Source organism: Gouania willdenowi, chromosome 8 (assembly GCF_900634775.1).
Source record: "Gouania willdenowi chromosome 8, fGouWil2.1, whole genome shotgun sequence".
In the NCBI taxonomy this organism is placed as follows: domain Eukaryota; kingdom Metazoa; phylum Chordata; class Actinopteri; order Blenniiformes; family Gobiesocidae; genus Gouania; species Gouania willdenowi.
In genome coordinates this window covers 6,159,142-6,303,320 of record NC_041051.1, presented here as the reverse complement: position 1 = coordinate 6,303,320, position 144,179 = coordinate 6,159,142, and the positions used below count along the sequence as shown (strand labels likewise).

Sequence of the window (144,179 nt, the reverse complement as noted above, 5' to 3'; positions counted from 1 at the left end):
TCATTCAACACAGAGCACAAATCATGGTTTTAAACGAGGACAACTGTAAATTTGTAGTGACAGTAGCATCTTAGGGTTAGGTTTAGTCTTAGTCACGTGACCTAAACTGGCCAATGAGGGGCGCTGTGTACGGATAGAATGTCGGTATGTTGATACAGCAACCGTAGAGAACGCCACTGCCTATTTTTACCTATGTAGTGCTGTTAAATTTGCAGTTTTTTCCCCCAATTGCTTAATGTGTGTCTTTTTGTGTCACAAAATGCATTTCCTCAAGAAATGCTTTTGTAAAGCAGCATTTCTTTCTTTTATCAGAGGTGAAAGTAATGGATACTCAGGTAACTGTAAATGAGTTGCTTTTATGAGTGCTTGTACTTTTTTTATTTTAAATCTGGACAACATCCACATTTTTTGGCCCATTTCTTGTCAGCTAAGTGAATTGTTGATAGCAACGGCTCTTAACTAATTTTCTAGTGTGATGTTAATAATATAAATAATATCAAGCTACTGCATGTGGCATTATTGACTTAAAATAATCGTATTTAATAGCCTGCTACAGTAGCAACACAGTACTTAAAATGTAGAGCTAAAATGTGCTGTATTTCTCATTGTATTCCAGGTAAAAGGTCTGATTTTTATCAAAAGGATGACCCAGATTGGGTTAGGGCTTGTTGGGATTTCCCTTACATGTGGCTCCGGTCTGGTCCCAAAAGTCTACACAGCTGAAGGGAGCTGAAATCCCGCCCGGTTCTTTAATGCTATAGGATTTATACCATTTATTACAAACACATTTTACAAGTGAGCATGAGAGCATTCAGCGCTGGCTCAAATTGCATTCCTTCGCGATGGGTTCTGGAAGCCAAAAGAAGCCGACCTCCGTGATGCATCCGACTTTTCCCTCCTCGTTTGTTGGACCCCCGCCCTTTGACCTAACCTGCGTCAGTGATCCATGTGATATGCAACGGTGTGTGAGAGACGCAGTGTGTCAAAGCCGTACGTAATCTTAAGTGTAAACATGTGTTTGTGAGCGCACAAATAATATCTCTCAGGTTAAAACCAGATAGTTGACAATATCAGGATACGCAATAGATGGAAGAGTCTCCAGGTCGTCATTGATCCAAGACGAGGGAGCCGACTCGGATGCATCTGCACCGCCAATACAATGCAACTTTTACAAATATTGTTCGCTTTCCTGCAGACCTTGTCCTTCCTTGCATGTATTTGCATCTATAACGCATTTTGAGGAGCTTTTCTGTGGTTTCTTCATCGCAGTGTTTACCTCCAACATGGCTGCGCGTTAGGGTTACTGCCCAGAACGTCAGTGAAAACCGTCTATATATTTGTGACTAGGATCACTTATGCAGCAAAATGACTGTTTTGTCAGGTTCAAGTGTTCACTGTGTCTCCAGAGGGAAACACGAGAAATAGAGAGATGCATGTGTGTGTGTGTGTGTGTGTGTGTGTGTGTGTGTGTGTGTGTGTGTGTGTGTGTGTGCGTGCGCACACATCCTGCCTGGGGGTGTGCCAGGCCCCCCCTGAGATGCTGCTGTTCTTGCTTCTATTGCCTGTTATTGATCGTGGCTCAGGGTGAGGTAAAGAATCAATATGTGGATTATAATGGGGAGTTTACTCCTCAGTGCTGCCCCAGAACCAACCCCCCACACCCCCCATACCCCCCACCCCTTTGTTCTCAGACATGCTCCCACATTCACATTCAGCTCCAATCACTGCTGTGCAACAGAGATGAACACATTAATCCACTAGCTGTACCTACGTCATCCTGTCTGACAGTGGATGGAAATAAAAGGGGGATGCTTGCTCTGCCTCAGATATGTTTTCTCTCTCTACCCTCTACTCCCTGCTATCCTCCTGTTATTGCTATGGTAACACCAGCAGTGGGGGCCTAACCTGAGTGAGCTGTTTCCATTGGGCCAAAGCATCCAGCTGTCTACATGTTCCTAAATGTTAACAGGAAACACAGCTAGGGTACAGCCTAATAAAGAATACTTAGTTACTGTTATTTTACCAGTGTTTCTCAAATGGGGGTACGTGTACCCCTAGGGCAGAAATGGGCAACTTCTATCAGAGCTCACAAAAATGTGATTGCCTGACCCAAGGGTCACAATCACATTCTTTTTGTGTCACAAAATGCATTTCCTCCACAAATGCTTTTGTAAAGTTCTTTTAATCAGAGATGAAAGTAATGGATAACAATTACTCAGGTTACTGTAATTGAGTTTATTTTATGGGTACTTGTACTTTTTTGAGTGTATTTCTAAATCAGTAATTGTACTTGTACTCAAGTGTGTTTTAAAAGAAGTAAAGTATCTCATTGCATTTCAACACCCAATCGTTACTGAAAAAATTATTATTATTTTTATTTTAAAATCATTAACAGACATAATGAAACTACAAAAAAATGAAATGACCAGACAACAATCAAATGCATGACATCATAAATGCTCTAAACTAGGGCTGGGCGATATGCCTGAAAAATGTATGATGATATAAGTGTTTCATATCAGTCGATATTGATAATTATTGATTTGTTTTTAAACCTATTCAAAATACGGACCAGAAGAAGAAAAAAGCCAGATTTAAATACTAAGCGCAATCTTTAACATTTAAAAAGAGGTCTACAAAACTGTTCAATGTACAAAAATAAATGCTTAATCAAAGCATAATAATAAATTATGCACGCCAAAGGTAGAAGTCTAAACCTTAGTTTATAGATGATTATAGATGTGATACAGTAGCGGAACAAATCAGAGCCGGGCCGGGGGCGGGGCAAATGATCAGGCCCTTCAAACCCAAATAATAAAGCATAACATCATTTTACAACATACACATGTCCACAACAACTTACAAGCTTCAGCACCATGGAGAGCGACTGTCATTTTGAAGTCCATCAAATGGACATGAAGTATAAAAAAACAAGAGAACAACAAAAACATAGGATGGTCACGAACATAAATTCAAAACCAGCACCACTGACACCCACTGACACCCACTTTAACCATTTCAACTCAGAGCCTGTATCAGTAACTAAAAAGTTTGGTAAAACATGTTCACAAACACTATTTAAAGCTCCTAAATAGTTTGTAGTATGTAGAAAGCTTGTCACCTGAGGACACAGCTGCTCATTTAAGGAAACTCACTGTAAGTACAGGTGAATGATTGTGGGACCCATGCAGCATTCCTGAAAATGAGTGGTTATCAGATGTGTGCTCCTGACTCGATGTTCAATGGCCAGACATTTATACATATCTGATAGAAAAACCCAGTGTATATATGAAAAGAAAACCTAAAAGCATTAGGTCTCTCGATGTTTATAACTAAAGGGCAGGTAGCGAGCTGTTGTACTCCTGTTAATGAAGGTGTATTTCTGTGTATTCTGATCAGTTTCAACGGATGAGTTTCTATCTCTACATTAAGTCTCCTCACAGTCACCATCACCTCAGCAGTTCTCTGGTTGTTTGGCACCTAATTTAGTATGCATACATCACACAAAATGGGTCTATATACCCCTGTATAAATCTGCATGATGGGTGGCTGCCCATACTGTGTGCGCCTCTGGGGAGGGCCTACTCTCTTCAGCTCTGCTGAGCCTTAAGTCCTACCTCCTATCTGCCCTCCCAGCCCCCCTATAGCTCCGCCCCTGATGTGATATGAGCAGGTTTAGAAGATGAAAAATCTGTTTACTCGTTTATGTAGTTTTTATCATTTCTCTCTTGTTTTTTTGTCTTTTCAAGTACATTTGTGCTCATTGTCCCAAAATTTCACCTTCTAGTGTTTCTTTTTCCTGTTACGTTCCCTTCTTGCTCCCCTCACTATTTATCCCTATTTTTTTTTTGTTGGATCAGGGTGAAAACGCAGTGAGGGTTTAAAGGATGCATGCCCACAGCTTCCACTACAGTATAGTCTATCCATTTCAGCTGAGGATATTCATGAGCCACGAAAGGACTCACACAAAAACAGGGCACACACTCTGAGCCTGAAGTCAACGCCAAATGGAGACTTCAAAAAAAATTTGTACGTGGGAGAGGCGTCGGTTTGGACAGGGTTGAGAGCTTGATAAGACAACACAACACTGTATCCCCAGAAAAAATGAAAAGTGGGGTTTGGTTGGCTGCAAAAGAGAGGAAAATGCAACTAACCAAAGGCTTTTTCTTAAAAAAGAAAGAAAGGAAATGTGATTCTGTGCATGGCATGGTAGGTTGATGGTGTATCTTGTGTCCAAATTAGACTTTTATGTAATTTTCACAGCAGCACAAAACACAACATTGCATGAATGAATTAAATGTCACAAACTTCTGTCTTACAGCGAGGAAGCCTGGTTTTCAATCCTGGACCTCTGGAAACATTTGATGTTTTCCCAATTACTCCGGAATCCAAAAACATGTATGTTATTATAATGAGTGTCTTTGTGAATGCTTTTCAGTCTGTGTGTTGACCCTGTGACACACTGTTGATCTGTTTCTATACCATATGTGTCAAACTCAAGCACCAGGGGCCAAATCCGGTCCTTTAGAGCAGAGGTACTCAACCTTGGGTTTGAGACATCATTTGGATTTGTGAGACACTGGGAGGAGGTTGTCAGATGCCTTCAAGAAACTAAGAATATTATTGAATATTGTGAGCCCATTTTTGCTTATTTTTACCTTTTTTCTGCAACCACACCAAACTAGCCATATTTTAACCTTTTTCGATCACTTTTTCTTGCCATATTTTTGCTACATTACTCACATTTCTGCCACTTTTGCAATATTTCAAGTACATTTTCTGCACATTTTTTCCACTTTCAAAACATTTTTGGCACTTATGAACCATTCCCACCACTTTTTCACCTAATGTTGCGTATGTTGACCCATTATTGCCAGTTTTAACCTTTTTTCACCATATTTCATGCTTATTTTTAACCACATTCACAAGTGGTCAGGCTCATTATTTGCCAGTTTTAACTAATTGTTTCAATATTGAGACTTTGAACCCTTTTTTCCACTTTTTCTGTCAATTTTTGTCCATTCTAATTTGCAACTTTTAACCAATTTCTGTGGTTTTTAAAATCCTATTTCACCACCTTTTTCACAATTTTTGGTCGCTTTAAACCAATTTTATTTCTGATTAAAACATGGATTTACATCTTTAATATGACAATATTTACTATGGTGCAAATAATAATAAATGTCATAGATAACAGTGGATATTATTTAGATGAATAAATAAATGTGGTTATCACAGATTTATAGAACAATTGACCATCATTTTGCTGACTTTATGGATGAACCCCAAAAATCTCTACCCTGTGTGAATGTGAGTGTGAATGAACTGATATGTAAAACACTTTGTGACCTCTGTTTGTGAAAGGTGCTATAGAAATAAACATCCCTTACTTTGATAACCAGTTCAAACAGGTGCCACTAATACAGGTAAGGAGTGGAGGACAGAGTAAGTAAGTAAGTAAGTAATATTTATTTATATAGCACCTTTTACAGACAGGAGTCACAAAGTGCTTCACAATACATACAGTGCATACAATACAATACAAATTACAGTTACAGTCACAAAAATATGATGGTCATAAAACAACCCTTTATCACTGGAATTTTAAAATGCTTTCTGAAACAAATAGGTTTTCAGTTGGCTCTTAAAAGCATCAAGAATCAAGCAAACACAAGGAAAACGGAAGATCGTTCCAGAGCGTTGGCGCGACCGCCTGGAAGGAGCGATCTCCTCTGGTCTTGTAACGGGTACGGGGGACCATGAGCAGGTTCTGATCCTGGGACCTCAGCCTCCGGGAGGGGGTATAAGGACACAACAAGTCTCTAATGTAGGAGGGAGCCTGACCATGCAAGGCTCTGAAGGTCAGCACCAGAATTTTAAAATTGAAACGAAAAGTGACTGGGAGCCAATGAAGGGCTTTTAGAATGGGAGTAATATGGGCCCTTTTGTTTGTGCGAGTCAGTAACCTCGCCGCAGAGTTTTGTACCTGCGCCTTTTTGTTTAGACAGGAAAATAAGCTGTTACAATAGTCTAAACGGGAAGACACAAAGGCGTGGATAATCATCTCAAGATCATCTCTGGACACAAGTGAACGTAGTTTAGAGATTTTCCTCAGTTGGTAAAAACAGTTCCTTGTCAACAGTTTAGAGTGGTGCTCTAATGACATTGCTTTGTCAAAGATAATGCCAAGATTTCTAAGGCTTGTTTTAGCAGACAAACTCAGGTCGCCCAAATACTGGTGAATCCCTGGCATAGCGTCATCAGGGGCAAACACCAGCACCTCCGTTTTGTCTGGGTTTAGTTGTAGGGAATTTGCACCGAGCCATTGTTTAACTTGCGCAAGACATTTCAGCAGAGAGCTTAATTTCTGGATCTCAGAAGGCTTAAAAGAGCAGTAAAGCTGAATATCATCCGCAAACAAATGGTAGGAAACATCATCAAAGGTCTGGATCATTTTCCCTAATGGAAGGATATAGAGTAAAAAGAAAATCGGGCCCAAAACAGAGCCCTGGGGAACCCCACACAGCAAATCAGCAGGGTCAGACAGGAACTCATTTGCATAGACACTAAAACTCCTCCCCGACAAATACGAGGAGAACCACTCCAAGACTGGTCCAGACATTCCAACCAGGTAACGCAGTCTTGTCAACATGGTTTGATGATTCACAGTGTCAAATGCTGACGAGAGATCTAACAACACAAGAACAGCACATTTTCCAGAGTCCGCGGACATCATAATATCACTGGACACTTTAAGCAGGGCGGTTTCCGTGGAGTGATTCTTACGGAAACCGGACTGAAAAGTGTCGAAAATGTTGTGTTTCTCCAAGAAGGGTACCAACTGATCAGAGACCACCTTCTCCAACACTTTGGACAAAAACAGAAGTTTAGAAATGGGCCTGAAGTTTTTAAATCTGCTGGGTCCAGATTGGGCTTTTTGAGAAGTGGTTCTACAGTTGCGTGTTTGAAAGAACTGGGGAAAACACCAGTTGACAGGGAAAGGTTGATCAGATCGGTAACCCAGGGGCCAATGACATCAAAGACTTTTACAAAAAATCTACAGGGCAGAACATCAGACACACAGAAAGAGGGCTTCATTTTGGTTACCATAGATGAGACATCGGCCTGTGTTACAAGGCTAAAAGAGGACCACTCGTGGGAAACAAGCTCAACAGCACCAGGTGTGCAGAACGAGAGCAAAGGAAGATTATCATTGATATCCTGGAGTTTATCGATAAAATAGTTTAGGAAATCATTGCTGTCAGCTTTACAGAACACAGGTGTAAGAGGAGCAGCAGGACACACAATAGAGTTGATGGTATCAAACAATACTTGAGGTTTTTTCTTGTTCAAAGTGATCAGCTGACGAAAGTAGTCAGATCTGGCATTTTTTATAATTTTGTTTAAAGAAGACATAAGTTCCCTCAGATGCAACCTATGAACCTCAAGTTTGGAAGACTTCCACAGACGCTCAGTTTTTCGACATAGTCTCTTCAAATCACGAATACCATCACTAATCCAGGGACTCGGTGCTTTGCGAGTCACCAGGTTGGATTTGACAGGTGCAACCAGATCCATAATGAACTCACAATGGCTATTGAAGCTGTGGATGAGACTGTCTACATCATTACATTGCAAGAACAGTTCCGAGTTAAACATAGCAGAAAATGTTGCTGTTGTGTTCTCTGTGATGATCCGCCTCTGTGACCTAAGCTCAGAAAGGACAGGCTCAGGACTGGAGATTAAATCAAATAAAACACAGCAATGATCACTCATATGGACATCCTCTATACAAAGGTTGGCAACATTAAGACCAAGTGAAAAAACAAGGTCTAGCGTGTGACCCTTTTGATGAGTAGGGCCAAAGACGTGTTGCTCAAAATTAAAAGTTTCAATCATTGTCAAAAGTTCCATTGCTGGGCAGGATGTGCTGTCGTCAACATGAATATTAAAATCTCCAAGGATTAAAACATTTTCCAACTTGATTATTGAAGATAAAAAGTCACTAAAATCCTTTAAAAAGGCAGCAGCAGGTCCAGGGGGACGATAAACCAGCATACAATAAAATGAGAGGGGCGAACCAACTTTAAACATTTGTGATTCAAAGGAAGGGAAGACTTGAGTATTCATCACTTTACAGGTGAAAGTGTCCCTATAAACCACAGCAAGACCTCCTCCGCGACGAGAGGGGCGGGGCTTCCCAACAACCGAGCAGCCGTCAGGACAGAGTTCATTTAGATGAATAAACCATGCCATGTCTCCGTGATGAACATAAAATCCATGTTTTTCATGGTAAACAGTTCATTCAAGGAGAAAGATTTGTTTGCAATAGAACGGGCATTCAATAGGCCAAGCCGAATCAAGGGTGACGTCACGGACTTTGCGTCAGCTGGAGCTGTACGAGCTGAACACAGCGGGATTGGTCGAAGGCACGCAACACAGTCATGTGCTCTCCATCTGTGACGGGAAGTCAGGTGGTTGTTGACCGGTGTAAACACGGAAAGATATGGAGGCGATGTATCCCAACGGTCACAATTCCAACGTTGCACTGGCTCCAGGGAAGGAGATGACACGGGAGGAGAGCGCGGCGCCACCGCGGCGTACACCAAGGAGAGGAATCCTCCGTAAGCACCTGACCCGGCGATCCAGGGCGTCGGTTCCCAAACGTGGAGCCCACCTGCGTCTAACTTGGACGCCGGACCGACAGCCTCGTTTCCTCTGCCTCCTCTTTTTGCCAGGAGTTCGAGACAGCAACACGTACTCAGGTGAGTCCCGCGGGCAAACAAAGGGGGGAGGAAAAGTTTGTTTGTACCTGTCCCACTTACTGTATAGGGACTCCATAGACTCCTTTATGCGAAAAAGAGAGCCACGATCGTAACTCCGGACAGCAGAAACAAATCGATTTGATAGTCGGGCTGATATGACCACATAAATTGCAAAAACACTCAACAAGAGCCGACATAGGAGTCGAGCAGAGGCTTGGCCGAGCACAGGCGCCATCTTCAAAGTGGGAACGTGTCATCAAACTGGAGCGAGGTGTTTGGGCTCACCCTGTGTCGCGAGCCGAGGCAGAGGACTTCCTGTAGCAGTCAGAGGAGCTTCTTAAAGAAGAAGTTACAGGTCTGTGAGAGACAGAAATCTTTCATTGTATGTGACCATATATTTTACAGAGGGATTTACCAATTAATTCATTAAAAATCCTACAATGTGATTTTCTGGATTTTTTTTCTTGTTTTGTCTCTCATAGTTGAGGTATACCTATGGTGAAGATGACAGACCTCTCTCATCTTCTTAAGTGGGAGAACTTGCACAAATGGTGGCTGACTAAATACTTTTTTTGCCCCACTGTATATAGATCCCAAGTCTGAAATAAATGTCTGAAGAATTATATTTCCCTTAATTTGATAGAAATTGGTCACAAAATCTAGGAAATTTAAAGTGAAAATCTTGTTGGGACCGATATCACTTATTGCTTGGACGTTGTCAGTTTTTTACATATTTTGTATTTTATGACTATTTAGAAGTGAAAACTAGGGCACAATAATGTTGAAATGACATGAAATCTGTGGTCCACTTGAGATCAAACTGCTCCGTATTTGGCCCCTGAACTAAAATGAGTGTGACACTCCTGGTGTACATGAACATGCCTTTAGAATTTACTAAATGTGTTTTGAAAGGCCAACCTATCAGAGGAGGGCTCATATTTTTTTGTTATTGTTTAAGATTTTCTAAACATACACTCACAATCAAAATAAATGCACCAAGTTTCAAAAATGATTATTTTTGAAATATGGTGGAATTGTGTCTAATTTTAAATATAAATGTATTTATTTGGACCAATTTCATTCAGGCAGCATGTCCAATGCAAGGAATTAGCACTTGAGTAATTTTGAGGAACTCAAATAGAAAATCAGGTGAGTGGTTCAAGTCTGGATAAAAAAGATGACACGACAATGTGAAGATTGCACGATGCCACGCTTATTGAGAGGTAAACTTCACAGAGCCTTGAGAATCTTGGAGGCTGGACTTAGTCCGCAGGCTGTAGCGGCCATCTTGGGTTGTAATCAGTCCATCATTGCCAGACTGGTTCAGCATCATCATGTGAGTGGCTCTGTAGTAGAGGTTGAACAAACTAGTAGACTAGTGGACTTTAGTGTTGTCTCGCAATTTTATCCACGTGATGTCGACTAGTCGCAGTACCTGACTTTTACCCAAGATGGCGGCACAACACAGCAACATTGGTAACGAGGGTCAGGGTCCTAGTACCTCTGCACGGCAAGGCAGCTCAACATCACGCGTTTCTCGCTCCTTCCTGGTTTGTGCTCCTCCCACTACCTGGCTTGTGCACTCCTGTTGCCCTCTACCGGGCCTGTGCGCTCCCGTTGATTCTCTGATATGTAGGTGTGCGATTTGCCTTATTCTTAATGTTTTATTACTCTTTCTTGGCCTTAATGACAGACCCATAATGATTCCCCGTTTTAGTATTGCTCAACACTGACAAATGATGGTGATCGTCAGCCTCCTAAGCCTAAGCTCACACTGCAGCTGGTAGGCAGATACTACAGATAATATATATGCTAACGTTAGCTGTAGTGGTAACATGTCTGTGTATTAAGCAGATCTGGAAAACATCAGCAGTGCAGACCGGAGGCTTCGTTAGCATGGGGAAGACGGCCCTTGAGACACGAAACATGCTATAGAAGCTAAGTAAACCCAGGACCACTGCTGCTTCGCCTACCGTGAGTCTACGGTAACTGTTAAGCCCCGAGGCTTCCTCAGAGCCGGGCGTTTGGACTTTTGTGGGCTGTTTTTACGGTAGCTTCGGCTTCTTTCATCGAAGGTGGGTGGCTGCTACTTGGCCACCACCCCGTGAGCATCGGCTTCGGCTCTTGGTGACGTCATTGACTAGTCGACGTCAACTCAACTAGTATGTCAACTTTTACAATTATGAAGTTGTTCAACCCCTACGCTGTAGATGACACACAGCATTCTGGAAGATCTCCTCGTCAGGATCAGCAGATCCAGATGGTTCATCTACATGACCAATTTCAAACTGCATCTCGCACAGCATGTGAAACACCTTACCGTAAGAATCCTGGCATCAGCCGTCCCATTGTATGCCGCCACCTTCACCAGGTCCAGCTCAATGCACATCGGCCAGTCAGGACTCCTTGTCTTACACCTGCAAGGCACCAGAACCGTCTAAGGTGGTGTAGACAAAATGAGAGCTGGATCCAAAGACAGTGGAATAGTGTCCTTTTCATTGATGGTGTATTGCTGTTGATGGAGGACACACTCATTCCTGAATTTAACAAACGGACTTGGTTGGCGTCAGTGGTGAAATAGACTGGTGTTGCTTTGTATTATAGAAACAATTTAAATAAATTTTCATGTTAATAATAAACAATAGATCAAAAATACTTGATGTGTTTGTTTTGACTGAGTGTATATTTGATGTTTAAAAGTTCATATCGTGTTTTTATTATTTAGGATTTGATCAATAATGTGTGGCCCTGGGTTGCCTTGTCCCAGGGGAAAGGATCTGCTGCTGCATATCGGTAATGTAATAAAAGAGGTTTATTTTATCTGTTGGACTGGTAAACAAGGATAAGAAAAGAAATGGTTGGAGAGCAGAAGGGAAAATGTAAAATCCATACAGAGGATTTAACGTGCACTATCCATCTTTCCCCGCCTGCCTCCAGCCGTCCACCCCTAACACTCCTGCTGTTGATGTTATAATCCACACACAGATGCATTTACTCTGAACACAACCATGATCCGCTTATGAGTCTGTGAAGCTGTTGGTTGTCAAACACTGAACAATATCAGGCCATTAAAAAGTGAATTAGAGATGCTTTGACTAACACTAACAAGAGATGTGCATATACCTCAATGGCATGATGTAGGTGGAAAATTAATGAACTTCCTGTTAATGAAATACGTTTCATAGTCTTTTTTTTTTTTTGCCCTTTTTTAAATTTGAGATACATTCTACAATCCATATACAATATATGGATTGTAGAATACATTTTTCCAAGGGTGATTCTAAAACATCCGGAAACAATTTAAATTCTGCCATGCACTGCATGTACAGGCTGTAATATCACCAAGTTTATCATTGTACCAATTATTAGAGCTACTATGTTTACCAAGGAGAACATATTTTTTCCTGGTTATTCTTTTCCAGAAGTTTTATTAGGCTTTATTTACCGGCAAATAGTTCCTACTGCTTGGAAACACATGGAAACCAGTTGTCTTTTTATCATTAATTTATTTTCTATTATTATTTAAAAGGTTTACTTCATTCAGATGTTCATAACAGGAACTTTGCACAATAATAAAATAATATTTATAAACTTGTAAATATGCAGTAGGAACTAATCCCCGCTAAATAAAACCCTATTAAACTCCAGAAAACAATAACAAGGAATGCATTTTTGCTGCCTGGTAAAAATAGTATAACAACAACTGGTACAATGATAAACTTAGTGATATTACAGCCTGTGCATGTAGTAAGGAGCAGCATTTACTTTAGTATCTCTGGCCCCTGGGCCTGTAGGTTTCCGTATCTCCCTTTTTCCAACAAGCCAACATTAAAATTTGACTCTCTAAAGACAAATTAGTAGCCAAAATATCAGGAAAAGTTAGTGTGGACAGGTATTGTAAATGAACACATTTGCTAGCACACTCAAACAATAATACATCTGGGTTGCCATTGTAATTGTGGTGTCCAAATCAAATAAAGGGAATAAATCAAAGGCACAATCTGCAATGTTGGAAGGTTATCGAGATTTGACTGTGTGGGAGGATGACACAGACATGAAGGCATCTGATTGGTTCTTTCTATCCAGACCGAATTGTAGGGATTGGTCAGAGTTTTTACAGGATTCCAGCTGATACAGAGGTCACATTGTTTTCATTCCTTTTCCTGAATACAAAAGTAGCTTCTCTCAGGATGGAAAGACCATTTCACCAAGAATAACACAAATGTTTCTGAACAGGTTTACGAACTCGTGCTTTAAGGAAACTAATTGGCACATGTAAACTGCATATACAACACATACTGTATGAGGGGGTACTTGTGATGTGATAATGCAGGGGTGTCAAACAAATTTTAGTTCAGAGGCCAAATATGTAGCTGTTTATCTTAAGTGGGCCACAGATTTTAGGCAAGAAAAAAATTAGAAATTTAAGCATTTTTGTGCTTTAGATCACTTCAAGTATAAATTTAGTGGAAAAATTTGAAAAAAAATTGCAGGATTTTGAAAAAATCGTGAGATGAAAAATGACTGCCATCATGTGATATAAACATAGGAAAAATTTGGCCCTGCTAATATTGTCGAGTTTCATTGAGTGTGTGTATTATTTTGGAGATATCTACAACTGAATTTATTTTTAATTTACACAGTGATTCATGGTTTCTCTGACTTTCTTACTTTCTCCTGCGTGCCAAAATGGACGCTCTTTAGGGCCTGATTTGGCCCCCGGGCCTTGAGTTTGTCAAGTGTGTGATAAGGGGTAACAATGAATATTACGATTTTTTTTTAGGAGGGTGATTTATTTTGTTCTTCTACAGCTGTACGTTTACAGCACTAATCAATCATAGACAGCTCCACCTGTACGTACGGTTTAAATACTCAACTTACAAAGTTAATAAAGGATGAGTTCAGTCAAAATATAATTAGAATTTAAAAGGTGTATTCACGGAGTATTCCACTTTCATTTGGCCCCAGTAAGTTGGGGAAGTGTACAGCCCTCCCACTGCAGCGGCTATAAAGACAGTGAAGGCCTCTTGACGTTGTGTCATTTATATTGATTTTTAATGTAATGTATAGTTGCCAAAGTCGTCTGAACGTCCAAAACAGACGTCATAAAAGAGATGACAGTTTAGATTCAAACTCCCGGACCCTATGCTCTAAACAGCGTTTCCTTAAGATGGCGCAGCATCACAAAGGACATCAGTGGGCGTAAAGAAAACTACGGTTTGCAAAAAAAAGAAACATAAAGCAGCACAACATTTGTAACAATTTGAGCGCACCGTCATCTGTGGTGTTTAATGTTACTAATGTGTGGTCAGAGCAGAGAGTCAAGGTAAATCAAAGTGTTCCTTGAGAAGCGGTGTTCAGGTGGGCAAAGCCAGGTAGAAACCCAGAGTTTCTTAGCCAAATCCAGCCAGCAAGCAAGTTCAGTTAACAGAGAATGTTACCATGGTAACAGACTCAGAGAATAACTTCTCTCGCTTTCAGGAACGGTATACTCTGAGTTTCCCTCATTTGAAGCCAATTTAAGACTCAGGCTGCATCCGAATGGTCCCTCCTATCTCCTTTCCTATCCACTGTTCCTTCACCCCTGGAAGTGTTTAAGTGGTGGCCATGATAAAGGGTGTCCGAGTTCTCTTTAAGCTCAGGAAAGGAGGCTCAATGCTTCCCTTATTACCTCCTTTAGCCTAGGAAACACTGATGCATCCTTTAAGAAAGAAGACGAGAAAATGCTGACCCACAATTCCTTGCAGCGACAACATTTGAAGGGACACGCACACCCGAGTGCTGACAAGTAATGGAGATCATACAAGTTCAATGCAATAATATGACTTGAACAACTTTAAATAGTCTAAACCCCATATATTATTATATGTAAGGCCTATTATCAGATTATAACTGACATAAAACAGACACTGTGTGGTTCAAGAATAAGAGACATTTTTAGCTACATTGTGTTTCATTCAACATAATTCATTGTAGTAAGTGGAAGGTATGGTATGGGGTGCCAAGGGTAAAAATTTAGTATAAAAGTTATTATTTATCTCACTTTTCTCATATTTAGCACATTTTCCTACATTTAACAGATTTAACCACTTATATAGAGGTTAAAAAAAAGCATTAAATCTAAATATTTAAATCTAAATCTGGTATATGTTATATCTAAATGTTAAATCTATATCTAAATTTTTAATCTAAATCTAGATGTTATATGTTATATCTAAATGTTAAATCTAAGTCTAAATGTTAAATTTTTTATGTAAATGTTAAATCTAAATGTTAAATATTAAATCTAAATGTTAAATCTAAATCTTATATATCATATCTAAATGCTTAAACTTATATCTAAATGTTAAATCTAAATGTTGAACTTAAATGTTTCGCACATAAGCTAATTTACCCCGCCCCTTGTAACCTCAACCAATACACAAGCAGAGACACACAAAACCGCTCCCACCCACCTCTTCACCGATGCTTGGCTGGGTGATATGGGAGATTGAGCGCGCGGTCATGGCAGGTGGACGAGCTGTCCTTCACATTACATTCCCAAAACAACAGTGCAACAGAGTTATTAAAATGTATATTAATGCTGTAGTTTATCGTTGAGTGCTAATTTGATGAATACTGTAGATAAGGAACTGAGCTTGAAAACTTAAAGTCTTGGGTTCAAGCCCACCTTGAGCCACCTTTTTTTGGGATGTCTGGAATACGTCTGCTGAGCAGTCCAACGTTAAAATGACGTGATAGCCTGAAGTTGAGACGACGTCTCTGGTGTGTGCAGAATGAAAATTTTTACAACTTTCTAGACATCCCCTAAAAGACAGAATTAGAAAGGCTGCCCGTGGAGGGCTCGATCCTTAGACCCCAGGCTTTCAAGCACACCTCCTTATCTATTCAGCTACCGTCACCATATGTGCATTAGGAGATATCAGCATGGTTGAATGTTGTGTTAAATGTAGGAAAACGTGCTAAATATGAGAAAAGTGAGATAAATAATGAAAATGTGTTAGCTAAAACGTTTATACTAAACTTTTACCCTTGGCACCCCATAGGAAGGTGAGTGTGAGCAACCATTCTCAACGTTCTTTTAGTTTCACTTTTGTTCCTCTTTTTTTTTTTTTTTTTTTTCGTTTTTTTTCCTAGCCTCTTTTCCTTTGATTTACATTCAAACCATGTGATATTTGAGATTATATCAGCAGAAAGTGTTATAAATGTGTTTTTTGTCCATTTTCAGAAATGTGTAGTTTTTTTCACCACGGCAGACGTCACGAACCTTTGCGGCCGTCAGATTATTACGTCATCTAGTGGAAGTGCGTCTGATTGTCAAAACAAACGTGATGGCTTTTCCTTTTTTGGATGTATATAATAGCGGCTGGCTAGCTCAAGTGGTAGGTCACCCGACTTGCACACAGAGGACCCCGATTCGAAATGGGCTGCCAGTGTGGGTCCTTAGGCAAGACCCTTCACGCTACTGCCTACCTCATACAATGATGAGAGACAATGAAATGAATGACATGCCGGTTCAGACGTCGCCCGGCCAAACAAGGTCTGCGTCAGGTGTTGGGGAACCAGAGCACCTCGATGTAAAATGGGCTACTGGAACAAGGCGGAAATGAGCGAGATGCAGGAATAATAAGCTGGCCAAAGGATGAGATACAGACCACAGATGTTAAGACGCGAAAGCTCCTAAGCATGCACGGAGGGTCCACCCCAAATCCAGCACTCTGAGACTGTACGCTAGCCGGAAGGAAGGTGGACGAGGACTAGTGAGTGTGAGAGCCACTATCCAGGATGAAACATCCAAGATCCATAAGTACATCCAACAGATGATGTGCTCAGTGAATGTCTCAGACAATGGGGAACACAAGATGAGGTGCTGGAGGTTTCATCATGGGAGGACAAGCCCCTACACGGGATGTACCACCGAAACACAACTGAAGTGGCGACCATCAAGAAATCCTACCAATGGCTAGACAGAGCCGGACTAAAGGACAGCACAGAGGCAGGCCTTGAGCACCAGAGCAATAGAGGCCCAGATCTACCACACCAGACCACACAGGTGTAGACTGTGCAAAGAGACCAATGAGACAATCCAGCACATAACTGCAGGTTGTAATGATGCTGGCAGGGAAAGCTTACATGGAGCGCCATAACCAAGTGGCTGGTATAGTGTACAGAAACATTTGTGCAGAGTATGGGCTTGAAACCCCAAGGTCAAAGTGGGAAACACCTCCAAAAGTGGTAGAGAATAACCGAGCCAAGATCCTGTGGAACTTCCAGAGACAGACGGACAAAATGGTAATGGCGAACCAACCAGACATTGTGGTGGTGGACAAAGAGCAGAGGAAAGCCATTGTGGTCGACATAGCAATACCAAGCGACTTCAACATCAGGAAAAAGGAACACGAGAAACTAGAGAAATACCAGGGGCTCAGAGAAGAGTTGGAGAAAACCTGGAGGGTGAAGACATCAGTGGTGCCCGTGGTCATTGGGGCACGCAGCGCGTGACGTCACGTTCAACACAATTTCAGATCAACTGTGGCAGAGGAATCACTGAGTTATTGAAGTTCAAAGCTGGAAAAGAACAACAGTTTTGGACGCTAAAAAGTCAGAAATGTGGGATTTACAGCCTAGCAGCTTGAGGAAAAACAATATCAAGATGAACACGTCTGCATGTCTGCTGCAGAATAAAATCCTGGAGGTGGAGGATAAACTGCACAAGAAACAATTTGAACTTGAATTGACTGAAAAACAATATGCAGATTGTCAGCTGGAGCCCAATAATGTAGAATACACATGGAAACGTTTAAAGGAACAGGAGACAACAATGCAGCTTAAACAGCAGTTGGACCGCCTGAACAAGGAGAAACAAGAACTCTGTTTTACATTACATTACATTACATTACAAGCCTTCAGGAGGAGCTGTATGAACTTCAGGAACAGATAAAGGAGGCTCCAACCACAGAGCAAACACAGCAGGAAAACCCTGGCCAACAACCATCCATGCATCCATCCATGCATCCTATTCAACAGCAACAAACTAAGAAGCAACAACCAACCAAAGGTTTCCTGCACAGGTGCTTAAGTTATTTATATATAACGTTTACACAACATTTACATGTTCAAAAAAGGAGTAGGATGAAGTCTGACTTATTTATTCCTAACCTTCTTAAAATCAGTATAACCAATGTATCTATAAGCTATTTGTATATATACATACATTATATATTTATATGCATATAAATACAGTATGTACACATACATATATATACAGATATACACATATATATACATAAACAGATTATATACTATCCATATACAAGATGTAATTACAAGATAAACTACCTATCTACATATGAACACAATAATAATCATATGAATTTTGTAGTATCATTAAAGAGAGCTAAAGATAAATTCCATTGCAAAAATCAATATTAATTATGAAAACATATATAGAAATTCATATCTTCCTACCTTGTTGGGTGAAATTAGATAAAAATGTTTCCACACTGGGTGCAAGGTGCCTTAGTGGTTAGCACATCCACTTCACAGCAAGAAGGTATGGGTTCAAGCCCTGGGGTGGACACATGACCTTTCTGTGTGGAGTTTCCATGTGCTCCTCGTGCTGTGTGGGTTTCCTCCGTGTACTCCGTCTTCTTCCCACATTACAAAAAACATGACCGGTAGGTTGATCGGTGTCTCTAAATTGCCCGTAAGAGTGAATGTGAGTGAGTGGTTGTTTGTGTCTGTGTTGCCCTGCGATGCTGTTCAGGGTGTACCTCCACCTAGCTCTAAGTGTGAGACGGAGATAGGCACCGGCAGACCCCTGTGACCCTGAAAAACAGGAACAAGTGGGTCTGAAAATGGATGGATCTATTATAATCTCTTAAATGTTGCTGATAATCAACGCACAAACAGTAAGAGTCTGTAAAACTGTCCCATTTATTTTGAGTTCTTCAAACTAGTTGGAGGGCGTGGCCAGCCGGCGAGTCTTTGCACGTCATGGCATACGTCATTGATACGAGCCTCAATGCACACATCACATATTACCCCCTGGATTACTCGATACACGCTCCGAAGCCTCGAAACGGCACATCATATCACTACTGGCCCCCAAGGTGTTATAGAACTTTAGTGCGGCTCGCAAGTTTTATGTCACTGGCAAATTGTGAAGGTGACTTTAAAGCACGAGCTGGAGCTGGAGCTGAACGAACCCACGGCTGGTTCCTCCTGGCCTCTCAGCCTGCCCTTCCCCTTTTCTAGAATTAGTTTTTCATCATATTTGAGCTTGGATGAAAAAAAAAGGCCGTGGCTACCGGTAATTTAAACGTAGACTTAGACTGCCACTCTATGATACACAGCACCGCCATTGGCCAGTATAGGTCTTGTGATAGGTGCACCACGTGACTTAAAGTTCTGTGTAACTCATATTTATTTCTAGCTATCCGCTAACCCTTTTATTTTTGCCCTAACTGTTACTGTAACTCTATCCCAAACCATAACCGTAACTGTAACCCTAACTCTAACCCTAACCGTAAAATGTTTATTTTTGTCGGATATGTATTTTTAGGGGTAATTTGCCGTGTTAAATATGTTAAAATGAAAAAAAAAATGTGGGATTCCAACCCACGATAACGATGAGTGCAGCGCCTTAGACCACTAGACTATCCTGGCACAGTTGGGACGCAAGCACATTGCGTTTAAGTAGAGAAGCTCCGGAAACTTAGCTATAGTCCCGGGGGCTACGGCTACGTTTAACGTACTTTCAGACACATAAAAAAAAAAATGACTGCATTTTAGTTTAACTCGTGAAATTATTGAGTTGTTTAAGATTGTGTTGTTTAAATTTTTTTCTTTAAAGAAAAAAAATTGAAACATTTGAGAAATCTATTTTAAAGCAGAACTAAGTAACTTGAGCTTAGCGCTCCCCCTAAAGGTCTCTTTTGGTTATGTCACTGTCGTAAACACTCCGCACCCCCAGCCCCCTGCTCCACCCCACAGCTACATGCGTACTTTTGCTCTCCGAAGACAGTAGCAACCGATAACTGAAAAATCCTAATACAACAGTGACACTAAGGGTGCTTTCACACATATAGTCCCATGTGACCATGTGAACAGGATGAGGAAGAGAGACAAGTAAAATAAATGAATGATGTGGGAGTAATACAGAAGGGAGTGTGGAAATGTGTGTGATGTGTTTGTTTGTGTGCTGACAAAGCAGCTCTGAAAATGGATGGATGAATGGATGGATAGATAGATAGATGGATGGATGGATGGATGAATATGTGTGTGTGCTGCCTGATGGAGCGCTGGTTTGTGAGTGTGTGTGTGTGCCTGTTGCCGTGACAGTGTATGTGATTGCTGTGTGTTGCTGCTGAACTGTCACTGCATGGAGTTGCTCCGTTCCTCGGACAAAGGTCTTCTTTTATTTTCTGGCTCCACCATGATATAAGTTTGAGAAAAGTGAATTTGTAGACAACCGTGTGCAGGTCATAATCTAGCATTAGTTTGTAGTGGGCTGGCCTAAAGCAGTACGTGTGCCAGGGAAAGTTGCAAGTGCGGTTTTCTGGCCAGAGACAGCAGGGGCGATGAAAGACCCCCAATCACCCCATAAACACTTATTACCCTTACAGGGACTATGAGAAGGATGTATTAAAGTGAAAAAGTTACTTAGTTCTGCTTTAATTTTGCAGAAATTTCAGGATACCCCTTAATATTTTACAGTCACTGTGTTTTATGGCACTTGGTACATTATATTAAGAATTGTAATTTTTCAAATGAATTTGGGAAAACTGTAATGAAAACTTTTGACCACAAACTGTGTATGGACGCATGCTCAGGCTTGATGACCCTGTAGCTGGCCACCTTTGATGAGGGGGTCTAGTGTTAAAAAGGATGAAACATAGTTAAATGAACACTGCTGATGATGTGTCTCAAAATGTACATCCTTTCTATATCTGAGACACAGCTCCCTCACCACTCTCACAAGGTAAACCTCATGCTACTACCATCTTTTGGCACAACAGACAATTTAACATTGCATCTTGTGTTTAATGATTCTTGAGTTAGACTGTTTACAGTCAAATAAATAATGGAGGTAATTATAACACGTGTACATGATGACACCTCATCTGAATACATTTTACAGTGCTCAAGAATAACCATTATAGCAAAGACATTTGACCTTTGTTACTTTTCAGACAAGACCTCATTGGTCCTCCTGATACAACATCCAGTGTTTTTGTATAGATTGTGGGATTTTGTATCGAAGTATAATATCTTTTTTTAAAGCAGCTATTGTGACTTCCCACTGTCGTCAAGTTAACTTCAGTGTGAAAGCAAGCAAAATGCAGGTTCCAAATCAAACAAGGAGGTCAATAATACTAATGTTCTTGCATCATATGATTTCACAATGTTCTATATTAAAATTATCTCCCAGCTATCCTGCCAAGAGTAACATTCTAACTTAAAACGCCTATGCACTCACAATAATGTACAATTTCATTAGTGCCCCCACCCCTCAAGACCTTGAAAGCAATAAAACAAAGTTATCTAATTTTTCACATCCAAGAATGGATTATCAGCCTTATAATTAAGACCTGATGAATATTTAAGTGGATGATAATACTAATTCATGAATAATATATTTGTCTATGGTGGTGAGGCGTAGATAGTGACCACGGTGGTCCTGCTGACAGGAAGACTGATGACACGGCATGGATAGGATCTCTCTGGTGAGAGGATGCAACACTGACCATATTTATTAGGCCACCATCGCTGACCTCTGAGCCTAATAACCAACCAAGCAACCAGAGTCACAGCCTAAAGCAGTGGCAGCATGAGCAAAAAGCCTATAATTGTACATTTTACTAAAATATTGTGCCTTAATTTTGTTTTAAATATCTCTATAAAAGCAAGAAATCTCTCTCTGTCTGTGTCTGTGTCTGTCTGTGTGTTCGTCAAATATCTCTGCAGATCAGGATCAGACTGACCTGAGAGTTTCAACATGGCTGATGCTTGGTTCAAGGTTGTGCGACGTTTACCTGGCAAGAGCCAGATTGATGTGTAGCCCTCTCTCTAATTCGAGTTCTCCACATCGATATGGGTCTGTGTCTGGCGAATCTTTTCGGAATTCTTCTAAAACTAAGTTTATAGCAGCTTCCACACGTTCATCCTCCTGTGTTGACATTTTGATTCAGAGCTATGCTATTAGCGGTAGCCCAGCTAGCGCCTCTCCCTGCAACTAGGCATGCGCCAGTTTTGCTTCGGCACTTCTGCCTTCGTCACACCTGGATATCCCGCCCTAAACCACAACACTGCCTCATGATTGGTTCAAATCGGTTCGGTTCGGTTTTTAAAGGCAAAGGCGGGAACAGCACAAGATGGATTCTGGTGTTTGGGAACAACAGGAGAATCCATCTTGCAGGCAAGGTTAGTGCGACGTCAGATGTGTTTGGACTGCAATGATACCGTTAATAAATTATTTCATAAATGCCACAAGCATTGTCCACCAGAGCCACCACAGTCACGTGCGCCCCAGAGCCAATCGCTGGAGAGCCCACACCCACCTCCGAAGTAAACGTGTGCAAGAATTCACCTCATAGAGGGACCGCGAGTGCATACCCACTCCCTATGGGTTTCATGCGCGCGGTTGTTGTTTTCACGCGTGTGGCTTTTTTAAACTAATGTTACACCATAGCCCCTCCCCTTCTGCTCAGCGCAGACAAAGACAAAACACACACATATTAACCAATCAAATATGGCTTGAAGAGAAAAAAAACAAAGAGAGGGAAGCAAAGTGGCTCCCAATCAGGAGCCGGCTCTCGTCGTTCACATCAAATAGCCGACTCTCAGAGCCGGTTCAGTCACCTCTGACACATCACTAGAATTAGGTACTACTCGAAGTAAAGCTGTGGGTGTATGTGTGTGTGTACACGTGCTCCAACCTGTAGGTTCTTGCATGATGTGACATGCATGATGATTGAATTACTCCCATTTTGTTACATGAATGAATATTGCATATATTTAATCATTTACCGTTTGTGATTTAAATGACCCTCACAAACACTAACCCTCACCATTACTGAACAATTTCTTCCCATAAAATCATCACTGTGCTACAACAGCCGTTTTTTAAGAAGGTGTTGCCGTAGCATCTGAGGGTTAGGTTATAACCCAATATCGCAACAATTTGGGGGGTTATGGTTAGGTTCAGGGTTAGCTTTAGTCTTAGTCACGTGACTTAAATTGGCCAATGACTGACCTATCACGTGACCTAAACTGGCCAATGAGGCCCGCTGCGTAAGGATAAAATGTCGGTATATTGATACAGCAACCGTACGGATAGCCGCTGCCTTTTTTTAAACATACTAATGGTTTGTGTTTAACACCAAAGCAACAGCATGACAACGATGGATAACAAATTCATACTTGTTACAATATTCAACCATACATATCTTTTAATTATCCTCCAAACAGAAATCTAACAAGATTTATCCTTCAAAATACTTTCAAATATCGTGCCGTTGCATTACTATTTTTGCTTTTTCCCAATGGCTAAAAAAGCCAAAGGCACTGGTAGTGGTACTTTCACATTAGTGGAATGGGGTTAGGGTTAGGGTTAGAGTTAGGGTTAACAGCCAAAATATATGAAAATACAATAATTATCACTCTCCACATTTCACAACAAACCTAAATGTCCCTGACGTCCCACCTTCAAACACAACCTCATTTAACCATCCATGAAAAAGCTACTTAACCTCCCACTTTTCTATAGCAATACATACTTCCTACAGGCACTGCATTAGTTAACTTAAATTGATAGAAGTATGAAAGGAGAGACATGAGTGTGCAAATCCTTTCAAAATAAAAGCTCCATTTGTTTCTCAGCCAGTTTTACCAAATATAGTCGTCATTAGCATTCATTTGTTCTGGTTCAAAATATCTTGAAGTACTAGCCTTCAGTTTTAGGCTGATGTTTATTTTAATCTTCGACTGAAAGACAATAGTGTGTGTGTAATGGAAAAGGTGTTTATTTATGTTGAAGTGTCAAATACAAAATTATATTTTCACCAACATTTCTTTTTTTGTTTGTCTGTTTGGAAGATTATGTCATTTTGAAAAAATTCTAACCAAAGATTGACCTTACGCCATTGGAAGATTCCATTCAATTTTGGAGGGGATCTAGATCAATTTATTGATTATGGATCAGTTTGAAAAAAAAAAAAAAAATCCCTAGCTCTTATTATTGCTAAAATTAAAAAAAAAATATGGTTAATCGCAGTTTGTAATTGACCGATCTTTATGAAATTTGACTCAGTTATACATACAATCCAGTTTCACCTGGATCAAAATCTGGATTTTATGTTTCATTACAATTTATTTATTTTTTTTAAATAGGGGTGCCCATACATTTGGAGTAACTGTACTGTTATTAATGGCGATATAAATAACTTGGAATCCTTTAAATATGTGTCAAACTCATGGCCCGGGGGCCAAATCTGGCCCTTCAGAGCAACCAATTCGGCCCTCCGGCGAAAGTGAAAATGACAGAGAAAACATGAATCATTGTGTAAATTACTAAATAATTCAGTTGTTGCAAGAACTCTGTTTGTTTTTCCAAAATCCAGCAGTTTTTCTCAAATTATTCAACAAATCTCAGCAAATTAAATAAAAAAATGATCAAAAAAAAATAAACAAATCAAAGGATATTTAAGTAACTGGAATAACTGTAAGTGCAAACTTGGGCCCATGAAATTTTGAAGTTCGTTTTCCCGCTTAAATCTCGTGACCCACTTGTAATCCCAGGTTGTGCTTTGATCATTTCTAGCTAAATTTCCATTACAGATTTTCGCAAACTAAAACCGATATTTCTAAATGTCAACAAAGTATAATTGCGCTTTGAACGTGTTTTAATTGAAGGTTGTTTTGGGCAGGAGCATCGCAACTCCCGTGAAATCTCATCATGCGAGACTTTGCTGCAGAAAGACGGACACTACAAACCTCCTTAAAACACTTCGTATTCCTTTGTTGTTTCACGTCTAATGTGGCAGTCATAATTTTTAAGCATAATGCTAAGAAATGTCCCAGTCACCTTTCTGTTTACACGGAGAGCAGTGGTCATGTGACCAGGTACCTCACGTCATGTGACCATGTACGTCACGTTCTGTGTCGTGTATTTGCGTAAGAAGTTTTTCCATAGCGCTTTTGCGACACATTTCAATATTGAAATGCCTAAAAAATCCTCCTCATGAAAGCGTAAAAACTTTTGAGTGATATTTGAGTGTTTTTTCGAAATTCAGGTGTTTCCATTACCAATTGTTATTGCGCTATTTAGATTTTGCGCATTTCCAAGGGTAATGGATATGCAGCTACTGCCTTCTCGACCTTCTTGCTGTAGTCCATCTGCATTCGGCTCTATCTAACCAGTTATGTAGAACTGTGTGAGCGGAGCATGCACACTGATGAGTACGGCAACTGATAGGACACATATTAATCATTGTGACAGAATGATCTACAAATTAGATTACAGTTGGGATCATAGTTGGGATTACTGCGGAAGGTAGGTGAGCGTTGGAGGATGAGTTGTAACTTTGTAACATTGCTGTTCCTGTTGCTGCTGAGTTAATGAAGTGGCTCTCCTGCATTTCCTGCAATACTACTGAACTTAGAGGTCACACACAGGAAGGAGACATTTATTACTGTGACATACAGAATCTGTGTGTGTGTGTGCATGTGTGTGTGTGTGTGCACCAACAGTTACTACCGTATTAATCCAGCCGACATTTTCATGCTCCCTCAAGTAATAAAGCTCTTGCAGGAGGTATTCAGTGTCCATATATCACTGTGTCTTATAATACAGCTGTTAATCAAAAATTAGTGTTTAATGTGATGTTTTTACAATCACTGTCAAAGATTTTTTGTTTCCTATAAAAAGAAAGTAATCTATCTGTCTCCCGTCCTACTTTTAACCATGTTTTTTTTTTTTTTCTTCCCCAAAATCATTTTTCTTCTTGGGTTTTGTGTGACTATATAATCTAATTTAGCAGACAAATATTGACCACAGACATTGTTGACCCCGATGTGTGGGTTTGCGTCCCACAAAAGACTCATTAGGTTGCACTCGATGATATCTCAGCCCCTGAGATTTTGAAAGAAAATTGAAACAATTACGGCGTTTCTATTTGCATTAGCTGGTTATCTCACTCCTCAGCAGCAGAGCGACCTTGATAGGTGAATTCTTTATATGATGGAAGCTATTTTCCTCCTCAAACTGCTAGATCATCATGCCTGTCTGGGATTTCCTCCTTTGTCTGGCTTTGATCCTTCAAGCAGCCAAAAAATCCAATTGAAAACACAGAGTGTGTAATCAGATTTGTGCTGTTGTTGCACGAAAGATGTGAAAAAAGCTGCTTTGCAATTATAAATTCAAAGCTTGTCTATTAAAATAGTAATCTGAGGGGTCATTTTTATTTTTGGCTGTGATTACAATTATTAGAATATGGAATATTTTCAATGAAATCCAGCTTTTCCTACTTATACAGTTTAGTGCAGAACAATTAAATCAATCAATTCAATTTGTGGTTCATTTAGATTTTGACTTGAAAAAATATTCATGTTTATATTAAAAATGAAGTCCACAGCACTGCATCACACGCACTAGAAAATAAGTATTAAAGGATTGATTTTAGGATTTTATGAATAATATCAGGCCATTCAAAAGACAATTTAAATCGATTAATGCATTTCTTTAGCCTAGTGTGATGCAACCATCCATTTTCCATCCTTCCATCCATTCATCCATCAACCATCCATTCACCCATCCATCCATCCATCCACCCATCCATCCATCCATCCATTCACCCATCCATCCATCCATCCATCCATTCATCCATCCATCCATCCATTCACCCATCCATCAACCTATCTTTCCATCCATCCGTCCATCCATCCATCTATCCATTTACTCATCCATCCATCCATCCATTCAAACATCCATTCACCCATCCATCAGTCTATCTTTCCATCCATCCGTCCATCCATTCTTCCATTCATCCATTCATCCTTACATCCATCCATCCATCATCATTCATCCATCCTTCCGTCTGTCCATTCATCCATCCATCCATCCATCCTTCCGTCTGTCCATTCATCCATCCATCCATCCATCCATCCATCCATACTATGATGATGATCCCTACTTAAAAAATGAAATACAAAAACAGGAGGAGACCACAAAAGGAAAGATAATACTGAACATAAAATGATAAGTCGAGAAGGCAAATTAATTTTTGCTCTTGCTTCACTTGAATCCTATCAATTCACAAAGACACACAATTAGGTTCATGTATGCCATAAATGTGATTAGTGCAGATTGGTAATTCTGAACACAAAAACCAGCATGTGTAAGGAGAGGGGAGAGGTCTGCTCAGCTCACATCTGATTAGCTTCAAAGCTAAATTACTTATATTGCTTTCAATTACACTCAATGAATGTACAGACCTCAAACTAATTGCACCACCTTTCCTTTTTTAGGATGCTATAGATAGACATGTCTGCATGACAGCCGCACTGATTGAACAATCTTCAGTCAATGAATGGACTAATTATTTGAGAGTTGTCAGGAAATAGTTTTCATTATTTCAACCACGATATATTGTAATAGATTAGGCTGGGAAATTGGCCTTGCTGTGGATCAGTGGAATATACTGGTATGTTGCAAGTGATAGACATACAAGATGAATGACTGAGACACAAATGATCAATAAAGGTGTATTCTATTCTATCAATGATACACTTTCACCAAAATAATTAGGATTATGTTCATAACTATCAAATTCAGCGAGGGCACCTCAGAATAATGTGAATATTTACCATTGAATGCTCTACATCTGACATAGGCAACTGGCTGCTTGGGGGCCACATGTGGCCTTCAGTCTAAATTTGTGCAGCCACCAAAACAAATCCCCAAAAATTGTATTTCAAGAAGTTGGAAGTAATACAAAGCCCAGGATAATACACAAAATAACTCCCAAAACACACAAATCAACAGTGCACAAAAACACAAAACATTCCTAAAATGCACAAAACTACTCATAAAACACACACTGACAACAACGACAGACACAACAACCACTTAAACATACAAAATTACTATGAAAACACCAACAACAACAACACATTACAGAATAGCTTCAAAGACACACAAAGTGCCAACAAAATACAGAAAACAACCAAAATACAGAAAGCGACCCCAAAATCGCACAAATTGACAACATAAATGCAGAAAATGATGGCAAAATACACAAAATAACAACAAGAATACAAAAAATAATAACTTAAAAAAATAACAAACCATCAATACCACAGACAAAGACAAAACCCTTCCCCCTCTATTAATGTTCGGATCTATAATTATTCTAATGCTGACATAAATGTTGTCCTTGGATCAGATACATTCACATTTTTGTGGCCCCCGTTGTGATAGAGTTGCCCATCTCTGCTCTACATGCTTATATTCTTCACAGCTCAATAACAGTCAGTCAGGGCCTGGTTTCCCACCATAGTAATGTGTTTAAACAGATCAATACAACTGTCTCTCTGCTCCCTGAAGCTCTCGGGGACATGCTTCGACTTACTCTGAAATGACACTTTGATTGACCACGAGCCAATTTCCCACAGGAGCGAGCAGGTAACAACTTGACCACTGAACTCTACCTTCAGCCAGATGGGTCAGCTGGCCCATCAGATAATTGAATCTTTCACTCTCAAGTTCACTTGTGTTGGATGTTGATCGATGACGCTCACAATCAAAGTAGAGCTCAGGCTTTTATGTCCGAGAGCGAATCATTGGCTGAAAGACAGCAGGTCCACAAAAGAGGAACATTCAAGAGTCTGCAGGGACTAGTTGCATTATTTGAGAGTTACGGCACAATGCAAGTAAATACATGTGCATTAGGCCAAGCTGTTCTAGGATGAGTCTAGATCAGTGGTTCTCAAACTTTTTAGGCTCAAACACCCCCTTTCTCTTATTTCTGAATCCAAGTACCCCCCTTTGTCCGACTGCAACACTTTGCTTAGAAACGGTTTAAAAACAACTATAGAGCATATTGAAGGAATGATCGCGTGATAACACACATTTTAAAGAATCTCATTTTGTAAATAAGTGGAAAGAAACAGTATTTAGTGCAGTGGTTCCCAACCTTACTACAAAAACAACAACACATACAAAAGGACATTTTATTATTCTTTTTACTGCATATAAGTTTAACTAAATTTATATTTCACAAAGTGAAAGTATTGAAACATGAGATTGTGTGTTGTTTTAATAAAAAAAGAGAATAATTAAAAAATGTCAAAAATCTATTTGAATTTTTCCAAAATTTCAGGCGACCCCAAGTGGGGACCCAACCCCAAGGTTTAAAAACACTGATTCAGTGGCATCTGAATAGATGTATTTTGTATTATTTTTATATTTTTTTTCCTCGGTCACTTTATTTGTTAATTTTCCACTTTCTCTCTCCCTCAAGTGCCCCCTGTGCCATCGCGTAACCCCAAGGCAGACATAGGCAACTGGTGGCCTGGGGGCCACTTCCAGCCCACTGTCTAATTTTGTGCGGCCCCTGAGACAAAGTTGTAATTCAGGAAGTTGGAAGTTGTATGAAGCACACATAAACTCCAGAAACACAGAAAACGACAGCAAAATGCACAAAATGTCAACAAAAGTACTCAAAATGATAACAAAGACACACTTAACAAAAGGACTACAAAAACAACATATACAAAAGGATGTTTAATTTTGTTTTTGTTTTTTTACTGCATTTTAGTTGAACTAGATTCATATTTCACAAAGTGAAAGTATAGAAATACAATTGTTTAATTAAAAAAAAAAAAATCTTTTAATTTTTCAGAAATTTCAGGTGACCCCATTTAAACTCCAGGCGACCCCACATGGAGTCCCATCCTCAAGGTTTAAAAACACTGACTTAGTGGCTCCTGAATAGATTTATTTCTATAGTTTGTATCATTTTCCATCATGCCTGAGGTGGGACCAAGAATGACAAGACCCCCCCCCCTCTCTCTCTCTCTCTCTCTCTCTCTCTCTCTCTCTCTCTCTCTCTCACATGAAGCAGATATTCACTAATAACCCAAACACACTGACATCACTGGGAGGAGGAGACACAAGCAGGAATACCTGGGAACATAAAGACAAGAGTAAACACATAAAAATAAAATAATATAACAATATCTTTATTTTTGCATAGCACTTTTCGAAATAACTCAGACACTTTACATGAAACTAGAATTGAAAACAAAATAAACAGAGATTCAGAAAAACAAAAAGAGGACCACAAGGGCTAAACACAACTAAAACCAAACAGAACCTGACATAGATTCAGACTCTCTTAAATTCAGCCAAACATTGCAGTTATGCACATAATCTAAACCTCACCCTTCTCATTAAAGTTGTAGGTGTATTTTACAGTTTCAGGGTGATTAAAAAGAGAGATTGTTTCTCACACAAATTGCCAGAAGGCTAATTAATTAAATAAATTGAGTAATAAGTCTAAATAGGAGGTTTTATTGAGTGATTACTGATGATTATTATTTTCCTCAACAGGATAAGTAAAATTCACTGTAGGGATATATTGTATATGACATTACATTATTATGTTTTTAAGTGTGCAGGAGTAGGGGGTACAAAAGTTCAGGTAAAATGTCTGAAGGGGTACGGGACTGTGGAAAGTCTGGGAACCACTGGTCTAGTGGAATAATGGGGAATCAATTACATGAATGTGTTTGCATGAAACTAGAAAAGGTGGCCTCTATAGGACGAATCTTAATTAATACCATAAAGACTCCTTTATTGTACAGGTAAAGATTTACAATATAGAAACTGCTCTTCTATTACCCATTGTTCAACTTTTAAAAGTAAAGACCCTAAAGAAGAATATTTCTGTATTTATAATCAACTATTACAGTGCCCGTCGGAAGTATTTGTTTGAAAGTTGGATGTACAAAGGTTGGATGTACAAAGAGGTGTACATACTCTGTACTCTGTAGTGTTATAAAGGGGTATATTTGTGGGTGTAAAGTAAAATAGCGTGTGCGATTTCCCTGGTTTAATTCTATGGGACATGTGCATGATAAATTGATGAATAAAGTTTGCACCAATGTGGCAGTTTAGGTAGAATCTGATAAAAGACACATAAATTAGTAAAAATAAAACTTTTTATTTAGCATTAAACAGTTCTTAATGCAGGGATACTTATCGTGCATGTGTGTGTTTGTGTGTGTCTCGCTACCTGTCTGTGGGCGCAGTCTCACACACACGCACCAGCCTCACATCAGCTTGATGCGTGTGTCTCCCTCACGTCCAATGTGTGAGACTTGAGAGTTTTGCTAGTATATCAGTGAGAGTGACTGATTTCAAAATAAAATGAAAATAAACGTTTTGAAACGTAATCACCAAAGAAGTCAAAAACACAGACAGACAGACAGACGATCCTTGATTTATTATATAGATGTATTTATCACTGATGATTCAGCCTTAATTAGCTAGTAGCAGCCACATGAATAAGGTAGATAAATACCTGTAAAGGTATATAGAACAAAACACTCTGGTGTTGCCTGTGGCATCATATCATATACACACGAGGAACCCATGGGATGAATTATGATGTACTGCCTTGACACACAAATGCTTCATCACGGCGGTCTGTCTTCTCCTCTCCTCCAGCACTCCATCATCTTATAGATGGACCAATTGCATTTTCCTACTGCGATGCATATTTTTGCTATTATCCAAATATGGGGGACACAGGTATGTTCTCACAACAGCAGGTAAAAATGGCTGTGTAACTGTGAGCACAGGGTGGTGATTAGCCTGCTCCACAAAGGATTAATTGGTTGGTTCTCATTGGCATCACATACACTTGAAGTTTGTTTGATTTTTTGCAGGAGTCACTGAAGATTCATTTACAGTGGGTTTATTCAGCTCCACATCTGTCTCAATGAGTGGTAAAAAAAAAAAAATAGGCACTTATTTTTAAATCAGTTATATTTATCTGTTCCTTTATCTTTGAAGGTAGGAGGATGGATTTCCTCTGCGTTGTGCACAGAGGAGATTTCTCCCAGTTTGGCAGAAAAAAAAGAGACTGTTCTCATTATCCACAGCGCAAAAGTGATTAAAACTGATGGCACAAAATTTGCGTTAGGTTGCCTCGGTTTTGTGCGTTTGTCTGTTGTGAAATATATATTACAAGTTTTACAAGAAGGTTTGCATCTTATTTTTTCTCAAATTAGGACTATAAGACTTTTTGTGAGTCTTGTCAATTTTTTTTTCTTTTTTTCCAAATTAAATAAAATAAAATTTTTAGTCTTATAATAATTATAATTTTACCTGAAAACAGACAAACAGTATATAAACAAATTGCTGGTACTTATTTACAATACACATTGAAGGTCACAATACACTTGTACATTACTTTCACTACATTGTCTTTGGGCTAATTTCTGCATGACAGTTTTAGATTTTCCATTAACTACTTAATATATGTATAATAACACAGCTATAGGTGAAATCCATGAATGCATTTTTATACACATTTTTTACAGAAAGATTATACATAAGGAAAAATAAGGAACCTTGGAGTAACTTTTGATGAAGGGATGTCCCTAGAACGTCACTCTAAGCAGCTCATCAGGAACTGTTTCTTCCACCTGAGAAACATCTCAAAGCTGAGACACATAGTCTCTGGTCCTGAGCTTGAGATGGTCATCCACGCGTTTGTTTCCTCACGGTTGGACTATTGTAACAGTCTGTTTACATGCCTTAGCAAAAAGGATCTGGCTCGTCTTCAAGTGGTCCAGAACTCTGCTGCACGCCTCCTGACCCGTACCTGTAGGAGAGCCCATATCACTCCTATTTTTAAACTCTACATTGGCTCCCTGTCATCTACAGGATGAATTTTAAAATCCTTGTGCTGACTTTCAGGGCCCTTCATGGCCAGGCGGCTGAATACATTGAGGGTCTGATCCAGCCCTATGTTTCAAACAGGAGCTTGAGGTCTTCTTCTCAAAACCTGCTGATGGTCCCCCGCACCCGCTTTAAAACACGAGGTGATCACTCTTTTAAGGCGGTAGCTCCTCGTCTCTGGAATGCTCTTCCACACACTCTGCGGATGCTGGACTCTGTGGATGTTTTTAAAAGTCATCTAAAGACTCACTTTTTTATGGAGGCTTTCTTGACACACTCCTGTTTGTGAATGGACTCTTTTATACATTGTAGCATCATTGTATGCATTGTGCCCTTTTTAAACTGTAAATTGTGAAGCACTTTGTGACCCTGGTCTGAAAAAAGCGCTATATAAATAAATTTTACTAAAATAATTTAAAAAAACCCAAAATGTATTACAGCCAATTAAATAAATATGTGTCTTATAGCGTACTGCTTGACTTTTTTTAATTCAGTCATTTAGAATTAATGCATGGAAGATTAGTCAGGCAAAATGGGAAGCAGGGAGGAGAGCCTCAAGGTAGGAAATAGAAAGGGTGGGGAAGAATAGATTTTTCGGTGAGGGTGAGATGTGAAGTTGTAGAATATATTGTGCTTATTATGTTGTGTAATCAAGCCAGTATAGTGACAAGTGTGAAGCTTAGCTATAATGGTGGTGACCCCGCAAAGAGAGCCCCCAGCAACACCCCCCCATGCCCCCCAGAGACTCACCGCCCTACCACGCCCGACCGCACCCTCCCAATCCCCACACGGCGGCCCAGCCATCAACAGAGGGGCCTGGCCCCACCCGACAGGCCCAAATGTGTGAAGTTACCCACCACCCTGTTATGGTGCCTCTCCATTCCTCAATGGAGAGGCACTTCCCTATCCCCTGAATGAATGTATGTGTTTAGTGAATGTATGAAGTGCTATTAAAAAGGGTGGATGGAGTGGAGCGGTGCTCCCCACCCAGCCTATGTGAATATGTGTATGTGGTGCAATAGCTCCGGAGGGTGGAAGTGGTTGTCCCACCCTCCGGAGGATGGTGTGTTGAGGTGTTATTAAAATTGGAGGGATTAGTAGGGCAGCCATGAGGTGGGAGTGCCGCCCCCGTGCCACTACTTAGTAGCACTTTGATGACGAATTTGACGCAGCACTGAGCTGGAGAAGTCACACCTCCAGGAAGCTCTCTGCCGTGATTGACATGTAAAAAGACACACCCACAAAGGTAAGCATTTCAGCCTCCTTCGCGCAGTGCTATGTATGTATTTTCTACAGTCTATATATGTACCGGCGAATGCCCAGCACCCACGCTCTGTCTCGTGTTTATAAAGCAGCATGAGCACCGCTACGTAGTAGGTGGGAGCAGAGCTCCTCTGGCCCTACGTCACCGTGCGGGGAGGAGGAAGTCAGTGTCCCGTCTAGAGACACGCCCACTCATGAATATGCATAAGTAAGCCGCAAAAGCCGATTGAATCTAATAGTGAAGTAAATAATTTATTTAAGCTGTTGTTTTCATCATCAACATGAATGTTAAAGTCACCTACTGTCATAGCTTTATCAGTGCTCAGCACCAGATCACTGAGAAAGTCAGAGAATTCAGAGAGAAACTCAGAATATGGACCAGGAAGATGGCAAACTATAACCAGTAAAGTGGGTTTTTCTATCTTGTTTTTGGGACTACAAATTTCAAGGGAGAGGCTTTCGAATTAACTTTGGTTAAGTTTGGTTTTTGGGGTAGCTGATAAGCCTGAGTGAAAAACTGCTGCCACTTCTCCTCCCCGACCACTCTCACAGGGAATATGGTGATTACCATAATTGGGAGGGCTGGCTTCAGTAAGAGAAACAAAATCTTCATTTTTGAGCCAAGTGTCAGTGAGGCATAATAAACCTAGTTGTATGGTCAGTTATAAGATCACTCACTAAAAGAGATTTAGATGAAAGCGATCTGATATTCAGTTGTCCACATACAGTATAATAGTTTTTTCATTGTTTTGTTTTCTGTTCATAGTTTTAATTTGAATGAGATTTTTTGTGAGCTTTAGTTTGTATTGCATGTTGTTCTGTACTGCTCAGCACAGTGTTTATGGGGTATACAGTATGTGCTCTGTGCTTTGAGTAAAGAGTTTATCTGTGGAAGCGTTTGTTGTAACTGCTGGTTTATTCTCAGCTAGTCATGCGCGTGTGGAGTTGTGAATCACAGACTGTAGATTTATTTTTAGCATTTGTGCTCCATGTAAATTTGGGTGAACATTGTATTTTTTCAATAGATCTGCAAGTTTCCAAAAGAGGTCGAAGCTATCAATAAACGTGAAAATATGGTGTTTGCAGCTAGATTGTAAGAAGTTGTGCTGCTGTAATAGGCGGCTAAATCGTTCTATACTCCTATTTAATGTAGAAAGAGAACCAGAAATGAATATTGATTTCCCGCTTGCTTTTAGAATGTTAAAGAGAAGGTTAAACTCATTCATGATCCGGATCAATTCACGTTGGGTGGTATCGTTCGTCCCTACGTGTAACACTATATTAGTGACAGCTGCTGGCAGCGTGAGTAGCATTTCATTAAGTTTGTTTAAGATAGTGTGAACTGTAGCACCTGGAATCCAGAGTGTGATGGCATTAAAGAATCAAATATTCCTTGTTATTGAATGGCCAATAATGAGTGTCGTTTGCGGAAAAAGAGTGTTAGGAGTGGGTGTGCGCTTGTTATAATGACCGGGAACGTCCGAAGGGCGGATCACATCTGGTTGTGGTGGAGTTTCCGTCCTTGGAGTTGACTGGCATTAGGACATCTGTGTGGGAACGTCTGGTGGTGCTCGGGTTGCAGAAAGCTGCGGGAAAGTCTCTGTTATCGGCTCCGGTTGGCGTTAAAGCGTCATTAGCTGGCAATGAAGCGGTGCTGCAGTAGCATGCATCTGGACTGCAGCTTTGAGGAGGTTTTGACAGGCTACAGAGGAAGTTTTTGGCCGGTGGGAATTTATTCCAGGCGGTGGTGGAGGCACTTTTTTGGTGGTTATTTCAGGCGTCTTAATTGGACTGAGGTTGTCCACGTTTTCATATAAGAGAGCTTCAAAACAATTGTGGAGAGTAAGCGGAGGAGGAGGGATGTCATGTTCTGGGTTATTCTGTCGTCTACGTCCGTGAACAACAACCTCAGCCCACGATGGCAGACGTGGTGTGGAACAGGACAGTCCTGGACCCGGATTCTCCCAGGGAACTGTGTCTTTGTCACATAGAATATTATGGAGGAAGGATGACAGCGCTACTGACTGCTGTACAACCGTGCCTGTATATTTTTTGAGTAACTGATCTTTATTTTCCCCCCTATTTTCCCCCCTCTGTGAGGACAACACACTCACCGGGGAACAAACTCTGATAATTGGCGACTCCATAGTGAGAAACGTGAAGCTAGCGAAGTCAGCGGGCATTGTGAGGTGCATCCCAGGGGCCAGAGCGGGCGACATAGAATCAAATCTAAAGTTGCTGGCAAAGAGTAATCGTAAGTTTGATAGGATAGTCCTCCATGTCGGCACTAATGACTCCCGACGTCGCCAGTCGGAAGCAACCAAAGTGAACATTGAATCAGTTTGTGCTTATGCTAAAACAATGTCGGACTCCGTAATTTTCTCTGGTCCCTTACCAAATCTGACCAGTGATGACATGTATAGCCGCATGTCATCATTTAACCGCTGGCTATCGAGGTGGTGTCCAGAAAACGAGGTGGGCTTCATTGATAATTGGAGATCCTTCTGGGGAAAACCGAACCTGATAGGAAGAGATGGAATCCATCCTACTTTGGAGGGAGCATCTCTACTATCAGAAAACATGGCACATTTATGACATCTCATGAATGAGACCATGTTACAGAGGTGGAGTCCTCCACGCCCCTCTGCGCTTGCCTTAGGACAGTTTCCCTCCCATTGCTATCAGGATAGCTGTGTTCATCGCCATGACAACTGTTGTGATGGTGATGAATATTATTTTATGGAGACGGTGTCAGTCCCCCGACCCATATTTCACAATGATTTTAACATAAAATCAAATAAAAGAGCTATCAATTATAAAAATCTGAAAAAAATTAAAATCTCAAATCTAGAAACACCAAAACATAAAACCATTAGATGTGCTCTATTAAATATTAGATCACTGAGATCCAAATCTCTACTAGTAAATGACCTTATCTCAGAAAATAACTTTGATTTATTCTGTTTAACTGAAACATGGCTGTATCAAGATGAATATGTTAGTTTAAATGAAGCCACTCCTCCCAGTCATTTAAATACTCATATGCCACGAGACATAGGCCGTGGAGGTGGTGTAGCAGCTATTTATCATTCCTCTCTCCTAATCTATCCTAAACCAAAGGCCAGTTACACTTCCTTTGAAAGCCTGGTTCTAAATTTATCTCATATCGAATCAAAAACCTGCCAGCCAGTCTTATTTGCGATAATTTACCGTCCTCCAGGCCCTTATTCTGAATTTCTATCAGAATTCTCTGAGTTTATATCAAACTTAGTCCTCAGTTCTGATAAAATACTGATAGTAGGAGATTTTAATATCCATGTGGACAAAGATAGTGATAGCCTGAGCTCAGCCTTTATGTCCCTAATAGACTCAGTTGGCTTTTTTCAAACTATTAATGAAGCTACTCATCGTTTAAATCATACTCTTGATCTTGTTCTAACATATGGCCTTGATATTAATGAACTAAAAGTCTACCCTGAAAATCCTCTGCTATCAGATCACTTTTTAATATCTTTTAACATTATCCTAGAGGATCTCGCACTGTGCAATAAAATAGTTACAAGTAGAAATCTATCCAACAGTGCTGTGGCTAAATTTAAAGAGGCCATTCCTGCTGCCTTAAACTCAGTGCACCATCCAATAAATAACTATGATATTAATTATAACCCCTCTCAACTGGATCTGCTTGTCGATAGCTCTGCTAGTCTACTAAAATCCACCTTGGACTCAATTGCCCCATTGAGGGAAAAAACTATTAAACGTCAGAGGAAAGCTCCGTGGTTTAGCTCTGAAACTCACACACTCAAACAGACAACCCGTAAATTAGAGAGAATGTGGCGCTCCAATAAAACAGAGGAGTCACGAATACTTTGGCAAGAAAGCCATAGTAAATACATGACAGCCTTACGACATAGTCGATCTACATACTACTCCTCACTAATTGAAGAAAATAAAAATAATCTGAGGTACCTTTTCAGCACTGTAGCCAGGCTAACACAAAGTCAGAGCTCTATTGAGCCCATGATTCCTCTAGCCCTCAGCTGTGAGGACTTTATGACATTTTTTAACGATAAAATTCACAAGATTAGAGATAAAATTAGCCACTCCCTGCCTTCACCTGGGCCTGCTGTACCATTAAATGTAAATAGGCCTAACCTAAACTGTTTCACACATATAGGACTTCAGGAACTTAACTCTATTATTTCATCCTCCAAACCATCGACCTGCCTTTCAGATCCGATCCCAACTAAGCTGTTTAAAGAAGTTGTTCCCCTAGTCTGCCCATCTTTGTTGGAGACAATAAATATATCCCTATCAATAGGCTACGTGCCACAGTCCTTTAAAGTAGCTGTAATCAAACCCCTTCTCAAAAAACCTACTCTTGATTCCAGCACTTTAGCAAACTACAGGCCTATATCTAATCTTCCTTTTATTTCAAAGATTCTTGAGAAAGTTGTGGCAGCTCAGCTCTGTGAATTTCTTCAAAACAACAGCCTGTTCGAGGACTTCCAGTCAGGCTTTAGAGCTCAACACAGCACAGAGACTGCTTTAGTTAAAGTAACTAATGATCTACTCTGGGCTTCAGATGAAGGACGACTCTCAGTGCTGGTTTTATTAGATCTTAGTGCAGCTTTTGACACTATAGATCACTATATTCTACTAGAGAGATTAGAGAAATTACTTGGAATCACAGGGACTGCCCTAAACTGGTTTAAGTCCTACCTATCTGATAGGTACCAGTTTGTACACGTGAATAATAAGTCTTCTGTGTACACTAAAGTAAGCTACGGGGTTCCTCAGGGCTCTGTGCTAGGTCCAATCCTCTTCTGTATCTATATGATCCCCCTTGGTAATGTTATGAGAAAATACTCTGTTAACTTCCACTGCTATGCTGATGATACCCAACTGTATGTATCAATGAAGTCAGGTGAGACAAATCAGCTATCTAAACTTGAGGCCTGTCTAAAGGACATTAGGGCCTGGATGGACCAAAATTTTCTTCTTCTCAACTCAGACAAGACTGAGGTCATTGTACTGGGCCCGCGACACCTTAGAGAAACCTATGCTAGCCTAACTGCCCTAGATGGCATTACTCTGGCACAAAGCACAACTGTTAGAAACCTTGGGGTTCTATTTGATCAGGACTTATCCTTCAACTCTCACATAAAACAAACTTCAAGAACTGCCTTCTTTCATCTCCGTAACATTGCTAAAATCAGATCTATCCTGTCTCAGGGCGACGCCGAAAAACTAGTCCATGCTTTTGTTACCTCTAGACTGGATTATTGTAATTCTCTTTTAGCAGGCTGCCCGAGCAAGTCGCTTAAGACACTTCAGCTGGTTCAAAATGCTGCAGCACGTGTACTGACTAAAACTAGGAGAAGAGATCACATTACTCCTGTATTAGCCTCTCTGCATTGGCTTCCCATAAAATATAGAATAGAATTCAAGATTCTTCTTCTCACTTATAAAGCCCTAAATGGACAGGCACCAGTCTATCTCAAGGAGCTTGTAGTGCCATACAATCCCCCCAGAACACTACGCTCTCAAAATGCTGGACTACTCGTTGTTCCATTCATCTCTAAAAGTAGTATAGGAGGAAGAGCTTTCAGTTATCAGGCCCCACTTCTCTGGAACCATCTACCAACCACGGTTCGGGGGGCAGACACCCTCTCTACCTTTAAGGTTAGGCTCAAAACATTCCTCTTTGATAAAGCTTTTAGTTAGGAACCAGCTCATAGCTCATAATTAAGATGCAATAGGCATAGACTGCCGGGGGGGGGGGTCTGGCATGCTCGGTTGGAGAGAGGTTGGAGAGGGCGTTAAGAGAAAGGTCATTTAGGTTAGAGAGGGACCGGAGAGGGTCCCATTCCTCTTTCAAACACTCCCTCTATGTCTGCTTACTCCCTTGTGTGTTTGCTCCTGTACTCCTTCTGGCTTTTGTCTTGCAGGTCCGTGGGATCCTCAGTGTGGAGTTACAGAGACTCAGCGGCTCTGTCTCCACCCTTTTCTCTGCACACACCCAACACAGCATAACGTGGATGGCTGTTCATCATAGGAATGGGATCCACACAAGGTTCCTGCTGCTTAACAGAAGGTTTTCCTTGCCGCCATGATGAATTCATGTTGGGTGTGGGATACATATGTATGTGTATATACGTATATATGCATATGTGTGTATCCATAAAATGAAGAGTCCGTCCTTAAGACTGCTCTACTGTAAAGTGCCTTGAGATACCATTGGTTATGATTTGGCGCTATACAAATAAAGATTGATTGATTGATTGATTGATTTTTTTAGCTCGTTAGAAAGGCGATGAATCTCTTCTTGTAGTTTGGTAATTTCTTTGTTGGCGTTTAGTAGTAAAATGTCTTTCTCTGACGGCAGGTGAGGAGCAGCGTCTCCATCATCTGTAGATGCGTGTTGTAGATGCGGCCATCGTGCGGTACTCACGGAATGAAAGTGGCTTCATCATCCCCAGCAGCTTACACTAACAGCAGCTAACAATAACAGCAGCTATCTATAACAGCTGCTATCTATAACAGCAGGGCCCTATAACAGCAGCTGACTACAACAGCAGATAACTACAACAGCAACTAACTACAATAGCAGCTAACTATCACAGCAGCTAACTATCACAGTATCAAGTTTAGACTTTTTTTTAGACCTGTGTCCTGGGTATGACGGGTTCACGAGGGGAACAGTACTCAACCATGTTGGGAAGTCTAGAAATCACACAGCAACACAGATCATTAAAGTAGTGGACTATGCCAGCAAATACCACAGACCAAGTTTTTGTAGTGGAGTCATGGCACTCAACAATTCTTTTCCCCTTCCAACACGACAGAACAAAGATTCGCTTGTTCATCACTGCAATGTCAAAGTAACTGTGTCTGTGGACCATTTCAGGGACATTGTGCCAGGTATTGGTCACTGGATCGTAAGCCTCAGCAGACCTCAGACTTCTGTGGCCATCACGGCCTCCAACTGCAAAAATTTGGTTCATATATGCAACTACCCTAAGTCCAGACCGAGGTGTTCCCATGGGAGTGATCACTGTCCACATGCAGGTTGGTGTCTGGGTTGTAACACTCAGCAGTATTCAGGTCTCTGTAGTCATTCTCTCCTCCACATATGTAAATCTTGTTGTTCAGTGTGGTGCAGCTGGCGATTTTCCTCCCTTCATTCATTGATGTAATGAATGTCCACTGGTTGATGTTGGGCTGGTAGTGTTCAGCAGTTCTCAGTAAGGTATTATCATCACTGCAGCCTCGCATAGCATAGATGCATCCCTTTAGCACAGTAACACTCATAAAGGGCTGTGACTCCTGCATTGGTGACATCTCCTGCCAAGTGTGTGTGACTAGGTTCAACCTCCACACTCTGTTAAAGGGGCCCAAAAATCTTAAAACATCACCCACAAAATAGAGGCATTTACCAAGGAAGACAGTGCTGTAGAACCATTAACGAGTCATGTACTCCTCCAGATTAGGATGAGTGTGAACTGTGGTCCATTGGTTAGTGGTGTAGTCAAAGGCACCTATGGTATCAGACAAACCTCTAAACATCAGTAAGACGGCATTTGGCAAGCGATGGCAAAACAAGGTGTTGTCGATCCCAGACTCAGAGCAGAGTAACGAAGGTTGAGACATGACTTGAAGGGTATTAGAAACCAAGAGGCGGGACTCAGGGTTTGTTTTTACCCAATTATTTTTAAGCACATTGTCCATAATGTAACTTTTGTCCATCAGCCCCAGTCTTACCTTTGGAAACAGAGTGGCAATGGCTGTCTGTCTTTCCTCCGGCATGTGGTTTATCCACCTTAAAACACTATGATAAACTGTGCTCTCCTGGGTCACAGTAAGGTCTGCTGTAATGTTTTTTCATGTGAAGGGTTTCCTTAGCTGCAGCTATTCGTTTCAACACAGTTTTGCATTGTACGGGACAATGAATGTACCTGGCTCTAAAAAGGACAGGGAGATAATAGTCCTGTTAATCTTTTCACACCTGAATTTTAACAAACTACCAAACTGTGCAACATACATGGAACCAGACAAATAAATGTTAGCCTTGTAACTAGGGCCGGCCCGTTATATAGGCAAATGCTAAGGGCGTCATTCAGACAGGGGGCGCCAAATTAGCTGAGTAAAAAAAAATTAATTACCAAGGTGCTGATATTATTAGCATACTAAACTTGATAGTATTTATAATAATTAGTTTTAATGACAATAAAAAGCTAGTTTTACTCCTGGAAGTTGTGGATCTTTTCACAAAATGTGAATGTCAAAAGCAAAACATTTTAGGCATAATTATTTAAATTAAAAAAATAATACTTGATCAGCTAAATTATCACTAGAGGGCAATTTAAATGTATCTGTCTTTTTATTTTATTTTTTATTTTTTAGCAAAGTTTGAAAGTTTAGCAAAGTGTGCACAAAAGTATTCAAGCTGCAGCTATTTAAATTCAATTATTGTTTTTTTTTTTGTTTCTAGGGGGCCAAGCCCGCGGGGCCAGGGAACTGCGTATGTAAGCATACGCGATTCCTAGGACCAGCGGTGCTAAGAACCCTATTGTAATTGCAAAGATTTTTATTATTATTATATATATTATTATATTTATTATGTTTCCCCCGGTAAAAGTGGTACTGCAGGCTAAACCGTAGAAGGTAGGGCGATGTCCTTTCGGGGTTGGGTCCAGATCACCCTGGGTACCTTGGGCGCAAAAATTCACATATGTCCGCGAGCAGGTGGCACTATAACAAAGGTCAACGCGTTTTGGTCAATAACTCCCACACCGTTTGTTGCAAATTTAAAACCTTCATATCCACAGATTCCTTGAATAGCACTGAATCACCTGGGCTAGGCCACGCCCATTTCGGCCTAACTTTTCTCGGAGCAAAATCGCAAAAACTGAAAAACCTACATTTTCGAACTCCTCCTTGGGGTTTTGTCCAATCAGCGTGAAACTTGGCACGTAGAGTCTTCAGTTGAATGTGATATACGGTTAACTAAATGAGTTTGTCCGGATAAATTATGCGCAAATTATTAACAAGTAAAGTTTTCTAGCGAGCAATAAATATGCAAACTGGCGCATATCTCGGTCAAAATAAATGCTAACAACACCAAATCTGAGATCCACAGTTGGCATGTGACTGTGAGGAAATGGGACAAATTTGAATGATGTAGGCCACTAGGGGGCGCTACTAATAACGAATATTTATATCTCTTAAATGGCACGACCAATTTTTGCCAAATTTGGAGGGTATGATCTTGGGTTCCTCCTGAGGCGATATCTCAAAGTTATTCGCGATTGGTCAAAGTGGGCGTGGCTTATTACATCATAACACATAAATAAACAAACATTTATTTCTGCTGAATTATTATGTTGAGGGCAGTGAAATTTACAGGGTAACTATATAAGAGCACACAGATCACCCATACCAAAAAGTGCACCACTAGGTGGCGCTATAATTTCAAAAACATTTTGGCCTTTAACTTTCGCAATTTAATTCACATCTTTAAAAACTTCATATCCACATGTTTCATACATAAAGTCGCATCGTCTGACATAGGCCACGCCCACTCCCACAGCACATTGCTCTTTGTGAGTCACGATTTATCAAAAACCTACTTTTTCAAATTCTTCTTTGGGGTTTTGTCCAATCAGCATGAAACTTGGCACGTAGAGTCTTCAGTTGGACTTGATCTACAGTTCAGCAAAAACATTTGTTCGAGCAAAATATGTGCAAAATATTAACGAGTAAACCTTTCTAGTGAGCTATTAAAACGCAAACTGTTGCATATCTTGGTCAAAATATTTGCTAACACCACCAATTCTGAGATCCTTGGTTGGCATGTGACTGTGGGTGTAAGAGCCAAATTTGAATAACTTAGGCCTCTAGGGGGCACTGCAATTATAATAAATTTATATCCCCTAAATGGCACAACTGATTTTTACCAAATTGGGTGGGTATGACCTTGGGTTGCTCCTGGGACTGTATCTCGAAGTGAATCGCGATTGGTCAAAGTGGGCGTGGCTTATTACTACATAACATATAAATAAACAAACCTTTATTTCAGCTGAAGTAACATATTGAGGGCTGTGAAATTTACAGGGTAACCATAGAAGAGCACACAGATCACCCATACCAAAAAGTGCACCACTAGGTGGCGCTATAATGGGTGAAAATGCATTTTGGCTTGTCACTTTCACACTTTAAATAACATCTTCCAAAACTTCACATCCACCTATTCACAGCAAATGGCACGTTGGCCTGTGTCCTGACGCTCGCCTCGAGCCCGTCATCCTTCGTGACGTACTTCCACAGGCTCCGCGAAACGTGGGGGCCGAGTCGCGCGGGAAGGCTTGGCCCCCTTTCATAACTGCTTGCAGTTCTAGTTCATTTTTGTTTTTAAATTTAGGCTATTTTTTTTTTTTTTTACATTGATCTTATTTTTTGTGCTATACCTTACTCTAATAATATTAAAGATGTATATTTAATTTGACCTTTATTTACTTGTTTGTTTATTTGTGTGAATCCTTTTTTTTAAATTAAAAAAAAAAAGTCTAAAAAGTAATTCTACTCATGTTTTCTCCTTATGGAAAGTGTCATTGTGGGTATGGTGAAGACCACTATGAGTGTTGGAACTTATTCTGATAATAATTATCTTATAACAATGTAAATATACATTACTTGTTTTTTTTTTTTTAAATAACATATAAGGGGGACCCAAAGATGCTAGGGACTACATGGGACTGTCTTTACTAACAAGGAAAAGAGGACTGCTGTCAGTGAGTTCCTTAGGTCTCCATCTAAAGACCAAGTCCAAAACCTTGGTGTTCTGATTGACTCAGATCTGACATTCAGTAGTCAGATCAAATCTATCACAAAAACAGCTTCGACCAACTAAAGAACATCTCCAGAGTGAAAGGTTTAATGACTCAGAAAGATCAGGAGAAGGTGGTCCATGCTTTTATCTCCAGCATACTCATCATCATCACCATCATCATCATCAATTTTCCCCTTCCACTGCTTCAGCGGGTTGGGTGCCAAGGATTTGCTCCACCAGAGGCAGGAACCTTGACTTATCTTGCATTTCCCATTAGAGTTGAATAGAAGAAAGGCCTGTAAGTTTATCATAGTTTTTTCGATATGTCACGGGTATACGGTTTCTTATTAGAATGGAACAGAATTTGTTTTTGCAGGGCTGAGTCAGGAAGTCTTGGGTTATATGAGCAATGTGCTTAAGGTGTTGGACAAGACAGAAGTTACACATCGGTGTAGAGTGGATGAGGCGGAGTATGTCGAGATTGGTATATTTGAAGTGTCAGTCTACATTGTCTTCTTCTAACAATGTTGTTTTATCTCTTTGTCTTGGTGGTTCATTGACATGTTCAAACCCACTTTGGACATGTTTTCGAAGAAAATGAATCTATGTGGAGTCCAATTCCGCCAGCTGTGTGGCGTTAAGGTGACAGGCTTGGATACTGTACGTAAGAAGGTTAGGCACACACGCCGTTAGAAACTTTACCCGGGTGGACAGCTTTATCCAACAATCCGTGAGCATGGTTTTTTATGAGCTGAAGCAATATGCTGGATAGTAAATGCAGAACAATGACATGGCCATGGTATGTGAAGCTGGGAACATTCTCAACATGTAGCTCATTTATCTTAACAGATCTTTTTTCTCTTGTGTAACACTGGACTATTGAAATGGTCTTCTGACAGGAATCCCCAAAAACGAACATCAAACAGCCACAGCTGGGTCAGAATAAAGAGGTCAGGACACATTACTGCAGTTTTATAGTCTTTACACTGGCTCCCAGTCACCCTCGGAATAGACTTTAAAGTTCTGCTGCTGGTGTATAAATGTATGAATGGGTTTGGTCCAGAATACATCAGTGAGATGCTCTCAGATCTATGGACACAGGTCAGATAGTGGAGCCCAGAGTTCACAGTAAACATGGTGATGCTGCTTTTAGTTGTTATGCTGCAAAGAAGTGGAACAAACATTTTTTCCAAGTTAAAGGCACTCTTTCTCTCATTGACTGAGAAGGAGATTTTGAATCATTTTATTGTTGATTCAATGTTTTTACTGCTGATTTGAATGTTGTTAATGATTTTTAAGCTGTTGATTTTTTTTCTTCTTTTTTTCTTGCACTTTTTAATCATGTAAAGCACATTGAATTGCTTTATGTATGAAATGCAAATACAAATAAATGTGCATTGTCTTGTCCACAGTCTATGCATTGCTATCTGTCCCTATTAAATAAGCCATGTATAAATAAATTAAACACATTAAATAAACAACTGCATAAATAACTAATAACTACATCAATAATTGATTAAATATTAAAACAATTAATACATACAAAAAATTATAAATACATTAAAAAATATAAAAGAAAAGTAAATTAATTAATTAAACGCATTAGATAAATACATACATACGTAAATTATTAATGATATAATAAATGAATAAATACATTAAAACAACTATAAATACATTACAAATATAATTACATGAACAAGTAAGTAAATAAATAAACAAAAAATATAAATGCGAAATACCATCATATATATAAACATCTGCATCTGTCTGTTTGAGGTCAACGCACAGCATTGATTTGTCACAGAAGTAGCGCCCTCTGCAGGTGATAACACATAATGTAATAGGCTACAAGGTTAAAAAAAAAATGACAGCTTCAACGTTTCCATTTGTTGTTGTTTAACTGATTACCATGGTGGTTATTGATCACCATAGGAAACATTTATCTCTCGTCACTTTGCATTGAAAGTGAAGCTGGTTGCGCATCTGCACGAAAGTAAAAAAAGAAAAAAAAGTCCACCACTAACGGGCTGCGGTTGTCGTGGAAACGGGTGTGGGGGGGGGGGGGGGGGGGGTACTGCGAACGAGAGCTCAGCTTGTTTTGTTGTTGCAGGTCACGTGGTGTGGGATAACCACGCCCCCGTCCCCGTTACCACCGATTCAACCGTCTCGAGCTCCTGCTCCGGTCAGTTACTACAAAATGGCTGCAGAGGCTCTGTCGTCGATGGGAACCCACTGAACGCTCTATGGTAGGGCTTTTTAAACACAATTTGCGCACGTATTGTTGCACATTAGTGTTCGGCGTTTGGATACACGAGGAATGTTGTCAAACATGACGTCTGGGGACGGTGAAAGAGAACATTTTGAGTGCAGCCCACTTTGACATCAGTGTTGTCTTCATGTTATCGCAGTCGTCGTTGGTTTTTATTTTGGTTGTTGTGCGCAGCTGCAGCTGCTGCTGGGCCCTGAAGAGGAGTTTTTTCCCCACCACACCGTAAAATGCGGAGCTGCGCAGCTTCCACTGTTTATGTTTATGTGGCAAACGCTGCTGGGACTCTTGTTGTTGCAGGAGGATTTACACCACTGTCACAAAAAAGCGCTTTGTGCTGCACTGAAAGCTGCCTAGGAGCTAATGTGTTTCATCTGACTGGCTTTACGCATTAGCAAGGCTGGCTTTACCTCCTCTACACACACACACAGTTACTTTATGCATCTATATCTCCATTAATTTGAAGGATATGCATGCAAATATCTTCCCTTGGCTTCCAACCAGTGATGGATGATGTCACAATTCCACTTAATATTTTAGTAACTTTATCTGACCGATGTGCAACTTCTATTTTTGTGTTTGTGTGTGTGATCATTGAGATGTGATGCATCACTACTCCTGCTGCTGTGATAGACACACATCCTCATTAAAGAGCAGTGTGTGCACATTGGGAATATACCCAATACTGTACCCTTATGAATGCTGAGAGCAGGCTGACGTCAGGCTGTGAGGCCCATCTTTATCCTCACTAATGTGCTTGGAGTTCATAGTTTGGATTTGGACCTATTATGGTGGAGAATGGCTGAATGGGAGGTTTTTTTTTTTTTGGAGGGGGGGGGGTGCTAATTTCGGTCCCTTCCTAGGTCATGGGCCCCAGTCAGCACCCAAGCCTGTGAAAGAGCCAGTGTGTATTCACAGAGAGGCACCAAAGGGGGCTTGATAACAAAACCAGGCCTCTAAAATACCCCGATTACTACAAGGTGTGGGTCAAAGCCAAACTTCTAGCCCTAAACTGGATTTAGATTTGCTCTTCGAGTGAAGGTAAAAGTGGGGTTAATGGATCGCTGGCAATCAGATGTTACGCTGTGGAAAGATTGTAAAGCAGATTTCCTTCATCGTGGGAGAGTATCATCTTATCCAAAGCTTCATAGGTTTTGGGTATTAAACTAAGCTTGTCCCATTAATCTGATATGGATATCACTCCAATATTATCTATTAAACATGTATTGGATTGTGTTTGGCTGCCTGCATCTAAAATTTCTGATTTTATATATATATATATATATATATATGTTTTTATTGGGTTTATTGAGGATATTGTAATTATTTTTAGTTTAAGGTTAAAATGTATGTAATCCAGTCATTAATAATACACTTGCAAGTTTGTCTCAAACAGAGAACAAAAGTCAGCAATAGTAGGTATGAGTAATATCACTTAATCAAGCTTTTTTCAAACATTCCACACTACAAAAAAAGTAATAAAAGTTTGCTGACTCTTAGAGCTGGGCGATATGGACCAAAATTTGTATTACAATATTTTTTCTTAAAATGGTGATATACAAGATCATACTCGATTTTTTTTTAATTAGAAAATTTGCTGATGCAAAATTTCACGCAGGCACATTTATAAACAAACCGCTGCACAATATGTGCCACTTTTACCTTTTTTCTCCTATAAGGGACAGCATGTGTGAGTGAGTTCTGTAGCGTGGCTTGTTTAAGAGCAGGTCTGGGTGAGAATGCACTCTTTAACCATTTAACTGTGCGTTTCATGCTGTTTTGAGAAATATCAAAAGCAGTGACTCTTAAAACAAGTATTTCAAGACAAAATAAGCTATAAATCAATCTAGACGATATTGTAATTTTCTATATTGCCAAAATAGAAAAGTCGATATAGCGTTGGGCGATTTGGACCAAAACTCATATATTGATCTTCTTTCTCAAAATGGCAATATATGATATAAATCTCGATATTTTTAATTCAAATGAAGTCTCACCAGAAAGACTACCATAAGTAGTGAAAGCAGCAACTCCTAAAACAAGTATTTTAATACCAGAAAATGAGCTATAAAAATTATCGATATAGACGATATTGTAGTTTTCTATATTGCCAAAATAAAAAACTCGATATATCTTGAATCTCGATTTATTGCCCAAACCTACTGGATCAGTATCGGTGAATATGCAAGGCTGCAATATTGTATCGGAAGTGAACATGTATCGGGACACCCCTGTATTAAACAGCTGTTATTGTTAGATCCTAGCCAGTTTGAGCCTGTGTAACTTAATTACTTAATAGTGTTCAATATTGTGATGCATATGATTTTATTTTTGTGGCTCAGTCTCCTTTTTGCACTCAGTGTTTTATTTAATAGTAATTTTAAAAAGTGAGTTTCCACAAAATTTTCTCTGGTGTAAGTTAGAGCTTTGTGATGCAAGTACTTTTTTTGTTGAAAATCCCCCAAAGAGTTCTAGTGGGAGGTTTGTTGGCTGTGTTGAGTCTGCTGGACCTTCTCAAAGCTCTTCCACTAGTTGTTGAACTCCACAGCTGACGGTGTGACAGGAGGGGGAAGCTTTTGGAGAGGGTCCACACACAAGTTATTTTAGGGCCTGTTCATAGCGCCAAGTGTGCAGCAAAAGACTGTTTTTTCCTTGTCATTAGTGTGGGTCAAACAGCATTAGCTGGACTACACTGAGAATAGCCTGGAGTGGTTTACTGAGTGCAATCCTCTTTGCAGAACATAGCACAGGGACTTTGGCAGTGCTGCTTATCCAGCACTTTTTCAAACTTCATGCAAAGTAAAGGTAGGAGTGACCAACATGCTCCCTACATTTTGGACTTTTTTTTTTTAACGTTTGCAATGCGTTTCTGATTTAGCATCTAAAAGCTAAGCTCTGGTGGAGGCCACTACACTAGAGTGAATTCAAAGAACGCTAAATCGCTGAGGAGCCGGGGGCACAACATGTTCTGCCATAGCTCGGGGTGCTAGTGAGCCTTCTCCCCAGTGCTCGCCTCGCCGTGCTCTTGTTTGGCTTGCAGCGATGGCATTCCTGGCTCCGTGCCCAGCGACTGCCGTCTAGCACCCCCTCCCCCCACCGCTCTCAAACACACACAAATCAGCCCCATCGTTCGCGGCCCTCTTCATCTTTTCCTCTTCAATATGGGGCAACGAGGCATTTGCAGGTCCACAGCAGCACACGACTGCCTTTGATTGTTCATCCTGCATACCTTTTCGACTCTCCTCTTCATCTCCCCCTAAAATACCCTTTTTATGTCCACATCTGCTCCCCAGCCTGCGCTATTGTTTATTTTATTGTTGACATTTTTGCTTCTTCTGTCAGCAGTCAGAGTTTTTTTTTTTGGATGAACAGTACACTACATGTTAGGGGTGTGCCACCTAAGGGACCTCACGATTTGATTATGATTCAGGCTGCTACGATTTGCTTAACCAACGACTATTACGATTTAAACAATTATCACAATTTTTTATACATCATTTTTTTCTTTTCCTCACTTTGTGGCTATTTCATACTTTTAAACAGTGTTTGGAATAACGCCGTTTAAAATAACGGCGTTAGGAAACGGCGTTTTTTTGTCAGTTATGGGGTAATCTAACTAATTACTTTTTATGCCGTTACAATGCCGTTATCGTTACTGAACGCTAAATGCGGTGTGTTACATGTATTGATTGAATAAACTGTTATCTGAAAGCATCGCGGCCTTCTTACGCAGCGGTAGTGAGTAGGTGGGTTAGAGACAAGGTGAGCGATTATGATTGGCTAAGGCAACATCATGTGTCATGGTAGCCAATCAGAACCAGTGTTTTTACACGCGCCAACACACACGCACACTACAGATTTGATGAAGCAGCAGAGATCGCGAGCGTGGAGCAGTCCGATGCAAAGTTGGCATTTTTAAGGTGACGATACAAACACTACTTTAAATTAATAGTAGTCAAAGGCAAGAACGTGCATGTGAAGTGTACATTATATCCAGGAGTGAAGACTTTGTCCACATCCGTTGTAAGCAACTGAAATTTACTGAAGCACCTCACAACAACACACGCATATAAAAAAATCTGAATTCTTTGACATATAGCAACTTTTTTTTTTAACAGTAACGCAAATAGTTACTTTCCTTGGGAATGAGTTACTTTTATTAAAGAGTAATTCAGTTACTAACTCACTAGGGCTGGGCAATATGGCCTTTTATAAATACCGTGATATTTTTAGGCCATGTCACGATACACGATATATATCTCGATATTTTGCATTACCCTTGAATTAACACTTTGATGCACAAAATCACACCAGTATGATGATTCTATATGTCTACATTAAAACATTCTTGATCATACTGCATTAATATATGCCAATTTTAAACTTTCATGCAAAAAAGGGGATATCACAACTAAGTCAAAGTTGACATAACTGTATTTATTAAACAGTGAGTGGCTCAAACATAAAATTGTCAACAGAAAGTGCACGTTCTGTGCAAAATTGTCACAGAGACATTTCAAAACAAGACATTAGTGCAGGATGCAACTCACATGGCATTTCAAAACACAAAATTAAAGTGCACTTTTTGTACATAATGCCACTACAATATTTTAAAAACAAATAGTGCCCTTTTGTGCATGTTGTCATTAAGATGACATTTCAAAACAACACTAAATTTAAGTGCACCTTTTGTGCATAATGCCACTAAGATATTTAAAAAAAAAAAAAAAAAAAAAAGTCCGCGAGTTTAACGGTATGGTCATTTTCAACACCGCACAGACTACAAGCTGCGATATATCGAGTATATTCGATATATCGCCCAGCCCTATAACTCACTAATTAAAGTAACCAAACAAATGTATCACTATTATCTTATCTATATCAAATCCAACCATAATCATATTACAAAAGAAATAAATATATATAAAAATAACTAAAATATTAGCTTGTTCAGATAAGTCAATCTGTTCTAACACAAAAGCTTATTCAGTCAAAATAAATAGACTTAAATGAGCAGCATGAAGCCCATAAGACACTAATCAATTTGCTGTGCACAGTCAAAGCAGCAAACACATAAAACCTACAGTATCAGCTCTCATAACACTTGTGGAATTTGGGTTTTTAAATAAAAGGTGATGGATAGAATAACACAATGAATTATTAAATTATGCCAGGGACTGTAAGGGAAGAGGGAAATGTGCAGCTACTTATCATCAGTGTTGTTTTCACTTTCAAATTATTGGCTAAGAAAAGCAGCTGGTCAACATGCTTCTAATTCAGTGTGCAAGACAGGTCAGATGGGTGGGCGACATCGCCGCCGACCCCTTGCACCATCTGTCGTGGTCTGGTCCCCATGTCGGGGCTCACTGGGGACAGTCCGTGCCGAGGGGCTCCGTCCCTGCCGTAGAGAGCAGAGAGGGTGCAGTGAGGTAACCATGTCCACAGCCCCGGGAAGCAGCGAGTTGGGAGCGGGGTGGTGCCTTCGCCACCGGGCCCTTCTAGGCCACGGAGCCTTTCATGGTGCATCTCAGTGGAGGAAATACGCCCAACCAGGACACATCTCTCCTTAATCTCACGCTCAATAACGAGCATCGGTGGTGTTCCTGTCTTTTAGTTATTATGAAAAATAATCGATATTTGAACATTTATGAATCATTATTGAATCGTCACATGTTGAATTGCGATTAATAATCAATGTATTGCCACACTTCTACTACATGTACACTAATCTTGTTGCTCTGAGTGGAGAGTGTAATTCCATTGCAAAGCTGATGTCATTGACCAATGTCCTTCATAATCACACTAGCAGTGCTTCCTCTGTACAGATTCATAACACACTCATGGTGTGGCTTTTCTGGTCTGCGTCTGACAGTCAGCAAGTCAAATCTTTTCTGTCACTCCCTCCATCTAACACTGTTTGTTTCAATTGTTTGTTTCATCAAGAATGCTGGCAAGGATCCTAACATAATGTTCTTAATTTGAGTGTGCTCTTTTCTGCGTCAGTTTGCTATTCATCAAACATGTTTAATAGGTTAATAGTAGGGATTCACTGAAATTAAAATTCTTGGCCAAAACCGAAAATTAGAAAACCAAGGCCAAAAACCAAAACAACAAAATAATTTATGATGCAAATTATTTGTACCATTGCATTTATGGGTGTAAATGTGTCCTAAATTCACTAAAATCAAAGAATTATGATTGTATTAATTAATATTAAAGCTTAGATTAATAAATCGATTAAAAATATGAAAATGACATCAACAGTGCACAATATAAAATGTTTAACTTGACCCCACTCATACATGAAATAATACTGTATAGGCCTATAACTGACTGGGCTGCTGAAAGAGTTAAATGAAATATGTTCTCAAGATCAGCTTCTCTGCTTTATCACAGTGACTCTGTGAGCTCAACTCTTCTGTGGTCGTCTCCAAGCAGGTTCTCTGCATTCATTGCATCGCGTGTCATTTCTTGTGTGTGCTGGTTTAATCCCATCCAAGTAATGATCTTTATTGCGCAGAGCACGTACAGTCGTGCTGAAGATCAGAGGATCTCTGTGAAACGTGTGCTGACAGACTGAAGCAAGATCCGTGTTTCTAATGTGCAGCCATGCGTCAGGCTGCCGTTTGATCCACGTTGATGTAGGGCTACATATGAAGGTACATATGTTGCAAAATGTGAGAGCTTGTAAAATGTGTTGTGAGAGCTTGTAGAATGTGATTTGAGCTTGTGTATAAAAAATCCACACACGTGAAATACATTTAATGTCACAAATGATGGAAAAAAATGTATAGACTGATATTTACACATACAATTATAGCTGCAAACTTGTCATCCAACATTTATTCACATGTTTTTTAATTACGTGTGTAAATGATTGTTTACAACCACAACTCTCCGGTTACAACTTCTCAAATCTACCGCTACAGATGCACAAACTGCTTTTTCTCGTGTGAATCTGCGCTGCTTCAGTTTTGCAACACATTTTACGAGACATCTGTAGCAAAACTGATTCATGCTTATAGAAATGGCCCCTCCCCTCCCCGCTTTCCCATGTGTGTGATTGACCAATCAGAAGCGAGGATTTGGAGACAGTGGCTGTGTCTTTTTAGCGCAGCAGCCAGTGATATGACCGAAACAAAGTCATTTTTCTTCACTGTGAAGGCAGGATGCTGAAATTTGCCTCCACAGATTGTTTGAAAAAGGTTGTTAAAGTAATTTATGAACAAAAGTAGTCATGGAGATTGATTCTCCTTGTTTAAATTTAGGTAAACGCTATGTGGAGATGAGGATCGAGAGCTGACAGCTGATGCAGTGGCCAAGCGTTTAACGTATTTTACAAAATCTTCATTTTTATGAGACAGTTCACATACATGTTCATTGTTTTATTGCGTCGTCACATTATACAGATTGTAGATTTTGTAGAATACATTAACCGCTTGTCCACTGCATCAGCTGTCAGCTTTCGATCCTCATCTCCACATAGCGTTAACCTAAATATAAACAAGGAGAATCAATAACACTGGTTGCTGTGCTAAAAAGACACAGCACACTGTCTCCAAATCCTCGCTTCTGAATGGTCAATCACACACATGGGGGAGTGGGGAGGGGAGGGGCCATTTCTACGAGCATGAATCAGTTTTGCTACAGACGTCTCGTAAAATGTGTTGCAAAACTCAAGCAGCGCAGATTCACATGAGAAAAGTAGTTTATACATCTGTAGCGGTAGATTTGAGAAGTTGTAACCGGAGAGTTGTAAACGATCATTTACGCACGTAATTAAAAACGTGAATAAATGTTGAATTACAAGTTTGCAGCTGTAACTTTATGTGTAAATATCAGTCTCTACATTTTTTTCCATCATTTGTGACATTAAATTTATTTCACGTGTGTGGATTTTTTATACACAAGCTCAGATCACATTCTACAAGCTCTCACATCACATTTTACATGCTCTCACATATTTACCTTCATACTACACGCAACTACAATGTTGCCATGACACAGAAACATAAAACACACTTACACGCTCCATCTCAACCTCTGCTCAGAAAACGCTTTAGTGCTCAGATATATTGAAACACAGCTGCTTTGTGAGTCCACGGACAAGTTGGCCTGTTTCCAGACAAGCGTGCTGACCGTGGTGTTTGCTTGCGTCATTACAACATCCTGTTTTTGCCATTTTATTTCGCTGAGAAAAGTGTGTAGGCCGAAACACGTTTGGGAAATTTTTGTGCATCGCTAGTTAACTTAATAGTAGGGCTGTCCCGATCCAATAATGATATCGGATATTAGTCCGATATCAGTCCGATATTTATTTCATTATATTTATTCAATTGTAGAATACTGTAGATATTATGTTAAAGGTTAAAATTTATGTAACCAATTGGTTAATAATAAATGGGTCAGTTTTTCCTCATACCTACTGTTGCTAATTATATTATATACTTTTCTAACATTCCACACTACAAAATAAGTAATAAAAGTATGTATTAACCGTGTTGATATCACCAATACGCAAGGCTGTTATATCAATATCGTATATGAAGTGAAAAAGTTGTATCGGGACATCCCTACCTTATAGTCAATGACTGAAGCATATAAATCTAAAATTAATAACAAATGACTTACAGATACCAGAAGTTATGCTGAAATCAAGCAAGATTGTGTCACAAGAATGTACTTTAGCTACGTTGCTAGACAGTTAGCCACCTGTTTTACGGTCAAATACCATGGAATGGTGAGATAAGGTCCCAAAACATATAAGTGAGGGTTTAGTCTGTGTGTCATATAGCTATTCTCATTCCGTTTTGCATGACATCCCATGTAGCTGTGATTACATAGCGTAACATTTTCAACAGGTATATGAAAGAAATTTAACATATTTATTAGTGTCGCACACATGCTGGACTTTCAGTTACTCGTTTTACAGGGAGAAATGGCGTGTACATGCACGATTGTGTCCCAAAACATGCATGCAAGGTTTTTCCAAAACCTTATTGAGGCCCGACTTTAAATATTTTTGAATGAACAAATTTTAAGAAATGGGTCCATCTCTAAATATGTTTTCCGTCCCCACCTATAGAGCTTGTGTGCGCTCTTCCATTGTCAGCCAGCTTTTAAGTTTGAATCATCCTCTTCTGTGTGGGCTTGCAGATGTTTGCATTTCAGCTTTCATTTCATTCAGTGCCATTAGTATGTTAACCTAGCAGACGCATTAAGAACTTCTACATCGGTCTGTTGGAGAAAAAAACTCGTATTTTTTGGTTTAAATCTAAGGCCGATGGATCGGTGCCGATTTCCCTTATTTTGGGGGATATTGCATTGCATATTAAATCGATCTTTTCTGCCTCAGCAAAGGCCCTAAAGTCGGTCATGAAGTCAGCTACACTCGGAGCACGGTTAGCTTAGCATGTCCGCAGTTCGGCAGTATTACACAAAAAGAGAGCAAAGGATCACAATTTGTAATTCATGTAATGCGAGAATAAGTCATGGTGAGGTTGTAAACAAAATGCTACCTCATTCACCATTTAAGATACCACGACACCTGCGGAGTGTGCCGCATTTGACGCTAGCAAAGCTAATGTTAAAGCTAAAGCTAGCAGACCGAAGAGCCAGGGGACCGCGCTTATCTGTGAAAAGAGCAAAGTGACTACGAGGAAAATTATGTAGTTTACGGCTTTGGATTTGAATAAAAACCTTCCACTATAATGTACAAGTGACTGTAATAAGTCTGATAATAACTAACCTGTGTCATGTTCATTCTGTCATTACCCTTTGACTTATGAAATGTTTTGCACTTAATTATTTTTGTAGAATGTTTGACTTTTAGGAGCTTTTATCCTGTACGCTGTTGCAAGTCATTTTTATAATAATATTTTTACATTTAAATATCCACAAAGCTGCTGCATATGGACATTTTTAAATTTTTGCTCTTCAAGGAAACCTAAAACTCAGGACACTTTATTATTGGTGGTTTAAGATGTTTTGCTAATTTGTCCTGTAGATTATTATTACATCATCATCTACCCCAAACCCTGTGATTTTCTTTATTTGTAAAACTAAATACTGCTGTGCACTTTATTTTTGGCAAAGAGCTCCAAACAGGTCTGCAGTGTAACATGTTGAATATGTTAATTTTTAAAAGTTGAAAAATGAAAGACCAAAGGAATTGATATAATTGAGTATTTTGGACTGCAGTGTTCTAAACTTTTAGTTTCTGTTTGAGATAGCTACCTCATGTGCAGTTAAAACAACAGGTTTGTATTGTTTTACAGGTATTGTTCAATGTTTTACAATAACAAAAGATATGAACATTCTAGGTGTATGGTCTGTTATTAAAAAAAATTGGGATCAGCCAAAATTGATATGGTCAGGTCAGGCTTTTAAATCGGTGATCAGCCACATAATTGCAATCGGTCCACCCTTAGTTAAATTAGTAGCCAGGAGTAAGTCTGTTGTTTTTGTGTGATACTAATCAGAGTCCCATAACCTGAACTTTATAACTCAACATGTGGTAAAATGTTTTTCTGTTATTTGAATGATATTGCTTGTGCTGATTTTGGTTTTGCAACAGACCAAAAGTCTTTACACTGTTGTTAAAAGTTTTTGACAGAAGATGCCACTTAGAAATTCAGTGCCACTTACGCTCCATTAAAGTGATCCTCCACTGGCAACCAGGATTCACTGCTGCTTTTTAGAATCAGCAGTGAATCCACTACTGCGTTGAGCCTTTATTTACATGCACATGAAGCTCTTCTTCTCTCCTTAATGGCATCTACGAAACAGCAGTGGGAACCGTCGCCCCCTGTGGCCACATATTTTTTCGGGTCATGGTTTTAATTTATCCTCTCTCAATAAACAAAAGCGGTTTACATCAAATTTTTTGAACTTTTACTGATTTTTAGAGCAACTCAAAGCAGTGCAAGTTGTCATTTTGACTGAAAAAGCTGCTAAATGATCCTGAATGCTTCACTCCTATAGAACTCAATGAACTAAATGGGGCTAATGACATTACCAATGAAATCATTTCAACGTGGTGGCGTACAGGGTAAAGTAGTCCCAGTTTTAAAAGTTAATAAAACAAATATGGTGCAAAATATTGCGTTTTGTTAGGTATAGATCTTCTAATACGGACATTTCAAAGGTTTTAGGCCACATTTGTAAAAACAGTGGAGGATCCCTTTAACATAGATAAATTAAGTTTTTTTTTTTTTTTTTTTTTTACTTGTTTCCAAAAGAAATAGAGAAGAAAGGCTTTGTGCATGCAGATAATGTTTGTGTAAAGACAAAGTACAACAAGAAGCATACAAAGATAATGAGTCTAAAGAGAGCCAAAACTCTGGTGTTGACTGACAACATTGGGTTGAAGTTATACTACGAATAATCTTCGACATGCACACATGTATGATTATTTCTATTGCTGCACATATGCCACAATTCATTGTTTTTGATTCAGTGCTTCCACTGGCATTATTGAAAATGTGTTGCTTTGAAAAAAAATTGTTATGCTAATAGTCATAAATAGTTACAAAAGTGGTCATATTTTAATTCAGATAATGTCAAAGAGTACAAAAATATATATTATTGTTAAATTTTCATTTTGGGGTTACACAACCAAAGCTATACCATATAGAAATACATATTCTTGTGCATTACAAATACAGATATTGTTTCAGATCACTCAATATATTTTACAAGTGTATACTCCATCTCTGACAACAGTAGACCACACTACAGTTGGGAAGAAAAAAAACCTCTTTGGCTATTAAAAAAACATGTTAATTTATAGTGTTTGTTAAAAATGGCAAAGAGGTAAAGTAATTGTATCAATTTATCTGTGGAAAAGGGGGTGCACAAAATTGAGGAGTGAAATCAATGTGTATTTACTGTGAATTTACAAAGTATTTACTGGAAGGACATCAAGAAGGACTATTTATAGGAACTCTAATTATCCGTGATCAGGTAAAAAACAGACAGAAAGTCTTTTTCAAAAAGTAATCTTGCAAGATTTCAGCGTAACCCTCCATAAGTCATTAGAAGCATTTAAATGTCAGGCTTTACACAATCAGGATTTTTTGACCTATCAGTGAGTTTAAAAAAAAAAACGATCATCGATTTGATCATATGAGGAGGGATGGGTACCGAATTTGGTACTTTTTTAACCACCTGGTACCGATTTACGTAAAATGGAACAGTACCATGTTTTGGTACCCATATACGCATCCGGAGTGGAGGAGTAGGCAATTTCCCTCTTCACGGGTGCATAGCGGAAGTGGGGCGCACATGCACTTATGACCACCGACCCAGTGAAACTAAAGAGAAAGTATAGGGAGCTCATCGCTCAGCTGTCAACTCTTTGATCAGACTTTCCTTCACTCCAATGCTGCACTGGCTGGTAAATGAGAAGGATAAAATGATGCAATGGGAGCATTTACAAAAAGGTCCATCACGACAGTGACGTCATTGACTGGATTGGTGAATTATGACATTACAGCTGATCACAATAATTGCATAAAATGCAATACATCGGCTGGTCCGATACAGCTGATCAGATTGGTGTAAAGCCTATTAAATAACAGTAGTTGACTCGGTTAACATGTTTGGTACCATCTCATGTAGTTTAATAGTCAGTAAAGTCATCTAAATAGGAAAAGGCGGTTAAACGGAAATGGGTAAAATGACGGAGAAAAAGGTATATTCCAAAACAGAATTGAGGATATTTTTTGAAATGGAAAACCAGAGTCTCCATAATGTAGTGTAGAGGAAATCCCAGTTAAACATTTATTGTAATTTATAAGTCCCTTCTGTTTTGAAAGGTAAGATGCTTGAGCATTGGGAATATAGATATTACCGTCCAAAATCAGTTTAATATCTTCACGTTTAAATTTTTTTTTTTAAGTTGGTCACTGTATTCAAAGTCATTTTTTAGGTTTTGCATTTTATCAGGTTCTCTCATATGTTTTTAACAGTCAGCTACATTCCCTATACAACCTTCAAGTTAACATATTGCTCCTTAATAGAAATCTCAGATTTGTCTTTAAACATTCATCACTCACCGACACAATTTTACTCTTCTTGTTTTTCTATTTGTGTCATTGAACCTTCACGACCAAACGTGATCTGAGCGTCAGGATGCCATCTGTCTTCACCTGACTACGTATCAGGGCTCTGGGAGTGCTTGTTGCCAGGCAATGGCATACATTGCTGTTGCCTGCAGCAGTACACGCTCTGCTAAAGACACGGGCTGATGGTTTTCATTTACCATTCCACATTTAGGGTTCATGTAATTTTAACCACTTGTAAGCACTCTTCCAGACTAGTTCCTCCGATTTGAGTTCAAAACCCAAGCCACTGGCCTTTTAAAAGAATATTTATGTACCTCACTTTGCAGACTAGATTAAAAGTAGCGCCCCACTTGTTGCACTTCTGAAAACTGTGATGGATCACTAGCTAGCTCCCATGTGTCACCGAAAATAAAATGTGTACAGATAGGTTTGGTAATTTTTCCAGTGATGCAAAAATATAATAATAATAAAAATATATTAATGAAAATATAATGTTTCTGCTTATTGGTTGTGTTGCTGTGGAGCATTTTGTGAAATACTGACTAGGACCTTCATCCCCCTGTTGCAGACTATTATGACCTCAATAATAGTTTCTAGAAAGGACCTCATGGACCACGAAAATAAAACGCCCAAAAGGCACAAACACTTTTTGATTGTACTTACAATAAATCACTCTTGAAAGTGTTTCCCTGCTGAGGTCAATGCACTCTTATTTACAGTTAGTGCGTTTGTGTAAATCCTTTCTTTCTTTTTCTCTTGTTCTATTATAAGCTGTGAAAAGAAGCAAAAACACAGGAAGAGAACCATTTGATGGAAGATAAGAAAAAGAAAAAACAAGAAGAGAAGAAAAAGAAAGAAGCTCCTCAGAAAAAGGTAAGCAGTCAATACCAATGTGCTCTTTTCATCCTTCAGTATTTCTGTCAGCTATCTCTGTTTTCTTTAAAGGGATCCTCCACTGTTTTTACAAATATGGCCTAAACGCATCGGCCTTAAACATACTGTATGACCCCTGAGAAAGTTAAATTGCACTTTTCAGTGTTTCGTTTACATATTTCATTGACGTTTCTGTCTTTTTCATATTTTATTCACCAAGCCTTACTCGTAAATGATGATGCAGTTTTTCTGTCAGCAGTGCTTTTTTTTTCCTTTTTCTTATTTGGCTCTATTTTAATCACTGTAGTATGCACAGCTGCTTTCTATGAAAATAAACAAGATCAAACACTTGTACTACGAAGCTGGATAAATATATCTGAGATATCTCTTCGTTAGTGGGATTCTCTTAACATTTGCAATCGACACGTTCATTTAACCCAGGGTTTTCCAGCCTGGATCAGTACGTGCTCACATTAAAGGAGTGTAGATTACAGCATCTGACCAATCACAAATGCGGACGAACCCTGCAGAGCAACTTGCATCACCACGAGGAACAATTTTTTAAAAAAAATGAAGAATTATAATCCATATTTCAGACCAAAAACAACACTGGTCATTTATTGTTTCCATTGATTTAGTCATATACAAAAATCCATATAAATTGGAAAAATGTTGATTCCCGTGTCAAATATTGTTATGCGATTAATTTACATTGATTAATTGCAAAATCCCACCACGAGTAAAAACGCTAGATTAAACAATATTTATTAATCAGGGAATAAACGGACAGCGCTCTGATCAGCCATTTTCACTTTATTAAAGCACATACTTAATTCTATTCATGTAATTTATGTCAATTTCTCACAAACTGGAATGAGAGCACATTTTTTCACTTTATAGACTATTGTAAACCCTGTGAAAGGGATTTTCTGCATTCAGTATATACTGCTCAGTAAGTGTACACCATAAGGTGGACTCTATTTGTATTTTATATTGCCTATATCATTTCACAGGGCCCTCTCCGCTTTGTGTATTGCAGCACAACTACTGTATGTTCTTGTTAAGGCCGTCGCTAACATATATGATCGAATGACTTTATTGTTCAGCGGATACAGAGAGCGCTCGACACAGAGTCCACCAGCTGTTGGTCAGTCCGTCAGAAGAAAACCTATGCCTTTCCTATAGGATGTCACTGGGTAAATGGAAATCCATATCTATAAATATTCTTTGTCTCCCGTCACCTGTTGGATCAGATGCGAAGCGACGTATGCAGAGAATGACCCGTTCATTCTTGGGCAGGTCATTTTCAAAGAGAAATGATTGGTCAGGAGTCAGGGCTTTTATACTCACTCACATTACTTAGAAAGGACAAAACCTACTCCCTGTTGTTGTTCAGCAGAAGTTACCATGGTGATAAGAAGGTAACCAGCATCCTAGTACAGGACACAGAATGAATACTGGAAGTTCCCTGTACACACTTAAAGTTCCAGTATCATTCTATTTTTCTCCCGTTGTTTCTAAGAAACCCCAAAACATAGTATTTGAGGTTTCTTTTCCAAAACTCACCTGTTTTCTGGAGTTTTAGCTTCTGAAAAGTCACTTTCATGACGCTTCTACAAAACCGGCCGTTTTGGGGCCTTTATGCATATGCATGAGTGGGCGTGTCTGTAGACGCAGATTTCATGCCTCGCTCTTGTAGAGACTGATCACCATAGCAATTCTCTTTTGCTTTTCACACACTGTTATTGTTTTCAGCCAAAAAACTGCTCATTACAATCAAACACATGGATATTTAAGCAGCTATTGTGATTGAGAGTCCGAAAAACACTGCTTCAGCAGCGGAGTCACTCATCTGTTTTAGCTGTTTTAAACACTCACCAGAGCTGCAACGTTGCTTTTTTTGTCATCCGCACACATTCTGACTACAGGAATAGTTTTGTCCAAACCCTGCGTCGCATTGGGTCACAAACAAGTCGGATCATGCCAAAGGAGATGCGAGGCGATATAACGGCTACTAAAAATGGAACTGATTATCAGCGCTCACACTGCGCTTTGGATTATCTATATACTGGATAATCTATATACTGAACGTAAATATATTATCTCTGGATAAATAGACAAGTGGTTAATAAAGGAGCAGGGTTGTAATTGTAGGCTCACTGGTTGTAATCTCCCTGGTCCATCACTGTGGGATGTTAATCAGTCCCTTATATTAACACTAACTGCTCCCTGAGTGCTACACCGTGACTGCCCACTGCTCCTCAGGGAGGGGTTAAATGCAGAGAACAAATTTTGTTTATGTAGCTTTACATATATGACAAAGTAGAATTTATTTTCCATATTAAACTGCAGTGTTTGTTTTAGCTATGAGGTAGTTTGAGAGGGAGGAGCTCACATTCTTATAGAGAAGGAGGAGCCAGGATCGTCAGGAGAAGGAGTTTTCGCAATTTGGCGTCATAACACGAGAAAAATCCAACTCACCCATTTTACAAAATGTGGAATAACAAGGGAGAGAGGAAACAGAACTTTTTCAACTTTGGCCCTCTGACTTAGGCTTAAGGGATGTATATCACTGTAGAAAAACCATTACAAAGTTATTTTTTTTTTATTATAATGCCTCTTTGAAGAGTAACTAAACCCCTGCTTTCTCCTGACCTGCCAGTAGAGGGAAATTCAAAAAATGCCTTGATTATGGGCGGGGCTCCTGGAGCAGTTAAGACATGCCCAGTCTCTACTATAAAATCTCTGATTAACAATCTATGCTATGCTAACTAGCTACTCATTACTCAATATACCTCTCTATTCACTCTTCTCTCAATCCAACCTGCTCACCACAGATTGTAGAGCCCACAGGTGGTAGTTTTTATTAAAGGGGCGGGGCTAAGTGCTTATTTGTAATTCAAGATGGTCCCAAATAACACATGATCTTGTTCTCAGCCAATAGCAAAAATCAATTGTAATAGCCGGATTTCAACCCATAGAGGGCAGTCACTGACATTTTACAACTAAATATGACAAATTGAAATACCCCCCACCCCACCCTGACTGGGTGTCTTAACTGACCTTTTGCAAAACCCCGCCCACAAACAGCCATATTCCAATCATACGTCCGAGCAACTGTTGCTTTGTTAACAGGGTCTGACATGCTCAGATCAGGCACAATGGTGAAGCGGTGTGCTCATGACTTGTGCAAAAGAATTTGGCTGGGGGAGTTGTGTTCTTTCCATTCCCAAAGCTGAAAACACAACTGGAGCGACGTCTACAATGGACTATAAAAATGTCTCAGGGATGTGTGTGTGTCAGTATGTGTAGTATGGTTGATGTGTATGTTTTTAACATTATCTCATCTTGTCTGCACTAATGTGTATGTTCAGCAAAATGACAAAAAAGCTTCATTTGATTTAATTTTGATTAAATAAGGTGACATAACTATACGTTCACATACCTATAGCACTGTGAGCCACGACTCTGTAAACATCAGCAGCCTTGCTGCGATTATCTCGGATGCTAGCTCGTCCATCTTATTGGAGATAAATCTAACATTACCCATGATGACGGATGGGAGGAGAGGCTGATATCTTCTCTTCCTTGCTCAGCGCTTTGCTCCTGCGCAAGATCCCTGTTGTTTCCTCCTCAGTTCACGCGTTGTGTCGCACCTCGCTGCTTAGGCTGGCGTAGCATTAGCATAGAGTGCTAACAGCTGATCTCGGGTGTAAACAATCCAAGCAGCATTTCCCGACATGATTGTAAAAATTGCAGACACAAGCAGCAGAAAAATAGTGAAGTTTTGGTGTCCATGTTAGAAATAAATAAAGGAACACACGAAGAATAAAAAAAATAGGTAAACAAGGTAAAATGAAGGGAATAAAGTCAGTTGTGAGCTGGAGCTGCTGCTGCGCCCATTTGGTGAATAGCTTCGATAGTTGTGATGTCCCCATTGTTGTTTGTTTTATTATGTTGAATATATCCCTCCACAGCATAATGTTACCCCTTTTGTCTGGATCTGGAGGATATTGTGCAGGTATTGCTTCAAAAAGAGTCACTAACCGTGAGACCATTCCAGACGAGAGCAACTCAGGAAAATGTCGGACATTCCAAAAGTAAACGGGGGGGCGGGGCTTTCGCGAAAGGTCACTTAATTTTCAGTTGTGGAGCTGGAAAGCTCGTCGATCAAGTGTATTTAAATGGTTGTTGTTGTTGTTCTGAAGAGATACACATAATTATGTATAGTCAGTGTAAAATGGCAGTTAATAATTAGAATTTTTTTTTCTTGTTCTCAGGTCACAGAACAGATAACCAAAGGTGAGTAGGACTGTTTGTGTTACATAGTTTTCCTTTGAGTGCATGGAGCATCTTTCTTGCTTGTCCACAAATATCTTTGCATTGATTTTGTGTTCTACTACAAATCACGCTCCCTAATAAGAGAAAGACCAAAGTAAATCATTGCTGAGTGTCTTTTTGATCTCACAATGACTGTGTGAGATTGTCTGTCTCGGGACATCAGATGGAAATTAGCCTTTGGCTATAATCTGACATATTTACATTTTTTTGAATGTTCATTGATTTGTACTGTCCCTAAATTGTAAATGACATTTTTTATTGAATTTTATTGGAATTTACAATTACAAAGTCAATTATCTAAACTCAATTACAATTCAATTATGATTACATCAGCAACAGATTTTTTAAAATTACAATTAGGTCATAATTGCAATTATTTACCAATTACGTGATTAAAATTATAATTGACCCCAACCTTGGCTAAAATATAAGCACACAATGCTATTACAGAGTAGGCCTGGGCAATAAATCGAGATTCAAGATATATCGAGATTTCTATTTCGGAGATATCAAAAATGACAATATCGCCTATGATGATATGTTTTTATTTTATGGCTTATTTTGTATTAAAATACTAATTTTAGAAGTCACTGCTTTTGTTACTTCTCAGAACAATATGAAAACCACAGTTAAATTAATTTCTAAATTTCTAACCCAAACCCCATAAATAACCCACACTACAGAACTCACTCACACGTGCTGTCCCTTATCGGAGAAAAAGCCCAAAGTGGCACATACTGTGTTGTGCAGCTGTTTGTTAATAAGTGTACATTGTGGCATTTTGTATGAGCAAATTTAACCCAGAATTGTCTTTCTGGTAAGACTTTGAGATGTATGTCGTATATCACCATTTCGAGAAAAATATTGAGATATGAGTTTTGGTTCATGTCGCCCAGCCCTAACACAGAGCATGGAGAGGATGCATGTGGTCCTTGTGGGTCTCTGTAGATTCCTCGAGCTCACCTGGGAGGATACAAGTGCTAGATATTCTTCTACGATAATAAATTTAGAGCAAAAACAAACTGTAAATAAAACGGAACAATGGGGTCTGTATAAAGCTAAACAAAAAGTAGTGAACTCCATTATGTGACAGCTGCACTGTTGGAACCAGAATGTTCCCCTCAAACCTGTGAACACAATGACCCGAGAGAGGGAGGTTATGAACAGTTGGTTAGCCCAGGAGCAGATTGCTTCTCCAGTATGAGTCAGCAGATGGGAGACGGACTTAATGCGAGAGATAGACTGAACAAAATCTGATTAGAACTTCTGGTCGACAGTGACACGACAGCCAAAATAGCTACAGGATAACAAATGCCCAATTATAAGTGACTGGATGTCTGTATTTTGCTGCCAAGCGCTGTGATTGGTGAGGTTTTAGTCTCTGTTGAGTTGTTTAATTTAGTTTATGTGGGTAAACAGAGGAAGCTGACTGGTGCTCTCTTTTTGAGGCTGTTTTGGTTTAGGATTATCACCGCTTCGCTTTTTTAAATTAGTTCACCCCGCAGGGTTGGGGTCAATTACATTTTTCAATTACGTCTTCAATTATTAATGTTCAATTACAACTGAATTATGATTATGGTGACTGGCATTATTCCAGTTACAATTAAAATTACAATTATTATTTTTTTTCTTCTAAAGTCAATTACAATTACGTTCTCAATTACTAAAGTTCAGTTACAATGATTCACAATTACTGAGCCTTTGATAAATAAGTCAATAAAATGTAACCTTCCTCTTATGTTTGTTAGCTTTCTGTTAGCATCTCTCTGTTAAGCTACTGCACATAGTCTGTTCAGCGTCCTGCCTTCTGGGAGAAGGTATAGGAGCCTCCGTGCCCGCTCCACCAGACTCACCAACAGCTTCATCCACCAAGCTGTCAGGAAGCTGAACTCTCTCCCCTCTGTCACCTCAGTCATATCCACCAGCTGAATCCTCCCCCCCCCACCAAAATAGCAAAAAGACTGAAAAATGCTGTTATTTATTACTGTTTTACTGACTGCTCTTTGTACTATCACTCTTGCACTACTACTGTATATACAGAATTTTTTTATGCCGCCAAGACCGTTTTGCCTTTGCACTATCATAACAAACTATATAGGAACTCATGCGGCTACTCCCACCTACACACTGTATTTATATATTAGTATTAGTTTTAGTATTTAGTATTTATATATTAGTATTAGTTTTAGTATTTGGTATTAGTAAATGTTTTATCTGTTGTAAAAATTGTATGTCTACCTTTAGTATAGGAATGTCTTTTCTGTTGTGCCTGAGCACTTTATCTGTTCACCGTGGGAAGTGAGAAACGTCTTCTCGATTCCCTTGTATGTTTGTGCATGCAAAGGAATTGACAATAAAGCTGACTTTGACTTTGACTTTAAGAGGCCAGTTCTCACCCATGTCTTAAATCAGCTGTAAAATGCACTAACAAATATTATCTATCATCTAATTTGTTTCTCATCTCTTGGTTACCTTATTAGGTTTCCTAATCAATGAAAATATTGGTATTAATATTTTTGGTTTGGGCGTATAGCCCTAGATTTATATATTTTTCTGATGGTAAAATGATCCTCAAGAGAAGTGACAGGTATTGGGAAAAGTTGATATGAAACATATTTTAATGATTGATTATTATCTATGTGAAGACGTTCTATATATTTGTCTGTTGCTTTAATTACTAACATAACATGACATACACAACGGTATAATTACTTTTAAATTACATATACATAAATATATATATATATATTTTTTTTCATCTTTTACTACAGTAGCATTATTTCAACAAAAACATATTAATGGCAGTAATAACTAAAGCTAATGACTGGGTCAGAGTCTTTGTGACAACCATGAATAATTGGCTAATCAGCTTAAAAAAAGCAAATCGCCTGTGATAGCCTGCAAGGTATACTGGGAACTAATTAGGAGAACAAGGCTAGTGTGGAGGCAGAAAAACAGGCATCCGTACACTAGAGACACTTAGACAAAGACCCCAAGCACCGTAGTAACACTACACCACCTCTTGTCTGGTTTTACGACGACGCTGTCTGGGGACTAAAGGAGGTGGTGGAGGAGCAAGATGAAGGGAACAGATTAAGATGTGCTGTGAGGGAGGAGATAAAGATGGAGTGATCAGTTGTAGATGAATTATTTGTGTGAAGCGTAGAGGAGCAGGCGCTCCCGATAAGCAGACAGAGCCATGTGAAACTGTGAGAATGCACTCTGGGTTTCCTGTTTGTCGGCACAGCTGAGGGGGCCCTTTTGGAGAATATTTTTACTCTTTCAACACACACACACACACACACACACACACGCGCGGACACCCATGCACATGCTCTGTGTATCCACACCAGCAGCACATGTAAATTATGTATCAGAGCAACATCATAACACATTGCAGCTATACACACACAGCCTCACAAACAAAGGTGTGAAGAGTACTGATATATTCTACTTAAGTAGAAGTACTGTTACTTGATTTAAATTGTACTCAAGTACAAGTACAAGTAAGTCATACATAAAATACTCAATTATAAGTAAAACGTAGCTCAGTAACTTTTACTTTGAGTATTATTCAATTAATTACTTTCACCCCCCACATTTATTGTTGGTAATAAATCTTGTCACGGTTCCCTTGCATACAGTAAACCAGTGTTTCTCAAATGGAGGTAAATGTGTCCCTAGGGGTATGCGATAGCACTACAGGGGGTACTTGAGATAGAGAGTGGAAAAATAACAAATAGAATAGCATTAAAAACATGGTGGATTTTTTTTGTTTTTAATTTTTTTAGTTAAAAATGATTATTATAATAATGATGATGGAAATTATCTTGATTACAACACGAACTGAAAATACAAGGAATGTGGCGGGAGACAATCGGAAATGATACAAAGTATAGAAATAATAATTAGTGATTCACCAAAAATTAAGCCACCAAAAAATTTTGTCCGAAAATGGCCCAAAAGTGCATTTTCGGTTCTTTGTTCAAACACCGCTTGAGTCTGGATGATTGCAATGCTTTAATTTTAGTGAGGTTAGTACATGTAGTAAATGCAGTGTTTCATTGTTTCATTCCACTTATTTACAAAATAAGATTCTTTAAAAAGTGTGTTATCACTCGTTCATTCCATTATTAGGCTCTGTAGTTTGTTTTTCCACAGTATTCAAAGCAAAATGCTGTAGTCGGAAAAGGGGGTACTTTTAAGGGTGTGACAAGATATTGTGCCACGAGATCTCACAAGATTAAACTCAACAAGATTTCTCGTTGCGTTAGAAATCTGTTTGGCGAGATTTTTAAAATTTATTTTAATTTATGTATTTATTTTTTTGTGAGCTATCCAAACTTTTATTTGTGATCTGTGGGGGCAGTAATGTGCCTCTGCTACGTCGAGCCAGCCATAACCTAAAGGTGGAGAAGGAAAAGAAGAAGAGGAAAAGAAGAATACATTTTATTCTAGTTTTAATTTGTGGAAGAAGTAGTTTATGAACAGTTAAAAGAACATGGCTGTGTAGTTGCAGCATGTTGGTAATGACATACTTGGTCAGGTTCTGTTTACTCTATTTCCACTCTGTATTGACAGAGTAGAACTTTGATTCTGTTTTGCACATAATATTGTTTGCACCTGAAAAAAGGAAAGAAATACATTATTTTATTTATTTTATTTTAACTTTTATACATTTTTAGCTTTGGTTTAAATTTGTGGAAAAAGAAGTTTATTATAAGCTCATGCTCACATCATGCATGTAAAGAGTTATAATAAATATAAAAACATTTCAAAATGCATGTGCAACTCGGTTAAATAAAAGTCTGTTGCTCAAGTCATATATTTTGTCATTGTGGTTTTCTTAAAATCTTGTCTCGTCTCGTTCTTGTAAACCCATTGTTGTGTCTCGTCTCGTCTCGTGAACCGAGTGTATCCTCACACCCTTAGGTACTTATATTCAGAAACAAGAAAAGGGGGTACTTGAGCCAAAAAAAGTTTGAGAACCACTGCAGTAAACATCTCATGTAAAAACTTAAAAAGGAAGAGACCAAATCTTGCACAATTGGAACAATTGTTAAATAAAATAAAACAATTCTCAGGCTCGAAAGCAGAGCAGAATTTATGAACTCTAAAACTAAGAAAATAACCAGCATTCAATGCTGTTTCGGTGCGGTGCATTACGTTTAATCCGTTTGGTTGGCTATGATACATTTGATTGTTGTCTGGTCATTTCATTTTTTGTAGTTTCACTATGTACGTTGATCATTTTAAAACAAAAAATAATAATTTACTAACGGTTGGATGTAGAAATGTAATTAATTACTTTACTTCTTTTAAAATGTACTTAAGTACAAGTAAAATTGCTGATTTCGAAATATACTCCAAAAAGTACTGGTAAAATCTGTTCAATTATAGTAACTTGATTACTTGTAGTACTTTCACCTCTGCTCAGAAAGCTGTTCTCAGGTGTGATTACTAGATTGTTCAATATTAGGTAAATGCTTCCTATTAATCTCTGCTGCAGACTAAACAGTGTGATTGGCTCTGGAGTCAAATGCATTTTTTCTTCTTCTTTTATTTGTGGTTTGGAATCAAAGAAAAAAAACAGACCCATAATAAGTCAAATCAAGCCTGGTTTAAGCAAAGCTGCATTTTAAACTGCAGCCTTGTAATAAACTGTGTGGAAAATAATACATCAATGTGACAACCTTGTATAATCGAGGAGTATACGTGGCAATAGTGCACAGAAAGATTAGGGCGTGAACCCAAAACTCCAGCTGTGAGGCATCCTGGGTAAACAACGTGACAAATCTGGCGTTTATAATAAGGGGCTGTAAAATCCAGCCATTGATAACTTCATAACCATTCCTCCTATTGACAATATGAGTTTTCTTCCTCTAGACTAGTGATTCCCAAACCTTTCACGGCCTCCTATTCCTTTAGACATTTAACCTGAAGCCATGTACCCCTTACTTTTGCACACTTTAAAAAAGCACAATAAAGTGATGTCATATACAATGTCGCCCACACGTGTCAAACTCAAGGCCCACCGCTCCTTTAAATTGAAATACAACTTGCTACAACTTTAATGAGTTGGGTGAGGTTGAGAGGTTGAACATAACTCTTTAATGTTTGGCTAAATTTGAGGGAGTCTGAGGGCCGGATTCACAAAGATATGAAATAAAGGGTGGTAATTGAGTTGCTTCCCTAAATCCTTGAGGGACACAGTTTCCTCACTTTCTGCGCGGAATTCACTGAGTGCAGCAATGATTAGTGCACTTGCAGAACTGGTGCAGACCGCCCCGATTTAAATGAGTGTTTTGCTCGTTTAATGTGGAGACGTCAGTGAGCACAAGCACACTGACGTTTGAGGAAGTTAAATTTGAGGCAGACGGACTTCTTTGTCTGCTGCACAAACATTAAATAATGTAGAAAACTACATTTTTGCTCCCCCTGGGAGATCCACCTACTATGCATATTTATCACAGGGAAACGCACTAAATGGAATGAGGGCGCATTTGGAAGTGCAGCTGCGGTGCACACCTGATTCCTTGGGCTTTCTACTCCAAATTAGCGTGTGGAGTGACGTTTGCACACGTTTAATACCACTTAACCTTTAGTGAATCTGGCCCTGAGTCTTTAATCGTTCTCCACGCAAAGTCTTGTTCTGTATTTTGTTTTAATGTTTGTCAGTGCTAAAAAATCCACATTCACACAAGTACATGATGGCAAAGGGCATAAAGCACATTTAGCTAGCGCAGTGCAATTTAGAAAGTAGTCTTATAGAGGCCAGTGTGTAATTTGTGGCAATGCATGGAGGCTCCTGACTGCTGGTCTATTTATATTTTAGTTTCCAATGCTTTTTTTCATTTTTATTCACGTACCCCAATGGCAATTTGCATACCCCACTTTGGGAACCTAGGTTGTAGACCAAGTTTACTGAACTAAGACTAAAAAAAACATTAAACAAAGATGTTTGTCAGTTATATATTTAAAAAATGACTCGGCATGTCTTTATTTTGAACATGCAAAATGATAAAATTTAGAAAACAAAAAATGAAAAATGGTGAACTACAACAGCAGAAATAGACCATTGATATGATCTACCAACACTTAAACTTCTCAACTTAAATGTGTAAAAAGGAGTAGGAAAAAGTGTAAACTTATTTAATCCTTCCCCTTTAATTAGTCATATATCATTAAACAAACAATCTACATATTCACAAATAGTCTATAACTAACCAATAAAACAGAGAAATACAACAACTGATGATTAGTGATCAGATTAATTCCTGTACCTTGTGAAAATAATTTATTTATACCTGTTTTTAAACATGTTGATAACAAATAATTTCTGTGAGAAATACAGTAATTCTCGTGTCATGTAAAAAAGGCTACGTATTTTTTTGTTTTGCATGGGAACTGATTAGTTCTTCTAATGTAAGCTAATTTAGTAGCGCTGTTTTGCCAAAGCTTTATTTACGCCTTTATCACATGGTAAACAATCATGGATTTAATTCATCATTGTGAATCCCTCTGTATTTCTGTTATGAATAGTATGGAACTCCTATAAAATTGTTACTAATGACGTAATCATTGAAACGTCAACTTCATTCATCATCTGGTCTGAGGTAGGCTATATGGTAGTGAAATTATATATTGAGGTAATACTTTCATCAAAGATTTTTTTTTATTTATTTTTTTTTTATTGTTAGAATAATACTGATATTGAAAAGCATTTAAAATACAAATGTGATGATGTTTTTTTTTATTATTCCAGAATTCTGACCTTTTAGCATTGTCTAAAACCATAACCACCAGTCACCACCTTAATAAAAATAATAATAAACTACAGTGTTGCTCAGTTTTCAGTTGTAAAGAAGTTTTACTTGCTAAACATGGAAGCAGTTTGTGGTTTTTCTTAACTGTAAAGCAGTGGTTGTCAAACTTTTTTGGCTCAAGTACCCACTTTCTCTTATTTCTGAATCCAAGTACTGTTCCCCTTTGTCTGACTACATTTAGTAAACAAGTGGAATAAAACAGTATTTAGTGCCTCCTAAATAGATTTTTTTTCTATAGTTTTTACCATTTCTGGTAACCCTACTACATTTCATTTGTTAATTTTCCACACTCTCTCAAGTACCACCTGTAGTGCCATCTCATACCTCCATTTGAGAAACATTGGTGTAAAGTGTGATGATGCTTGTCAAACAAACATGGTTATTGGTGTGTCCAGCGACCTCAAAATCATTGGTTCTTGTGATCCACTGTCGACCGATTTCAATTTTGTGGCTGAGCAGCATAGCTGAGCTCTTCTGTCATCAACAACCCACACAGCTGTTCCTTTTCTGGGGTTAATGAACATTTGTGTTCTTTCTATTCATGTCGTGCATTCTCATTCCTATCGATGACAGCGCACAACATGCAGTACATACATATCAAGGCACGCATGTACACAGTGCAATAAAAGATAACGCTCATATAAAGTGATGCCTCGACAGTGATCTAACAACAGATTAATTTTCCATATCACATTGGCTTCACTCAGCATTTAGATTGAGGGAGCCATGAATTGCCGCGTGATCAGGGGAACTTGCACCCATGTCCCCCTTGTGTTTGTCGGTGCATATTTTTCTAATCTGATTCTAAAGAGCTCTGCTTGAGTTGATGCTGCATCATAATGAAAGGCTGCAGAAATAATAGCTGCAATCAGCTGTATTGTATATTGTCATAATAGCTTTTGTACAAAAGACATCAATATAGGATCTGAGTACTGTGATTTAACTTTAAAGCCAGTTTTTAAGAGCCCCACATAGATCTCAAGAAGATGGTTATTTTAAAAAATGTTGCCTCTAAAGAATACATAGTGTAGTTTAATTCTTGTAGGCAAGGCAAATTTATTTGTATAGTGCATTTCATACACAAGGCAATTCAATGTGCTTTACATAATAAAAAGTGCAACAAAAAAGTTTAAACATCAATAAGAACATTAAAATCAGCAGTAAGAACATTAAAATCTGCAGTAAAAACTAGTGATCGACCGATTTTTTGCGTGTTTTTCGTGTATCGGCATCGGCCGATGCGCGTTGCTGCGTTCGCCGAACCATTTTATAATGGTGTGTGTGTGTGTTTGTGTTTTAAATGTTTATTCTTGTTGATGTAATTTAGAACAGCAACTTGAACAGTTCGTTGCTTATCATATTAAATCATATCATCTTATCATATGAAATAACGTGATCTGACAGCACGTTATTTTCCTCTGTTAATTTATGTTCTGGGGTTGTGTTGGAATGGACTATTATTCATGGTTTCTTTTTGTATTTAATACTATAATATATATATTTATACTGAATAATCCTGTTAATAAAATATATCTTCAGTCAGGCCAACTTTTGTCAAATCTATATTCAGGACAAGGACGAACAATTCTCTTTCATAATATTTCATGAGATGTCTCGATCTATTTTTTACTTGTTCTTGTTCTACATCCCCTGTTTTTATTATTTGTTAAATATTTTTTACTTGGTGTCATTCTACCTCACCTTTGTTATTTTCAATAAATGTTTCTTTTTTTAATTGAGACTTGTACTGTACCATTTATCATCATCATAGTTTAATTTTTATGATGTAAATTGAGGGAGAAAAAGTAGTGTCGGCTCAAGAAAATCGGCAGTCTGTATCGGTCATCGGCTCAGGCTGATGGAAAAAAAAATCTGTATCGGCATCTGCTCTAAAAAAACCCATATCGGTCGATCCCTAGTAAAAACATTAAATCACCAATAATATGATTAAAAATCTCGCTCTCAGTCATATGTAGTAGAGAAAATAAGAGCCTTTAAACTGGATTAAAAAATGTTTGGCTCCACTTGACCATGTGTACTGTGAGCTCTGGGCTCCACTATCTGATCTGTGTCCATAGATCTGAGAGACCTGCTGGGTTCATTCCTGACTAACATCTCACTAATGTATTCTGGACCAAACCCATTCACGCATTTATACACCAGCAGCAGAACTTTAAAGTCTATTTTGAGGCTGACAGGGAGCCACTGGAACTGGAGTAATGTGCTCTGACCTCTTTGTTTTGGTTAAGACCCAAGCTGCAGCATTCTGAACCAGCTGTATCTGTTTGATGAAGACCATTACAGTAGTCCAGTTTACTGGAGATAAAAGCATGGACCAGTTTCTCCTGATATTTCTAAGTCATGAAACCTTTCACTCTGGAGATGTTCTTTAGGTGGTAGAAGCTGTTTTTGTGATAGATTTAATCAGAACACCAAGGTTTCAGACTTGGTCTTTAGGTTTAGGACAGCAGTCCACTTTTCCTTGTTACCAAAGACAATCACCTCCGTCTTGTCATGATTTACTTGAAGTAAGTTTTCACTCATCGAGCAGTCACACAACTCCTCAATGGGATCATAGTCATCTGGGTTCAGTGATAGATATAGTTGGGTGTCATCTGCATAGTTCTGATAGCATATAAAGGCTAAACAGAAGGGGTCCAAGAACAGAGCCCTGAGGAACCCCACAGGACATTAGTAATCTGTCAGATTTAAAGTTAACAATGCTTACAAAATAACTTCGCTCCTCCAAGTATGACTTAAACCATTGCATTACATAGTCATTGAGCACTTTGATAAGAGCAGTTTCTGTGCTGTGATAAGAAGGTTGAAGGTTAAGAATTGACTCAGTTGGTTGAAGACCAATTTCTCAATGATCTTGGCCCTAGAAGGAAGGTTGCTGATTGGTCTATAGTTTGCCATTATAGAGACATCCAATGTTCTCTTTTGTAGGTATAAATTTGACAATATATTCTGGAGAAGTTGTTTAATGAGCTGCAGCATTAAATAGTTTGTGTTCTAACTTGTAATGCAGGAGATGGTTCTGCACAAGGATGCCACCATTACTGTATCTTGTTGCCTGAGCAGGTGTGGGGCTGTTTCACTCCTTCTAAATCTTAACAGAGGTATCTGTTCTGCCAGGGGCATAAAACAATCCAAGGCCAGGGGAGGAACGCCGTCCTTCACCTATCTATTTATGTAGCAGCTTACATGCTGAACAGCCTTTGGAGTGTCTGCTGATCAAAAATAAGTAAAGAGAAAACAGACAATGAATCTGAGAGTCTGTGGAGGAATCGCTGTCACTTTATAAACTACTTTTTACCAAATCTAATAGTGTTTAAATATCTGTTTGTGCTGGACTCCAGTTCATTGTAATGTACTGTCAGACATTAGGCACTTTTAAATGACATTTCCTCCAAATGGAATGTAGTTCAGCTAGAGGTTTCACTCCTAACTACTGTGACATATTTATTCACTTCTAATTAACCCCTTGAATCTTCTCTCTCGTGAGGCTCACTGCTCATGTTTCAAAGCCCAGAGGAGGAATGTGATGAGCGACCCCTCCCCTCATCATTCGTTTCTGCGTCTTTTATTATACTTCTGATAAACTTTTAGGAGGGGTCCTTGGTTGTTTCAAACACGGCAAAATGGCTCTTCACCAAGAGAATAAAAATCTTTTTTGAATTTGTTGTTGCTGGTGAAGTTTTAACCTTGATGATGAGTAGTCATTTTATTTCAAGGTTCTTGTATGCAATCAAGAGAGATGAATGGAAAGCTCAAAGAATTGTGGGTAGTTTGTAGACTGACAAAATAAGCCATGATGAAAGTTAAAATTGGATTGTTGAAGCCTCAATTGTTGACGCACAGACTATTCTTGACTTTATTCCAAGTCTTTTAAATTTTTCAAATCAATATTTTGCTCTTTTTTTTAACTGTGAAGATAAATTTAATTCCTCTGCTATTCTTGCATGACAAGCAGCTAACAAGTAGTTTTGTTTTATCCTGTCAGTTGTTGCAGGCAGATTGACTAGTATTCATCATAGATGCTTTTTATATGGGCCTTTCACAGTCACAGAAAGCAGTTGTTTTTTTTTTTTTTAGAACATATTGTCTATTTCTTTTTAAAACTAATTCATTGATTGACTAATGTTTAGCGGTTATAGGAAGCTCTTTTTAAAGTTGAATTTTTGGGAGAGTGAAATGCCTCTATAGTGTACGTTAAGGGTATAAAAAAAATCGATTAGCAATATATTGTGATACTTCACTGCGCGATTATCGTATCAATCCAAAAAATGTCCAAATAAATTTTTTAATTATGTCTTTCAACAAACAAAAAAAAAAAGCATTGCTAACTTATGCATCGCTCGTAAACGCCCGGTCATTAGGTGTCAGTGAACAACAGAATCTGTTGTAGAAGCAAAAGTTGAAAAATGTCATTTGACAGTTTGATAAACGTACCACTGGTTTTTGATATTGGTTCTTTATTACAGTTGTTTATCCTTTGCTTGTTCTCGCAAAAAAAAAGGATATATTGTATTTCATACCATTTTGTACTTGTAAAAGTGTAATTATTGATATCGTGATATACAGTATATTGCATTGTTTAGTTTTGGGATATATCGTATTGTGACATGCAAATCGTGAATTGTATTGTCAGATTCATGGCAATGCACACCTCTACTTTATAAGTTTAACATTCTAAAATGTCCTCTGACCTCCTCTTGCAATATTTTGGTTGTAAATACAACAACAAATAAAGCATAGTTTTTGCTATCGTCTTTTCTGTCAGAAAATTAGGCCCCCTTAAAAGTGTAAAGTGGGATGCCTTCCTCTGTGTGAAGTATACATACAGCCCCAAGGCTGGGGTTTGATGAGCATCTTTGATATACTGGGGAATTTCCTGTGCAGTTGCAAACAGACTGCGAGAGAGACTGTGATCTCATTTCAGTCTTTTTATCTACAAAATGCTGTCTTGTAAGACACTTTGTAATTAACCTGCGTGCTGCTAATACTTGTTTATTTTTTTAATCAGGGCTATGCAGAGTTGTACTTGCAGGATTATAACTATGAATAGTGTTTAATCTGTCTTGCAGATTTTGTAGTACTTCACAGCAACGTATTTGTACAGTTAGCGAATCTCTTTTAATTGTAAGTGGATTTGGTCCCCAGCTGGTTTCCTGCAGACTAGAGCTCAGAGAGGAATATACAGGAGGTGTAGAATTCTCCCATACACACATTCGACTCTCTTTATCCCCACCCTCCCTATTCCATGTCCTTTCTCTCCTCCTGTACGACAAATCTCTTTTGCTCTCTTTCCGTCTCCCTCCCTGTCTCTTCTGCTCTCATTCTTCCTATTGGCTAATGGAGCCGCCATCTTTCCCCTTCCCCCCAGCTTCTAGAAAAATCTACTTTACATGTCAAGCTGGCTCAACTAACGTCTTTAACCGCCGTAACTATGATCATGCATTGTGGATTAACCTTAAAGCCCTGTGTTGTTTATAAAGAGGAAATCAGCAGTGGAAACAGCCTGATGATTACTGTGTCCATCTGCCCTGCTCACTATTATAATAATGATAAGAGAAAAATGGGTCATTTGTAGCACAGGCCACAAGGAGAGGTGAATAGCTGAAGTAAGAGAGGGAAGAAGCCCAGTAACAATGAGAGAATGGAGCAGATGTAGAGAAATCATTTGGGAGGCGAGCTCCAGCGCCTCGCTCTCCCTCGTCGTCATCCTCCTCCTCCTCTTCCTCCTGAGCTGCAGGGAGAGGGAGAAACACAGGCAGACGTGCCAGGAACTAGATGACAGCGACCGTCTGTGGCTGTCATCATGAAAAGTTCACGTTAACATATACCTCCTTACACAAAAACCCAAAACACTCCACTCGGAAACAATTTAACGAAGCACTTAGTGGTGATTATATGTCAGCTATCAAGTCCATCTGTTTCAAGGCAGTGCAGTTGTGTGTGTTCAATGACACCATCTTGCCCTCTCCCCTCAGTGTGGGCCTCAGCATTACATAACTCTTTGTTTGTGTGTGTGTGTGACGGCAGACTGACCGAATGTGTGTGAGCTATTCGCTGCTTCACTGCACACACTCGGAACGGCGGGCAATGGCAAAGCCCCGCTCTTTATAATTCATTTAGGACATACAAAGATGTTCTTTCTCTTTCGGTTGCTGGTTTCGTAGGCCCACCCATTTCCCCCCTTTCCTCACTCAGAGCTCAGATATCATTATTGCTGCCTCTACTGTGTTGGGGGGTGTATAATTGTAAATAATTAAATTGTAATATTATTATAATTAGTATTACAATTATTAAATAATTATTCAATATGTGTATAATATTAAGGCAAGGCACATTTCATACACAAGGTAGCTCAATGGGCTTTACATGATTAGAAATTCCATCAGAAAATGTTCAACAGTTTTAAAATAAAGAAGAGCATTAAATCAGTAGTAAAAACATAAAAAATCTCCCTCTCAGTCATACGCAGTAGAGAAAGAGAAACGCCTTTAACTTGGATTTAATAATGTTTTAAAGAGCTGACTTCAGCTCTGCTGGCAGTTTGTTTCACTTCTTTGTATTAAAATACAAAAATAATATTGAAACAGTAACACTTAAAAACTTGAGTTTGATTAAAATGCATTTAAAAAAAATACAATGAAGAAAATATTTAGAAAATGCAAAGCACCAAACACAGCTGCTCACTTCATCAAAGACCCACAATAAAAAGAACATTTAGGGGTGCCAGTCAGTAGCTCATTTTGTTCTTTAGAACAGTGGTTCCCAATTCAGGGGTCATCGCCGAGTGGGGCTCGCGAGATGATTTCAAGAATGCTCCTCAGGAGGCGATAATGACGGCACTCACATTTTTACACGTCACTTTACTGCACCACAGACGTGAACATGTGTGAGAGGCTGTATTAGCTCATCTTAACACGCTGCATTAACCCATTCAGTGCCAGCCATTTTCAGAATTTCTACCACCCTCAGTGCCAGCCATTTTTGAGCATTTTAACTGATTTTTAAAGACTTGCAGAATATTTTGTACGAAAACTATCTGAATTCTGACACCAGATTCTGAAAGATTGAAGCCTCTACTTTCATCAGAAAGAAAAAAAATGTTACTGGCTTTCGACACACAGAGATGGCCCGGTTAGTTGATGGTTTTATCTCACGATTGCAATCAATCAATCAATCAATCAATCAATCTTTATTTGTATAGCGCCAAATCATAACCAATGGTATCTCAAGGCATGATCAATAATCCACTCAGGTCCACACATGTTCTGTGTTAGTATGTGGTGCTGTGAGCTGCTGCGTACTTCACAATATCACTTCATATCGCCATAATATCCCTCATGCCTGCTTCTCCCTCCTTAGCTATGGTAGCATCAGTGGCTGATCTCACATCTAAAGGTGCACTGCTGCCACCTTCAGGGCACCAGTTGGTCACTACATCACATCACATCACATCTTAAATATTTATGAGGGACATCCGCCAGGGTGTATTCTAGTATTCTTCGTGATAAAACGCAAATGACGAGTGTTCTTGTCAATGGCACTAAGCGTTTGGATTTGAAATGATTAATTATCTCGTCAGTGGCGCTGTGTGTTAAGCTTGTGACAATAAAAATAATTTAAAAAAGGAGGGTTGGTTACTACCGACCAAATATAAAACAGAAAGGCCAGTGGAGTGGGCAACAGAGGAGAGCGGAGAAATACTGTTGCAAACACACACAACCTCCTCGGTTTGGCTGTCCCCCCTTCCTCAGCAAGGGGGCTCAGGACTGACCCGCTACCTCCATGGTGTCCCCCACCATTGTAGAGCTGCTCCGTCAAGCAGCGGGCTTGCCTCAGGCGTGCTGATGGGGGATGAGCCGATGTCCGTCGGGGTGCGCAATCACCGCCCTGGACCAGTTTGCCATCCTTTGCTTGTAACCAAAACCACACTCTGCGCCAGCGGGCGCGGCAGTCTCGCCCTGGCCGACTCGCGCTCTGGGTATCCAGCGGATTTAATGTTTCCGGAGTGCACGGAGCGTTACGCTCGCAAAAACAAACCAGCCTGTGCCCGGTTTGTGGCTATTAAACCTGTCTTAACTAATTGTTAACATGTAAATTATTTAATGAATGTCATGCTGTTCTCTTTTGTGGTGCTCTGTTAAGCCCGTGCTTGTTTGATGTAATAAATGCATGAGTCCTGTGTGGACTTTTTTTTTACGTTTTCAGTCACTACCTGGGATAGTGGGGGTCGGCAGTCTCTGTCACCGTTATTTTGGGGGTCGCAGGCTGAAAAGTTTGGGAACTCCTGCTTTAGAAGATCTTCAATAGCATTCACACATGTAGGTTGTCTGAAGACGCTGATAATAAATGTACTGGGTAGGGCCGGTGTGAGCAGGGCTATGAGCGGCTTCAGGGCTGGAGGAGGTTCTTCTTCTATTGATTATTAGAAGTTGTAAATGAACAGATTTGAGCGCTAGCGCCCCCTCAAACTGAGGTCAAAAGCTGAATTGTTAGTTTTCATTTTTGGTATATGTGACTGTGCCGTTCTCATTAATTTGTGAGGTCTTGCAGCCCACGTGGGCGGTCCACACAAAATTCCTCCGCGATCGAGCGGTAGATCACGATCGACGTATTGTGCTCCTGTACAGTCTGTTTGCACACTGTTTTTCCTGCCTTTTACACTCCCATTTAGCAGCTTATTCTTATGTAATGTGTGTGCTGAGGCGATTATCAGCATGCTTTGTATACCCGTAATGCTTCTCATTGAGCAGCAGCTCTGTGACCCCAAGCTGATCATCTTGTTTGACTTAGTGGTGATCCTTAACCTTCCACTTCCACATTCAGCTCCTGTAAATTAGTCTGCTGAGCTTTTTTTTCCCGAGCTAACACTTCAGAACAGAGAGCTAATGCTAGCAGCTGTAACCAATTTTATTTTTTAATAACAACCCACTGCAGATAAAGTGGAAATTACAAAGTGTGCTATCTAAATTAACAACTTATCTCCAACGGCTTTTATTGGATTCATCAAGCATTAAAAGGACTACCACCTTCTGCTTTAGTTTGCTTTACTGTTTATGTTTAGTTTCACAACTGTGTTTAAAGCTGCTATCCAAGGGTGTAAGGAGCAATGATATATCAGACTCAAGTAGAAGTACTGTTACTCAAGTACAAGTAAATCATACCCAATTACAAGTAAAAAGTAGTAACTTTTACTTTGAGTACTATTTAATGAAGCATTAAATAGTTCTCAAAGTAAAAGTTACTAGTTACTTTCACCCCCATGTTTATTTTTGGTTATAAATCTTGCCACGGTTCCCTTGCATACAGTAAACATCTCATGTATAAACTTAAAAAGGAAGAATTGGAATTTAATTTATTTTCCACAAAGGCGTCTGTTTAAAATAAAAGGTTTGTCAAAATGTACAATTCTTTAAAAAAAAATAACACCAATGAAATAAATTCAAAATAAAAAAATGTTCTGGCTCCAAGTATAGCTACATTTATGAACTCTAACACTGAGAAAATAATCCCCATTCAATGCTGTTTTGGTGCGGTGCATTACTTTTAATCTGTTGTCTAATCATTTAATTTTTTGGGTTTCACAATGTCCATTAATCATTTCAAACAAAAAATAATAATTTACTCAAGTCAAAATGACTGATTTAGAAATATACTCAAAAAGTACAAGTACTGGTAAAAGCAACTCAATTACAGTAACTTGACTACTTGTAATCCATTGCTTTCACCTCTGCTGCTATCCCCCGTGTAGGCGTCATAGAGGAATTAATCGAACATCATTGACTCCAAAAAGAAAGGAAAAAGGCTCAAATTGCAGCTTGAAAGTTTGTTTCAGTTTCCACTGTGTAAACGTGTTATTATCATTTTCAGAAAAGTTAAGTGCATTGCATTGTGGAGTTCTGTAAACGGATGCATAGAAATGTTTTTATTTCATTCTTACCGTGATTTCTTGTGTTTTTTGCCAAACAAGGAGGACAGTGATTGGCTTGACATCATCATTTTTGTTCTAGTTTGTTCCCAGTATTCGTATCAGAAGAAAGTAAAAAATGCACCCGTCTCCATGACTCCACCTCCCACAGTACAATACACAAAAATGAGTGTTTACAGTGGAGATAAAAACAAACATTCAAGCCACAATTTCAACTTTTTACTTTTTCTTTTTTAGCAAATGATCTTTGATTATTTGATCAGTGGCCAGGTTTTCATAGCAGCTTTAATTCCTCTTTAAAGGAGAATAAAAGTTAATTCCTCTTTAACCTGACCTTTTAAACACTTAATTCACATAATTCCTCTTTGTTGTTAACCCTTAACTTGCTTAATTCCACTTTAAGTTAATTCTGGTCATTCTGCGCTTGCTCGACTTGGTGATAGACCCGGAGACGAAGTAAATACGTCCCCGTACACGGCTTTATTTACCGGCGATTTGTTCCTGCTTCAAAACTACAATCAAAATAAAGGTGAAAACAGTTCTCATGTGTGGATTTCTGTGTTATAGTCGACAATAAAAGGTTTGTTGTGTGTTTTTTCCGTTCACCCTCTGTCCAATCGGAGCCTTCCCAACCTCCCAACTATTTCCATGTAAACATGAAGTAGAACACTTAAATTCCAAATGATTTAGTTTGGAATAATCAATTTCAAATTAAAAACAGGCCAGTGAGGCCTTTACAGTATTGATTTATCTGATAAAACATTTTGCGTCCAACAGCTTTAGAGGGGACATATAATACCTATTTTTTAAAACAGTTCCCTCTGATCTAAATGGGTGACCGTGGCTCAGGTGGTAGTGGGTCGTCTTCTGATCGAGAGGTTGGGTGTTCGATCCCAGTACCTGACTGTGTGTCGAAGTGTCCTTGGGCAAGACACTGAACCCTAAGTTGCTCCCAGTGGTCGACTAGCGCCTTGCATGGCAGTCCTGTCCCACTGGTATGTGAATGTGAGAGTGATTGGGTGAATGAGCTGATATGTAAAGCGCTTTGAGACTGCTTCAGTGTGGGGATAAAGCGCTATATAAATCAAGTCCATTTACCATTCCATTTAAATGACATATCTGTGCTGGGGTTTGGTCAAATTGTAAAATGAATCAAGTGAAAGGGGAGGTTTAAGACCTGGTATAAAACAGCTCTTTCAGAATGTTCCTTTTCCCCCCGCCCCTCTCTTCCACGGGGTGTCCCGAAACGAGTTATGAGGTTATGGAAACAGTCGGGGGTGAAGTGATTGGCACACACTAACAAGTATTTCCCAATGGAGGGGACATTGCCATTAAAAATGAAATCCAGCCACTTCTTTATTGTGTCTTCTGCAGCTGGAGATCGAAGCAAAGCCCGATTCAACTTGTGACATCACAAACTCAGAAAATTTGAATAGGAGCACTTTTGTCTGTGTTGTAAGATTTACACGGACCACAAACAAAGGACTGGATGAATTTATTTCACATTTTGTGTGTCGGTGGACACTCAAGTTACCTCATGTGTTCAAAAACCCTGCAAAAGTGGGTTTTTCACGATATGTCTCCTTTAAGCTTAAATTGGTATCCTTAAAAAAATTAGAAACACAAGCACAGATTGCTTTTTAGAACTGGTAATGAATACAAACTGTCTAATATTTAAAGGGATTTTTGTAATGGTGAGATACAGTACTATGAATATGAGTGAATGTGTGATTGTGTTTGAATGACCTGTGCTGCTGTGGATAAAATAAATCTCCCTCACCCTCTTGGGGTGCTGTTTGTCTTTGTCATGTGGGCCCTACATATATCCACTCTCTCTGGGATTGCTGGCATTTCTACATTAAACTGGTGATGGTTCACCTTTATTGTCATATTTGTATTGCACAGTGTAGCAGGGTTGGGGTCAATTATGATTGTAATTGCGTAATTGATAGTTAATTACAATTATGGCGTAATTGTAAAAGTAATTGAAAGAAAATATGTTTCTGTTGTAATTGAATTGCAGTAGACATTAGATAATTGATTTTGTAATTCTAATTGGCATTGGAATTCTATTAAAAAATAAATAAATTACAATTTAATTAAATGCAAAACTGTTGAACCATGTTATCATTTTACCAAAAATAAAAATAAATAAATTTAGGTGTATACTGAGAAAAAAAGGTTCTACCAAAAATATTTCAACCAGTATTTTTCATTGATTTGGAAGTCTAACAAGGTAACCAAGCCATAAAAATCAAAATACATTGTAGATAATATTATTTAGTGTATTTTACAGTTGAATATATGGGTCAAAACTGACTTGTTATAGTGAGAGATGCTAACACAAGAGCTAACACAAGAGGAAGGTTGGTAATTGTGATCAATTGTAATTCAACTTTAGTAATTGACCTCAGTGGAAAAATAATCATTGTATTTGGAAAAAATCACCATAGTCATATTTGCTATGGGTGGAAAAAAAATTGATCTTATGATTCATGCCGATTTTAATAATCGATTCTGCTTCCCAGTATTGATTTTTTTATTTTTATTTTTAATTGTATTTTTCACATTTTTTGTGGGTCGACCACTGGGTGGCGGTAATGCACCAACAAGTGAGTGCAAAGATGAGGAACACTTGCTGCACGAAGAAGAGTTGCAGCAGCTGGGACTTCCCTTTAGCAAACAAACCATAACCAACAACCTTGATTAAACCTGCACCTGTACGATTTATCGATTCCATGGCGAACGGAATTAGACATGACCAAAACTGTATTAAATTCTGTTTCGGACAAGTAGCGTAATGTGTAGCACAACAAACATCAGTGCTCTTCTTGTCCGGCACCATCTGGACATAAAGCTAGAGCAAGATAAGACACCCGGTGTAGTTAAAAATAATTCTACGTGTGAAAGCTTCCTATAGGCGCATGCCCACTAATAGCGTAGTAAATATTTACACATATATGTACAATATTTTGCTACTTTAATTTTTTACTAGATAAACCCTAATTCTAACCCTAACCTTAAAAATTAAAGGAAACATTATTACATTTTTTTTTTCAAAATGACGGACGTGCATCCACAGTTTGCCAGGTGTGCATGCCCACTATCTACTGTAGGAAACTTTTACAGTTGGGGGGATATAGGTTTGAGCTCCGTCCACCCGTCTGTCCAAGTTAAAGGGGACAACTTTTCTCAGAAACTGTTTATGATAGGATAACCAAATTTGGTGTGTGGCTTCAGGGTATCAATACCTTGATGGAGTTCGAAAAAGAGAAGCGCACACTAATTTTTTCCAGAGTTATTGCCCTTGTTCTGTTTTTTTACTCTGTTCGAGATATCTTCAAAGGGGACAGCTTTTCTCTGAAACCGTTTAAGATAGGATAACCAAATTTGGTGTGTGGCTCCAGGGTATCAATACCTTGACGGAGTTCGAAAATTAGAAGTGCGCAAATATTTTTTCCGGAGTTATTGCCTTTATGCCATTTTTTTTACACTGTTCAAGGTATCTTCAAAGGTGACCGCTTTTCTTAGAAAATAGTAATTTTATATTCTGATGTGATAATATTTTCTTATGTATACATCTAAGTTCTTAGATTTAGGACATTTAGGAAAAGGTTGTGAGTTATGACAACCAATCTGGCGGGGGATGTTGATGACGATGTCTTCTTGGTTTATTCATTTCAGTATAAATAATAATAAATCACTGAATAAATAATGATAAATTAGTGAATGACTGAATGTGATGTGCATTGTTTTTTGGAGCTGACATATTTCTAGAAGTTTAGGGTTGAACTTGTGTGTTTGGATAAGAAAAAAATTGTGATAATCGTCACTCTAGAATCACAATACTTGTAAAATAAGGATTGCAATTTGAATCGGGATTAAAATGGAATCGGGACAAAAGGGTATCGTCCCAGCCCTAATAATTGCATTGTAATTGAACATGGATAATAGAAGACGTAATTGTAATTGAAAAAGTAATCCAATCCTGAAGTGTAGTACCTGGTTAGCCTTTGTTGCTAGGGGTAACTGCGATTAGTGGGTCAGCTCTTGACTTCAGCAATGAATAACTGACAGCATTGGCAGAACACAAAGAGGAGATCATTTTAGCGTCTATAACCTTCCACAAAACCATTAGTGGCTTACGTTGAAGTGGCTGAAAATGTTTTGTAGTACTGCGGCTTGCTGATGGAGACGGTACTCTAAATCCTGTCTTAGTGCATTATCTTTACTTTACTTTAGCACAACAATGGATGGCAGTGGGAGTATTGTGTCTTTGCTCCTCTTGTAGATAGTGCCCCCCTTAGATTAGAAATAAGTTATATTCTAAGCCTGGATCAGAATCGTAAGATTGGCATCATAACATGTTATTATGGAGTTAACACAGATTTAATCCTGTCAATTAATTTGTGTCCCTATGTTGGTGTTTTACGCTGTGCTTTGATTTTCAAACAAATAATCTAATCAGACTGAGGACCATTGACCATTGCACCTGCATTTAATTAATATGTAACACGTTGGCACCTCAAAACGGGCAGAAATGAGTATAGTTCTTCAACTAAGTTTGTCCTGCAAAAAAGACAAAACAAACATATCTGTATCTAACATCTCTTATTTAATATACCTTGTTTTTATTGGATTTATTGAGATTATGTTTTATTTTTAGGGTCTTCCAATTTATTTTTTATTATTATTATTTTTTAAGGATTTATTTATTTCAATAGTAGAATATTCTTATGTTTAACTTCAGGTTATTTATTTTTAACCCATTTGTTAACAATAAATTGGTCATTTTTTTTAGTACCTACTGTTGCTGACTATTGTTGTCTGGGTAAAATCACTTAATCAAGCCTTTTCTGCCTGTATCGGCCAATATTCGAGGCAGAGAAATGAAAAGCTCTATCTGGACAACGGTTGTTAATAATAATTGTTATGTAATTGATAATTAATTACGATCATGATTATGAATAATTGTAAAAAATCTGTTGCTATTGTAATTGTAATTGAGTTCAGATAATTGACTTTGTAATTGTATTAAAACTTAGATAACCAAGAGATTAAAAACAAATTGAATAATGGATAATATTTTTTAGTGCATTTAACAGCTGATTTAAGACATGCGTCAAAGCTGACCTGTTATCAGTGTATTCATTTGATGCTAACACAAGAGGAAGGTTACTTTTTATAGGGTTATTTGTTAAAGGCTCATTAGTTGTAATTAATTGTAATTGAACTTTAGTAATTGACAACGTAATTATTATTGACTTAAAATTACAATGCAATTACATAGCAATTACTGTGGAAGATGTTCGTGGGACCGAATCAATCTTAATATTATCCCTGCCACAAAGTGTGAAGGGGTGATAGGTTTTAGCTGCATCCGTCCATGTGTCCGTCCGTCCGAGTTAAAGGGGACAGCTTTTCTCAGAAACTCTTTAAGGTACCAAATTTGGTGTGTGGCTTTAGGGTATCAATACCTTGATGGAGTTCGAAAATGAGAAATGCACAATTATTTTTTATGGAGTTTTTGCCCTTGTTCCATTTTTTTTACTCTGACAGCTTTTCTCAGAAACTGTTTAAGATACGATAACCAAATTCAGTGTGTGTTATTGCCCTTGTTCTGTTTTTCTTTAATATGTCCGAGGTATCTTCAAAGGGGACAGCTTTAAGATAGTTAGTAATTTTATATTTCAATGTGATAATATTTTCTTACTGCATGTATACATCTAAGTTCTTAGATTTAGGACATTTAAGAAAAGGTTGTGAGTTATAATGACAACCAATCGGGATGTTGATGACTGTCTTCTTGTCAATATTCTTATTGTTAATATTATTATTAATTTTGTTGTGTAACTCGTGTAACTTATTTTATTATAAAAACCTTTAGGTTTAGCTTTTGGCTAATGCTCCTTTACCCCCTCCCTTCTCCTCATTCTTTCATTTCTCCTTTCTTGTGATCACCTGCTCCTCCATCCTACCCATTCCTGCAGTGCCAGACTCTGCTAAGTTTCACCCCCCCCCTCCTCCTTCCCTGCTCAACCCCAGTGCCGTCCCACCTGTACCCCCGACCAGTGGAAATGGCAAGTGCCTCCCCTCCGGAGAACAGCCGCAGACAGCACAGCCGCCCTCAACTCCACTCCAACAGCGCCACCCGCCAAGAGAGGTGCCCCCGCGTTTCCGCCAGCAGGAGCACAAGCAGCTGCTGAAGAGGGGCCAGCCCCTGCCCGCCGGTACCCTGCTCCCCATCACTACAGGGCATCCTGCCAGTAGTAAAGCTGCAGCTACAGTAGCCGTACACTCCCCTCCCTCCTGCGCTCCTTCCTCTACAAACAGCTCAACCACAGGTCAGCATGGAGACTTTGAAAATGATCTTGTCCTTGTCTGTTTTTCCCCCCTTTTTTAAGAAGCTATTTTATTGGGCAATTGGCACTTCATCCGCATGCAATAAAACTGCACATGTGCCTCTTAAGCCGCAGGATTAAAGTTTCAATATCACTGCTTTACGAGTTTAAAAATCCTTTTTAAGTGGTTAGAATTGTGACTTCAACTTCTTCTTGGTACTCATTTAATATATTTACAAGCAGTGTGTTACTCAGCAACACAATAATGCTTTTAAGGTTATTTATTTAGATTCAATCTGAACAAAAATAGTCCCCAAAGATAGGCCAAAAAAACAACTCCAAAATGACGATAAAGTTAGGCTATTATTTATTGAAGTCTCATTTTCAGAGCATTTAATGTTTTGAATTTAAAACCAGTGGTGGATAGAGTAAACAACAACGGTACTCAAGTAAAAATAACTGTTACTTCATAATAAAATTACTTAAGTAGAAGTAAAAGTACTCTATAAAACTTGGTGCTTGAGTAAGAGTAAAAAGTACCATGTGAAAAAACTACTCAAGTAGTAGCTTCAAATGCAGTTTATTACTTCCAAAACAAACCATCACTCCCTGAATGAGAGGCTTGGATATATTCATAAAAAACATTTAAAAACAGTAATAACAAAAAAAAACTTACAAAATTATAAAAACGATAACATATTATAACAAAAGTACACAAAAAGACATGAAATACCCCAAAAAATGACTCCGCAAATCAACAGTACTCCAAGCAAACATAACAACAGAAATACACAAAAAGGCTCCAAAAAAATGCAAAATGACAAACAATATGACTCCAAACAAGACACATTTTACTGGAAAAATACTCAAAAGGACACAGAAATATACATTATAAACAAACATACGTATAATGACAGAAAAACACTAAAAATGACTCTAAAAACCCTTTGTTCTTTCCTGTGTTAATGCTCAGATTGGTCATTATTCTGAATGCTGACATGAATGTACAGAATGTGGCCCTTCGATCAAACAAACACATTTTTTGTGGTCCCCGCTCGGATAAAAGTCGTCCACCTCTGTCTGCTTTAGGGCAACTTATGGATTAATAGAATTTTACTTGTGTAGTTTAAAACAAACGCATTGGACTCATGTAAAGCCTTGCCTTCGGTTTAGACTCTTTTTGGCTACAAGAAAAATGCTAGTGCTGTTCCTTTATACAAACCTCCCACGTTCTTACTTTTCTATATCAGTTGCTGTAGACTTGTCGGTGCACCTGCTAATAAACTGTGTGCTGTGGCTACAGCATCAGCAGTACCGTCTTCTGCGTCATATTGTCTGTACTCTGGTTTGGTTTCACATATCACTACATCCCCTGATCTAATTATTTGGATCTGCTGTTGTGAAAAGCATTTTCCTCTACTAATATTGACTGGCATTCTCTGAAATGTGTGGCGTGCTCTTGTTGTTTCTTAATGGTCCATTATTATCTTATTTTTTACTAATATATTTTAATCCCTAAGAACCCCAAAAACATAGTAATTGAGGTTAATTTTCCCAAACTATCCTGTTTTCCGGAGTTTTAGCCCTCTCAAAAGTCACTTTCATGACGCTTCTAAAAACAGGCTGTCTGTAGACGCAGACTTCATGCCTCGCTCCATAGCAATTGTCTTTTTGCACACACTCTTGTTATTGTTTTCAGCCAAGAAACGGCACATTACAGTAAAACACATGGCTATTTAAGCAGCTATTGTGATTGTGAGTCAGACAAACGCTGTGTGCTGAGTCAGTTGTTTCAAACACTCACCAGAGTGTTAAGCTGTTAAGTCACTTTGTTGTCATTTTCACTACTTCTAACTACAGGAACAGTCAATTTTAAGGTAATAATCATTTGTTTTGTTCTACTGCTGCGTTGCATTTGGTCACAAACACGTCAGATGTCAAAGGCGATACAAGGCGATATAACGGCTACTAAAAATGAAGCTTCTATATACTGGATAATCTATATACTGAACATAAATATATTATCTGTGGATAAAGGGACTAGTGGTTAAGGGAGCAGGCTTGTAATCGGAGGGTCACTGGTTCTAACCTCCCTGGTCCATCACTGTGGGATGTTGATCAGTCTCTTAAAATAACACTACTGTAACTACTCCCTGGGTGCTACACCGTGACTGCCCACTGCTCCTCAGGGTGGGGTTACAAGCAGATATGACAATAAAGTATAATGTATATTCTATATTAAACCACAATGTTTGTTTTACCTGTGAGGTATTTTGAGAGGGAGGAGCTCACATTCTTATAATGTAGAAGGAACCAGGGTTGTCAGGAGGAGGAGTTTCCACCTAATGACATATTGTTTGGTGAAAAATATCTCTCCCAACAAGAGAGACATATTTTACTCTCGCCTGTTTGGACTCAGCTCCAACTCACCCGTTTGGAGCTGACTTTTAACAAAATGTGGAATAAGAAGGGAGAGAGGAAACAGAACTTTTTCAACTTTGTCCCTCTGAATGAGGCAAAAGGGATGTATATCACTGTAAAGTGAATTTATCATAATACTGCTCCTTTAAGATGTTGTGCTTGTGACAATGGGCTGTATAAAGGAGTGCAGACAGATGTAGTTTCATCACAGGTGTTGCTGCGTATTGTTTGTTCCTTTTCCTGCTTTGGATTTATAAACTGGGATGGAGGGATTCTGGGGCTTGGGGAAAGAAAGTAAACACAGCTGGCTCTCTTTGTATGAGTGTGTGGATGTTCTTTCCTGCGGCTCTAACTGTAAACCAGACTCTTATGTGTTTTTAATTGGCTATGGTCCACCATCCAAATCATCATCTGCTCTTTGAGGTTCTCCGTCTCTGAGGGCACTTTGAGTGATTATTTTGTCTGAGAATAAGAACAGTGTTGTCTGCCAGCAGGGTTGGGGTGGATTATAACTGTAATCACGTAATTGATAATTAATTACAATTGTGGTGTAATTATGATTGTAATTTAAAAAATGTTTTTGCTGCTGTAAACGTAATTAAATTGTAATTTACTTTGTAATTGTAATTGCTGTTAAAATTCTATAAAAATTGTTAATTATAATTTAACTTTAAACTGGGGAACCATGTTACATTTCTATATACTGTTCTAGACATATGTAGTTTAACAATTATTTAAATATGTTTCACATCAAGCTTTTCGACATTTTACCATTTGAAAAAAGTATCAATCTAGGGGTATACTGACACAAAAGAGGCTCAGACACCCACATCAAAAATATTAAAACCTATATTTTCATTACCACAATCAGGAAATATGTCTTTGCTCCTAATGCTAATGCTGATGGAGGCTTCACGTAGTTTCAGTGTGGGCTGCCTCCACAGCTTCATCTCCAACTCTCTTATAGTTGCTTCACAGCAGTCATTGAATATGACATGGGACTCCAGTTTAATTCAACAGCTGCAACGTTTATTTTGCCAATCATTCAAAAAGGGCATACAGCTTATAATCGATCTGCTCCGGTCACTCACGCTCCCTCACTCCACACACTGGTCTAGCGACCAGTGCATTCATTCGCAGTTAAAGGGCCACACACACACTGACAACAAATGTTATGTTCAGGTCCTGCATGGAAATTATTCAACTTTTCCACTCCCTCACAGTCACAAGGCTGCGTTTAGGTTCAGAAACATGGTACCATTTGATTTTTCATGAATCTGTATCGGGTCGTCAGTACCTAAAAAAAACCAACCTGAATTCATATGATCGATTCGGTGATTGTTTTTTTTTTTAAAACTGTGATCGGTGATTGGCCCAATAATCCTTATCGTGTATAGCCTACCTTTGTTAGGTTATTTATTTCAGTAGTTGTGATTAATTTAGTTATTGGGAACTTAATTAGGGCCCGAGCGCAACGGTGCATAGAACCCTTTTTTAATGCACCTTGTTTTTAGTAATTAGTAAATTTAGTAAATTTGAGTAAATGATTGCATTTGTGAGGGCCTAAACACGTTCAAAAAAACTCATAAAAAATTGTACGCATATTAGGACTGGCAAAAAATGTGAAACCTTGGGGGAATTGCACATGTGAATGGCAAAATGACTCAATAGTGCCCCTTTGAAAATTGTATTGGCTCCCAGCTCGAACTGATGACATCTTCGCTGTGGAACTTTTACAAAATTCTGTAGAATCCTCCAGTGTACCGAAGAACCATTACTTCAGTACACTGAGTATTTCTCTGATTTGGTTAAGTACTGCTATTTCTTTCTACCACAACAGGGCTCTCACCAGGAATTGTTCACAGCATAGGGGGATCACTTGGCAAAGCTTATGGTTGTTATTAAAAAAAAATTAGTTATGGTTTAACCCAACTGTCATTCATAGTCACAGCGCCACCTATTGGTGAAACAAAATCATAGGCATTATAATTGCACAGAACATTGCAGGAAAGTTTGTGATATAATCCCTAAAATTGGTCAGCTACGTCTCATCACTTTAAAATTTCTGCCACACCCCGACATGCAGCACACCTCAACGTGCGCCACGTCTTGACATGCATGTGGTTGCGAGGGCCCGTTCAACGCTGCTTGCAGCTTTTATTGTTGTAATTCAATTGTAATTGAACATGGGTAATTGAAAACACATTTGTAACTGAAAAATGTAATTGACCCCAACCCTGTCTGCAAATGCTTCTGCTGATGTTTGTACAATTGTGTTATCTCCATGGTGATGCACTTGTAACCTTGTCTTAGATCTCCTCCTCCTCCTTCATGAATATCATTATCCCTCCACTTCCTACTGAGCTTTGCTAAGCAGCCATTCACTAGGCTATACTTCCTGTTTTTGGAGAGTTGGCTAAGTTGGTAGTGGCTGGGTCTTGAGCCAGGGCTAAGCTGGCATTGATAGAAAGAGGGGTAAGAAACATAAAAGAGAGCCAGAGACAGGGAGCATGGCAGAGGTCCAGTTCTGTGGGTTGAAGTGACTCATGGTTTACCGTAAAAGCTGCAGTTTCTCTCCGCCCCTCTCTGGCAGTCACAACCATCCTTGCATTTTTCTCTCCCTCTGTGTGCGCGTGTGCGTGTCTGCGTGCGTGCTGATTGGATGAAACTTTAATACTGTGGGACAAATGAGAGTCCAGTCTAAGGGTTTTCCCCCCACACTCACTGCTTGCTGAACTGCAGCTTTCAGGGAAACACACAGATGCCTGGGTTTGTTTGTTTTTATGCTCATAAAGCATCAACAAAGTGAATTTTGTGAATGGGACCGTTGTATAAAACATTGAAGCATTATTTGATCTCCATTACTCTCTTCATTGACCAGGCCATTTCATTTTCACTTTCAGATTTCAATTCAGTCAGATTTTATAACTGACAATTTGAGCTGGCTCGACATTTTTATTTCTGATTAAAACAAGGATTTACATCTTTAGGATGACTATATACTATGGCGCAAATAATAATAGACATCCTTGATAACGGTGGATATTATTCAGATAATTGTGGTTATCACAGATTCATAGAACAATGGACCATCATTTTGCTGATTTTATGGATGGACCCCATAAAGCTCTCCCCTTTATTGCCCCTTATAGATGGCTCTGTCTCCACATGACTGTTCTTCAATGTTCATGTCTGTGTTCAATTCACCTTCAGGTACAGTGTGGGGTCCTCGGTCTCTGGAACCTTTATTTTGGGGGGTCGCGGGCTGAAAAGGTTAAGAACCACTGTATTCGTTTTGTATCTAATCTAAGGTTTATCCAAGATTTATTTTAGTGTTGGACATTGCACGTGAATTTAATATCAGTTTTTTTTATACATGGCTGATTTAAGTAATAAGCAAAACCAGATACTCAATGTAAACAAAGCCTCATTAGGTAAAAGCAAAGTATAGTTAATGTGCCAATAGCTCATCTGGTATTGAATAGTAAGCACATGCACGCCAGACTTGATGTTCTCTTTAAGTCTGCTGATGATGCTGTAAAAGAGCCTTGGGAATCCCCTCAAAAAGGACTGGGATTCTTTGTGATGTGATTAAACGCCAGCGCTCCGTTAACCACAAATGTTCAGCACTCCAGTCTTTTTCTGTTTCGTTTTTTCTTTTTCTCTACTTGCCCCTCCTCCTTCTACTTCTTTTGCTGTAATTCTCATCCTTGCACTCCCAGTTCAGCTTCACCAAAATAATTGCAGACACACAAACACACGCACGGTCTATTTTGCCCCGTGACATCTACAATTAGAGACGTCGTGCATGCCATAAGTACATCTGTCAGTCTTCCCATTATTATAGCCGTCTTTCAGTGTTGCATTTTGCTTGGCTTACAATCCATATCCCAAAGCCCTTTTATATAGTTGAGGCATGAGGGAGCGAGCTATTTTAGGACTAAAGAAAGCCCTTGACCTGGTTTATCCTTTGGAGGAGGAGAAAGAGGACACCACCATGCAAACATGACAGCCAGATGACATAGCTGTGTGCACACTAGACCTGATACAGTTTGGTTTTTTTCCCCTGAAACAATTGTAGAATACACATTTACAAATGCTATTGTTTTACAACTGGAGCTGTTTCAATTTCAAATAAGAAAGATTTATCATGTGTGATTATGTCAGAAGTGTTAGTTCATCAAACAATCTGTGTATTTTTGGTTTAACCTTAGTACAAGAGATTTGAGATCAAACCCATGTTAGCACAGGGCTTACATCCTGTTGGCCTACAAAATATGGGATCTACTTCTCCAGTTGCATATTTTAACCTATGAAACGCATGATAAACATTCTAATAATTCCAGCATCTGCCTTTTGTGAACGCTCTTAGCGACAAATGTATGGACTTTATCTTGTGTTATTGGAAATTTTTCTGGTGTTTTAGATAGGGATGTCCCAATACAACTTTATAATTTCCGATACTGCAGCCTTGCTTGTCGGCCGATACCGATATTGATACGATATCAGCATGAATCACACAAACTTTTTTTATTCATTTATTTTTTTCTCTCTCTTTTCTTTAATAAAAATTTTTTTAATTACTTATTCTGTAGTGTGGAATGTTAGAAAAGGCTTGATCTAGTGATGTTACTCAAACAGAGAACAGTAGTCAACAACAGTTGGTATGAGAAAAACTGACCCATTTATTGTTATTGTTATAAAATAAATTAAAAAATGAATTGAAAAATAAATAAATTAATTTTAAAAATCCAGAAATTTGAATTCGATATTTGTTTTCAGGCTAATATTGGACCGATATCGGATCGGGACACTCATAGTTTTAGACACTAACATGAATGCACGTTCCACTGTAGTTACTGTCCTGAGCAGCGGCTGCTGCTGTCTGCTCATCCCCGCCAGAGAGTCAGCTGTGATCGAGGCAGCCTGCCGCTCAGGGCAGACTGACAACCATCACTCCGTATCCAGACTGTAAAAGAAATTCACTTTGAATAAGCGTTTCTTAGGTTTACACACAATTTATCCTGTCTGTTCTCGCTCTCCCTCTGACACCAGTGTGTGGTTGGGGCAGCCCCTGCACAGTCACGTGGCTCCGCAAGGACACAAAGTGGTCCGTTCCTCCCGAGTATGTTTGAGCCTTTAAACTGTTGCTTCTCCACAATGGTCTGCCTTTTTCCGCTTCATTTATTGTGTAACTGTGCGATGGAGACTTCTGCTGGAATGCTCGCATTTGCACTTGAGACGTGAACGCGCCTGACTTCAGTCGGGCAGCCTATAGTAACGCCCAAAACAATTCATGGAGCACACATATTTGTAGAAAGATCTCTGATTGGCTGACATCCAGCGTCACCCTGCTGGATTTATAAATGCATTCTACAGGCCCAGGAGAAGGAGAAAAGATTCAGTCCACTCATAACACTTAGGATTACAATATGCTGAAATATGAATATGGATTTTTGACCAAACCTTTAAGGTTTCATTTATTCAGACAACTTTCTTCAGGATATTTACTTTAATCTCCTGACATGTTTCGACTGTTAACTGTTAATCTTCCTCAGAGGCATCTGCTGATTGATTTGATGTGTCCTTATGAGTGTTTTCCAGGTGTGGCAAATTTAACAATTCTGCCAGGCTTGCCACACCCCCTGTCACCCGAGGGTCTCTGGAGAAGAGAGTTCCAGGTGTGGGAGAGTAAAAATGTTCCCTGATCCCTGTTGATATTAAAGCTCTGCTTTAACCATCGAGATCAGAAAGCGACAAATCTCTGGTGGTCCCAGAGACTTTTTATTCTAAAATTAGTTTTTTCATCATGTTTGTTATACCGTTACAAATACAGAGTAGCCAGGATTAGAGAACAAAGTGACAATATATTGTATTTTGTTTGAAATAGATTTATATTTAAGAAAGTCAAAGTATAGAATACAGTTGTTTTAGACTGTGGTGTTTTAATTCTAAAAAGAATAATAATTATTTAAGCTCTTTGAGCTTTCTCCTTCTTCCTGCACTGTATCTACAGTATTTCTGTGATGATTTGGGGGCTTATTTAAGTGTGCAAAATGGATCAATTAAAAAAATTTGATAGTTTTTAAAAAATGAAAAATCATCATCTGTATTTATATTTTATTTTATTATTACTAGACAATTGAGGCGACCCCATTTTATTTCCAGGCGACCCCACATAGGGTCACGACCACAAGGTTAAAAAACCCCGGTTTAACAAATAGTATCATTTTTCAAAGAATTACTTTCCTGTCAACACGCAAAGGTAAATCTAAATTAGTCGTTTGGTGGTTTTAAATTTGAGACTTGATAACATAAACATTAGGGACCATCACAAGGCATTAATCAATAATGTAATACACATTGTGTACGTTCCTGAAAAGAACTGTAATTTTACTCCCAGCTTCAAGATGTTTATGCAGCACGTAGCATTTTAAATAGGCCTCCTTTGTAAATAGAACAGTTATCTGTAAGTAAAAAAAAAATATCTCTATAACTAAAGACGTGGTTTTAAATTGGCTTCCCAAAGGTTATTTAACACTGGTGTTAATTTTGTTCTCATTGGTTGCATACCTACACACACACACAAAGAGAATGATGGGTCTTTAATGCATTTGTTGCCATCCAAAGACCAATGGACATGCATTGGGAGCAGAAGGCTGATATTCAACCATAAAGAGACTTTTGTTCTCCTCTAAACATTGACTTATTGTTAGTTATCTTCTGTGGGTGCCAGGATCGCTGGCAAACAATAACAGCCTTGATTCAGAGGTCCATATCCTCTGTCTTTTGCTTATTTCCATACCCAAAGTATTCTTTGTCTCATTAATGTAACTATCTAAGCTTCGGTTGGACGTTGGTTACCAGGGTACCAGTGTTTAATCATGAAACACAACCATCGTCTCGTTATAATAAAGGGGCTTTTGTTTTGTTTTTGTCTGAAGCATCAAGGAACCAACCTTTTTGACGAACTGTTTTTTTTGTCAACTGTCAGTCTTTGTGCAGGAGTACATATGAGGTTTAAAGGAAATCTCAGTGTTTGAAAGGGAGCAGCACAGTCTGTTCTCATTCCTGCCACAGTTTTCCAGAGGAACTTCCATCGTGGGTGGCAGTGCTAGTTTCACATAGTTAAATATTTAGTGACAGTTTTGAAAGGGTGTGCAGTGTGTGTTTGTGTCTGTGTGTGTGTTAGAAGAATCCCTGTGATTTGTTTTACTTTATACCTTGTGACTGCATAATAAGACAACACTCTGCCCCACTTCCTCTCTCCCACCCTCTCCCCCATCGCCGTGTTTCACTGCTTTTGCAGAGACGGAAGAAAATCCTCCGTCAGGATAGGAATAGAGCACGATAAAAATAAAACCCAGGAGGGAGGCAAGAGATAGAAAAGGAGAGACCCAGCCACAGCAGTGATGGTGGGAGGGACAGAGCTCGAAGGGGGCTGGGGGGAGGATTGGAGGCGGGCGCGAGGGTTGTCTCATGCCTTGCAAGAGCTGTGCAACTTCTTGGCAGCTTTTCAGAAATGAGCCTCAGAAGCTTGGCGAGCCACGCAGACATATTGAGACCATGGTCGCTGCCTTGCTCGAATTATAGCTCTGTTCAGGATGGTTGGGAGGCACCTCTCCACAGGTATTTCATCACCGTGCTGCAGACCTGCACTCCTTTGTTTTGTCTCACGTTTTTGCTTTGGAACTCCTACTCCTGTTTTTATTTGTGCACAGCGTGTTTGAGTCCATTTAAAGCTGCAGTGATGGGGCATTGTCACTTCCTGCTGTTTGGCTTTAATGGGGCAAGCGAGCCTTGCATGCGACCGAGACAGCAGCAGCGGTGGAGATTACAGACAGTCGATCTGAGCCTTTTTGGCTCCTATTCAGAACCGAGAAAATGGCCGTCTTGTACTGCTCAGCAGAATGACAGCGCTGCTCTTTTCTCTCCCTTTGCTCTAATTCAAATCTTCATCCTCTCTCGCTCTGTTAGTCGAGAAAATTGAAGCCTGAATAAAAGCAGAGTGGCACATAAATGTGGTGACCACCTTGTTTAGTTATTGCTATCAATGTGTTTTCATATTAACAAAGCATTCATATGTCATCATATGTAAACATCAAGGGCTAAAGCTGAAAGAGTTTGATAAATTAGACATTGTGCTTATGCTGAGCATGATCTTGTGGTTGATTTCTATATAAAGTACTTATTCCACTGTTATCAGAGCAGTTGTTACAGTCTGTGTTTTGATAAAGGAACTTGACTCTCATTTTTGTTGCAATACTGATACTTGATTTAACCATATTTATCGTAAGGAAAGCATTATGAGTTATTGTTGACTGAATTGCAAGGTTTATTAACCATATTTTAAAGCTGCTAGCTGATTTTAGCGCATGCCTCATTGATAAATGAATCAAACGTAATTTACTCCAAAAAGAAAGCAAAAAGGTCGAAATTACAGCTTCAAAGTTTGCTTTCATCCATACACGCACAATTTGTTGACATTTTCGCGCATTGCATTGTGGGATGTGGAGTCCTGTAAATAGATGCATCAAAGTGTTTTTACTTTATTCTTACCATGATATCTTGTGTTTCTTTGCTAGTTAAGGAGGATGGTGATTAGGGGATCGAAGCAAATTTCCTGAAAAAAGTCTGAATAAATGAAACTGTAAATTGTTATTTAAAAAAGAAAACAAAATGAACTTGCTGGAATTATTTTTGTTCAAGTTTGTTCCTAGCATTCTCTGTGATATCAAAATGAAGTAAAAACACTTCTGCTGCATGTCCGTAACACCAAATCCCACAATGCATTGGGTGAAAATTTTAACGAAATGAGAATTTTAAGTGGAAATAAAAACAAACGCTGAAGCGGTAATGTCTGGTTCATTGACCTATAAGGCATAAACTATGGTTTCATCTGATTTAAAAAAATCATCTTTTTTTTTTTTTTTTTTTAAATCCAGTGTCCCCACCAGTGATGTTGCTAGGTACGCGTCCTACGTCCCTGACGCATAAAAATCTAAAAGGATGCAGTAAATCCACTATCCATGTGTCCCAGGGATGCACCTCATTTTTCCCATGAAAAACGACACATTGTAAACAACAACTTATGTTTAAAATCACAGTAACTAGCAAAAGAAACCTAGCCGTCATAATTAAACACATTTTTTGTTTAATTATGATAATTTTTATTTATTAGTATTTATTTTGTTTCCTCACAGGAGTTAAAAACTAAAATTTTCTTTAAAAAATGATATATATTTCTAAAAAAAAAACCGTAATTTAAAAAAATAAAGTGGAAAACACGGAATTTGGGGAAAAATAAAATGGAATTTGGGAGAAAAAAAAAACAGAATTTGTAAAAAATAAAATAAAAAGGATTTTATAGGGTGCTAAGTCAAAGATACAAATTTCTTAGTAGTAAGCAGTGATGTTGCTAGGTACGATACATTGTAAACAACAACTTATCTTTAAAATCACAGTAACAAGCAAAAGAAACCTAGCCGTCAGCGGACCCCTTCACGCATTAGCTTAGCGCAGACATGATCCCCTTGTGTACATGCTAGTTTAGCCGCTACAACAACAACTAGCCAGTTAACTAGCTGCTTAATACACCACAAACATATCTGTATCATTTAATTTTTCCCAACAGACTTTGCACTGTGCTAGTTAAGTTACATTTTTGTGCTTTAAGTTTCATAGTGATTGACTCAGTTCATTTGATTCAGTTGATGTTCAGACAAGAAGGTTTTGGTGACAATTTGTTTTTTGACTGTCATGGTGATGAGAATGTTTTGTTTGTGTTAAAATCAGCACTTTTATTGATAATTTATTTTTGTACAACAGACACCTTTTTGTTTTCATTTGAATTGTATTTGTTTAATTTCAGATACATTTTGAACATACATGAATATATCTGCTAATTATAGCCGTATCATACCACAATTAAAAGAGTTTAACACTACAATTAAAGAAATAGAAGAATATAAGAAATAGAAAGAAATACATTTTTTTTATTGGGGACCCATTGAATTTCCCAGAGACCCACTCAAATCACCACCTGTGGGTCCCGTGGACTCACTAGGGCGACCGTGGCTCAGGTGGTAGTGGGTCGTCTTCTGATCGAGAGGTTGGGGGTTCGATCCCAGTACCTGACTATGTGTCGAAGTGTCCTTGGGCAAGACGCTAGTCGACCACTGTTCTCAGTGGTCGACTAGCGCCTTGCATGGCAGTCCTGTCCCATTGGTGTGTGAATGTGAGAGTGAATGGGTGAATGAGCTGATATGTAAAGCGCTTTGAGACTGCTTCAGTGTGGGGATAAAGCGCTATATAAAATCAAGTCCATTTACCATTTACCATTTACTACATTGAAAACCTATCAACATCACTGCCCCACGGTCATGAAATTCCTGGAAAAGTTATGGAATTTGAAAAAATGATTTTTCAGTCTTGAAAAATCATGGAATAATTTAGCTGTTTTGGAAATATTTCCTGTTTTCTTCTAATGTTTAAAATCCAACCTTCGCTATTACTATGGGACATTATAAAGTAAGTCTCTTAACCCTAACACCTTGTGTTGTACTTTGCATTTAATAAATGTCTCCAAATTGAAATTGTAATCTTAAACATGGTAGCACTTAGTTAGTTGTTGTTTAATGTTACATTCAATACATGATGCATCGTTATTGAAAAAAATATGACAAAATGGGTGTCAAATGCTATTGCGTCATTGTTCGATGCTATATGATAGATAAGTCATGGACACAACTTGCATTCCCTGTGTTACATTTTTGCTACAAACTATGAAACACTATCAGACCTCTGTTACACCAGTACACTGAAAAGACCCGCTCATTTTTGCACTTTAACGATGAATAGATCTTAGTGGTTAGAACTAAGTCATGGAAATTTGGTCAAATATTTTGGAAAAGTTTTGAAAAATCATGGTGAAAAAAGTCTTGGAACCATGTAAATCTCAATCAATGAAACTAAAAGAGAAGAGATTTGTTTTTCACAGAAGTTACTGTTATTTAGTTATTGTATAACCATAAAGCATCCCGGTGTGCTCTCCAATTTCTCTGTGGCTTTTTATAACAGTAAGATGATTGGGACAATTGGGTTTATGGGAGGCATAAAGAAAATAGATGTAAGTTGTAAATAAACCTCCAACTGTTGTCCTGTTTGTTTCTCCAAGCTTTATATTTGTTACGTGGGTTGTGTGTTTATTCAAGCATTTTATATAGCCCGTTTACACATTAGCAGGCTTTCATCTGTTACCATGGTATTTTAGCCTTTACTAACCCGATGTGGGTGTGATGACGTGTGAAGCCTGTGTCTCTAAGTACTCATCTGTTTATTCTTGGTCTAATTTATTTGTGTTTTTTTTTTTTTTTTTTTTTTTTTGCAGAACTGCCCCTACAGAGTGGAGAGGGAGCCCAGTATGATAATCCCCTCTGGGGATCCCATGCAGCCAACAGAAGTGCCACAAGTGCTGCATCTTCCATCAATCTCAGTGGCTGGGATCAACTGATCATTGACCAGGAGGACAGTGAGGCTTGGCCTTCTATTACCCTCAGCCAGAGCCAGGCCTCTTCAGGAGGATGCCTGTTGGACACTGACACTGGTCCCCTGACCAGCCGCAGCAGCACTACTACAAGTAATTTTACGACGAGCATGGCGACAGGAACTAATAATCAGACGGGCCACTTTCCTGCCAACCACCTTAACAGTAAAACCAATAGTCGGCCCAGCCCTGCCAATCACAGTGGAACCAGCATGCACTCTGGCCAAGTTGCATCTAATCGCAGCTGGGGTCCTGGACCTGTACCCTCTCATTGCCCCCCTCAGTCCACAGTGGGGAGTGAAGGGAAAGGTGACAGCACAGGAGGGGGAGGAGTAGGAGGAGGCAGTAGGGGCTGGGGCTCCTCTTCCTCACCCTCCATCAACAACTTTAACTTGAACTTAAACCCTAATGCCAATCCATCTGCCTGGCCCATGTTGGGACATGACAGTGGTGGCGCAGGGGGAGGCAGCTCAGGGGGAGCCAACACCATTTCACAACCTCAACCTACATCCAACCTCTGTAACCCAACTGGCCCCCCATCTGCTCAGAATAACACCTGTACTGGAGCCAACACTAACAGCAATCCCTCTGGGATAGGCAGCGCCTGGGGTACCATAATTACTTCTGATGCATCAGAGCCACATCCCTCTCCTTCTACGAATGTGTCTTTCAGTCCAGAACCTCAGAACCTTAAAAATGATGGACCAAATCACACTAACAAGCAGGAACCCCCCAGTCCCATCTGCAACCTGCCTGGCTGGGGTAATGCACCTTCTATGGGCCAGCCACCCCCAGGGGACTCACAGGTGAATGGAGAAGACGTTACCTCTGTATGGGGTAACAGCAGTAACTCAAAAGCTAACTCTACAAAGGAGACACCTGGCTGGGACTCGGGCTGGGGCCATGGAGGAGGTGGAACTGGCAAATCAACAGGTTGGGGTGAGCAGTCTGGTAGTGAGTGGGGCAAGCAGCACACTGAAGGGGCTAAGGGAGGCTGGGACAGCCCTAGTTCTCCTCCCCAGGATTCACAGGCCAGTCCCTGGAACAGGGCCCTAAGCACAACAGGTGCTAGTGAAGGCAGCAGTGACAGCATGGAAGGACACACCCAGCAGAATGACCGCTCATCTAGAGATAATCCGACTCCCCTGGTGCCTGCTCAGGACCTGGACCCAAGGGTACTGTGTAACACCGGGTGGGGGCAGACTCCTGTTCGCCAGCACACTTCCTGGGACATGGAAAATATACGTCAAAATAATGTTGGCACAGACTCACAGGGTTCTGGTGCCACTACTCTAAGTGATGGTCCAGGACCATCCAATTGTAACACGGCCCTGAGTCAAAGGACTGATTCTGGGAGCAAAAGTGATGTCTCAAGTTCTCAGCGAGCCACTAACTGGGGGGGAAACATACCTGTGGCCAACCAGACCAGCTCTGGTTGGGGCGAGCCTCCCAACAATGTTAAGCCTATGAGTGGTCCCAGTAGCTGGGCAAACCCTCCCCCAGTACCTCCCTCCACAGCCAGTATTCCCAAGAATGGGGGGCAATCTTGGAATGAGGAGAAGTCTACTGGTTGGGAAGATCCTCACAGTAAAGCATCATCCCAGGTTTGGGGAGAGCAACCCAAAGTGTCCCATAGCTGGGGAAACAGCGGAGGGAGCAATAACACAGGAGAGTGGAGAGAACCAGAGGAGAACAAAAAGAGTCCCACTAACCCCTCCTGGGAGGGAGAGGCAGGGGGCTGGAAGGAGAACCCCAGAGGCTGGGGAATGTCTGCTCCAGGACCTGGAGTATCTGGAGGAGGAGGAGGTGGAAATGGGAACTGGGGAGAATCAGTTTCTCAGCGCCCCAATGGTCCTCCTCAGGGATGGGGGAGCAAGCCTCAGGATGGGCCTAGTGGTAACAGTGGAGGAGGGAGCATGGGCTCCTGGGGGGGCTCAGGTGCAATGAAGCAGGTTGCAAGCTGGAGTGCCAGTAAGCAAGAGTCTGTGGGTGAGCCCACAGGCTGGGAGGAGCCCTCCCCTCCCTCAATCCGCCGTAAGATGGAAATAGACGATGGCACCTCTGCTTGGGGTGATCCTGGTACTTACAGCAAAGCAGTCAATCTATGGGACAGAAACAATCCTGGGGCATCCCAAGCTAAAGTGAACAGTGCAGGCAATAACCCCCCAGGATCCAACACCAACCACCCCATCTCCCATAATCACATCTATCATGGGCCACCTGCACCTTTACAGAATCATACCCAAAACCCAGGGCCAACCAGCGGTCCTATGGAGCCCGCTGTGCAACACCAGTCTGGACCATCTCATAACAGGGCTCCCCTAATATCTCAAGGTAAGAGCTCCTACACCTTATTTACTGTTTTTGTGTTGTAATCCATTAAAGAGTCATATTCCTTTCCTCACATTGGGGAAAAAAAAGAAATAATTTACTTTCTGATCATTTGCGTCATTAGTAGTGTTGTGTTCAAGACCGCACTATCCGAGACCAAGACTTGCCCGAGACCAGAATGCACCGAGACCAAGACAAGACCAAGACTTTCGGGAGCCGAGACCGAGTCAAGACCAAGACCGAGACAAGCCGAGACCAAGACCAAGACCAAGACCATAAACATTTTTTTTCCAATTTAAAAAAATATATAAATAAATAAAATTATGGCAAGGTTCGACAGTTAAATAACATTCTCTCTTTAATTTTAGTTTATTTTAAATACATTTGACGGACAAAAAAGGTGCCTGCAAAAAATTAACTAAAATATTAAAACTACTACTGCTACTGATAAATTCACAATTATTCTACATATTTGAAAACAATATTTTTATGTCAGCTGAATGTACAGCAAGTGTTTAAAAGCATTTCTGCCAAGAAATAATGATTCTTGATTCTGATTCTTTCAGTTGTTCAGGTTTAACAAGTCACAGATTTCACAAGATATTTTTTTAGTTTGAAAAAGCCTTTACACAGGTTATTTTTATTAATTCACTTAGTTGATATAGTTTAATTTGGTTGCTGTAATATAACTAGGATATTCAATTAACAAAGGTTTCCAACTGTAACTGTAAAAGTGAAACTTTCTGAAATAAAACTACAAACAAGTTGTCAGCAGTCTAAAAAACAAAGATCTACAGGTAGATGTGAAACTAAATAAAACAAACTCAACCCCTGGAACAGTCATGTAACAAATTAATCAATAGTTCTTGTTGAGAATTATTATTATTCTGGATACAGTGGAAACAGAACCTATAAAAAATAATTATATTGTGAACCTGTTTATATTGTGGGGAACATATTGTATACATACATGTAATTGGAGTCTAAAGACACAAAAAAAACACCACTTTAAAAGATAATAGACTACTATAAGACCTCTTTACAGTTATTTGACTCATTCTGTGATGCGCGGCGATGACGCGCTGGTGACGACATAATCCAAGATGGCGGCGGCCCGGACTACAGCCGATATTATGTAATAAAGCCTTAAAAGACATGGATATAATGAAAAGAGTGGATGGACAGATGCATAAACATGCGGACTTTCACACGGACACACAGGGACTTATTAAACACACACGGACTTATTAAACACACACGGACCTCAGTAAACACGGTAAAAGGAACGGGCTTCACCGCTCGGCTGGCACTAGGACCCAGAAGCAGAGTAAGTGCGTCCCCTATCCAGCATTCACAGGCTGTAATATCATCAGTTTATCATTTTACCAGTTGTTAGAGCTACTGTCTTTACCAGGGAGATAATATTTATTACTGGTGATTGTTTTCTGGAGTTTTACTGGGATTTTTACCGGTGATTAGTTCATTTCTCCCTTGCGCTCCGCGGTCCAAACTGACACCGCAGCCACACACACACACACACACACACACACACACACACACACACACACACACACACACACACACACACACACACACACACACACACAGTCACATTAAGGAAGGTTGTGGTCATTATACGGGGTGGATTAAATAATGAATAAAGGATTGTTTTATCCCGTTCTTCTCCGTGTTATTATCACATTATAAAAAAGGTTAAAAATAGCAGGAATTAGTGCTGGTCTCGAACGGTCTTGACGGAAAATCCCGAGTCCGGGCAGCCCGAGTCCAAGACAAGACCGAGTCAAAATGCTTCAGAGTCCGAGACAAGACCAAGACCTTTAAAATTTGGTCTCGAGACCGGTCTCGAGACCAAGACCGGTCTTGACCACCACAACACTAGTCATTAGGGTTAAATAAAACTGCTCAGGGCTTTTCTGATTCTCTATTCTTCTACACTTCAACCTAAAGGTGTTGAACTTAAAAGCTGGTTAAGTCGTTAACTGAGTGCATTTTTAAGATTTTAGTTATTAATCCACTTAGAGGTAATACCTTGACCTAGTTTGCGCTTCTTGGATTTGTATCTAATGAACTCTCTGAGTCAGTCGGGCAGTGCTGCCTCGACACCCCGAGGCTTCTTGGAATTTTCAACACCAAAAGTGGGTAACCCTGTAAACTTTACTTTTACTGCCATAGAGACACAAAATAATGCTATTTATAAAATGCATGATGAAAATACGTATTCACCACAAACTGAGATGAAGTGGAAGTGTGTGATTATATTGGAGCCTAGCACCATCTGTCCATTGGTCAGAGCAAGCCTCCCGCCCTCTACTGTTCATTATGAGACACTGCATGTTGGTACGGCTACAATTCTGAGACATTGAAGTGGGATAGAAACAAGCAGAAGTGAAAGTAACGGATTACAAGTACTCACGTTACTGTAATTGAGTTGTTTTTATCAGTAAATCAGTAATTTGACTTGTACTTAATTACATTGTAAAAGAAGTAAAGTAATTAGTTAAATTTCTACATTCAACCATTACTGAGTTAGTTATTATTTTCTGTTTTAAAATGATCAACGGACATTGTAAAACTACAAAAAAATCAAATGACCAGACAACAATCAAATGCATCACATCATAGCCAACCAATCAGATTAAATGTAATGCTCCACACCAAAACAGCATTGAATGCTGGTTATTTTCTCAGTTTTAGAGTTCATAAATGTAGCTATACTTAGAGCCTAAACATTTTTTTTTAATTATTATTTTGAATTGAATTCATTCATTTAATTCAGTTATTTTATTTAAAATATAATTGTACATTTGACAAACCTTTTATTTTATACAGATGTGTTTGTGGAAAATAAATTAAGTTTCATTTGTGTAAAATTCTATCTATTCCTTTTTAAGTTTATACATGAGATGTTTACTGTATGCAAGGGAACCGTGGCAAGATGTATTACCAAAAAAAAACGTGGTTGGTAAAAGTAACGATTAAGTTTTACTTTGAGTACAATTTAATTGAGCTTCTTTTTACTTGTACTTGAGTATTTTATGTATGACTTACTTACTTTCAATCAAGTAACAGTGCATCTACTGTGTAGGATATATCAGTACTTTTTACACCTTTGGAAACAAGGCAGTTTGATTGTGCTGTTTTGTTTAGATCAGTGATAATCTCAGCCCTCCTCTCACAGTAGGGTGAATGTTATCTGTAATTTTGGATCAATCTTCAGGATTTGACCTTTTCCTGGCACGAGTGCTAAGCTTTGCCTGGCCCAGCAACAGCTCCTCAGACAGCACCGTATGTACCATGCCAAATAGGGCTGAGCTGCGCCAGATCCTAAATGGGCATCTCTCTGCTCCATCAGCGGTCTCACTAAGCCAGGCCTATGTCAAAACTCTTAAGTTAAAAATGTCAAGATTTATATTGTGCATTTCCATTTTGAGAAAAATAGAGATATGAGTTTTGGTTCATATCGTCCAGCCAGTGACCAGCATTTTTTCTAACTACAATTACATTACTAGTGGTATCCCAGTCCGATATTAATATTGAATATCGGTCCGATATCAGCCAGAAAACTTATATTGGATTTTATCAGACTGCATCTAAAATCTCTGATATAAGCGCTCCAATAAGTTTTTGTTGTTGTTGTCCCCGCCCTTAGTTGTTCCCACCATATACTGACAGTAAAAAATAACTGAAGTGAATTTGAATTGTTTGCCCTTTAAAAGTATAATTTGTTTTTATTGGGTTTATTTAGGTTATTTTTCAGGGTCTTATAATGTATTTTTTTGATTTATTTTATTCAATTGTAGAATACTGTAGATATTATGTTGATGGTTAAACTTTATGTAACCAATTGGTTAATAATAAATGGGTCAGTTATTCTCATACCTACTGTTGTTGACTATTGTTCTCTGTTTGAGTAACATCACTTGTTCAAGACTTTTCTAACATTCCACACTACAAAGTAAGTAATAAAAGAATGTATGATTTCGTGCTGATGTTGTATCGGATTGATATCGGTATCAGCCAATACTCAAGGCTGCAATATTGGTATTGCATGGGAAGTGAAAATATTGTATCGTGACATTCCTATAAAATACAATTTTTTTTTGTCCTCAGAAAGTCAATTACTTTTTACTTAATTTTATGTTATGAAAATATAGGTTTTAATGTTTTTGGTGTAAGTATCTGAGCCTTTTTTGTGTCAGTATAGCCCTCTTTTTCATTATTTTTAAATGGTAAAATGTGGGAAAGCTTGATATGGAACATTTTAATAATCGTTAACTACACACTGTATGTGTAGAACTGTACATAGAACTGTAACATGGTTCCCCATTTTTGCGTTAAATTATATTTGACAATTTTTATAGAATTTTCATGACAATTACAAAGTCAATTACCTAAACTCAATTACAATTTCATTATGATTACGACAGCAACATGTTTTTAAATTACAATTATAATTACACCATAATTGTAATTCATTACATACATACATTTCAACTTAAAGATCAGAAAAAATATATAATTCTACACTCGAAAATAACCACAAAATCCCTTTTGTAAAGGAACAAGTTTGTATTAATTTATCTATAAATGGTTGCATTGATCTGCTAAACCCTCTTTTTTAATATTCTTGTTTCTAAATTCTTCTGATTGTGCCTTTTTAATTGTATACAGTAATAACAAAACACTGCTAGTAACTTCAAATGCACAGGTTCATCAAACATGTTTTAATTATTAGTTTATGTTGTGTATTGAATTCTTGTTTATATTCTCTGGCTATTGTCATTTATTTGCCTTCAGGTTGGGGAGACTTACCGAGCAGCCACACAAAATCAGAGAGCTCGTAGGGGGAACCTGCACCAGCTCCAGTCAGCGTGGATAACGGGACGTCTGCCTGGGGGAAACCTACCACGGGCTGGGGAGAAGGCAACCCTGACAACTACGGCAGGGGCAACTCGGCAATGACGTCTGCACAGTGCAAGCCTGGTAAATAAATAGCCTAACTGACGGTCGCGTTTGTTCTACACGGCAACAAAAAGAGTGATTCCCTAATATTTGGTCCCCTCAAGGACAGAGAAAAGTGGTTTAAATTGTTGTCACTAAAACCTACAATGCCCCCTAGTGGCTTCTTTGTCTTAATATTTTTTTTTCTGGTTTGAAGATGCATCACTACTCTCATACCTACTGTAGTTACATGGTTTAATGCAGGGGTTCTCAACCTTTAGGTCAGGACCCCATTTGGGGTCGTGAGACACTGGGAGGGGGTCGCCAGATGCCTTCAAGAAACTAGGAATATTTTTTTAATAGTTTGAGCTGATTTTTGCCCTTTCTTTAAACCCTTGTTCTGCAACTACACCAAACTTGCCATATTTTAGCCTTTTTTAATAACTTTTTCTTTCATATTTTTCCTCTTTTTAATGCATTTTTGCTACATTACTCCCATTTCTGCCACTTCTGCATCAAGTGTCAATGCATTTACTGCACATTTTCTCCACTTTTAAGACATTTCGGGCACTTCTTAAACCCTTTCCACCACTTTTCCCACTAAATGTTGCATATGTTGACCCATTATTGTCACTTTTTAACCTCTTTTCACCTTATTTGTTGTTTATACTTAACTTAAGTAATTGTTTCTACTTTTTGAATAACATTACCCCAACCCCCTTCCTCAATTGCTCCCACTTTTAAGCCAATATTGAGACTTTTTTTTTTTTTACTTGATCCTTTTTTACCACTTCTGTCAGTTTTTGGCCACTCCAATATGCAACTTTTAACCAATTTCTGTGGTTTTTAAAATCCCATTTCACCACCTTTTCCACCATTTTGGTCACTTTTAACCCATTTTATTTTTGATTAAACAAGGATTTACATCTTGAAGATGACTATATACTATGGCACAAATAATAGTAAACCTCCTGGATAACAGTGGATATTATTCAGATAAATAAATGTGGTTATCACAGATCCATAGAACAATGGATCATCATTTTGCTGACTTCATGGATGGGCCCCAAAAAGCTCTCCCCTTTATTCCCCCTTATAGATGGCCCTGGTTCAACCACCTTCAGCTACAGTGGGGGGTCCCTGGTCTCTGGAACCTTATTTTGGGGGTTGTGGGCTGAAAAATTTGAGAACCACTGGTTTAGTGAAGTTACATTTTAATTTTCAAGCCCAAAAAATAAAGGTACATTAAAAACATCCCTTTGTTCTATTGGGAAAGGTCAATCTTGTTTAATGTATTATTACATCCGCAATCCAGTGTTATATTTACTGCATTTATCTTTCCAGTCTTTTTCCCCATTGATGCTAAGATGTTCGTGTTGTGCTTTTCCAGCCCCCAAACCTATGCAAGACGGATGGGGAGGTGGAAATGAAGAGCTCAGCATGTCTAGCAATCAGTGGGATGCCGAGGAAGGGGACATGTGGAATAGCACTGCCTCCCAGGAGAGCAACTCTTCATGTAACTCCTGGGGAAACCCATCCAAGAAGGGCCCACCAAAGGTGCAGCATTAGGCAGATTACACGTTGAACAGCTCTGTTTTCATGCGTTTACTTTGGCTATCAATGTAAAACATGAGGCAAAATGCAAATTATTTCCTCTCTAGGGGAAGATCCAGGTAAAGCAGGAGGATGCCTGGATCATGAACCGTCTCATCAAGCAGCTGACTGACATGGGCTTTCCTGTAAGTTTAATTTACAATAAATGCTTTGTTGCTCTGAATCAGTCGTTTGGCATGATTCAATTTAAATAAAAAATTAAAAAAGGAATAAATAATTAATAAAGGCTTTAGACGACCAGGATTTTTGGGCCGATCAGTGAGTAAAAATAAAAAGATCATCAATTCGATCATATGAGTAGGGATGGGTACCAAATTTTTTTTGTTTACCGACCTAATTCCTTCAGTACTACTTGGTACCGATTCACAGAAAATCAAACGGTACCATGTTTCAGTACCTAAACGCATTTTGTGACTGTGAGGGAATGTAAGAGTTCCCAATTTTCCATGTAGCACCTGAACATAACATTGTACGCACAAGCGTCATGACGTCAGTAGCTGCTGGTAAAGTAATCATTGTTGAAAATAAACATTCTAAAGTATTACGCCGGCTTTTAAAATGCGAAATAGACCGAACACTAGAAACATGACAGGTATGAATGCGAGTTTTACTCCAGCACTTGAAAACATTTAATTTAGTCCCTGACCAGCAGCTGCGTCGACTACAAGAGAGTTAGAGATGAAGCTGCTGAGGCAGGCGACACTGGAACTACATGAAGCCTCCATCATGGAGCAAAGAGATATTTCCCAGTTGTGTGGCATCGGAACATCCGCTGTTGCTTATAGTCTGTATTCACAGGTACACCACTCAGGTAGGGCCCAGACGCGCGCGCGCGCGCGCACACACACACACACACACACACACACACACACACACACACACACACACACACACACACACTCCTGTGTCCTGAAATGGACAGAAATATCCGATATTTAAGAGAAAGTAAATCTGAGTGCATTGCTTTGCTCTTAGGACTTTCTCTTTTACATGCAGCTGCACCGCCTGGATAAAGAAAACACATACGCACACACACACACAGATGCTAACTGCAGATACCGCCCCCGCTTGTAGAGCCGGTAGACTTGGGAAGAAAGCCGGTGCTCAGCTGCTCTGCTCCAACCGAGCATCATTTTTTATATTTGCGCACACAGGTTTTGACCTCTTTGCACAAATGTGAGTGAAACACTAAAGTCAGTGGTGTGGAACTTTTTTGTGCAAATGAGACAGATAAAACAATGCAATAAGAGCATTTACAAAAAGGTTCAAAATGACAATGACGTCATTGATCGGATCGGTGAATTAAGATGTTGCAGCCAGTCACAATACTTGCATAAAATGCAAAATATTGTCCGATCCGATATAGCTGATCATATCGGCGTAAAGCCTAATAATAGATTTTTTTAGTAAATAATTTTGATGCTTGAGCACTTGTGCTGGATGTTTTACTCAATCATTCTTATTCATAATTTGTAGTTTTCAGCTGTGTATGTTGGCATCTGTTTAATTCCAGAGAGATCCAGCTGAGGAGGCGTTGAAGAGCAACAACATGAACCTGGATCAGGCCATGGGCGCACTGCTGGAGAAGAAGACGGAGCTGGACAAGCGGGGGATGGGGATAACCGGCCATGACTACAACAACGGCCTCATCAACAAACCCATGGGCTGCCCCAGACCTCCGCTTCTTTCCAAAGACCCTTCATCTGATCCACGTTTGCCCTTCATGGAAAAGGTGTGTCACTCAATCACTATGTAAATTGGAAATGGATAGAATATGTCTCTTAGATGTTCAAACAGTTGGATGCATGGTGAAGAAACTTCAAACCCAGTCAGAGTCCCATTTTCACCAGGACTCATCACTCCTTCTGTCTCCACAGATGCAGAGTGGAATGTTTGGCATTGGTGGAGCAGCACAAGCTCGGGCCATGCAGCAGCAGCAGCCGCCTCCTCAGCCATCAGTGCCACCTCTCAGCTCCTCTCAGCCTAGTCTACGAGCTCAAGTGCCTCAGTTTCTCTCCCCTCAGGTAGAAGCAGACAAATAGGCAGCATTTAGGGGTGTGTAGGAGGAGTTTTTAATAATGGGTTATATAAATAAGAATATTAATTATGATCATTAATATTACTTCAAATTTTGCGGGGTGCCACTCCTGTTAACAGGAGAATTATGTCTACGTTTTTAGACTAATCCCATGAATTTGAAACCAGGGAAAAGTGAATGCGAAGAGCAACATCTACACCATAATCACAGCTTTAATGAATCAGAGGAATCAAAGGTTACGTTTAACCTTTTATTCAAAATTCAACAATTAACACAGTCAAAATATCAATTGAAATGGGATAATTAAATCATGATAAAATGCATTTCTAGGCTAATAAAAGTGAGGATTATATGTAATAAGGTGAAATCACTATTCTAGGAGAATGCTAGTCTACTAAATATTGAATAAAAATGCAGGATACATATTCGAATGATAAGATCATAAAATCAAAGAATAAAATCATAAACAGAGCTTTTAAAACAAAGAGGGGAAGACAGACAGGGGAGAACAAACAAACATGAATGAGATGAAGTGTGTGGAACTTGTTGTAAGTGTATGTAAGTGTGCAGTTATGGAAGTATGTGTGTGACCTATTGTGGATCAAGTTTGCTGATCAAAGTTTGTCAGGTACCTTGAAGATGATGTCAGGGTTGGACCTGGAGGTGCTGTTTGTAGAAATGCAGAGAGACGTGCCACCGTTGAGTTCTGTGACATTTCAACAGAGTATAGCCCCTACAGCCAATACAGGCAGTTCTGGCCTTCGCAGCTGGTTTAGAGAATGGCTCGTGGCTTACCACAGTGGGTTGCGAGCCGGGCTTCTTTTGGCTGTTACGCACGTCACTAGATGCTGGGTTCGTCCAAACCAAGCAAGCTGTTGTTTCCAAAAATCTAACTGTTTCAACTAAAAATAAAATGAAATAAAAAAATGGGGAGGGGAAATGCGTTGAGCATGAAACGCCAGCGTCCCTAAACTAATATTTTGGGCGTTTTTCTTCCTTTTAAAAGATTATCTTTGAGACTCGCCTCCCAAGAAGGAAGCTTCGTTGATTGGTTTAAAGTTGCCAGCATCTCAGCTGGCTGCCTGTGGGTGTGTCTGGGGTATGTGTTTATGTGAGACAATGACAAACAGGAGGGATGATTCCTAGATTTACACACAAACCATAAAAATGAGTTCCGCATAGTCAAATAATCTTTTTTCGACATCCTATCTTGAAATATCATGTATTATGAAAGAGTTTGATACCAAACACGACCGGAAAATAGCCTAGTATTACTTTAGGAACCGGTTAATGAATTTTACTTGTAATTACTCGTAAACATCAATGTCAAAAATCATGTTATGCCTCTTCTTTACTATATGGTTGCAGTAGATACCTTAAACTAACTTTTGTGATGTTTTCTGGTATTTTAAGCACTTTTTAAATGATGAAACATTTAAAATAGCATTCTGTGGGTATAAAATTACCTGAAAAGAGTGGAATAGGACAGACATTACTTGCAATTTCGATTTCTGCAGAAACTATTCCAATAATGTTTTTGTTTGTAACTTTTCAAACATAACACAGTTTCTTTGTTCTTATTTCTTCATTGGGACTCATCCCAGTAGAGGCCTGGGCAGTGTCCTTGTGTGACAGCTCACCACAGGGGTCAGTGGGACAGTTCTGTGATCTTACAGCATCCCAAAGGTATCTGTTTGTAAAGGAGGGGGAAGACGGATGTTCTTCCCTCGTGTGGAGTCGTAAAAAGAGTTTGTACTGAACACTTCAAAGTGTTGGGTCAGTCTTTTTGGCTCCGTTATTGGTTCAAAGGAAGCATAGTGGGTTAGCTATGCACCTCAAAGTTGCTGGGGCAGTTATTTTGTAAACAGTTTGTGATAAAGAAACAGGCTCCTTGGTTAATTCCTGTTAGGAAGAGGGTCTTTGGGCTTGATGTGGTTTGGTTCCCTACAGGTGCGAGCATTGTCAATGAGGTAAAAAACTGTGTAAAGGACATTTATTTGTTCTGTGTTTTACAGGTTCAAGCACAGCTCTTACAGTTTGCAGCAAAAAACATTGGTCTGAATCCTGCACTTTTAACTTCACCAATAAACCCTCAACATATGACACTTCTCAATCAACTATACCAGCTGCAACTGGTGAGTCTACTTTGAAATCATTTCACACTACTAAAGCTGTTTTCGAAATGATACACTCCATACTATATACTACAAAGTCAATGAGTATATACTGTCTACTATATACTATTAGTGTGATTAGAATTAGGACCGTTTCCACTGAAGTGTACTTAAGATGCATTTGGAACCTACAACGACAAAAACCTGAAGCACACTGAGGATAAATATCACTGTTGATTCTCCAATTTTGAAAGTTCTGAAAACATTTTAAGTGAGAAAGTGACCAAGTAGAATATCAACATATGGTCATTTGATCCATAAAACACACGGAAACACATTTAATTCCGACATTTCAGAGTTTTTCTGAGACTCGCCATTGTGTTACTGACAAAACTTCCAGGTATCTTCAAAACAAACAAAAGTGTAAAAAAAAAACCAAAACTAATGGACAGGGTCCCCGCGGTCATGAAATTCCTGGAAAAGTTATGGAATTTGAAATACCAATTTTCCAGTCTTGAAAAGTCATGGAATACTTTTAACTGTTTTTGGAAAAGTTTTGAAAATAAAGCTTATTTTATTTTAATGTTTAAAATCTAACCTTCACTATTACTATGGGATGTTAAGCAAGTCCTTTAACTCTTACACATTGTGTTGTAAATTGCTTTGAATAAAAGTGTCTGCTAATTGAAACTGTAATCTTATAATCTTATAATTAAATGTTATAATAAAAATAATGGTAGCACTTAGTTAGTAGAGGTTTAATTGCTATCAAAGGCAATCATGCCATTGTACGATACTATATGATAGATAAGTGATGGACACAACTTACATTTCATGTGTTACATTTTTGCTACTAACCATGGAACACTGTCAGACCTCTGTTACACAAGTACACTGGAAAGGCCCGCTCATTTTTGGTAGAATAGATCTTAGCGGTTCAGAACTTATGGAATCGGAACAGTATCATAATGAATGAACTCTTGCAGGGTTTTTCACGAATGCACATGCTTTGTTTCGCAGTTCTATTTCAGATTCACAAATGCACACGATCTGTTTCACAAATATATATTTTATGCAAAACTGTATTATAATTTCTGAAATGCAATTTAAACCAATTGCAGAGCTACTCATATGTGTGCGCATGCGCAGTGTTCAAACAAGAGTGTGGAGAAAATGTAAGAAGCCAAATGGCTGGCTGAAAGCAAACACACCTGATTGGCTGATGAATCTATCGTCCACTTTTATCAGCCATCAGCCAATGGTGACGTTTGTTGACCCACAACGTCAGGGCAGTCTCAAAATTCACCGCACACATTTCTCTCACAAATACACAGAGGTTTCATCGCACAGAAGCAGTTTGTAAATGCATATTCAGCAATTTGCATTATCTGTGGATTTATATTACAAGTGTGCCTCAAAATAATATTTGTGAAGTACAGCGTGTGCATTTCAGAATTTATATTACAAGTTTGCATAAAATAAATATTTGCGAAACAGATCGTGTGCATTTGTGAATCTGAAATACAACTGTGAAACAAAGCATAAAATATATATTTGTGAAACAGATGCAAAACAAAGCATGTGCATTCGTGAAAAACCCTGTAAGAGTTCAATCATTATGATACTGTTCTGATTCCATAAGAACTAAGACGTGGAAATTTGGTAAAATTATTTGGAGAAGTTTTGAAAAATCATTGTGAAAAAGTGTGGGAACCCTGAATGGAAGACAAGAAGAGATTGAATCGTCCCAGGATGATTTTACGTTCCACTCGCAATGCATCATGGGGCGGTTGAGTATGACTAGTGTGTCTACAATGCATACTTAAAAAATGCACCCATATAGTATACATTCGGGTATTTCTCGCATACTCAATCTTTCCATACTATCTAATGTGAACACTATATACTCACTTTGACGTCAGACTTAGTATGAGTAGTACGTTAGTGTGACATTTACAACACAGCCTTAAAGTGTTTTATTTGACTTTTGTGAACATGTTGAGCAGACAGTTGCATTATGGTACATATTTGAGCACCAATAAGTTGTACTGGTGCTCAAAGTTGCAACTTTTCATTGTTAATTGTATTGATGTTTAATTGACAGGCGTACCAGCGTTTACAGATTCAACAGCAAATGTTACAGGCGCAGCGCAATGTTTCCGGCCCCATTCGACAACAAGAGCAACAAGTAAGTTTTAAGTTTAAGTCTTTAGTTTCCTCCCTTTATTTTGTCCTAATTAGATTAGATTTGATCTTTTAGTCATAGTGTCAGTTCAAATGTTTTGCTGTGATACATTTTAAGTGTGCCTGTGGATGTGTTCTCAGGTTGCACGTACAATCAATAACATGCAGCAGCAGATCCAGCAGCACCAGCGCCAGCTGGCCCAGGCCCTGTTGATGAAGCAGCAGCAACAGCAGCCGCCTTCTTCTCATACAGGCCTTCATCCTGGTGGGGCCAAATCCACCCTGGACTCCTTCCCAGGTCACCCCCAGGCTCCAGGCCTGCCTGACCTGCAGACCAAAGAGCCGCAGTCATCTCCCAACACGTATAGCCCCTACTCCCTCTGTAAGTAGCATCAGTGGTTTTAGTTCTGAATGCTAACACAGGTCACAGCTTCACACTAACATCCCTCTGTGTGTCTTCAGCTGGACTGAATGCAAACATGAATGTAAACTGCATGGAGGTGGGAAGTCTGAGTATGAAGGAACCTCCCCAGCCCCAATCACGCCTCTCACAATGGACTCATCCCAACTCCATTGAAAGCCTCTCTGGAAACTCCTCCCCTCTGGAGCCCAACCTGGGCAAACATGGTGAGGCTGGAAAGGCAATTACAAAAAGAAAGAACATACCAAACTGCATTTATTATGCCAAATACCACTATTGAGGCCCTGTTTACACGTCGTTTTGCTCCTGTTTCCATTTTTGTTTCCAAAAAGTTTTGCATTCACACAGCAATGTTTTCAAAACAATCTCTGTTTACATGAGACTGTGGGAAACATAAAAACAATGTAGTATAAATGCCAGGCCCATAGATGGTGGTGGGATTTTGCAATGAACCAAAAAAAGCGCATGCACAGAGACCCTTTTGCCAAGTGTAGAGCTTGAGTAGGACCTACAAAGTTAGACCTTACCCGGCCCGAGGCCAACTGAATACAGCCCGAGCCAGAATAAAGCTGATCTATCTTTAAACCAGTGCTTCTCAATAATTTTCTGTTACGCCCCCCCCCCAGGAAGAAGAAAAAATTTTGTGCCTGTAAATAGTATAATTTGTCGATAAAATTGTTATAAGTACACCTCTGCATAACATTGTGTCCTTATTAACATTAAAGAAATCAAAAAAAGAAAGAAGTATAGATGAACTTACATCAAAGAATAACTTTATTTGCTGTCCTGGAAGTCATTTCAGTCTCAAAACATCAATGCTTACGGTGTTTTCCAATTAAAAAGGGGTAATTCTAGAGATATAATGCAATGAGTTCAGGAGCGGGAGAAAACGTGTCTACTCCTCATCCACCATTACCGGAAGACCAAAGAATAACTTTATTAACATTATTTTTAGTCTGTTCCAGAAAAGATTTAAAGTGCATCAATTTTCCTAAAATAAAAAAAATGTAATCCTTATTTAAACTATAAAAGTTTTCAGAATCAGTTATATAGGCCAAGTACAGTTTAAAATCAATTCAAGGAATTTATCTTGGTGGATGGTGCAAAGAACAACAAAACAGAGCGCCACTGCCACCTACAGTAGTTGATGTGCATTTACACTTTACTCTAGTACAGCAAAAAAAAGGCATGTTCCCCAGGGTCACAGGATGAGTTTTTTTTAATAACTCAGCTTTATTTAATATCCTCTCATTCTGCATAAGACTGTAAACATGACAACAGATTAATGTGCCGCTACGTAGAGGTTTACTGTTGCAACACACAACCCAACCTGCTCTCTACATAATATGTGACTCACACAGCTCCACAACGAGTCAAGAACAGGACGTTTATTTTTTTTACATCATTTATTCATGTACCAGAGGACAGCCTCCATTCACCTCCTCAGCATCTATTTGTGAGTCTTTATTGCACTAATCCAAACACATCATCTGACCGTTCATTCACCGTGCAGTGTCTGAGCTGAGTTCAACCAGAGTCTGTGTTAAAAAGATAGAAATGAAGCTTGACCTTGGTGTCAAGCAAATATTTAAAGCTCTAAGAGTGCAGCACTGTGATTATGGTCAGAATCTGGTGCAGGTATGAAATCCGTCTCCACTGATCCAAGTGATGTTGAAGTAAATCAACACTTTGTTGCAGAACTTCAGTTAAATTCCAAAGATCTGCCTCAGTGAACGTGCCCGTGACACAGAAAGTGTCTGTTCCCCGTTTACACGGTGACTGAGAGGGAAGCGTTTTCAGAAACTTCTACTCTGGTGCCCGTTTTTAAAAAGTTTTCAAGCACCTAAATGCCATTTCCCTGTAAATAGAATGCCAAAATGCAACACAACTTGTATAAACTAGGACTGAATGTTTGAAGTTAATTATGTGAGGTCAGCAAACCCAGATTAGTTGATGGACTCAACTATGTGCAAAATGTTCAGTAGAATTTATTACAAACTGGCAGCTACTTTTTCCCTTTGTTGTTCCTAATCAGTTTCCACATCACCCTCAGGTGCCAACCTGGGCCCTCCTGTTAAGCCCCCCCAGCTGGACGACTCGTACAGCCCTTACAACATGATGTCCAGCTCAGAGTCTCCCACCAGTCCCCTGGTTCCCCCTGACAGCTGGGGGCAGGGCAAGGCCAACAATGACAAGATGGCCAATGGGACCAATGTCAACTGGCCACCAGGTTTGAGACACAACTGGTATACTTTGTGTGTGTTTGAAATGGAAAACAGAATTTACATCAGTGACGTGCAGGCAGGGTAGGCAGTGCCCACCCAAGGGTGAATTGATATTTTGATTATTTGTTTTAATTATAATATTATTATAATTTATTTTTTAATTTCTGATAGCCTACAGCAGTGTTTCCCAACCAGGGGTACGCGTACCCCTAGGGGTACGTGAGCACATAGCAGGGGATACATAAGTCCTTCAATAAAATGGTACGTGTGCGCTGACCTGTTTTTGAAGTTTAAATGCTTGTTTCAAGGGGACATATTCAAAGAAGCTCCGTTTGTTGTAAATGTCATAAAAGTTATAACACAGGCAGGTTAATTATTTGATTTGTATTTATTTATTTATTGATATTACTTTATTTTTATTTTTTTCTAATTTCAACTTCATTATTTTTATAATGACAATGTAATCATAATATATCAGTATTAATCATACAGTATTAATAATACAAACGTTTACTATAATATTATTTCTTATATTAATCATATTTATTGCCTTGAAGGCAACATAATTTTAAGTTTAACTTGAGTTAAATAAGAAGATAATGCCTCAATATTAATTGTTCAATTTAAGAAGATGAAATGAAATGACTTGCTTTGAATATTCAGTTGTGCTATGTTCTACCTTTGGAGAATCATGAACACGTATGAGTCAGGGGGTACTCGTGGTGTGACCAAAATGCTCAAGGGGTACACAAGACAAGAAAGGTTGGGAACCACTGGCCTACAGTACCTATAAGTTTGAAAGTGTCAGTATTTTGTGCTTTTCATAGCCCATTTACGTAAAAAGGCAGATCTTTACGCTGCCTTTGGACGTAACTGTGCTATGCGTACATTCACAATGCATTAGTGAATTAATACAGCATGGCCGCTGTACGTTCTCTAGCTAAGGAACAGGTTAACACTACAGGCAGGATGGCAGTACTAGAGATGATAGAGAAACTTTTTTTTGAGGAAAAACAACAGCTTTTGAAATATGGGAGACCAACACCTGAGTTACCAGACCTTCAGCAAAGGTACCATTCACTGTATTTTCCACAGTGAATGGTACAAGAGGACGGATTGACTTTGTGGATGTGCCTCACTGAGACTGTTCTGAGTTGTTGTTTCTTGTTTCTGTTTCCAACATAAACAACGGATGCGCTGCTGTGTCATGAGATATATTTTGTAACGGCAAAATACAATACAGTAGATAAATACATTTTATTGTCCATAAGGTTTTAAAAAACATTTTTTTTAATGAAAATAAGGAAAAAAAACTCAAGGCTTACAGAACATTAAATATATACTTCAATAAATGTGAAAGTTTACATCTCATGGTCCCATGATGACTGAGTTTTTCTGTCTGTTGTCTGTGGAGACGGGAGGTGATGAGGTCTAGACCAGATGATGAAAAATTTACCTTAACTTCATGTAGGCTAAGTCTCTCCCAGTAGCTCCTTTGTTTTCAAATCCCTCTCTTAACCTTCATGGAGGTTTTTAATCATTCAGGAGGATCTTTCTTCTGGTATTTTTTAATTAAATCCACCAGTATCTGGTCTCTTTCAATCCATCTTTGGACTTCAGTTTCTCTTCTCTTTTCCTCGTGTTAACCATTTTGTCAAAACAAAGCGGCATCTTTAATGAATCTGTCACGTGTGAGTAAAATTACTGTATTGACAAGAATCTTCAGAAACTGGTGGAATTTCTCGATAGAGCAAATATTAGCGGAGTTACAGTCATTTAAATTAACGTTTTGTTTCTCCAGAGTTTTGCCCTGGTGTTCCATGGAAGGGCCTTCAGAATATTGATCCTGAGAATGACCCTAACATGACCCCTGGCAGCGTCCCCAGTGGGCCCACCATCAATACCAACATTCAAGATGTCAATCGGTACTTGCTGCGGGACCGGAGCGGAGGTAAGAGTAGGATCACTGGACCAACCATTACAAGACAAGACAAACCAGATGTGTTTAATTGAACTCACTACAGTCCAGCGTATTGCTAGAATCTCAAAAGTGTTGCCGTCAAAAACACCTGCTTCTTATTTTTCTTCATTTTTCCTACTTTTAATCATTGTCGTAATCATTGTCATTTACTGATGTTTATTCTTCTCTTTTCAATGAACCTGCTTTCATCATTTTTTTGTGTTTTTCTTTACTCCATTCTCTCTTTCTGCTACTTTTTGTCTTTATTTGTGCGTCTTTTTGTGTTGCTGTCACCGGCTCAGGCTCCTCCCCCTCTTCATCTCAGAACGAGGCTCTGCCTCCCTCCACTGATTGGCCAGTCAGTGCCTACTCTAGCTCGTACAGTCTTTCCTCCCCGGAGATGGACGATGCAGGTATCTGGTTTATGCGTGCTCACACTGCAGCAGTCACTGCACGTCACCGTTTCAGTCTCCCTCCTTTTCCTGCTGTACCAACAGCTCAAACCCTTTAACAGAGAGATTCGTACATCCTGTTTGAGTCCCACTGCCCCTGAATTCAAAGTTACCTTCATCCCTATTCTTTCCCAATTGTCTGTCCATTTCATGTTGTTTCCCAGTAGTGTTTGTGTGTGATATTTCACTGTTAACCATGGGGAAAGGGTTTCTGGTTTTTCTCCCTCTTTTAGTGAATTATTATCTAGTTGTTTTTGTTATTGATTCATCAAACTGTTAGCACATGCGCTACCAAAATGAGAAAAGGCGTTCTTGTTCCCTGGTCAACAGGATACTGTGTTGGCTAAGCTTGACCAGGGTTTTTCAACATCTGTGCCATGGCACACTTGTGTGGTGTGAGAGATTGTCAGGTGTACCATGGGAAATTATTCAAATTCTCCTAATTGGTCTAAAAACATTTTTGAAAACGAATGTATTATTGTCTGTAAATATGCCATTGTGCTCCATGTTCCAAAGCGCACAGACAGTCGGCTTCACAGCAGCTCCCAACCACAGCTGCAGGTCAGAGACCCCCACCTCTGGGGATGTGTGCAAATAAAGCTACTTTTACTTGTGATATTCATAAATATATTGTCAAAAATACAGATCAAAAAAACACCATGTGATATACACAGCAATAAAACAATAAATAAGGAAAAAGAACGGCACACAACTGCCACTCAGTTCTCATCGTTAATGTTAATGTCTTACACACAAAATTGAAATTATATAAATGTAGTATTATTATTTTTATTATGAATGATGATGATGATGATAATATATTCATGTATATTATATGAATATAAGATAAAGACTAAATTGCACATTCATTTTAAAAAAGAAATATGAAAAATCATAATTGATTATTTTGTTTAAAATACGAATGATTGCAGATTGTTAATTGCACTTTTTTCATTTGAAAGAAGAAATATGAAAGATCATAAGAACATTTTTCTTTGTGTTTGTTTGATTCCTATTCAAGACACTTTGCTAAGAATGACTTTATATTGTTAATATAGGCTGCAAAGTTAAATTTTTTACATTTTCAGTTGGCGGTGTTCCTTGGGACTTTTTTCAATGAAATGATGTACCTTGGCTCAAAAGGGGTTGAAAAACAATGATCTAGCCTATGTTATTGTGGAACTGCTTCTGATTAATAAGTGTTTACAGTAAAACGATGAAAATTAGATATATGTCAGATAGAACTATGTAGTTCATGTTGCTGCTTCTTAGTAAAAGTTCACATGCATTTCAAAGCAGCCGCTTCCTCCAGGCCAACCTTTCACTCCTTGTGTTACTTTCAGGCAAACTGTCGGAGATGAAATCCACTTGGTCTCCAGGTCCCATCTCTCATAGCCAGGCCTCCCTGTCCCACGAGCTGTGGAAGGTTCCTCAGGGTCCTCGGAACAGCTCCACGGCCCCCTCTCGCCCCCCGCCTGGTCTCACCAACACCAAGCCTTCCTCCACCTGGGGGGGCAGCTCTCTGGGTCTGGCTCAAGGCTGGAGCAGCTCTTATACCACAGGTAGTCACATGGGAATCATGTTTGCTGTAACATAGTATGAACCTTTTTAATGCACATTTACACTGTGATGGAAAAAGTAAGCAGGAACTGTTAGAACGATGGTTCCCCACCTTTTTTGGATCGTGACCCCCTTTTTATATCAAAACTTTTCTGGCGACTCAAAATACTTTTTTTTTCTAGAATTAGTTTTTAATCATGTTTGTTATACCGTGTTAAAACACAGATTACCGCACAGAGTGACAAGATGTGCCAGCTCAGATATTTTCATACTACATTTTATGAATTAATTTCTTTCTTTCTGATTTTCTTTAAATTTGCATTTTATTTCAAATAGATTTATATTTGAGAAAGTGAAAGTATAGAACACCAGGTGAAAGAGAGGTTCGGGGCCTCTACAGGGTGCGCGGAATAGAGCCGGCGACACTATGGGAGTGTGACTCCGGTTAGAGAGTCACGGAGGCAGTTCAGCATTTACTTGGAAGAATGTGGTTCTGTAAACACAATGCAGCAGTATAAAGCATATCAGTAATTTAACACACATATGAATAAAGCTGCATAAGTATTAACACACACAAAGCATCATAAGAGCACTTGACTCACAAGTAAACACTCATATAACGCAAATATAATGACCATGGGTGGCAAAAATCAACATAAGCAATTAGCAAGAGAAATAATAACGTAAATCAGAAAATAACCCTCTTCAATGCATGCTAACAGCAATGTAACTAAGTAAAGTATAGCTCGCATAACCAGGATGCATGAGTTAGCAACTATCACAAAGTAGCTAACATGTAAACACAAATATCCTCCAAGATGCATTGTCATGAGTTATAACATGAATCAGCCACTACTTACATTTCTCATGTACACACATCTTCCATGGAACAGGAGAGAAACACACACATGCAGCTCTGCAGCTGGTCAACATGAAACACACTCCGCTCATGCATGCAGCAGGAAGAACTGTGCTAAAATAAGCTCCTCTTAAAGGGCTTATTTTACTGAAAGTGAAAGTGAAACTAAACACTTAACAGGGCTTTCCTACACCAGGGCTATATATATTATTGTATTTATTATTATTTAATTTCATCACATTTGTGTGTAGACCTTTCACAGTTCATTTAATTATCTTTATCTGCTTTAGTTCTTTTTGTCGTCAATTGTCTTTTTTTAATGGTCTTTTTTTCATTTCTTACCCCAATTTAGCAACACATACACACACAGGATTTGTGAATATCATTTTGAGTGGCTTTTCTTCCACTGTTGTCTTTGTCATTGTCTTGTATGTATGTTGCAAAGTAAAATAAAATAATTTCTTAAAAAAAGAAGAAAAAACACACTTTCCAAAGGTTCATAGATTGAAGATGTGATGTGTTTTTCTAATCAGTGAATAGTAAACACATATATATTTATAATTAACTTGTAGAAGCACAAAGGACCATGTATGCAAAAGTCTTTATGTTGCCTGAAGAATGCTGAAAAAAACCAACGAGCTGAGACCTGGATTCCTACTTCAGTTTCCCTGCTGAGATTGAGTCCCACTTCCCTCCTAAATGAGTTGCTCATTTATGAGGGGGAATTGAACACTGCCTGTTTAAGTAACCTTATACTGATGAGTTTCTCCCCTGTGCTCCCTCTCATCCTCAGCGGGTACCGCATGGAGCACAGACAGCTCCAACAGAACCAGTAGCTGGCTGGTTCTGAGGAACCTCACTCCACAGGTAAGTGATTCCACGCTGGCTTGGTTCTGTTCATGTTGTTGGTGGTTTGATGAAGTGGAATTTCTTCTTTTCCAGATTGATGGTTCTACTCTCCGCACACTGTGCATGCAGCACGGCCCCCTCATCACATTCCACCTCAACCTGACACAGGGAAATGCTGTGGTGCGCTACAGCTCTAAGGATGAAGCTGCCAAGGCTCAGAAGTCCCTCCACATGTACGTTCTGTTGATCTGTTGCATTAAGTCTAATTATGATCAAAACAATATTCACATTTTAGTAGAGATGAAAGGATACATCCTAAATCGGCTAAAAAATAATGCAAATAAGAAAGAATTAAAATGGAAACAGTACAGTATGTGCTTCAATACCTAAACAATACAAGGTTCTGGGACTGTTTTAATAATGCCTTTTTAGACCAGTGGTTTTCAAACTTTTTTGGCTCAATTTCCCCCTTTTACTTGTTTCTGAATGCAAGCACCCCCTTTGTCCGACTACAACATTTTGTTAGAATTCTATGAAAAAAAGACTACAGAGCTTAATAATCGAATGAACGAGTGATAACACATTTTAAAGAATCTTATTTTGTAAATAAGTGGAATTAAACAATATTTAGTGTCTCCTGAATAGAATTATTTCTAGGTATGTACCAAAATGAAAATTCTTGGCCAAAACCGAAAATGAGAAAACCGACACAAATAAATAAATTATTAGTACCATTATATTTACTACTTGTACTAACCAAGCATTGCAATCATCCAGACTCACGCAGTGTTTGAAACATCCTGTTCCAGTTGGCTGTTTTGGCAAAGAACCGAAAATGCCCTTTTGGGCCATATTCGGACGAAAAGTTTTGGTGGCCTAATTTTCGGTGAATCACTAATTATCGGTTAGTAAGAAGGTTATAAGAAGAAAATATTGGTTAAAAAAATTCTTGGCAATTTAAATAAAAGAATAACAATCTGTATTTTCACTAAATTGTTTTTAAATATGATCTCTATGTATTCAAATTGAAAGGAGTTAAGTGCATCATTACATCCCAATCCCATCCCCACGCAAATGGAACTGTTGGTTGAGTGTATCCTTACACCCCTACTTACAGTATTAGTCCTTTTTTTATTTTCACCAACACAGACCTATAATCACTATGCTGAAATATTAAGAGAAAACACATCGCTGGCTTCTATACGATATGTTTTGTAAAATTATGGTGTTTAGAAACAGCTGTGATTTGATGGCTAAGAATTGCTCATTTATTCCGTGTTTTGCTGTTTTCATGCTTCTCTTGAATAGTTTGCTTGAAGGTTCAGATTTATTTTATGGTATGATACATGTAGATTGGCTGTCTTTATAAATGTATATTCACATCTACTAGCATCCATTTGTTAGAATATATCTGCTCAAATGTTATTATCCCCCGCCACAAAGTGTGAAGGGAGATATAGGTTTGAGCTCCGTCTGTCCATCTGTCCGAGTCAAAGGGGACAGCTTTTCTCAGAAACTGTTTAAAATACGATAACCAAATTTGGTGTGTGGCTTAAGGGTATCAATACCTTGATATAGTTCCAAAATGAGAAGTGCGCAAATATTTTTTCCAGAGTTATTGCCCTTGTGCTGTTTTTTTTACTCTGTTCAAGGTATTTTCAAAGGGGACAGCTTTTCATAGAAATCATTAAGATAGTGTGACGATATTTTCTTATGTATACATCTAAGTTCTTAGATTTAGGACATTTCGGAAAAGGTTGTGAGTTATAATGACAACCAATCTGGCGGGAGATGTTGATGACTGTCTTTTTGTTTAGTAAATGTTTTTGCTCCTTTACTTATGAGCCTTCCAACAAGTGTCTATTCTGTTTTTAAAGTTCCATGATTGGTAATCTCTCTCTCTCTCTCTCTCTCTCTCTCTCTCTCTCTCTCTCTCTGTGTGTGTGTGTGTGTGTGTGTGTGTGTGTGTGTGTGTGTGTGTGTGTGTGTGTGTGTGTGTGTGTGTGTGTGTGTGTGTGTGTGTGTGTGTGTGTGTGTGTGTGTGTGTGTGTGTGTGTGTGTGTGTGTGTGTGTGTGTGTGTGTGTGTGTGTGTGTGTGCGCGTGCGCGTGCGCGTGTGTAGGTGTGTGCTGGGGAACACAACCATCCTCGCAGAATTTGCTGGGGAAGAAGAAGTGAATCGTTTCTTTGCACAGGGCCAGTCACTGGGCGGAACCACCAGCTGGCACGCCACTCCAGGCACCAATCAGACGAGGATGGGCGGGGCTGCCCCCGGATCCTCGCATCCTATTGGACACTCACCTCACTGGAACAACAACAACAACGGCGGTGGTGGTGGCCTGGGAAGCAGCACAGGGAAAACGGGCGGAGAGCTGCTCTGGGGCGGTGTGCAGCAGTACTCCAGCCTGTGGGGGCCCCCGAGCGGCGAGGAGGGCCGCGTCATGGGGAGCCCCACTCAAATCAACACGCTGCTTCCTGGGGACCTGCTGAGCGGGGAGTCCATGTAGGAGAAGCTACACAGCTTGCAAACCATTGTGGAGATAATCAGTGCGGCACAAAGGAGCGACAGGAGGGGGGGCGACGAGGCCTCATCTGCTGCTCGTCCTCTAACCTCCTCTGCTCTCCTTCTGCTTTCAGTTACATTTTATTTTGTGAATCTCGATAACATTTTGGTCACCTTGTTCATTCAGCTTTTACTTTGAAAGACCGAGGAAGAAGGATTTCACTCAATGGCACAGTGACAAGTTGCCATCTTTAAAGTTGCGTGATCCCTCATTGCCTTTTGAGGCAATCATACTTCTGCACCTCAGAGATCAATGAGAAAAAGGCATCATTCCCAAAGTTAAAAACAAACCTTCAATCAGAGTGGTTGTCAAACTTTCAGCTGGTTCCAGCCTCAACATTTGTGTCTCAACATAAATATTAATATTAGCCTTAAAGCATTTCCGACCCCTGCTGTCCTCACTCACTTTGGACTTGGTGAAGAAGCATAGTATGGACTCTTGCACACCCTCTTTTTCTCTGAGCCAGTGAAAGTGGAGAGTTTATGCTGCTGAACAACCACAGCTCATTTCTTCAGTGCATTCACCCCCCCCCAAAAAAAAAAAAAAAAGCTGTAGGAGTTTTGTCGCACATGGTCAAAGGGAATGATGCAACTCTTGTTCGCCTTGTTCAAGCCATTTGTTTTTCAATTTTTTTTTCAATTTTATTTTATTCAATTATAGTTTTATTTTCTCTTAAACCATTGCATAACAAAGTTTAAAGATGATGTTACTCAGACGAGTCAGGTGAGGGTGTGGGTGGAGTTTACAGTCGAGGGAGGGGGTCTTGTCTGCAACAGACCACAATAACGAACCACTGCTATCACTACGGGAGAGTGAAGACGAAACCAATCCTTTCACCTCAGCTCATCAGCAGCCACACTCGCAGTTCAGCCTTCTCGCTGAAACCTCACGTCCTCGCCCCCCACCACCTGCAAAACACAGTGTCCAGAGACGTGCAATACGAAACCACAGACTCTACCGTCCAAGCACCCACCCCATCCTTCCACTGTTCTCCCCTCACTGAGGGAGAGGAGACCATAAGGAACAAATGAACAATACAAAAACCATAAAACTGCATTTGCTAACCTTCCACTCCGTGATTCCAGTGTCAAACTGGTCTGTAACCATGGTTCCATCCTCCATCCACCATCCCAGGAGGGGATGACTTCAGCTGGTCTGTTCTCTATGTTATTAACTGTTTTGGGGAGAGGAAGTGGAAGGTGCAGTCATGTCTGTGTGTATGTGTGTGTGTGAAATCGACAAAACCAAATCCTTTCTTTTTCAACTCTGTCCACTTTTGTATGTGTAATTTTAAAGCCGTGTGAATAGATGGTTTCTCATAGCACTTAGAGCGCCGCTGCTCTTCATTCACCCAATGCCAACCAACAGAAGAGAAGCAAACACACAAAAGACTGAAAGCAATCCGCTGTGTGGCTTCTCCAAATATTTCAGATTTATTTTATATTTTAAAACACGATACGAAGGTGAATTTTAATTTTATTTCCCCCCCCGTTTCATTGGGACCTGAAGGACGTCCAATAATAGTAGCAGAGTGAATGGAAATACAAACGAAGGACAAAAGGAAGACCCTCAGCCTCACATCAAAGCACTCGTTCTCACCCTCTGTATCAAAGTGAATATCACTGTTACTGCGACTTTCTGACTTCAGCTTTTTGGAGTTTAGAAAATGCTCCATGTTGGACTGGATCCAACACAGGATCGCCATCTGTTCTCTTTCTATTTAGTTTTTTTTGTTTTGTTTATTCTCGCTCTCTCGGAGGTTCTGCCAACCTGTGTGATAGTACGCACACTGAGTGCCTGCCTGCTGCAGAGTGCAGTGCTACAGCAGCCCTCTCTCCTGCCCATGTGGATCCCCACACACTGGCCTCCCTTCTCCTGGTCCTCAAAGAGCAGGTGTTGCAGAAGCGGCCTGCCCGTGTTGGGTTTTTACTACTACTACTACTGCTATGCCAGAGTGTCCTCAGCAACCTCGGCTTCCACTCTTCCTGTTCGCGTCCTGAAATGGTCACTTTTTCGCCACAGGTTGAGGTGTTTTCACGTTGTTTTATTTTTTTTTTATCTCCAGTGAACATTTTCTTGTCGTATGAACATTTTTATGAAACCGTTGTACATTTGCAGTCAATGATTGTCTATCATGAAGGTGAGGAGGATGTTTGTGGGGTTTCTTTATGCAGTGTTTGATCTTCTCTCCTGCCCCACACAGCTGGGGCACAGCCACACATTAACGCCGCACGGTTTGGTGAAAGAGTCCAATCAAAAAAGGGGAAAATCGCAATCCAACTTCCTCCCATTATCTACCCCCCACCACCTGTGTTTTTTTGTTTGTTTTTTTTTAAAGCATCAATGGGCCTCACTCACACTGGTGCTTTATGCTAAGCTCTGGGAGCACTCGGTTACACTCAGAACGACCTCAACTGAAAACAGCCTTCCATTTCTATGCAAACAAAGAGGAGGTGTTCGTTCACAGCCATCCCCCCCAAAAAATCTGCCAACCTTCACTGATCTCTCAACTCTGACACCAGGCAGCTCGACTCCAAAAAGTACCAGGATGGATGAACGTCATTGGGACTGGGTGGAGATTTAAACTACCTGCTGGGGGGCGACCATCGATATCTGACAGTCTAGTGCCAATAGATCTACTTTCCTCTCTCCGCCTCATTTGAGTCTGTTTCGTTGCTGCTTGAGTGAAATCAACGATCCGTGGAGTTTGGGGGGCCGGGGGGCAGGTGAGAAGTAGGCACTGCTGTTGGAGGAGGAGGTTGGATTGGGTTGGGTTGGGGTGGGCTCTGTATGCATCTGTGCACTGTTTATGGGTTACATCGGGTACATTTCTTTAAAAACCAAAAACATATTTTTGTTTCTTTATCATTGAAGTTTTTTTTGTAAAAAACAAAAAAAAACAATGAACCATTTTTTTTTATGAAAAAAAAAAAAATCAGTTCCGCTGTGCACTGAGATTCCTTTTTGGTTTCTCTGCCTTCTCACCCTCCATGCGCCGCAAATAGGGAGGGAGGGGTTGGGGTGGGGGGGATGTTTCCTCTAATGTGAAGGTGGTGCCAGCCAGCACTGGTCACCTCTGCACGCCTGGCTGTGGGCGGTGGCCTATCAGCAGAAACAGGGATGCACCTCAAAGTTTGGTACCAAGTCTTAAAAAAGAAGAAAAAAAAAACTCCCGGCGTTTCGCCCTCTTCCAGAGTCGCTTCCGACTCGCATCATCTCTAAAAAACAATCACTGTTTGCCTGTGCTGTCTGTCTGCGTGGCATTTTGTTTTGAAACACCACACTGGACACAAATCAAGGAACTGATGTTTGACTCTTTATCTACCTGTCTAGTGTAGGAAACCTGAGGTTTTCTCCTCCCTTTTTTCCTAACGTGGACTCAAAGGCAACTGGAGTTCATGTCAAACAAGCTCCTCAATCATGAATCAGATGTGGCTTTGGGGCGGGGGCTCTAAAACAGTTGAATTAGCAAATATCTTTTTTTTAAGAAAACAAAGGTTTAAATATGCACATGCTAGATCATATAGCACAACGCCCATTGTGTGTCTATATGACTAGATCTCTGTTTTCTCAGCCCTTTCCCTGCCTATCCAACAATATATTCCCCACAAGTCAAGAGCATAAACATATCAGAGTAATACGAAATAATGAAAACAAATACTTGAATCAAAAGAAGCGCCAATAATGTAATGTGAACACTTTTTGTAATGGGTTTTTTGTCTCATTCATACACTTAGGAGAATTTTTTTTTTTAGCATTGGTTCAGCTTGGGTAAAAACTGAGTGTTGTTGAAAACAAAGATTAAGTATAGATTTACATTGGTTGTCATTGAGTGTTTGCACAAGGCTGCTTGTACTGTACGTATGAACGAATGAATGAATTACGAGAGCTCATGATTACAGCGGATGAATCTCCGCCACGTGTTTCTTTCTTCTTCTTTTTTTAGTTTTTTTCTTTATGAAGTGTATTTCATTTGTTTGCTTGTCCAAAATATATTCCGATGTTAATTGTTACTAGCCTCTAGCGTTGCACTGAGTGTCGGCCTCGCCCCTCGTCCAGCTATAGAAACAACCAGATACAAGTACTGAGGGGAGACAGGGACAGTTCATGTGTAAATGTTTACTCAAGGACTAAAAATACGTGTGTTTATAAAAAAAAATGTAATGTTTATCTACCTTAGTGGCTTTCATTGTGGAATAATCCAAGAAAGTATGGATCATAACTAAGTATTGCACCATTTTTCGAATTATAAAATAAAAAAAACCTTTAAAAAAATTATATATGTATCTAAAAAAAAGAAAAAAAAAAAAAGTATTTTGCAGACCTGTGGCCATAGTTGGAGGTAGACGGACTCCAGTTCTACATAATCCGAGCAGCGGAGACAAAAGAAAAGACATCAGACTGAGCCTTGGCTCACTTCAGAGGTGCCTAGCTTTTTTTGGGGTTTGTTAGCGTTTCTTTTTTTTGTTCTGTTCAGTTCTCGCGTCACTCATCTCTTTCAAAGGCCACTGATGGTTTACAAACACTTTTATTTACATTTCTGGGGGTTTTAAGTAAAAATCAGCAAAACAAAGGAATCAAACCACGGGAATGTCGTAAAATGAGAAAAAGGACAAATGCTTCCATTTTTAAAAGACTTAACGTGCAACACAAACACTTTGCAGAATGAAGATTTTATCGTGCTACTTTTCAGAACTCTGGGATTGAACAGTGTTGTCTCATTCTGTTTAACCTACTTTGTTCTGTGTCAATGTTGATTTCATGAACGATCTGAAGCCTGTATGTTTTATGTTGATTATATATATATTTTTTCCTTTTGTATAAGAAAATAGAAAACACAAGAAAAAGAAAAAAAAAAAAGACAGAAATGCTCACTCTCTTGCACACACGAAGAAGTGGATCTTGTCTCAGGAAGGCCAGAGTTCCAGAGTACCAACTCCACGCCATGTAAATGTACATTTTATGAGTTAAAAACAGAAAAAAAAACAGAAGGACTTAAAATAAATCTAAGCACTGAAAGTTATGGATTTCAGAAGGAGAGAAAATACCTTTTGTGTCTCAATCCGTAGCAGTTACATAATAACCAAATAATGGACTTTTAAATGAAAATTGAGTGCTTTATATATAAATCTATATATTAAAACTGCTTTACATTTGAAACATGGTTGATGATTTTGTTTAGAAAAGTGGTGAATAACATGCAAATGCTGTATGTTTGAATCTTTATTGTGTTCTCAATGAGGTCCCGTCCTGACTGAATCAGGAACATTGTGCATTACTTTTTCTCTCCCACAGCGGGTATTATTATTATTATCATCATCATTATTATTATCGTCATGATTATGAATAGGTAAATCAGACTTTTGTGGAGCATTTTTCACATCTTGGAGGATGTTTGTAAAACATGAGCTGGTTGTAAAAGGATCATGAAACTATGCACAAGTGTCAGAGGGTTTGTGTGGGTGGAGGGGAGGGTGGGGGTCTGATGATGGGGGTGTTTTGGTTCTGCTTCCTATAGGAAGCAGCCATTGCTATTAGCGGCTGTTTACGGGATCCAGCAAGTTTGTTCTTGATTGTTTTGTTATTTTCACAGGGGGGCGGGGCAACTCGTGTCCTCCCCCCTGGATTCAGATTGACCTAATGCCACATCGCCATGCTGTGTAATCCTAAAACCAATGAGCATCTCACTCTTTAGCACTGTGGGATTCTAGCCTGTCACCCTCAAGGGTGACTTGGTTTATTTTGTCTTTTTTGTGTTTTTTTTTTATCGTGGAGGGTGGGTGGGTGGGTGGGGGTTGTGGGGCTAGGGCTGCTTTTTTTATTTTTTTTTCCCTTGCCTTTTTTTGGCAAATATTAAGTAATAATGTCTGTACTGAGAGTTAATGAGAAGTCAGTGGCGTAATGTTTTATTTCTTTCTCTCTGTATATCTCTTTCTCCTCATAGAATGTGATTGTTAAATGACATGCACCGAAACAAAATGTTTTGATGAACTATGGAGCTTCTTTCAAATATTAATAAAAAATAGCGTTTTTTTTCTTGGCTGTTTAAAAAAAAAAAACACACAAAAGGTCTCATTTGGTTGTTTGTTTGGTCATTGAACTGAATTAAAACATGAGTGAACACTAGGCCTGGGCAATATTTTGAGATTCAAGATAAATCGAGCTTTCTATTTTGGTGATATATAAAATTACAATATCGCCTATATCTGCGTTGGGGTCAATTATAATTGTAATCGCGTGATTGATAATTAATTACAACTAGTACAGTACCCGTCAGAGGTAATGTATGTATTCATATTGACATTAACAAGAGTTCCACAGTGTGGATGGGAAAAGGAATGGATATATATATATTTTCTTTTGGTAGCCAGAACATCACCAAAATGTAATCAGCTGTTCCTTGACCATTATCAAAATTTCCTGAAACTTTCATCAAAATCCATTCATAACTTTTCAAGTTATCGTGTAGACAGACATCGTCGCGCTGCATTAGCTTAGCATTAGCATAGAACACTCATGATGACATCACTGTTGATTACATCATCAGTTAGAACATTCTGATTGGAACTCTGATGACATCACTGTTGATGGAAATTCTATAACAGTTGTCAATTATAATTTAATGCAAAACTGGGGAACCATGTTACAGTTTTATCTACAATTTTACACATGTAGTTAACAATTATTAAAATGTTTTATATCAAGCTACCCCATATTTAACATTTAATAACAATTGATGTCGAGGGCTATACTGACACAAAAACAGGCCCAAAAATATTCAAACCTATATTGTAATTGATTTGAATATTTTGGGCCTTTTTTTGTGTCAGTATAGCCCTCGATATCAATTTTTATTAAAAAAAATACTATATTTTAATTGATTAGGAAGCCTAACAATGTAACCAATAGAAATAAATTAGATGATAGATGTTTTATTTTACAGCTCATTCTGGACCTGTTATCATTAGCGATGCTAACACAAGAGGAAGGTTCATTTTTTTTAAAGTTTTTTTATTTTTTATTTTTATTTCAGGCTCAGTAATTGTGATTAATAGTAATTTAACTTTAGTAATTGAGAACATCATTGTAATTGACTTTCTGAGGATAAAAAAAAAATATTTTTCCTTTCATTCTAATTGGAAAAATGCTGGCCACTGTAATTGAAAATGTAATTGTAACTGAAAAATGTAATTGTAACTGAAAAATGTAATTGACCTCAACCCTGGCTTATATATATATATATATATATATATATATATATATATATATATACGTGTGTGTGTTTTATAGCTTATTTTGTAATAAAATGCTCATTTTAGGAGTCGCTGCTGTCACTACTTCCTGGAACAGCGTGAAAAACTCAGTTAGATGATCACTGAGTGTGTCCTAACCCAGAGCTTCTCTTAACACTAGAAGTCCCAGGGATTTCTATATCCCCCAGAAGTCCCAGAGCAGGGTCAAATGAACTCTAGGACCAAACTGACGACTCTGATGGTTACAATTTGCATCCATTCATTTGTAAATGATTCACCTGAGAAATCAGCAGGGGGGAGAGCCTGACTCTAACAATGGAAGTCTGGAATGTTAGGGGGAAGTGCCCTGGAAGCTAAAGTCACAATGCCCCGTTTATTAACTCGTTCTGCTTGATGCTGGGGGAGAACAAACACAGACTACAAACATTGAAAGAAACAGTCACTTGAGGGCAAAAAAACATCAGATTTAATGTGTAGTGTAAATGGGGCCTGAGACAAATCCAGTAAGGACATTGTTACTGAGCACTTCAAGAACCTGGGTGTGCCTCTCAACAATAAACTGTATAATAAGGGCCATAGTGTAAAATAATCCATCCATCCATTTTCTTACCCGCTTATTCCCGTTTAACAGGGTCGCGGGGGTCTGCCGGTGCCAATCTCCGGCTCTCATAGGGCGCTGGGCGGGGGTACACCCTGGACAGGGCGCCAGTCCATCACAGGGCAACAGAGACACAGACAACCATTCACTCTCTCATTCACTCCTATGGGCAATTTAGAGACTCCAATCAACCTTACAGTCATGTTTTTGGATTGTGGGAGGAAGCCGGAGTACCCGGAGGAAACCCACGCAGCACGGGGAGAACATGCAAACTCCACACAGAAAGGACCCAAGTGTCCACCCCAGGGCTTGAACCCAGGACCTTCTTGCTGTGAGGCGGACGTGCTAACCACTAAGCCACCGTGTGTTGTAAAATAATCTTTTTTTTTTATTATTATTATTATCACAATCCCTTCACAACCTGGTCAAGACACTGATATGCATCAGAATTTATGAACTGGCATTTAAAAATAAAAAAGTAACCAGAAAAATTGTAGTTGTTATACAAAAAATGACAAAATCAGGAAAAAAGGTTGCTGTGTCATAGAGGGTTAAAGCCTCCACCTTATGAGAATTTTAAATATATATTTCTTACATAGTCCATTAACACATGTAAAAAAACCAAAAAGAGTTAAAATATCAATCCAACTGTATATAACTATATATTAACTGAAATTCTTCCTGAACCCAGGATGCAGGGCCCCTCCTGTGGTGCGACACTTACTGCCTCATTGACATAACAAAAGCAGCTGAGGACAGGCGTTAGCTCAAATCCTTTGGGTCGAATGACCCCTCTCTGGGTTTTATAGGTAAAAAGTTCATTTGACCCCTCTGTGGAACTTCTAGTGTTAAACAAGCAACACTTGTTTAAGAAACAAAATTATTGAACATTCCAAACAGCAGCGTGGCTGCTGCAGCAGGAAAGGAAGAAGTAGAGAGGTAAGTCACGCGACAGTCTGTGAAAATTCAACATGGCGGCTTGCTGCCTTGACTAGCATACCAACTTTGTTTATTTGCACATATTAACACTTCTTACCGTTAAATCCACGCCACAAACGAGAGCCGACCACGCGCCCTCTCACCAGCCAGAGTGGAGGACCTCGAAGACATCCCAAAGCTTCACACTGCAGAGGGGAACGAGACAAGGTTGTCCACTCTCACCTTTGCTTTTTGCAATATTTGTTGAACCTCTCGCAGCAGCTGTTCGTCAGAACTCTGTTATTAAAGGAATCCACTCATCCATCTCAGAACACAAAATTAATCTTTATGCGGATGATATTTTACTCTATTTGGAAGAACCTCAATCCTCATTAGAAGAATTATTTAAACTAATAAACAGCTTCTCTAAACTATCAGACTATTCCATTAACTGGTCAAAATCATCAATCCTTCCTTTAACGAAAAATTCATGGAACCCAGCAACCCAAAACCCACAATACCCCTCCCCCACAAATATAATTAAATATCTAGGCTTAAATATATCACCAAACCTAAATGAATTTATTAAACTGAACCTAGACCCTCTGTTGGATAAAGTCACAGAAGACCTGCGGAGATGGAACAATCTTCCCATCTCACTCCTTGGCAGAATAGCCTCAGTTAAAATGAAAATCTTACCTAAAATAAACTATCTGTTCTCTATGATCCCACTGAAACCACCAACGCAATGGTTCAAAAGATTAGATTCTGCAATTACAAAATTCTATGCTAGGAATAAAAAACCCAAAATAAGCCTTTCAACTCTTCAAAAAAATAAAAGCGAGGGAGGGTTGGAAGCCCCTAATTTCACGCATTATTACCTAGCAAACCAAATTCTATATTTAACAGAATGGCTAAAACCAAAAGAATACCACAACACCTGGCTAGAAATAGAACAGCTAGACTGCAAACATATTCAACTCTCTGATCTCCCTTTTATCACTGTGACCCTCAAACGTCATAACTGCTTTAAAAACCCACTGATTGCCTCCACCCTGACTGCGTGGTGGAAAGCCCTGGACATTACAAATGTTCAATTAAAAACTAACATGCTGTCTCCAATCTGGCACAACCCTGACTTTAGAAACAGAAAAACACCGCTCTATCTAAAAACATGGGAAGATAGCGGAATTATTCATCTCCAAGACCTCTTCGAAAATGATAAGCTCAGGACATAAAACAATCTAACCCAAACATTTAATATAAATAAAAGTAATTTTCTTCAATACCTACAAGTAACAGAGACAATTAAGAAAAATACGGCAATAGATTTAATCACCTTGCAACCTCCAGAACTTTTTACAGAAGAAAAAAAAAAAACAAGCAACACTACAGAACTCACTCACACGTGCTGTCCCTTCTGACCGGCCTCAGCAGCGGAGCGCACATCGCTACCTCACCTTGCCTCCACCCACCTCGGACCATGAGATGTCCATGAGTGATATAAGTGCACCACCGTATGGGCCTCAACGACTAATATAGGGGAAAAAACCTTAATACTCAATTAAGCGCTTGTTGGGGATGGATTTATGGCAGTGGCTATCTGTACGGTTGCCGTATCAATATGCCATCATTCTATCCGTACACAGCGCCCCTCATTGGCCAGTATAGGTCACGTAACTAACACTAAACCTAACCCTAAAAATATAACCCAACCCTAAGACGCTACATACACGTACTTCAGTAAACGTACCAATAGCACCAGGGGTTAAAATTGAATGATATTGTTGCCTTGCAAAAAAGTTCTTCTCAGAGAGAAACTAAATGTTTGTGTTTTGATTAATAATTCTGTCTGGTGCCTGGTTTATAAGGTAAACAGTGAACGAGCTAATTCACCACACGAAGCTAAAAACCCAAACTACTGGTATTTGTGTAACTTGTGCTTTAACTGAGGGTTACAATTGGCTGCCTCCTGTTTCCACTAGGGATGTAACGATTCACTCAACTCCCGATACGATTCGATTCACGATACTGGGTTCACGATACGATTTTCTCACGATTTATTTTACAAAATGGGAATGTTGACAAATGACTGAAAAATATTCCTTTATTTTTTTGGGGAAAATACTATACTATTTTCCTTTTATTTTTCATTGTCAAAAGAATCCCTTGATAAACTATGCAAAATGATGCAATTTAACTAAAAATTAATCTTGAATGAAATACATAAAGGAATAATACAAATGAAGAAGGAACCTATTAATTTAAATTCTGGTTCTATAGTAAACAATTCAAAACTGCATAATAGTTTTTTTTCTTTTTAAAAGTGCAACTGAAAATGTATTTTGTGCTTTAACAATTGGACTTTTAAAAAAAAAAAAAACAGTCATTTTACTGCATTTACGTCAGATATTTGTTTAGACCAGCAGAGGGCGCTGGTAACCCAGTGGTCGGTTGGCATGCAGTTATTCCACCAGTGAAGAAGAGAAGCTATGCTAGCACACAGAGCTAATAGAAAAACGTGACTTTTACAGATATTCACGTAATATTACAAATATTCTTTCGGTGCTAAAGGAGTAAAGAATCATTTATGAGCATGTTTAACAGTAAATGGCGGCAAGAAAGAAAATAGTAGCAGATTCCGCCCGTCACGTCCGCTTCTGGAAGGATTAATATATAGCGCCCTCTGCTGTTTAAAAAAAGTACTGCGGTTCAATTTTCAGAGCATCGATGTGAACCGTGGTACCTATGAATCGATTTTTAACTGCCTTACGATTAATCGTTACATCCCTAGTTTCCACCCAGGTGTGGCCAGTTACCAATCAGGGCTCCATCACTATTTAACTGAGTGTTTGGACAATGAGTGATGGCTCGATCATTGTTAATGTTCCCTTCCTTGTGTGCCGCAGCGTTATCTAGTGATGGTGAAATGAAACACTTGAGCCAATTGGTTCATTTCTCCAAACTTCTTGTGCACACGAAACCACCTACTGACCAGGGTTATAATCAAATCTATAGAAATAAATCTATTCAGGAGTCACTAAAAAAGTGTTTTTCAACCTTGGGGTCGGGAGCCCATTTAAATGGGGTTACCTGAAGTGTATAGTAATAATAAAATAAATTATTGATTAAAATTGTTATTTTTGTTTGTCTTTATTTATTTAATTTGTATTAAAATATTTTGTACAACTAAAAAAACAATACATATTAAAAGTGCATCAGTGATAACTTACCCTCGCACCTGCCGCGCCCGTCGGGGCCCGAGACGACTCTTTCCTACCGGCCGCGGAGTGGGCCATCTGTCTCCCATGAACGTCTGTGTGGTGCGAGTACATAAAATACAGTATGTTTATGCTCTAGAACAGCGATTCTCAACTGGTGGGTCAGGACTCAAAAGTGGGTTGCAGACCTGTACTAGGTGGATCGTGGACAGCTGGTAAACAATGAACAAATACTTAATGTCTCTCATGTTGGACTTGTCATTTATTTTGAAAGAACCTTTTCTTTTGACAAGCATGGTGTAAAATGCATGTTGCAAGGAAAAATATATAGATTTAAGTTTTAGAGAAAAAAAAAAAAAAAAAAAAATATATATATATATATATATATATATATATATATATATATATATATATAGATGTGTGTGTGTGTGTTTTCAACAGCTATTTTTGAAAAACTAAATTTAATTGGTTGAATTCTAAAAAAATAAAAAGTGGGTTGTGATTTAATGACCATGGAAAAATGTGGGTCCCAGGGTGAGACCAGATGAGAACCCCTGCTCTAGAACAGGCGTTTTAAAAAAAAAAAAAAAACATTGGATTTTTTAGTTTTTTGAATGAGTTATGTTTATTCAAACAACACACAATCTAAAACAACTGTACACTATATTTCATTTTGGAATGTAATTGAACTAAAATGCAGTACGGAACCAGCCGTAACACCCCACTGAAATTGGTGGCTCCAGCTCCAGCTCTTGGTCCACACTAAACGTCTACAACATCTTGGGGGCCAGTATATATCCTACTGTGGACCTCAGTTGGCTCACGGACCACGGGGTTTTTTTTTTGTTTTTTTTTTTAATTTATTCAGTTTATTTCCGACATGGTTACATTCACTTTTTTTTACATTTTTTTTTTTTTGTACATGCCGAAAAAGCAGACGAGAGAAGCACTTTGCTTATCTAGGTCCTGTCCCCTGTTTTGTACACCGAAAATTTACATCAAAGCTTGTCTCTCTGGTCAAACATTCTTAGGTTGTTCTGAACAGTCCTTTTTTGGGTAGGATTTATTCTCATCTGTAGTGTGTTGTCTTTTTTTTTTTTTTTAATTCCTCCTCCTCTCTATCGTTGTTCGTGTCGGCCTTGTTCCCTGCCAGACGTTGTTTGCATTCCTCCAGTTCAAGAAAAGTTCATCTTCTTTCGAAGTTGTTCGAAAGGTTTTTCCCTTTCCATCCATGACGTCACCACTCTGGAATGTCTCTTTTGGACACACAAGTTTGCAGCTTGTTTTGTCTCTATATCAAGGTTATTCCAGCTGTTGTTAGTTCTATTGGCAGTGTTGTATTTTCCACTGTTCCACTGTTTAACCCTTTCTTGTATAAACACATTACTATGTCTTAGTTCATAAGCAAGGTAGTAATGTAATCCTTAATCACCCCACCACCTAGCAATTGAAATGAATAAATGACAGACCTTTTTTACTCTTGGTTTCCACATTGAATTCAGTGTCAGTGAAATAATCACAGTCTGAGTTTTGTTTCCAGTGTTTATATAGATTTGGGTCCATGTCCGTGATTACCATCAGTAATGTTGTTTAGGTGGATCCTTCATATTTTCCCAAGTCTTTCATCGTTTTGATGAATATTGGTTTTCCGTTCTCTTCTCCCAGTGGTGTAATATAAATCCTGCAGTTTTTCGTCCACGTCTTTAGAATCTTTCCTCCTTTTTATATTTGGCGTGCCTTCCATGCAATGCTTGCGTTTCGTTTTGTCAAGTTTTCATTAATAAATACCTTCGTTTCCTTCAGTTTTTTGCCTTGCTTCAGTAGTCGGTGCCTGTCGTGGCGGCAATACCCAAACCCGTTGGTGGACACCGGGGGTGAGGGATGCCGTCAAGCTGAAGAAGGAGTCCTACCGGGCCTTTTTGGCTTGTGGGACTCCGGAGGCAGCAGACAGGTACCGACGGGCCAAGCGGAGTGCAGCCACGGCGGTCGCCGAGGAAAAAGCCCGGACATGGGAGGAGTTTGGTGACGCCATGGAGAATGACTTCCGGACGGCTTCGAAGAGATTCTGGACCACCATCCGGCGTCTCAGGAGGGGGAAGCAGTGCACCGTCAACACTATGTATGGTGCGGATGGTGCGCTGCTGACCTCGACTCGAGATGTTGTGGATCGGTGGGGGGAATACTTCGAAGACCTCCTCAATCCCACCGACACGCCTTCCAATCAGGAAGCAGGGCCCAGGGACCCGAGAGTGGGCTCTCCTATCTCTGGGGCTGAGGTTGCCGAGGTGGTTAAAAAGCTCCTCGGTGGCAGGGCTCCGGGGGTGGATGAGATCCGCCCGGAGTTCCTCAAGGCCCTGGATGTTGTGGGGCTGTCATGGCTGACACGACTCTGCAACATCGCGTGGACATCGGGGGCAGTGCCTCTGGATTGGCAGACCAGGGTGGTGGTCCCCCTTTTTAAGAAGGGGGACCGGAGGGTGTGTTCCAATTATAGAGGGATCACACTCCTCAGCCTCCCCGGTAAGGTCTATTCAGGGGTACTGGAGAGGAGGGTCCGCCGGATAGTTGAACCTCGGATTCAGGAGGAGCAATGTGGTT

At 39.2% G+C, this 144,179-nt stretch overlaps 2 protein-coding genes across 2 annotated transcripts; both read left to right on the top strand.

The window, feature by feature from the left end:
• Positions 1-38,835: 38,835 nt before the first annotated feature.
• On the top strand, positions 38,836-39,726 carry LOC114467932 (uncharacterized; the record flags this gene model as incomplete). Its single annotated transcript, XM_028454471.1, has 1 exon — positions 38,836-39,726. A coding segment is annotated over one exon (891 nt), but the record flags the coding sequence as incomplete, so codon positions are not given.
• Positions 39,727-46,951: 7,225 nt separating this feature from the next.
• On the top strand, positions 46,952-130,149 carry tnrc6c1 (trinucleotide repeat containing adaptor 6C1). The gene is given in 21 exon segments (XM_028454358.1): positions 46,952-47,079; positions 60,938-61,039; positions 65,320-65,341; positions 89,143-89,496; positions 103,304-105,793; positions 110,609-110,794; positions 112,143-112,309; positions 112,414-112,491; positions 113,880-114,098; positions 114,244-114,390; positions 116,420-116,539; positions 118,623-118,706; positions 118,844-119,084; positions 119,165-119,329; positions 121,177-121,353; positions 123,150-123,299; positions 123,611-123,721; positions 125,104-125,322; positions 126,973-127,046; positions 127,122-127,261; positions 129,150-130,149. Coding segments are annotated over 20 exon segments (5,592 nt in total). The 5' UTR covers positions 46,952-47,079; positions 60,938-60,976; the 3' UTR covers positions 129,535-130,149.
• Positions 130,150-144,179: the final 14,030 nt, after the last annotated feature.